This window comes from Marmota monax, unplaced genomic scaffold, assembly GCF_021218885.2.
Source record: "Marmota monax isolate L192 unplaced genomic scaffold, Marmota_monax_Labrador192_F-V1.1 WCK01_AAM20220418_F8-fsc00004, whole genome shotgun sequence".
NCBI lineage: Eukaryota > Metazoa > Chordata > Mammalia > Rodentia > Sciuridae > Marmota > Marmota monax.
In genome coordinates, this window is record NW_026692881.1 from 17,103,127 (window position 1) to 17,210,340 (window position 107,214).

The 107,214-nt window shown below is 41.0% G+C and overlaps 4 protein-coding genes and 1 pseudogene across 14 annotated transcripts; 4 read left to right on the forward strand and 1 right to left on the reverse strand.

Moving 5' to 3' along the window:
- The first annotated feature begins 31,606 nt into the window (after nucleotides 1–31,606).
- Slf2 (SMC5-SMC6 complex localization factor 2) lies at nucleotides 31,607–82,217 on the forward strand. Of its 5 annotated transcripts, XR_009227309.1 has the most exons (21): nucleotides 31,607–31,913; nucleotides 34,874–34,917; nucleotides 35,263–36,002; nucleotides 37,365–37,422; nucleotides 40,455–41,440; nucleotides 42,406–42,476; nucleotides 46,104–46,226; nucleotides 46,795–46,962; nucleotides 47,780–47,882; nucleotides 52,701–52,776; nucleotides 54,059–54,200; nucleotides 62,278–62,380; nucleotides 63,330–63,506; nucleotides 65,144–65,241; nucleotides 66,219–66,306; nucleotides 67,815–67,946; nucleotides 68,298–68,375; nucleotides 69,372–69,458; nucleotides 71,954–72,022; nucleotides 75,551–75,736; nucleotides 80,620–82,217. XR_009227309.1 is itself a non-coding variant. In XM_046449870.2 (20 exons), the coding sequence occupies exons 1-20, from the start codon at nucleotides 31,774–31,776 to the stop codon at nucleotides 75,584–75,586; spliced, it is 3,519 nt and encodes a 1,172-aa protein (XP_046305826.1). In that variant the 5' UTR covers nucleotides 31,607–31,773; the 3' UTR covers nucleotides 75,587–78,915. The 5 variants fall into 5 exon arrangements, 4 of the variants coding, with proteins under 4 accessions (XP_046305826.1, XP_046305827.1, XP_046305828.1 ...); XM_046449870.2 differs by lacking the exon at nucleotides 80,620–82,217 and having other exon boundaries at nucleotides 75,551–78,915; XM_046449871.2 differs by lacking the exon at nucleotides 80,620–82,217 and having other exon boundaries at nucleotides 40,458–41,440; nucleotides 75,551–78,915.
- LOC124096218 (ribose-phosphate pyrophosphokinase 1-like) lies at nucleotides 54,232–57,033 on the forward strand (annotated as a pseudogene).
- Nucleotides 82,218–84,596: 2,379 nt separating the features above from the next.
- Nucleotides 84,597–98,234, forward strand: Sema4g (semaphorin 4G). Of its 5 annotated transcripts, XM_046449974.2 has the most exons (18): nucleotides 84,751–85,062; nucleotides 85,519–85,608; nucleotides 86,890–86,975; nucleotides 87,908–88,406; nucleotides 88,498–88,646; nucleotides 88,894–88,956; nucleotides 91,446–91,544; nucleotides 91,650–91,743; nucleotides 91,886–91,999; nucleotides 92,198–92,367; nucleotides 92,451–92,620; nucleotides 92,914–93,058; nucleotides 93,168–93,390; nucleotides 93,625–93,740; nucleotides 93,870–94,045; nucleotides 94,206–94,267; nucleotides 95,919–96,971; nucleotides 97,106–98,234. In XM_046449974.2, the coding sequence occupies exons 4-17, from the start codon at nucleotides 88,283–88,285 to the stop codon at nucleotides 96,746–96,748; spliced, it is 2,535 nt and encodes an 844-aa protein (XP_046305930.1). In that variant the 5' UTR covers nucleotides 84,751–85,062; nucleotides 85,519–85,608; nucleotides 86,890–86,975; nucleotides 87,908–88,282; the 3' UTR covers nucleotides 96,749–96,971; nucleotides 97,106–98,234. The 5 variants fall into 5 exon arrangements, with proteins under 5 accessions (XP_046305929.1, XP_046305932.1, XP_046305930.1 ...); XM_046449976.2 differs by lacking the exons at nucleotides 84,751–85,062; nucleotides 85,519–85,608 and adding an exon at nucleotides 84,676–84,729; XM_046449975.2 differs by lacking the exon at nucleotides 86,890–86,975.
- Nucleotides 98,235–99,294: 1,060 nt separating this feature from the next.
- Mrpl43 (mitochondrial ribosomal protein L43) lies at nucleotides 99,295–100,401 on the reverse strand. Its single transcript, XM_046449981.2, has 3 exons — nucleotides 100,214–100,401; nucleotides 100,017–100,123; nucleotides 99,295–99,912 (listed from the first exon to the last, which is right to left on the reverse strand). The coding sequence occupies exons 1-3, from the start codon at nucleotides 100,342–100,344 to the stop codon at nucleotides 99,671–99,673; spliced, it is 480 nt and encodes a 159-aa protein (XP_046305937.1). The 5' UTR covers nucleotides 100,345–100,401; the 3' UTR covers nucleotides 99,295–99,670.
- Nucleotides 100,402–100,425: 24 nt separating this feature from the next.
- Nucleotides 100,426–105,870, forward strand: Twnk (twinkle mtDNA helicase). Of its 3 annotated transcripts, none has more exons than XM_058581228.1 (6): nucleotides 100,427–100,855; nucleotides 102,208–102,337; nucleotides 102,516–102,756; nucleotides 102,991–103,098; nucleotides 103,595–103,736; nucleotides 104,645–105,870. In XM_058581228.1, the coding sequence occupies exons 3-6, from the start codon at nucleotides 102,635–102,637 to the stop codon at nucleotides 104,909–104,911; spliced, it is 639 nt and encodes a 212-aa protein (XP_058437211.1). In that variant the 5' UTR covers nucleotides 100,427–100,855; nucleotides 102,208–102,337; nucleotides 102,516–102,634; the 3' UTR covers nucleotides 104,912–105,870. The 3 variants fall into 3 exon arrangements, with proteins under 3 accessions (XP_046305936.1, XP_058437211.1, XP_058437212.1); XM_058581229.1 differs by having other exon boundaries at nucleotides 102,211–102,337; XM_046449980.2 differs by having other exon boundaries at nucleotides 100,426–102,337.
- Nucleotides 105,871–107,214: the final 1,344 nt, after the last annotated feature.

Genomic DNA, 107,214 nt, shown 5'->3' on the forward strand with positions numbered 1-107,214 from the left:
TCCTACTTTAGTCCTGCAGCTGACACAGGTCACAGAGCATCCTTTCCCTCCCCACTCTCTGAGAACAGGCTCCTTTCCTCTAAAGCAAATTTGGTTTCTTTCCCCAAGGCCAATGCACTGGCTCTGCCTGAGAGCCCAGAGGAGGGAGAAATAACTTGTACAAGAGGCCTGTATAGTTTCTCTATCATTTCAAAGAGATAGCATCGATTGACTGTCCCTTTGCCTGTTTATTTTGGACAAGGAGGATGAGAGGTGAATGTGGTTGAGAAACAGCAAAAGTTTTCAGGAAGCAGAGCGTGTCAAGGACTTGGCACATCTTCAGAACAAATCCCATCAACATTTTTCCTTTCCAACACTTTTCTGTGTATTTGTTTATGTTAACAAGCATTCAGTATAGCCTTACTATGTGATAGGCATTGTTCTAAGCATGATGCATGCTCATCTATTAATTTAATTTCATATTAGTTTTCATATCACATAATTAATTTACTAAATTGTCTTACTAACCCTATGAGGTAGGTACTGCTATTATTCTTACTTTAGAAATGTGGAAACTGAATCAGAGCCCTCTCAGTAGAGAAGTGGCAGAGTTTACATTCAAAGTCAGGTCATTGGCTCTTATCCACCATGCTAGTGTAGGGACAAAGGAAATTTTCCTTCTTTCACCTCTGAAGATTCGATATTTGAATCTATAAAACTCAAATATAAAGATTTTTATTTAAAAAATTTGATATTTGGGGGCTGGGGTTGTGGCTCAGTAGTAGAGCACTTGCCTTGTAGGTATGAGGCACTGGGTTTGATTCTCAGCCCGGCATATAAATAAATGAATACAATAAAGGTCCCTCAACAACTAAAAAAAGTTTTTGCAAAAGCTTTTTTTTAAAAAAAATTTTGATATTTGAGTCTAACAATAGACAGATTAACAGGAAAAAGGCACATACATGTATTACATGCAAGCACACAAGAACCACATGAAATATGAGCTTCATAAAAGAATCAGAAGGCCAAAGTTTTATACTGTACAGAAAGGGATTAGGGTTGGGGAAGAAACAAAGGTTGTGATTCTATTATTCAGGTAAAGTCTCTCAGGTAATAGCTCTCAGAAGGATGTGTCTGGGCAGGGTTGTCAACGTGATCTTTCCTAGAGCTAGATAAGGTGGAGATAAGGGGTCCCTGTATATATCACTTCTGGGAGAGGGGGTAATCAGGGATTGAATTTAGAGGCAGTCAACCACTGAGCCACATCCTCAGCCCTATTTTGTATTTTATTTAGAGACAGGGTCTCACTGAGTTGCTTAGGGCCTCGCTAAGTTGCTGAGGCTGGCTTTGAACTTGCAGTCCTCCTGCCTCAGCCTCCCCAACCACTGGGATTACAGGCATGCGCCTCCAAGCCTGGCCCTTGTATACATCGCTAATGTATATTTCCCTCCCCAGAAAAGGATGGTTCTTCAGAACTATTTCTTCATCCTGCAGCCTCTCTGAATAGCCATCCCCAAATCCACCATAGAAGCACACTCAGGGGTGGTATATTTTAATCTCCCACACTGGGAACCTTGTCTTTACTGAAGCACCAGTGCAAGGGCTGGTGAGTCCCATGTGACCTGGGGAGGAGAAAGATTCCGAAGGATTAAGATGTCCTTAGAGTCCAGCACAATGATCCCTTCAGTCTCTTGTTAACCTCCATCCTGACCACCTCTGCCCTCAGTTCGTTTGAAGGCCAATTTTTGTGCTTGGGGTAACCAAAGGAAGCATAGGCAGCCTGGACCTTGGGTCCCTCCCACACCATTCACATTGGCAGGGAGACTTCTGCAGGGTTCTGGAAGCCAGGGTATGGGGTGTGGTGCCGAGCCCCACCACCTCCTCGCTCTCAGAACCCTGCTCCCTCCTACGCAGCTCCCTGCACTGACATCTCTGAGAGGGCCTTTGATTAAAGAGACAAGTGACTTTGCCCATTCTATTGATCAGAATAAATTACTAGGAACTAATTTATGGGCCTCCCCACAGCCGATGACATGGTGGATTGTGCGCTATTGGTCAGTAAATTGGATTGTCAGGCTAGATTATTGGTTCGTATACAGTTATCTCTCATAGCAATATCAGGCAGCCCAGGTAGAAGAGTGAAATCCTTTCTCTGCTGCCAGATGCCAGGATGTCACGAGGCCTTCTCCAGGGCTGGTGAGGAGGGGCAGGGAGGGAAGAGGAGGAGAGGGGAGGAGAGGCGAGGCGAGGCCTCTGTGCAGGATGCTTATTAATTAGTGCAGCATCACAGCATTAAAAGAACATTAGTGTGGAATCGTCTGCAGAGTGATGGGGAAATGACATTGCAGGCCTCCTCCTGATTCTCCAGCTATGGCTCTGCTGGGCAAAGTCAGGGAGGGGGTTGATGAACAGACAGGGGGATGGGAAAGATAAAGGGTGAGGGGCGATGAGGGCCAAGAGGAGGGGAAGGGAAAGGAGAGGCCACATTTGCTGGGAGTTGCAAGCAGAGCAGGTCTGCTAAGTGCCAGCTTCGCTGAGCCCCACGCCAGGGAAATGGAGCTGCCGTTCTGCTCTGTACATCACAGCCAACGATGAAAAGTTCTAGAGCTGGGATTTCTCAGGCAATTTGGCCAGTGATGCATGGGGCAGTAGATCCTCACGCGCTCTTCCGTGCTTCTGCCAAGCCAGCAATAACAAAAACTTATTTTTTGCCAGGGAAACGGATATGAGTCAGGCGGCCCATCAGGAGTAAGGGGGGCTTTACCACGCCGCTGCGATTTGTACCGCTCCACTGTTTCCCTGAGCTCTAAAGACCTGCCAGGAGGTGACAAAGGCGAGACAATTTCGAGTTCACAGTCCTGTGTCCTCGAAGCATAACAGCATGCCATAGATGGGGACTTGCAGGGGCTGTAGGTTGCAAAGTCAGCGGTCTTTCCCCCAGTTCCACTGAGGAGGGGGAAATGGGGTGAGAGGAAAGAGAGCAGCAGAGAGCTGAGACACTGCTGATTTCCCTCCAAGGCCCCACTTTCTCCTCATGACCCCACCCTCCCACTAACATGGTGGGAAGGGCCCTGAAGTGGGGATTACCAGAGTGACAAACTGGTCATGGGAATGAGAACATCAACATCCCAAATGAAATCCCTCTATGCCCTTCTGGCATGGGCTGCCAGGATCTTTGCCTCCCATCCAGACCCTGGGCCACTCAATCCCTGAAGGCCTGGGCACAGAAGCCTTATTTGGTCTTGTTTTCTCTCTCTCTGTTGAAGCATGGGCCCCAAAGAGGCCTGCACTTTCCTTGAGGCATGATCGGGAACACAGATAACCTGTTCTCTTGTCTGTAGGCCTCAGGGGAAATATTCAGATGGAGCACTGAACCCAACTGACTTTAGCTATCATTCATCTGACAATGACAGTAACCTAGCCAAGTAAGCACAGGAACCCAGGACCTCCAGCTTGCTAGAGTTGCCCCTGAGAACAGCAGCAAGGAGTTCTCATCAGTGCCTGCAAAGACGCCAACAATACTTCCCTTCCCTTGGAGCTTTAACATCCTTTAACATGTTAAATGGACTAAACATATTTGGCCCATTCCAAGAGATAGAGATTTCAAAGGTGAAGATCCTCGCCTGGGTCTCTAGATGCTTTTTATGCCCACCCCCTCTGCTCTCCAAAAGATAAGCTATGTCCAGCATGAGTGTTAATCCTAGTCACTCTCCCTTTCTGCTCTCTGTTGATAAATATGAAACTGAAGGGGGAAGCCCCTCAAAGTCAGAAATCACAGGGCTAGGTTCAGACCCCCAAGTTCCAAGGCAGTGCCACCTCTTCCTATGTAGCACTGCTCTGTCCCAGTTTGTATTACAGTCACTATACAGAAATGAGCACGCTCCCCCCCCCACACACACACACACACATTCCTGCACCCAGGCCTCCAAGATGGAAAAGTTTGCAAAGCTTAGAAAAAGAAAAGTGGGCCTGCTAGTTGGTCTATAAATTAGAGACTCATTAAGAAGAGGTGGGAAGGGCTTTGGGGGCCTGTGCCTTTCGATTTCTTGTTGAGCTAGTTTATTGCTATTGTTTCTATTTCATACGTTTATTGCAAAACCAATAAAAATTATCTATTAAGAGCAGGAAACTCATCTTTTGACTTGTTGGTTGACGTTTCTACAGAATAACCTTTAACTGGTCCAACATGTCTGCAGGAGAGGAGGAGAACTGTGTAGTTAGCTCCAGAGGCCAACCAAGCACATAGTAGGAATTTCTAGTCTTAGGGTGGGAGGGCTTCCAAAACGTGAACAACTCATTCAAAACCTACCAGCTCACTATATTACCTATCTGACCCCTATAACCATGTAGCTTTGCAACTCATACTTCAGAAAAGGACCAGGTTGAAAGGGGGAGAGAGCTAAATATTTCATTTATGAAACTACTCTTGAAATAAGTTTTTATAAGAATGATTCCAAATGAGACTAATAAAATTTCTCTTCCAAGATCCCAAAATGAAGGCCTGGGTCTTGTCCCAACTGGAGGAGAAGGAGCTAACATTTGTTACATACTGATGTGCTGAGCTCTGCACCCTGTTTTTTAAAATGTGCATTATCTCCATTTTGCCAAAAGGAAAATTGAAGCTGGGAGATATCGGTGATGTGCCCAGGGGTAAAGGACAATATAATCCCCAGCCTGAGAGCAATGGCCCTAGAAGAACCCAATAACCACCTGCCTAATTTGAAGAAAGAACAGGAGGTACTACTCAGTGTTATCCTCCCAGGCCTCCAGGATGCCCTTAGGGAAGATTCATAACCAATTGAGAGAAAATCCACCCAACTGTGACCCAAGTTAGAACTTGCCTCCAGAGTTACCAACACCCCTAAATCTAGTGAAAGGGAACCACCAGGGTCTTTAATAATCACTCTGTCAGGTAAAGGGATGGTGACTAATGGGCCTGAAGGAGGAGACGATGAGAAACACTCTAGGAAATAAATTTGGGTGATTAAATTTCAAGGCAGTTCATGGAACAGCAACCTGAGGCCTAAACTAAGCCATCAAGTTACCAAGAGAATCAAGATTTCAATTTAATCACCACTGCCTGGGAACCAAGCCTGAGTCTGCAAAATATCAGTGGATTAAGAGATGGTACCCCAAATTCTTCTGAGTAACTCTGCTACCTTCCCAACTTCAGCTATTACTTCCAAAGCGCCAACTAACAATGTCAAGTAATTACTGCCTTTCCCAGGTTATTATGAAATTCCAAGTTTTTAAGTGGAAAAAAAAATTATTGCTCACCTCAGCAAGGGAGGTAGAGGCCGGGGAAGGCCTCTTAATCAGGCATAGACCAGAGCCTAGCACAAAGCTCTGAGAGAGTCTCAGTTTACTAAACTAACAGAAGTGGTCCAAATTCCTCCAATTCTCTGCTATTTCAATTGAATACCACGTACCCTGATTGGATCTCAGCCTCAGACACTCAGGGTCTGAAGAACGGGGTGTAATCCCCCTAGTCCAAACACACCCCAGGTGCTGTTCAGCTTTATAGTTGAACACCACCCGGCCTCCAAGAGCCTCAGCTTCAACTCCCCCTTCCAGTGGGGTCCTCACCCACTGTTTATAGTCCCCAGGGCATCACTTTAACTTGTTTGTTTCTTCTTGAGTAAATCCAGGGTGGGAGAGCTGGAGCCTGGGTAGGCCTCTGTGATGGAAGGGCCCAGGCCTGGAAGAGCTTAACAACTGCAGCTGCTCCCATCTCTCTCTTTCTCAATCTCTTCCTCTCTTGAGATTTCACCTCTTTCTGCCCTAGCTCCACCAGCTGTTTCCTGCAAATCCAGCTGAGACAGCTGCTGGCCCCACCATGCTAAATTTCCAGGGGCCCTAGAATCCCTTGGCTGTCTTGGCCTAAATGTGGGCAAATCTCCAGCATTCAGACAAGGTTGAGATTGTTCAAAAAGCACTAGGAAACTGGGGAGAAAGCCAAAAACGTAAATTACAAAAACAGAGAAACAGACAACTTACAGAGCATGGATTCCTTCCCCAGAATTACTCAGGTCCAATCCCAAAAAAGCTTGTTGCAAAAATAAGAGTATAAGAAAAAGAGGGAAGGATGGAGATAATAGGGTTTGTTGAACACCCCGACCTTCTTGCTCCTTACTCTTCCTCGATTCTTTAGGGCATGGATACCAACCAAACATGAATACCTGCTAGCCTGAGAGAGAATTCTTAGTGGCTTTCAGAATCTTCCACTCAGGCCCCTATCTGGTTCGAGCTCCCAGACATAGATTGTGCTGTGTGTCTGCTCTGCCTTCTAGCTGGGGGTCCTGACCAGGCCTCTGGATGAGAAAGGCACTCCTCTATCAACCTTCTGCTTAAACAAACAAGCTCCAGGGTGCCTTTTCCAGAGAGCCCAATGACCCTGATCCAACTATAAACAGGCCATCTTCTCCCAAAAACTGCTTTGACTTTTCCCTAAAGTCAAGATCTAGGTCTCTTAGTCTGCTTGGGTGTTGGACCTCTCAGGTTGATGGCTGTTTGGCAAGATGGTGGTAAAGCCATTACTCCAGGACCCTTTCTGTCTGAGCCCCCAACCCTAGCCATCATGCTCACTATCAACAAGAACTCAGAAGTCCCCTTTTCAGAGTACTTCCAGAAGAAGTGAGGCATATGTTAGATGATGTCCTCAATTTCCATCTCTAGATCCAGACTCAGCCAAGTTCCATTTCCAAGTGTCCCACTGTTTGGAGGAAATTCCCCTCTGGTCAACCGAATGTGTCATCTTATCATTGCTAGATAGCTGAGACTATTAGTCCAAATATTGGCTTTGGATTCAAATTCTAGTTCTGCTGTCGAACTCAATTAAGTCATTTAACTTGACCTTTTTTTTTTCTTTCTGTGAAATGGGGTTAAGTGTTTTGTAGCTCCCTCTCATGGTTGATGTGAGGAATTAATAAAATGACATCTGTAAACCATCTAGCATTTTGCCTGGCACATAGTTGGAATATTAGTTACAGATGTGGACATACAGATACATTCCCTTTCCTGTGCAAATTGGTGTCCCACACCAACCCTCCAATGTCCTTCATTGACATCATTTCCAGAAAACTCTGCCCCTAGAGAGCAAAGGTAATGCCTGCAGGATTATTCTAGATCAGAGATGGAGAAGGCAGAAGGCAGAGACCCACAGGTGGCTGCTCATCCTAGGCACCCTGAATGGGAAGGAGGCTGTTTTGTGAAGATAAACTTCCCTTTTATTCTTCTTTGTTTGGGTTGAAGTATAACTTATAAACAGTAAAAAGAAGGTGTATGGCTGGAGGAATATCCATCTGTACTCCAGTAATCACTAGGCTTCTCATTTAATAATTACAAATGCAGTCTTTTAAGCTTGATTAATACTCTTTTGCTACTAGGACCAGGATCTGTTTCTGCTTGCACATAAAATGAATTTTCTGAGCCCATAAGGCTGAGGGTCAGATCGCCTGCTAGAGAAAAATTTCCCGGTCAATGGCTGTACCCTGAGAAACCTCCCAGAAATAGCCTGCTTTTTACCCCCATGACACCTGGCCACCTCTGTATCTGACACCCTGGGTTCACTGCCTCTTTTCCCATTTGAAAGTGTTCTATGCTGAGCACAGGTTTTCACAGATAGGAGGTGTTTAGGACCTACTTGTTTTATTGTTGTGTGAGTGAGTGGGTGGACAATTGAATGGGTCACAGGAAATTTGTACCTCTTTTTGAGGCCAGGAAGAAGTAGTAGTGGCTTAGCAACAAGGGAATCTGCCTAGCAACAAGGGCAGGAAGCAGAGCCTGCTGGAATCGTTTAGAATGGCTAACAAATAGGCAGATGGAAAAGAGAGCTTTCTGGATTTTGTCAAACTGGGGTCTCAGGCCAAAAAGAGAAGGGAGATCCCTAGGGATCAGGAAAGAAGAGTAGAAGGCAGGACAAACAGAGTCAGCATATTTGGAGACTTACAAACCCACACTGAAAAAGTTGTGTACCTTTTCCAAAGTGTGCTTAAGTAAAGAGGAACCCTTTCCACCCCCAACCCAAAAGAGCTGATGCACCAGGTAGACACATTGGAAGAATCTGCCACCTTTCCTGCACTCCAGTTTGCAAGGGTACACGCTTTCATGTGTGTTGTTAAGTCTGAAATTTGTTTGACTTAGAAAGTCAAAACCCCTTGGAAAGGATAAAGACCAACATTCACTTAAAATGAAGCCACAGGCAGATTAAGCCACTTTCCAACAGTCTGTCTAGGGCAAGGGACCATTAAGAACTCGGGACTGGTCTGGCTTGAATGTTTGCCTCCTTCCCTCCTTTCCACCCATCACAGGACAAGGGCCTGGACCATCCCCTCCTGTGAACTCTCAAGACCCTTCCCTGAAGACAAGAAAAATTGTCATCAGCCTTTGACCTGATTAATAATTAAAACTGCTGAGTTTGAGCTGCCCCTAACAGCGAGGTGCTCCAAAACCCCAGCAAACTTTAACAAATAACCAGCCTGCTCAAGAGAGAGGAAGCTTCTTTCACTAGACAAACTGACAATTAGCCGCTATTCAAATCCCCCTCCAGTCTTAGCATATTGGTTCTCCTTTGAAAGTGGCTCGGCATGGGGTAGAATTTTTGGCCTTGAGTTGAGAACTACTGTGCATAAAATCAAAGCAAGGAAGCCAGCAGTTGAGAGAATAGAGGCTATTTGGGGATTAGTGATTTCAGAGTAAGATTTCTAATAACTTGGTGAGTGGTGGGTTAGGAATGTCCTCCAGGAGCATCAGGCAGTCAACACCATGGGACATGTCCTCACTTTGAACTGGAAAGCAGTGAGTCACTACCCTAGAGAGCGGAAAAACAAAATGGCATGAAATAACTGCAACTCAGCAGCACCACATGGTAATCTGCCTTTTGTAACTGCTGCAGGCTACATCCCATGCTTACAATCTCGGGGTTACATAGGAGGCCCCAAGTTTGGCTCCAAGTTTTTTCCCCAAAGAGTCACAAATATATGCACCCCACATTAGGGAACACATTGATGGAGAACAAAGGGAGGAGAGTGGATGAGATGGGAGAAGGAAGAAGGAGGGGGCAGGCATTCAAACTGCTCATTTTCCCCTAGGAAGCATAAGGCCCAGCCACTACGGTGGGTGAGCAAAGCAAATTGGTAATGGGTGATCCAGATTGCATGGCAGAGTCTTGCCTGCTTTCCAGGCACTTACTGAACTTTATAACTCTTCTGGGGGTAAGGCACAAAAACCCAGGGTTTCTTATTGACCAGTTGGGGAGAGGGAGTCTGAGCTGGCTGGTGCAGCTCTGTTGCTTCTCCAAAAGACTATACAGTAGTCCATCAGGAGATTTTTTTTTTTTTATGATTTTTTTTAATAGGTGGGAGGGCTGAAAAATCATGCCATGATCAGCAGTTGCTGCAGCTTCAAGATTACAATATCCCAGCCTAGAAAGCACTAGAAAACTCAGTTTTTTCAGAGATGGAGAAGGCAGAAGGCAGAGACCCACAGGTGGCTCTCATCCTAGGCACCCTGAAGGGGAAGGAGGCTGTTTTGTGAAGATAAATTTCCCTTTTATTCTTCTTTATTTGGGTTGAAGTATAACTTACAAACAGTAAAAAGAAGGTGTATGGCTGGAGGAATATCCATATGCACTCCAGTAATCACTAGCAGATCAAGGATGAAACTAATGATTACAGCACCACCCATGAGGTCCCCTTGTGTCCCCTCACAGTCACTGAAAGTACCAACTCTTCTACCTTCTTTACATTATGCCCTAAGATATAAGTGATTTTTGAACTTCATGCAAGTGGAATCACTTAGTAGGAACTCCTGTATCCTCCTTATGCTCAACACATCTGTAAGTTTCCTTTGTTCTTGCAGTTATCAGTAGTTCATTGTTTTTCATTGCTGTGTGATATCCCAGGGAATAAATTTTACTGTTGGGATATTTATTTACCCATTTTACTGTTGGGATATTTGTGTTACTTCACATTTTTGTCTCTTACAAATAAAGCTACTGTGAGTATTCTTGTACATGTCTTGTGGTGGACATCAGCACTCATTTCTATTGGGAATGTACCTGAGGGTGGGATTGCTGGGCCATTTGTTTGTAAACAAAATGAGTTGGATTCCAAGAGGAAAGGGACCATATCTGACTTCTTCACTGCTATATCACCAGAGCTTGTCAAAAATAGGGACTCAGTAAATATTTTTGGAATGAATAAAAGAATATTAATAAAAACATCAATTTCTCCAAAATTAATGTACACATTTGATGTAATTGTAATTGAATAACAGAAAGTTTTTATTTGAAGGGAAAATTGAATAAAGGGATCTTGAAGTTATATAGAAGAATAAATGCTTTAGGGTGGCAAATAAAAATGTGCAAAAGAAAAATAAAAGGCGAGAACTGTCTTCCCTGATATCACACTATCCTATAAAACCACTGTAATTAAATCAATTTGGTATTGGCATGGGAACAGATAAATGGATCAGTGGAATAAAATAGAGAACCCAGAAATAGACCAAATATATATTTGAGAATTTACTATATGACATAGTTGGTATTTCAATTCCATGAAAAAGAATGGATTATTTAATAAATGGTGCCAAGACAACTTCCATCTGGAAGAAAATAAAACTGGACTCCTATTTTATACTACATACAAATATAAAGTCCATATAGATTAAATACAAATGTAAAAAATAAGACAATAACAATCTTGAAAATTTAGGAGGTTTCACGTTCAATATAGAATCAGGGAGGGGTGTTTTGTAAGCCAAGATTGGAAATCCAGAAGCTATAAAAGAAAATACAGACATATTTTACCTAGTAACAATTAAAAAACTTTTGTGTGGCAAAAGATAAAATAAACAAAGTCAATAGACAAACAATAGATTTGTACAGGAGAGATGAATAATTAAAAACAACAATAAACAAAAGGTTTTATAAGTAAGACAATAGGGAAACATACAATCCAATAGAAAAATAAGCAAAGGCTATCAAAAGGCACCTCACCAAAAGCGCATATTTAAGTTATCAACATGCATAGGGAAAAAAAAGCTTAAAATTATTAGTATTCAGAGAAATGCAAATTAAAATATGAGTTATTATTTTATACCTTTCAGACTAGAAAAAAATTAAAATGAGGGTAATTTCCATTGCTGGCAGGGATGCAGGGGAAACAGTTTTTACATTGCTTGTAGAAATGAAAATTCCTACAAGCCTTTGCAATCTGGTAACATCTTTAGAAATTGAAAATATGTACTCCTTTGACCCATCAATCCCACTCTTATATCTCATAGAAATGAAAACACTAATATATGAATATATGTGTTTGTATAAATATGTATATGTATATATCAGTATATATCTCCAATCTTGGGGGAAAAAATGTAGAAACAAATTAAAACCTATTAGCAGGAACTGAGTGATAGGCTAGTTAAAACAAGGAAAAAGCCCTGGTTTTTAGCATTTACAAATCTATATAATGTGAATATTCGCACCATGCCAAATTTTAAGATACCAGCATGATGTCACTGAATTCAGGTTGGGAAGAGATGTGAACAATCAGTTTCAGAAAGTCAGGGCTCCATCATCCACCTTGAATAAATTATAATGCAGCCATATCACTGACTTTTAGGTAGTCATTAAGAAGAATGAGATAATCCTATAGAAGTCTACCTGATAGATTTCCAAGAGGTATCGTCGAGGGACAAAAACAAGAGGCAGAAAATATATAAGATGGCAGAATCATATTTTCGTAAAATACATATATTGACAAAAACTTATATTTGGGGTTATGCAGTCTATTTTCATATGATTATATGAATTTGAGAAGAGGAGGAAAGAGCTAAGGAAAAAATAAAGAAAAAGGATGCATTTACATATCACACATGTGTGTAGTAAAAATACTCTTTTGGATTAAAAAAAAAGAAGAAAAATATATTGCAACTCTGATACATGTCCAGTTCCATACCAGGTGCTTCTGTAGCAGGCACTTAGGAATATAGGAACATGTGAGATATAGTTTCATTCTGTTATTAAAAAGCAAACAGAGGACAATATATTATCTCCAAGTAGGTGTGAAATAAATGCTACAATAGAGGGACAAGTAAAATAAGAGAGACCTTTTTATTTTTAAGATGTCCCCAAAGCCATCCTCACCCCAAATTTGCTGCCAGGCCTGGATCACCTCCACCTTCCTGGAGGAAGCCCCCAGGACCATCCTGCTTTCTTCTCTTTGGGGAGGTGACTTTGCCAGCCTCCCTAGTACCCCCTTCCTTACTACCCCCAAAGACAAACCCATGTTATTTTAAAGCTTTTAGTGTTTTACTACTACTGATTTACCAATTTACTGCTAGTCACCATGGAAACAGACATGGAAAATATAAAAAACACAATTGAGGAAGCCACACATAGTCAAGAATCTTTCAGGTGACAAAGGTTTGGTCCCAGGGCCTGGCTCCTGACACCTTTCTAATATGATTATTGGAAACCCTCACTAGATGCTCCCTCCATTTTCCCTCTTTCAGTCTCTCTCTTAAAGAGTCCCCCCCTTTCTCTCTCTCTCTCTCTCTCTCTCTCTCTCTCTCTCTCTCTCTCTCTCTCTCTCTCTCTCCTTGGGTGGCCAACTATTCATCAAACAAGACCTGTCCTGAGTTGTCATCAGCTTTCCCTTAGGGAAGGGCCCTTTCATGGCAGAGTGGTTCTGTTCTCCCTTACATCCCTTTCATCGGGTTTGTCTCTGGGTAGCACACCAGCAGATAGGCCAGACAGGTATGCTGTGGGTCTCCAAGCCAAGGATTAGCTAAAGCCCAGTAAATCCTGGTTGGCCCCAATAGCCTTTGTCTTCAGTCAACTCCAGCCCCTTATGAATTCTCTACCCAGAGATGCCAGTCAGAGTCCCCCTAACACCTGATCCCCACCTCCCAAACACCCAGTCTCCTCAGGCCAGCTGGCCTTTGTCTTGCTCCAGGGGTTTAGCCTTCATTCCTAGACTGTAAAGAAACATGAGCAACTTCCACCCTGGAAAGGTTAGCTTTTGCCATCTCACTTTAAACACTGTTTTTTGAAAACTTTCTGTGCTCAGTATCTTTAATTGATCACATATGAATTTTACATTTATCTAGCTTCCCTGAACATTTACATAAAGTACTGAACCTCACAGAAAATGGCCAGAAGGCCAATTTACATAGGAAAAAGTGGGGAGGTCATTTCAATTCCAGGAGTTCAGAGAAAAACAGTATTTACAATCTTTTTTTTTTTTTTTTTTTTGAGTTGGGGTCTTTCTATATTGACCAGGCTGGCCTCAAACTCCTCAGTTTCCCAAGTAGCTAGGTGTAAGGAGCATCAGCCACAGGCATGCTTAGCAATGTCTAGCAACAGAACAATGCTTGAGCATGATAAAACACCACCCAAGGACATATCCAATGAACACCAACTTGGAACTGTATTTAAACCGCTTGTCCTGCCACATCAGAGAGCTTCGCTCCAAGGATATCAGTGAGACCTGTCACCTTGCTGTCTGTCCCTAGATCAACTCCACTGTTCCCTGATGTCCAACTATTGGCTGGAGAGAACCACTGGACGATGACAAAGTTTGCTCTTTGGCTAAGAGAAGTCACATGGTATCAGAGATACTTTGGGACTTATGGTTGCCCAGGGATTGTGTGATGTGCTTGCTGTGTTTAATTAGCGTGAATTGAGTTAACTTTTAATTTTAATTAGTTTTGAGTTAACTATTTGTATTTGATTTAACTGTTTGTATTTGATGATTGGTGTGATCGAATATTCGCTGCATTCAAAGACAATCTGCCTCCGAGTAATTATGAAAGCATCACTCATGACACTAGAACTACAGGTGCATACACCAGGCTCAGAGTTTGGAATTTTAATTGTCAGATGAATACCTACTGAGCCTGTCTGGATAAGAGGGACAGATAGAGTGTGACCAGAAGTCAGAGGTAGTAGCAGAAGAGCACAGAGACTGCTGTGAATCAAAAGCAAGCATTCAGACTGGTCTTGTGGGAAGGATTTCATCCCTGCATTTGGCAGCAATATCTCAGTAGCCTAAAACAGAGGTGAGAGCACACAGCCTCACCACTGGAGTGATACTCTAGGACCAGGCCTAACTGCCCACAGCCTTTATGTTTTCTTTTTGTTTGTTTGTTCATTTGTTTTGTTTTGTTTTTACCAGGGATTGAACTCAGGGGCACATAACCACTGAGCCACGTCCCCAGTCCTATTTTGTATTTTATTTAGAGACAGGGTCTCACTGAGTTGCTTAGTGCCTCACCATTGCTGAGGCTGGCTTTGAACTTGCTATCCTCCTGTCTCTGCCTCCTCAGCTGCTGGGATTACAGGGGTGCACCACTGCTCCCGGCTTGCCTTTACGTTTTGTCTTGATTTTATTCATGCCTGTTTTCCTGATTAAAAATAACTTCCACCCATTGTAAACATGTCAAAAAAGTTACAAAAATATGCAAAGTGGGAATTAAAATCCTCTCCCACTTTTAAGTTGAGGTTTATTTATGCAGACTGCTTTTTCTGCAGATGTGAACATTTAATATATATGTACATGTATAAAAAGTTTTACAGGGGGTGGGATTGTGGCTCAGCGGTAGAGTGCTCGCCTAGCACAGGCAGGACCCAGGTTCGATCCTCAGTACCACATAAAAATAAAGGCGTTGTGTTGTGTCCATCTAAACCTAAAAAATAAATACTAAAAAAAAAGTTTTACAAAATTAGTATCATAAAATCATGGTCACTTAGAACTTAAGCACCTTAAACTTTAAAATAGGTACTACTTCCCCTCCCCTTACTAATGTATAGTTTAAAACAGAAATACTAAGCAATAAAACAAAAAGTTGAAATTTTGATTCTTCCTTTAATAATTATTTCAGTGTTTTTGAAAATATATATATTATACACACACACACACACACACATACATTTCTTTTTTCTTTTTTTCCCCCAGCAATACGGGAATTGAATGCAGAGCCTTGGACATGGTAACCAAGTGCTTGATTCGCTGAGCTACATTCCAGTCTAACTAATATATATATATATATTTTTTTTTTTTTCTTTCAAAAATCTTTTTTCCTTTTTCTTTCTTGATGCCCCAAGCATATGCCTGGTTTGCAAATTAGATAATCTAACAATGAATGCAATGCACAATGTCTTGCAACTTGGGGTTTCCCCCCCCCCCCATATAACATAACTTAGGCATCTGTCCATGTCAATATCTAAGCATTATTGTAACTGACAGGTGTGGGCTCCTCTCCAGAGGAAAACAGGGTTCTTCAAATGCCAGTGCCTGTAGCCAAGGGTTAGGATCTTAGACCAATTTTCATGGCTTTAATAAATTAGCATTACAACCACTTGGCAAGGAGGATTTTTCCATATTCAGAACTGAGTTCACAAGCAACTGAACTGCTTCAAATCTTTATGGAAAGAGGTGAGATATGAATTAACTCATTCATTTATTCACAGATACTTCAAACCAGGAGTAGTAAATGTTCTCACAATTAAGAGTAAAGGTAAAAGAAAATTCATGAAGTTTTTTTCTTTGTTATGTCTGTTAAATAATTTAGAATTGGATTGTGTCTTAAGTTGGTTATTTAACTATTACTTTAATGTGGTACATTTGCAAATGTTGTTAATTTTATTCCACTGTTGACAGAGAACATTATCTGTATACTATTGGTTTTTGGCATTGTGTTGACTCCTGCTATGGCTTAGAATACGGTCATTCCTTGTAAATGTTTTGCATGAGCATGAAAAGATTGTAAATTAATATGGCAATTCTGTCCATCATGCTCAGCAAAGAAAGAAGTCAGTAGATTAATGTCCATATTCCTATTTAAAACTAACACTCAGAAACAAGCTTTCAAGTGCAGGGCTTCTCTTGGAATTCATGGGGAATTAGCTCGAAGACCCCCTTGAATGCCAAAATTTGAAGATGCTCAAGTCTACACACATTCTCCTTATACTTTAAATCATCTTTAGATTGCTTATAATGCTAATGCTAATATAATGCAAATGCTGTGTAAATAGTTTTATTGTTTAGAGAATGACACACACACAAAATCTGTACATATTCAGTTTTTTTACCAAATATTTTCAATCCACAGTTGGTTGAATTCACTGATATAGATGGCTGACTATATTGTAAATCCTGAAATTCACCTCCCAGAAATCCTGAAAGGCTTTTACAAAATAATAATAATAATTTTTAAAACTACAAGAGGGAGGCTGGGGTTGTGGCTTAGCAGTAGAGCACTCGCCTAGGATGTGCAGGGCCCTGGGTTCAATCCTCAGCACCACATAAAGATATTGTGTCCAACTACAACTAAAAAAATAAATATTAAAAAAAAAAAACTACAAGTAGGTTCCAAGACTTTCAAATCAAATAAAATATTAAAAGTATGGGGGCTGGAGTTTTGGCTCAGTGGTATAGCATTTGCCTAGCATGTGTGAGGCCCTGAGTACAATTCTCAGCACTGCATATAAGTAAATGAATAAAATAAAAGTCCGTCAACATCTAAAAAATATATTTTAAAAAAGTTGAAAGCATCCAGGTGCAGAGGTGCACACCTGTAATCTCAGCAACTTGGGAGGCTGAGGGAGAAAGAAACATAATAAATTCAAACCAAGCCTCAGCAACTTAGCTAGGCCCTAGACCCTGTCTCAATAAAAAATTTAAAAAGGGCTAGAGATGGGGCTCAGTGGTTAAGCACCCCTGAGTTCAATAAAAAAAAAAATTGAAAGTAATAATTTCCTGATACCCACCTCACTCCTAATCCTGGAGGGCTGGGTTGAATAAAGTTCTGTTAACAGTTTTTGTGTGCAAATGGTCCCTGACTTATGATGGTTCTACCTAACAATTTTTTACTTATGATAGTTTGAAAACAATAGAAATTCAATAGAATACTACTTTTAATTTTGTTGTCCTGGACTAGCAGCAATGTGAGTGAGCCATAGCTCCCAATCAGCCATGAGGGAGACAACTGAGAATCTGCAGTGTACTGTGTTGCTGAACATCTGCAGGGTTTTTATTAAATATATTTACTTTTTAGTTTGTTTTTTTAGGAGGACACAATATCTTTATTTTTTATTTTTATGTGGTGTTGAGGATCGAACCCAGCCAGCGCCCTGCACATGCCAGGTGAACACGCTACCGCGTGAGCCACATCCCCAGCTCCTTGAATGCAGGTTTCACATACAATATTTTCAACTTACAATGAGTTTATCAGGATATAAACCCATATTAAGTCAAGGAGCATTTGTATTTCCTTCAAGACATTATGTACGTGCAAGAGTATGTAAGTAAATATTATGAGAAACTCCATATATGAATGGGATTTTCAAACTTTTGTGCACTTTGCTTTTTTCATTTAATATTATCTCAGGTATCTTTTCAATATCAGCACATTATATCTCCAATCCTTTTATGGTTATATGGTATTCCATGGAAAAACTGTTCTGTAATTTTTTTAACCATCCCCTTTTGATGGACACATAGGTTGTTTCCAGTTTGGTTATTACAGAAAATGCTGCTATGAGCAAGCTTCATGCAAAGTTTGTGTTAAACTTTGCTGCTATTGCTTAATCCTTTGTGAGGACCAACTGCTATCTCCCACTGTGTACCTCACCCAAAGTTCTCCTATTCCTTTTTTCCTGTAAATTAAGGTACTCTACCTGCTTCATCTCGTTTGAAGTTTGTCATTCATCCTTGGGGTCCTCTGCCTGTAAGCCTAGCTAAGGAGCTTCCTGTGGCTCCTAAGCTCCCTACTTTATTAATGCTCCTGACAATCAGCACTTGGGACATTTTGATTTTAAGTGCTCTTTGCCATCACTCCATGATGCAAACAGGGAATAGCAATAAGAACAATGTAATATGGTACAAAACTTACAGTTGGTTTTTTTGTTTGTTTGTTTTTAAAGAGAGAGAGAGAGAATTTTTAATATTTATTTTTTAGTTTTCAGCGGACACAACATCTTTATTTGTATGTGGTGCTTAGGATGGAACCTGGGCCGCACGCATGCCAGGCGAGCCCGCTACCGCTTGAGCCACATCCCCAGCCCCTGTTTGTTTGTTTTTACTTTCATTGTACCTGGCTCTGTTTTCTGTCAGGCTTATAGAATTGTAAATGAAATGCCTACTTTCCAAAATTCACAAGTCCCATTTCTAATTCCAATGTTAGGGAAAGTCAGATGGATTCTTTCTTCCTTAATATACCTTCTTCCCTAAACTGAAAGTGTTTTCTTATTTTAAGAGAGCACTTTATGACTCTCAGGATCCTAGACTGGAATCCTCATTCAACCACTGGTCCAGTCAGTCTGGTTTAAGGATTTGCTTAAACCAACACATACTTTTAATTATTATGCAAGTAGGTAGGCCACAACTGTCTTTGACTAACAAACAACTTGCAAATGTCAGAACTTCCCCTCTTAAAGCCAGCTAATCCTGGGTGAGTCACTTTTAACCTCCTGATACCTGTAACAAAAGGCCAGCGGAATGCATAATTTTCTGAGCCCTGCCGAGAGTTGGTGGTGGGGGCCACACAAAGAGAGGGGGCAAATTTCACGAGAGAATTCAATCCTGAAGCAAGCTTTGGGTATGAGTGCCTCATGGGTCGGTACATCTGTGGACACCTGTTGTTTTGCCATTTGTTCTGCTGAATTGGAGACACCCAGAATCCCTGAGGCTGATCTCTAGACTTTCACACCTGTCCACATCTGAATTTTTCATTTGTGATCTAAGCCAGCAGCACTCTTAGTGTCTCTAGAAAAGCAGGCGTGGCATTTCTAGGCTATGCACTACAAAACAAAAACAAAGCACCTTTTTTTTTTTCCCCCCTGACTACCCAGAAAAGGCTGGTTCCTGTTCTGGTCCTAAGAACACAAAGTGAGAATTTTGTGCTTGGAAGAGTTCAGAAAGAGAACATATAGTAAGGTGCATGTGAGACCCCAACATAGGAAACTGTGGATTCTGGGCAAATCTTTGCATGGATAGCTTGGGTTTATCACATGTTGAGACCTCAGACTGAAACCTCAAGATTGAAGAGAGAAAAGGCAGATTTTTGGGTGTGTGTATGTGTGTGTGTGTGTTGCTAGGGATTGAACCCAGGGCCTTCCTTGTGCATGTGAGGCAATCACTGTACCAACTGAGCTATATCTCCACCCTGAAAAGGCAGATTTGGTGAGTGACCTGGAAAGGACTGGGGTAAAGATAGTCCAGAGTGGCTGGCCAGAACCTTTAAAATGCAAAGAATGTTCTCAGGTTTATTTGATGTGATTAATTTTTCTATGCCTTCAGTTGTTTCTGGTAAGGAATCTAAGTGCTTGGGATGGAGGAGCTGGGGAAAGAAGGAAGGAAGAAAAAGGACACTTACTGACCAAGACCCAACCTGGGAGTAAGTGATCAGTGGGGTGACTCCTGAAACTTTAGCTGGGGGTGCACCCAGGCAGTGTGATGGCTTCAGAGTCCATATTCCTAACCACTCTGCTTGAGACAAGCTAGTGCTACTTCTGCACCATGTATATCCTCTTGCCCTAGGGATCAGTGTAGGTGTGTGGGGGGTGGGGGACTGCTGGGGCATGCTAGGCAAGTGCTCTATTATTGAGTTATGCCCCCATCCCATAGGAATCTCCATTTGAGGAATGCTCCTTATGTCAAGAAATCAGAAGAAGTCAGATTGGGCAGCAGACAGGCTGGGGATATTAACTCAGCTATAGGAGCTGGCCCTTATGAAGATGTACCACTCCAAGGACAGTGGACAGATGTTTCAACAACCTTAGATGTTTCCTAATTCTGCAAATAGCCATAAGACATCCAGGGCAAGTAAACTAGGCATTTGTACAAATATGCCAAGTGCCTACTATGATATGAATAAATGACAGTTATTATTAACAGGTTAAAAAATAGGGATCATCAGAATAAACTGTTTTTGAGCATCTACTAGATGTTAGACACAATAATAAGCACTTATGTATATATTAACTGATTTAATATAAACCAGTGAAATGAGTACAATTATTATCTTCATTTTATAAATGAGGAATCTGAGGCACAGAGTGATTAACTTCCTGAAGAGTAACAAAGCTAAAATTCTAATCCAGGCAGTGTGATGACTTCAGAGTCCATATTCTTAATCACTCTGCTTGAGATAAGCAATCAGAGCCCTATCCATCTGAAGTTTTTAATTCTAGAAAAAAATATGTATATACAATAAATCAATTCAATGTAAGGCCATACATATTATAGTGGACTCATGGTGTATGTAGGGTTGAGCAAGGAACAACCAGGTCTCCTTAATGACGTCAGGGAAATTTTTACTAGAAGGACAAGTAACCCTACAAATGGCTTGTACAAAGGCCCAGAAGCATGAATGAGGCTGATGTGTTCAAAGAATGACTATTGTTCTGAGTGGTTTCATATAAGGTACACAAGGAGGAAGTGTGTGGCCACACAGCACAGGCAGAGAAGAATCAGATCATGGTTCACCTAGTAAGACAAATTTTAAAATTTGTTTGATACTTTTTGTGATTTTTTTTTATTGATATTTTTGTTTTATTCCATTTCCCTGTGGTTGATGAGTCTGGGAACAGCATGCTGAGATTTGCTTATTAGAAAGGTAGTTCAAGCTATGATTTAGAAGATGGAATGAAGAGCAGTGAAGGTTAGGAGACCAGTTTGGAAACTCTAGCAAAAAACTTTGCAAGGGCTGTAGAGGATGTATATCAGGGTGCAGCCAAGGGTTGGAAAGAATTTGTGAGTATTTAAAATATGTATTGTTCAAAATTCTATAAACCAATAAGAAAAATATAAACAATTTAGAAGAAAATGGGTGAAATATAGAAATAGACAATTGACAAAAGAATCCAAATAGGCCACCCAAAATATATAAACAGATATTCATCTTTTTTTTTTCTTCTTTTTTTTCCAGGGCTAAGGCCTGTATTCATCTTAATAGTTAAGGAAATACAAAACATTATAGGCATATGTTTGTAATCTCAGTGACTCCAGAGGCTGAAGCAGGAGGGTGGCAAGTTCAAGGACAGCCTTAGCAACTTAGTGAGATAGTATCTCAAAAATGAGAGATGGGGATGTGGCTCAGTGTTGGAGTGTTTGCCTGCCATGTGTTAGGTCCTAGGTTTGATCCTCAGCACAGGAAGGAAAAAAAAAAAGTGTACAAAAAAATAAAAGGGCTGGGAATGCAGTTCAGAGTACAGCACCCTAGTATCAAATAAATAAAATAAAACAAAACAATGGGAATCCATTTTTACCCTACAGATTAGCAAACAAACAAACAAAAAGGTCAAATATTGGAAAGGACATGAGGAAAACAATACTTTCTTCATACATTGCTAGTGGAACTGTAAATTAATTCAGCCATTTATGGAAAGCAATTTGGGACTATACAATAAACTTGATAATGCAAATACCTATGATCCAGTAATTTCCCTTCTGATTTTATAACTCATAGAAGCTCTTGCACATGGGTACAAAGAAACATGTACAGAGATGTCCATGACAGCATTGTTTGTAATGGGAAAATAAAATCTGGCATATTAACTACATGCATAAATAAAATGCACATGTATGCATGTTTTAAAAAACATACAGAACATGGGCTCGGGATGTGGCTCAAGCGGTAGCGCACTCACCTGGCATGCGTGCGGCCCGGGTTCGATCCTCAGCACCACATACAAACAAAGATGTTGTGTCCGCCGAAAACTGAAAAATAAATATTAAAAAAAAAACATACAAAACAATCCTTCTCTATCTCTCTCTTTTTCTCTCTCTCTCTCAGCACTGGGGATTGAACCCAGGAGTGATCTACCTCTGAGTTACAGATCCAGCTCTTTTTTCTGAGACAAAATCTCACTAAATTGCCAAGCTTGGCTCTAAACTTGCTTCTTGCCTCTGTCTCCTGAGTAGTGGGGATGACAGGCATGCACCACCATGCCTGGTGAAATCCTATGTATTCTAGTATAAAAGAATTTTAGAGGACTTGAAAACCACAATAATGAGAAAGAGGGAAATTAAACTGGTGCTGGCAATTAAAAAAAATCAGTAATGTTATACCATAAAAACAAAAAGACCAGAAAAGAAGATAGAAAGGTTAAAGATAAAGGGTTGGGCTGGGGTTGTGGCTCAGTGGTAGAGTGCTTGCCTAGCATGTACAAGGCACCGGGTTCAATCTTAAGCATTACATAAAAATAAAGATATTGTGTCCACCTAAAGCTTAAGAATAAATATTTTAAAAAGAAAAGAAAAAAGGTTAACAGTTGTGAGTTCAAAATGGCGAATATGTATTTATAATATTATTCTTATAATAACTGTTACATTTAAAAAAAAATTTATCTTTTAGTGGGCTAGAGTTATGGCCCAGCGGTAGAGCACTCACCTAGCATGTGTGAGGCCCTGGGTTCGATCCTCAGCACCACATAAAAATAAAATAAAGGTATTGTGTCCAATTACAACTAAAATAAAAAATATATATGTAAAAAAGAAATACAGGTGCTGAAGGTATACCTCAGTGGGAGAGCACTTGCCCAGCATGTACAAGGCCCTGCATTCAATCCCCTGCAATGCAAAAAATGTGTCTATAAAATGTGCATTTCCTTTGACTCAGCAATTTTCTTCCCAATGTATTTTAGAAGGAAATACATGTATTTTTATGTTTACAAAAATGTGTGCATAAAGGCATTCATTGCAGCTTTATCAGAGGCAAAAACTAAAAAGGAACTGATTAAATAAATGATAGCACATCCACACTGTGGAACACTAGGCTGTAGTGAAGAAATCACTAGGAAGACTGCATCCTTTGGTCTATATGAACAATATAATAGCAGCATACATTATTCTGTGACTTAAGTTTTTCACTTAATATGTCTTAGAAATTACACCATACATATTGATAACTAAACCTCATGCTAACTACGTGGCAGACATTGTTCCTAGTACTTTATTGTATTAACTCACTTAAAACTGACAACAATTTATGGGGTAGGTACTATCATCATTCCTTTTTACATCTGAGCATAGTAGGGCAGAAGTAAGGCCACAGATCTGCTGAGTGGCAGGGCTAGGATTTGAACCCAGGAAGTAATACACATTTAACTATAATACATCCTGTATATTTAACTCAGAAGTCAGAAATCCTAACTGCCTGGTTTGCTACTATGTAGATGCACCATTATTGATTTAATGCATTCCCTTCTACTGCACTAGTTAGGTACAAAGTTCCCTTTCAGTATTTTTACAACTGCTAATGCTGCAATGAATACTTCTGTGATCATCTTTGTGAACATAAAAGCTTATCTCTAAGATACATTAGAAGGGAAATTGCTGGATCAAAGGACATATTTTTATAGGTATTGGGCCACTGGTTCTTTTAAATGCTTATAGGTATTTATCATAGGTAATGTATGGCAATTTCTTTAATTAAGAAGTGAGAAGCTTGCCTACTCCCTGTAATATTCTTCTGGGCCCCAAAAGTACTATTTCTTCCTCTTTGGGCTCTAAGAGACAATTGCTTTAAGAGAGCATGATTTCATAGTATGATAAAAAATAAACAAATGTTAGGGTGTAAGTCAAAACACTGCATGGCTGCATGCTTTTCCTTCAGGTCTGTCAAGTCTCATTCTACCGCTCCCCAGGGTGAATTTTTAGTCATGGAGCAACATTTTAAAATCAAGGGATTTCAGCTGCAGGTCTGTCAAGTCTCATTCTACGGCTCCCCAGGGTTTGACATTGAGAGGAGGGGAGACAGACCTGCATTCCCACATGGAAATTATGGTCTGGAGGGGCTGCCCCCATTTAGTAAGGAATGTGCCCTCCAATTCTCACTGTCCCATCTCCCTCCACACTGAGGCTGAGTACCAGGTACCATTTATCATTGGACAAAGTCCACCATTTTCTGATTTGTAGGAATGTGGTGATTAAATGGGCCAGTATTCATAAGAACAGTGCCTGACCTATAATAAGATTCAATAATATTTGTCATGAACGTCACTGGTGGTGTTGAGAAATGTTCTCTGATTCCAAGTTTCTGTAAGAGGTAGGAAAATTGCTCTGATTCACTTACTTATATTACCTATCTAGCCTCTGTATATAGCTCCAATGTGAGACCAGTTTGCACCACTTAAGTCAGAAAAGTAGAAATTTATACAGAATCCACACTGATTTTTTTTAATCATTTATTTATTCTGTTATTTATTGGTACGGGGGATTGAACCCAGGAGTGCTTTACCACTGAGCCACATCCCCAGCCCATTTTATTTTTTATTTTGAGACGGGGTCTCATGAAGTTACTTAGGGCCTCAATAAACTGCTGAAAAAGGTCTTGAACTTGCTATCCTCCTGCCTCAGTTTTCCGAGCCATGGGATTACAGATGTGCACGACTGCACTGGGCTGAAATCCCTTGATTTTAAAATGTTGCTCCATGACTCTAAAAATTCACCAAATGTTGGCACACACCTGTAATACCAGCAGCTCGGGAGGCTGAGGCAGGAAGATTGCAAGTTCAAAGCCAGCCTCAGCAACTTAGCAAGGCCCTAAGCAACTCAGCTAGACCCTGTCGCTAAATAAAATATTTTTAAAAAGGGCTGAGGATGTGGCTCCATGGTTGAGAACTCCTGAGTTCAATCGCTGGTACCAAAAAAAAAAAAAAAAAAAAATTCTTTGGAGCTGGGCACAGTGGTGTACCACTGAAATCCCAACTTCAATTCAGGAGATTGAGGCAGGAGGATCGTAAGCTCAAGGCCAGCCTGTGTAACTTAGTGAGACTTGTTTCAAAAAAATTTAAAAGGCTAGGGATGTAGCTCAGTGGTAAAGTGCCATTGGATTAAAGCCTCAATACCACCAAAAAATAAAAATGAAAAATAAAAAACCTCTTTGGAGGCTAAAGACACACACATCTTCAGGAGACCATCTTATCATGATTGACATAGAGATTCAGAATTTTGGTGCTGTTGAGAGCTCAAAACTTGAGAGTAGAGATAATAGGGAATGACCCTGGGGAGGCCACTCAATGCCTAATAAAGACAGGCCTTTTGGTTAAGGGTGTAGTTCACTGGTTCAGTGCTTGTGTCACATGTACGAGACTCTGAGTTCCATCCCAAGCAACACACACACACACACACACACACACACACACACACACAAAGACCATCACGCCAGGCACGGTGGCGCACGTTTGTAAAACCAGCAGCTCAGGAGGCTGAGACAGAATTGCGAGTTCAAAGCCAAACTCAGCAACAATGAGATGTTAAGCAACTTAGTAGACTCTGTCTCTTAAATAAAATACAAAATAGGGCTGGGGATGTGGCTCAGTGGTTGAGTGTCCCTAGGTTCAATCCCCAGTACCAAAAATAAAATAGAGAGAGAGAGAGAGAGAGAGAGAGAGAGAGAGAGAGAGAGAGAGAGAAAGAGAAAGAAAGAAAGAAAGAAAGAAAGAAAGAAAGAAAGAAAGAAAGAAAGAAAGAAAAAAAAAGACATATCACAATAGGTATGTTGAATTCTGGGAATATCATGGTGAAGGTATGAGATCAAACGTATTATTCCCCAAAGATTCTCTCCAATTCCAGGTAGCAGAGTTTTCTGTGAGGGGCAGGTTGAACAGGAAATATAAAGTCTTTCTTTCAGGCTATTTTGCATCATTGTCCCCTCTATCCCATTTCTCTCCCACTGTGCCTAGATTACTGAGAACAGGGTGAGATATGAGAGGGTCTCAGTCACTTCTCTCCATCTAAAAGTTATTACAGCATGAGAAGCAAAAAGGCAAGTTAGTAGAGAAAAACAAACTATACTCTCCTACTTTACACTCACAACACAGATTGCAAATGTGTGGGGATTTCTTCCCACCAGTAAGCAAGAAATTGATTCTGCATCAGACACTGATTCTGCAGTGGACACTAGCTGGGTCCCCATATTAAAATCAATTCTGACACTAAAGTGTCAGATCCCACAGGCTCAAGATTGTCCCCCACTTCAGAAGCCAGTCACCAGTCCCACCCTCCAGAACCTCTGACTAATCAGCTATAAATCAAGGTTCCTATGATCTCTTCCTTAGATTAATTTGCTAAAACAGTTCCCAGAACACAGGGAAACAAGTTTACTAGTTTGCTTATTTATTTATTTATTTCAGTACTGGGTATTGAACTCAGGAATGCTCTACCACTGAGCTATATCCTCAACCCTTTTATTGTTTGAGATAAGTTTCACTAAATTTCCCAAGCTGTCTTAAACTTGCAATCCTCCTGCCTCAGACTCCCAAATTGCTGGGATTACAGGTGTGCACCACTATGCCCAGCTCTATGGGATATTTCAAGGGACACAAATAAGCCAGATGACTAGATAATTTGGGTGAGGTCTGGAAGAGAATAGAGTACAGGAGCTTTTATCTCTGTGAAGTTGACTCCCAATATCCAAGGGAGATTGGTTCCAGGACCCCCACAGATACCCAAATCCACAGATTCACAAATTCCTTATATAAACCGGGGGCAGTGGTGCACACCTAAAATCCCATGGCTCCAGAGGCTGAGACAGGAGGATCATAAATTGCTATTCTCAGCAACTTACCAAGGAACTTAGTGAGACTCTTTCTCAAAGTTAAAAATAAAAAGGGCTGGAGGTGTGGCTTAGAAGTTAAGCACCCTTGGGTTCAATCCTCTGTAAATAATAATAATAATAATAATAAAAAACTAACAAAATTCCTTAAATAAAATGGCATAGTCTTTGCATATAATCAACACATACCAACCATTCTATTTTAAATCATATCTAGATTACTTATAATACCTAATACAAGATAGATGCTGTGTAAATAAGCCATTCTGTATCGTTTGGGGAACAATGACATGAAAAAAGTCTATATCTGTTTAGTATAGATACAGCTGTCACAGGACTAACTACCTAATATATGAAAGAGATGAGAGGCAAACAATGATCAATGATTGCCCAGGGAGAATCTGTAACATGGAGAGAAGCCATAAGGGTATGCCAAACTTTACTTCATTTACACAAATTCAGAGTAGTGCTTGCTATGTTTTTTGGAACTTTGTGGAATTTTTATTTTTAATCCATGGTTGGTAGATGTGGGTTCAAAGTAGATAAGGAGATATGGATCAACTATATAGTATAACATCATAGCAAGCTTCCTTGGAAAGTCAGTTTGAGTGTTCAGAATACTCCCTCAAGTCACCCCATTCCTGGAGGGTGTGGCCATAGAGAAGAAAAGCCCAAGTGATGTCCCCCATTTCCCTGCCAGCTGAAGTGAGTAAAGGAAGACCAGTAGTTTTCCCAAACAACTTCTGCTGTTCAGTGTCAACCATACCAGAAGTATGAAACATCAATATAAATTACAGCAATGACTTTCAAACACTTTTTTTTTTTTTGTATGTGTGTGTGTTGCTGGGAATCAAATGAAGGGCTTTATGCTCTACCTTTGAGTATTTCTCCAGCCCTAACTTTCAAACATTTTGACCACAACCTATAGCAGGAGAGACAGAAATATCTTCTAAATCAGTGTTGGAAAACTGAAGAAATAAAAATTTTGCAAAACATGAGCCCATATACTATGTGCAGTATACCAATATATTCCATTGTTTTTGTTGTTATTTTGATGTGGTTGGTGACCCATTATATCCATTTCAAAATCCTCTAATGGCTTGCTGAGTTTGAGAGAAACATCTGAGTCTGTAGAATTCCTAAAAACAACATTTCCCAAAGAATTTCTTTAGTATGTGTGTGTAGTACTGGGGATTGAATCCAGGGCACTCAACCCTGAGTCACATCCCCAGCCCTTTTTATTTTTCATTTTGGGACAGGATCTTGCTTAGTTGCCCAGGCCAGCCTTTAATTTATAATCCTGCCTCAGCCTCCCAAAACCTGGGATTACAGTCATGCACTACCACACCTGGCTCCCAAAGAATTTCTTATATTTCAGATACACAAGTAATATATATGTCTACTACCACTGGTAAACAAGATGGCTCTAGAAGAAACCTGTATATCTATATCTATCTCTAATGAAAGAGAATATTTTTGCTAGTCATCATTTATTATTTTTACAGTCATCTTCAATTTTAGGATTTATATTCATTTTCCATTATGAAAATGCCTTAAAGATTTTTACACATATATTTAAATTTAAAAAGTGACTTAAAGAAAATTTCCAAATATGTCAAAAATCACAAATGTTTCTCATGTGTGTAAGTGTGGGAAACTGTCTTATACCATTTCAAAATGAAATAACAAGGAACTGCCTTTCCTTAACATCAGGTCTGCTTTTGCAGAGTTTTAATAATTATTCTCAGGAAGTATGGGTTACATGTCACTACATTAAATTACATTTGGCATTTCCCCTGCTGCCCTGAAACCAAGCCAGTGCTTTTTCTAAGCATTTGTCCTGCAATCTTGAGTTCAGCATCTGTTAGCAGTTTTCTGTGTGGACCTTGAGCCACTGTGAGCTCACCTTCCCTTCTTGAAACCCTCATGTAGTCTTTCATTCTCTGTCAGGCTTTCAAGTTAATTATTTCCTGTGTTCTCTGAGTCTGTTCCTTATCCCCCTTCAGACCACCCTCTACTTTCTTTCACCTCTGCACACACTCTTGGGCTACCCCGCCCCCACCCTGCAGGTCCACAGCAAATGAGTCTTTGTCTCTTGGCCTGCATCTTCCAACCTTGGAGTTAATTTCTGTGGTGTAGCAATTTCAGAGCAAAAATTTGCCACATTTGTAGAATCAGAAGTTACTTTCCAAGTTCCCAACTTTTTAGAAACATTCTTTGTAACTTACTGATGTTTTGTTCTCTCAGTTCCTGTATGCTAAGGTACTACTATGTGAGCCAGTCCACCCAAGATATTTTCCCTCTGTGATTGCCAGGGATCTCCAGTATCAGTTATGCTGTCCCTCCTCTCAGGACTCCCACCTTGAGCTTTACTCTTCTCAGCAAACTTGATCTGTTGTTCATGTAACTTTGTTTCAATGGTTGTCCCATCCCTTCCCATCAAGGCCAGAGCCTCTGTCCTCTATCTTTCACAACTTAAGGGCGCTAAACTGAGCTGAGCTATATCCTATAAAAGCTTCATGTACAGAAGCCACTTTGGTCCTGTGGTATTTGCTTCCTTATCCCCATGCTCAGAAACCTACCCAAACTAGCCATTTCTGGTTTTCCAGTCTTAATCTATTATTTTTCCAATCCTGGTTGAGGTTTGTTTTAGGTCTATAACTCAGTCTTGCTTCCATTATTCATCATCCTTTCCCCCCCCAACTTCAGATTTTCTCTCCTCTCATCTCCACGTGAACGCATGAGTTCTTTCACATTCCTTACTTAGCGTACAGTTTCCAGGCCATCTATTTCCAGTCTACCACAAATTAAAGCATAGAAAGTCCTTACAGGACTGGGATGAGACTCAATGGTAAAGCACTTGCCTAGCATGCAGAGGCCCCGGTTTCAAGGCCTCATGCTGGAAAATAAAAAGCTCTAATAATTAGTTCATGTGTGTGTGTGAGTGTGGTGTATATGTACACATTTAAAGTGGAAAAAGGAATATAAGTAGAAAATAGAGGTCCAAACTTGTTGGGGTTAGCAGGGAGAAGAGCATTAGAAACTCCCAGCTGTTCTTGTTAATATGTTGAAAGTATCTCACACTGCAAACCATATCTGCCTCATTTTCCGACACAGCTTAAACAAAGAAGAGCCTTGATGTTTATTGAGGATTTAGATAACTACTTCCCTGTTAAGAAGAGATTCTTAAAATTGTGTTTTCATTATGACTCCATCTCCATTTATTGATCAAGGGATTTCTTGCCTCACTTAACTCTATAATCTGTTGCTCAGATTAAGAAAATGTGAAAACTATTGTTTGGTAGCATGAGTACAGATTTTAAAGTGATACTTGGAGTCTGGATGATTCAAATAATACAATGCAAGAAAAGCAACAAATTGAACATGCAGAACATGTTTTTATGTTTTATTCTTTTCATGGACTGAACATCCAGTGAAATGATTCGGATTAAATGTTTTGTAGATGTGCTCTGTTATAAAAGAAGGGACTTCCTAGTGCAGACACATCCAACAGAAAGCACTAAATCAAGAGATAGGAAACCATATATGTAAAAAGCCCTTAATAAACAATTGTATAAGCCATTGTTCATTTCAACACATTTTCAGCACCTATTATGTTCCTTTTTTAATGTAAGAACAATGCTTATATCAAAACAGGATAATAAGTTCTCAGGTATTTGGAGCAGAAAAGTGCCTTTATTTTGGTTTTTCCTTTCTTACAACTACCACTACCTCATATAGAGCTCTGCACATAAATTTTTTGGATGAAAGACCTGTATGTTCACTGTTTATCTTCTACCCTCTACTTTGCAGCCTGTTGGCCACTTGATTCCTCCTTAATTCTTTCTCCTGAGAATTACTAGGGAAGAGAAAGGTGAACCTCAGGTCAGTCAGGCATGCTTAGCCATAGAAGCAGTTCAATCTCAGTACAATAAACTTGAAAGACCTGTTCAAATTCTTTTGTTATTTCCGTTCTATCCAATTGGTTGAACAGCCCTGTTGATTAAAGCATGGCCATCCTCAAGGATGATATTTTGGTTCTTAATAGTAACCGAAACATAATTGCCCTGTCTCTAGATTTTATGGGAAATTAAATTCACTGCAAGAATCTAACTGGAGGTCAAAGAAAAGAGAACCATAACTTACTCAATTTTGATTACATGAAAGAATCTGAACTGAGCACTTTACATTGCTTATTTCTTATCATTTATAGCTGCGCAGAAAAAAATATACCCACTGTATAGATGTTGAAACTGAGGCTTAGGTATTCTGATCAGTCTCTCAATTTGTAAGAGAAACCCTAGCTAACAGCCTCCAAAGCACAAGCCCATCACAAAGTAGGATTTGGAGACTGCTGGCAGTTTTTACTATTCTATGCTGTCCATAACTACTAGGGGTAATTTGAAAGCCGACCCCATGTTCCTTTCAAAAATCTTTTAAGAAGTTTGCTGCAGGAACTTCATGGATAATTCGAGAAACAAAATTTTTTGTGTGTGGAATAGAAACTGTATTTCAATTTTTTTTTCTTTGCTTAACAAGAACCCTCATAGAACAGACATGTCTTCAGATTGGCCTATGCGGACTACCGAGGAAATCGTGACAACATTATGACATTTTGGCCTAAGATGTTTAAGTGACAATGTAATAAGCAACTCAGGATTTGTGAGGCACAATGTGTGACACAGAAGTCCAACTGCTGGCCATTTTAACTTAAGGGCAGAAGGGCTCCCCGCTTTGCTTCTGCAAACCTCACCCCTCGCCCTCCACTAGGCGGGCGTCACCAGCTGCAGCCGCCCGCACCCCCGGTGCGAGGCAGCCGGCGCCTTTCCACCCCCGCTCTGGGGGCCAAGGCCGACGCAGCCCCGACGCCTGGGCGCGCGCCCTAGGCACACGTGACGGTGTGGGGAGGGCAGTTTTCTTCCTCCCCTCCCCCTTCTGAAGTCCCGCCTCCTCCTGAGAGGTTACAGCTTTTTATTGCGCCACCAACAGAATGACCCCCGTCCAAGCCAATCAGAAATCCAGTCCTCAAGTAAGACCCGCCCCCAATTGGTCCTCAGGTTCCTTCCCGCTCACACCGGAGTCACTTCCGAAGAGAGAGAACCGCCATGAAGAGAGAAGGGGGTGCCGCCCACCTCTGTTCCGACAGCCTCCCCGAGTCCCAGCAACAAGACGGCAACCACACACCCAACTTCTCCAGCCACAGCTCATGCCGCCGTCGCCAGCGGCGCCGACATGACAAGGCGCTGCATGCCCGCTAGGCCAGGTTTCCCCTCATCCCCAGCCCCGGGGTCGTCGCCCCCGCGCTGCCATCTGAGACCCGGTAGTACCGCCCCTGCTGCAGCGGGAAAGAGAACAGAGAGTCCTGGGGACAGGTACCGTGCAGAGGGCTTGAGAAGGGGCCGGGTCGCGGGGGCAAGGGTATGAGGGTAGGACTACAGACGGCCGCTCTTCAGTTCCCGCCATCCTCCGCGAGCTCCGGCCTTAGAGTTCCGGGGCCTGGCAAACCCTCGCCCCGCCTCCGCGCGGGGGCTTCTGGGAGTTGGAGTTTTCTTTTCTGTGGTTGGGGAGCTGCTCTTGGTCTAGTGACCACTAGCCTGGATGGCTACGGAGAGCCCGCCTTTGTTAGAACGCGAGTTTTGTCCTTTCGGAGAGCTTGGCTGGGGCCCTAACTCCTTGATGCATATTTAGGTCGTTTTCTGTACGTTCGCAGTTCTGATCTTGTTGGTTTAGTATGAACCTTTTTCTATATTGTGGGTGAAATTATGTAAGATGTGACGAAAAAAACCCACGAATTACTTTATAGTCCAGTGTATACGACAATTCATACCTTTAAAAAAGAGCATGCAGATTTGGAATGTGATTGTTTTCTCTTTCAGTTACTTTGTGCCTCTCCAAGAGGCCAATTTTTTTTGTAAAGATTGGGAGCTATGTAATGAGATGGGGAGTTTTATCAAATGACATCCTCTGACAATAAAACATACTTAAATTCTCTACGAACTTGGTACTGTCTTTTATTTTAAGTTTAAAAGCTTGTAACGATTTTAACAGTAAATTCATGGTCTGATATTGTGGTACAGATCCACAATCCCTTGTCTTAATCTGAAAGCCAGCAAGTTAAGAAAATGAAACGTTTTCGTTAAGTTTTGACACCACATCTTATTTGGCAATCAACCTTACCGGAACTAATATAAGGCTATTTATGGACTTTATTCCATTAAGTGTGAATATTAATAAGTTTTGCTGGAGAAATATTAATGTGCTTGATTACAGGTTGCAGCACTGGAAGCCACTGGGGACTTTGTATAATACATCAAATTATGTCCTTTTTAAAATCCAATAAAACACCCATTTGGCTTCAAAAGTTTCAGATAAGGGTTTGTGAAGCTGTTAAAAAAATTTTTTTTAACCAGTTATTTATATATAAATAAGTAGTGGACACTTCTGTGCCGATGAGCTAAGGGAACTATTATCTCTTGAAAGTTACATTCATGGTATTTTTACAGGTTACTCATGTTTTATCCAAAGTCATTTTTGTCTTACTAATGTATTCATTGAAAAGGAGCCTGAGATCTAATATTTTAGGGGAAAGATACAATGTTATGTTTAGTAATTAAGATAAAACATATTTAATATATCTTGTTTTGAATTAGCTGTTTCTGGGTTTTTTTGCATCTCTCCTCCACCAGTAACAAGGAATCATGTTTCTCCCCTTTTAGACCCTCTATCTTTTCTTTCTTTACTCTGTGGTAAAATTTACCTAATACAGTTTATTTTCTGTAAATAAATGCATATATTCCTCCATAACCTGTCACTCATATTCATCTCATAACCACTTAGGTTTTCCACCAATACCTCAAAATAAATATGGTGGACCTTCTCAGTAAACCAGCAAAGGTGTACTTTTTGTTCTAACGTGACCAATAAAGTGTACAAGGTTAACCTTGGGTTTGAGTTGTTCAGGTTTTCACCGAGTAGTCCATCTTCATAGTGTATAAGTGTTTAGAGAAACTGGTAGTCTATGCTTATTTTCTTTCAGCAAAATGAATACATTTTAGCAAAATTTGCCAGAAGTTTTTGTTGTTCTGGTATGGGGAATTGAAACCTGGGGTGCTTCATTATGAGCTGCATGTCCAAACTTTTTAAACCAGAGGCACTCTACCACTGAGCTACTTCCCCAGTAGCTTTTTTTTTTTCCGAGACAGCATCTCTCTAAGTTGCCTAGGCTGATTTGAACTTGTGATCCTCCTGCTTTAGCTTTCTGAGTATCTAAAATTACAAGCATGTGCCACCATACCTGACCAGAAACTTAATTTTTTTGCTCTGCATATATCATCTCCGGCCCACTGCCCCCGTTTTTTTTTTTTTTTTTTTTTGGTGGTGCTGGGGATTGAACTTGTGCATGCTGGGCAAGCACTCTACCAAATGAGCCACATCCCCAGTCCCAACATCCTCCTTTTTGTATCTCTAAATATGTGAACAAATCAGAACACAAATTCTGGCAATATAGTCCTATTTCATTTTGTGCCTAATTTAAGATACAGAAGTCACTAAAAATTAAGCAATTTGTTTTTTGTTATTTTTTACCTATTAACTTTCATTTCTTCTTGTTTTGCTTTTTTCTTGGTGTTATTTTTGAGAATATCCTAAGGATTCTTAGATGATAAAATAAAAAAATTTGAAACACTAGTTGTAAAGTCTACAATTTTTGCTATTGACTCCTTACTGTAGTGTATAAAGAGAGTAGTATGAGCTTAGTACTTGATTCTTTCTGCCTTTGCCTAGCACATTCTTCTTCAATTCTAAATACCAAAAAAGTTGAAATAAACATTCTTTAACAACTGCCTCCCCAGATCAACCAGATCACTCATACTACCATCCTACCATTTGCTTTCTTCTCTCATTGTGAGATTCTGTTTAGGTTTTAGTTCATTTTTACAATCTACATTTTTCATTTGGATTTTTGAGTGCTATTTTGTATGAATCACTAGAGAATACCAATAAACAGAATAAGATGCCTATCCCTATGATCTTCCATTCTACTGAGTATCAATCAGTACTAACAAGCACTCTACACCAATTCTCTGGACTTACACTCTAATCTTACTACTTTAATAATACTGTAGATTATATAGATCTTAGTAGTTTTAAGCTCATGTAGAGTGATGAATTTTCAATAATTTTTCAGCTTAGAAAAGCATGATTGCCATATTTAAACCAGATAGTGAAATCTAGCTAATATTCTATAAATCTAACATTTTTCATTTAATCTGAATTTTTGAGATTTTTAATATTTGCTTATGTGATACCATATTAGTTATGCTTTTATTTTCAGGAAGCAGTCAATTATAGATTTCTTCAAACAAGCTTCAAAACAAGGTATGTATACTGTTAATACTTTTGGGGGGGCTATTTTGGAGGTTAAGAGAGATGGGTTCAATTTTAAACCTACTCTAAACTTTGATTAAACAGTGTTCAAAATTGAAAATAATAATGTTTTAATGAGATACAGTTTTTTTAAACAAAGATAAACAAGTTCTAAACAGTCTTTTTGCTTTTATACATTCTTGCATTATACCATAAAATGTGTATTTTTACCCATATATTATTTGTTTGATAAGTTTTGTGATAACTAATGCATTTAAGTATTTTTAACTTTGATAATTAAGATAAATATAAAGCATCAGTTGTGTTATTTTTAATGTGTTTTAATTGGCTATTCAGATAGACATATGTTGGATTCTCCACAAAAATCAAACATCAAATATGGAGGAAGTGGATTGTCCATCACTGGGACAGAGCAATTTGAAAGGAAACCATCCTCACCAAAAAAATCTAAACCCAAAAGGGTGTCATCAGAGAAAAGTCCTATTTTAGAAGTTCTCATGAAAGGTGTTAATAAAGAGCATCATAAAGATCGTGATGTACATGAGTCACGTCGACCTTGTGTGTCACTAGGCTCCAAATATTTATCCAAAGGAACAAATATCTATGTTCCTTCTTCATATCGCTTGTCAAAAGAGATGAAGTCACTAAAGAAAAAACATCGGTCTCCAGAGAGAAGGAAATCACTGTTCACTCATGAAAATAGCAGGGAGAAGAATGATAGAGATCGAGGCAAGGCAAATTCAGACTCTAAAAAGCAGGCCATGGTGAGAGAAGCCGAAATCTTCAAGAATGGCTCCAGAAGTCTTAGTAGCCGGAGCAGCCTATCCAGACACCACCCAGGAGAAAGCCCATTGGGAGCTAAGTTCCAGTTGTCACTAGCTTCTTACTGCAGAGAACGGGAGCTGAAGAGGTTGAGAAAGGAGCAAATGGAGCAAAAAATCAACTCAGAAAATTCTTTCTCTGAAGCAAGCAGTCTTTCCTTAAAATCTTCTAGCGTGGGAAGAAAATGTACACCGAGGCAGGAACAAAGTAAACATAATGATGTCATACCTGGAAAAAGTAATCTTTCAAATCTGGTATGTGCGATAATTACTGAACTAGTTTTCCCACTACTGTATCAAAGTATTTAATAATTGTGATGTGTTAATTTTTTTTCTTTAAATATTTGTTTTTAGTTACAGGTGGACACAATATCTTTACGTGGTGCTGAGGATCAAACCCAGTGTGCCTCACGCATGCTAGGCAATCGCTCTACCTTTAAGCCACAATCCTAGCCCTATATATGTTGATATTTTTAAGGAGATACTGATACACAGTTTGTGTAGAAGCTGTTTTCATTAGTTTCTTCCAACGGTCCTTCATTAAATTCTTCCCTTAATTTTTTCAGACCAGGAACAAAGATCTTTTTAAGGAAAGTAGCATTTTTTGAACTTTTAGGCAAGTAAAGCTGTTTTTAAGTTAGGATATGCTGAAGGGAGTTATTCAAGGAGTAGCAAATCAAAGACAACAGAAAATGGTTTAGAGCACTGATTCTCAGAATGTCCCCTGGAGCAGGTGCAGCATTACCTGGGAACTTGTAGGAATGCAGTCTCAGATCCTACCCCAGGCCCACTAAAATAAAAAACTGTGGATATAAAAGCCCAGCAGTCTTCAATTAATGAGCCTTCCAGATGCACCTTAAAGTTTAAGAAGCAGTGGTTTAGATTTTATATTGTGTATGGGTCTTGGAAAACAGATGATGAGGATGATTTGAAAATTGTCCACATTCATCTTATCTCAGATTTTTCTTTTCTACATAGAGTGAATTTAGATTAGCATAAAAGCTATACCTTTCTCCAGAAAAAGTCAAGTTGTTAATTTCAGAGTGCTTCTCACAGAGCAAATAAAGAAAAGTCAGATGTCAAAATGGAATATTGATAAGTTGAACTTTTAAAACCAGACAGGCCACAAATAAACTATGACATTCCAGGAATAAATAGAGATTGTTGCTTTGTGCATTACTGTTTGCAAGAAGTTTGTTGTCTTTATCAGTGAGATTTGTTAATGGTCAACATAAGTAAGATTTGGACCGTTTTTATAGATTTCAGTGTTTGGTGGTACTTTAGACCTTAAACAGAAGTATCAAAGAGTATATTATATTTTTGTAATATAAATGCCCTACTTTTTATTTATTTAGCTCCCAGTAGTAGAGCTCTTGCCTGCTATGCTGAAACCCTAGGTAAAGCAAAAGCTCTACCTTGAGCTACATCCCCACACATACCTTCATTTTTAAGTCTTAAGATCTTTAAACATTTTATTTAGAACTTAGATGTTATCTCCAAATACAGATATTTCCTTTATTTCCTAACATTTAAAATCTATGTTTTAAATGTTAGGAAGAAAAGTTCATATTTATCGTCCCAATTTCCTAATTATTTTTTTTTTCATTTTCCAAATAGGAAAATGGACATCTCTCAAGAAAAAGATCCTCTTCTGATTCATGGGAACCTAATTCAGGTAGAATCAAATTTAAATTTGCAAATTATTAGATAAATTTGCAGCTTAGTGGTACTGCTTTTTAAACAAATCTGCCTAAATATTCAGTTCCCTAAGTGTTTCAGGTTAATTAATTAAGATTTTGGTAAAATTATATTAAAAAAAAGAATAGTCCTTGAATTTAGCATGCATGATCTGGTTCCTCTTGACAGTTCTCTCTCCACAGTCAGTTCTAACAATGTGTATCTCATTAGTATTCAGTGTTCTATTTCTGAATCCCTGGATACATCAAGAAGCTTAATCCTATATTCTTGGAATTGTGATGGTGGGGGGGGGGTCTTGGTGTTATGTTGAAGATACTTTATATAGGGTTGAAACTACTAATCATGATTCAAAATAGTGTTTCTTAATTTTTTAAATACAAACATGCCTTTTAAATATCAATTTTCAAGGACATTTTTAAGATAAGTATTCTGTATCTAAAAGTACTAAAAGTATCTACTGACTGAGAAAACGCATAGTTACTGTTAACTCAGTAATTTTTAAAGTATCTTTTTTTGACTAAAAAATAGAACATTAGAATTCAACCCTGTAGAAATATATGACACGGAAAATGAAAGTCTACCAAAAATAATAACTGATAATAAAACTTGGTATATCAAGTTTTTTCCCTACTGTAAGTGCAAACTTTGAAAACTGAACTTTAGATTCTATTCAGTAAGATACAATGGGTATGATGATAATAGTTAACATTTATTGAGCACTGACTGTGTGCCAGACCTTATTCTTTGTGAAATTAAAAATACAAATGGACTAGTGGCGTTGGAGGCTAAAGCAGGAGGATCATGAGTTCAAAGCCAGCCTCAGCAAAAGCGAGGCTAAGCAACTCAGTGAAGCCCCTTTCTCTAAATAAAATACAAAATAGGGCTGGGGATGTGGCTCAGTGGCTTAGTGCCCCTGAGTTTAATCCCCCATACCCCCAAAAAATTACAAATGGAGCTTGGCATGTTGGCATACACCTGTAAATCACAGTGGCTCAAGAGGCTCAGGCAGGAAGATTGCAAGTCAGTCTGAGCAATTTAGTGAGACTTGAAGCAACTTAGTGAGACCATGTCTCAAAATGAAAAATAAAAAGGTCTGGGTATGTGGCTCAGTGGGTAAGCACCCCTGGGCTCAATCCCCTGGTACCAAACCCCCCCCCCCCCAAAACAAACAAACAAACCAAACAAATGATATGTCTTGTCTGTCTTACTGGTATTCCATTTATCATATGTGATAACATACAAAATCACATGATTATTATACTCACACAAGTATAAGAATTTTAGAAATGTTGGTAGAGTAGGCATTTAGCTTTTTGGTTCTCCAGGGCTTTGTCCTTTGGTTGCATTCTTGAGGTCAAATTTAATCCATCCCTAGTATCTTTGATAATTTATTAATAACCAATCTCCTATTAGTGAACATTGAATATTTTTTTATGAACTCAATCCCAAATCCCTTATTAATGTAAATTGGAACCAGGTCCAGCGATTTGGGAAGCTGAGGCAGGAGGATCACAAGTTCAAGGCCAGCCATAGCAACTTAGTGAGACCCTGTCTCCAAAAGGGCTGGAAATGTAGCTCAGTGACAGAACACTCTTGGGTTTGATTCAGTACTACAGAGAAAAGAAAAAAAAATTGGCTTTTTCCTTTTCTTAAAAACTGTCTTTGAATATTTTATATATTACCGGACACTGAAAAAAGTGTAAAACAGTCTATAGGCACTACAAGGAGTGTCAAAAAAAAAAAAACATGGAAATTTTGCAATTAATCTGCCCTTGAAATCTTACAAAAGGGGAGCCTACCTGTAGTACCAGTTTATTTCCATCTAATTCTAGATTTTTAAAAAAACTGACTTGCCCTAAACATTTTCTTAAAATATTTTTTTGATCGTCAATGGATGGTTATTTATTTATTTATTTATTTATGTATGCGTGCTGAGGATTGAACCCAGGGCCTCACACATGCCAAGCAAGCGCTGTACCACTGAGCCATAATTCCAGCCCCTAAATATTTTCTATAAACAGTTTGCATATCCTCTTGGATAAGTCCTCATTTTAATTCATTTTTGCCTATAAAGATCGTATTTTCAAGATCACATTCTGTGGTGCTGGGCATCAGATAATATGTTATTTTGTGGGGACACAATGCAACCTATAACATGGCTAAAGACTAAAGGGATATATGGGGAAGAATAAATACTAATCAACTACTGAGGGGGAACATAGGTAAATTTATTTTTAAATGAGAAATTTAAATCTGTAAGTCTGCCTTGCTGGATAGTGTCACATACCTTTAATCCAATGGCTCAGGAGGCTGAGGCAGGAAGATTGCAAGTTCAAGGCCAGCCTCAGCAATCTAGAGAGGTTGTAAGCAACTTAGCAAGACCCTGTAAATAAAACAATATATTATTTTTATTTTAAAACTAAAAAGCACTGGGAATGTGGCCCAAGGGTTAAGCATCCTAGGTTCAATCCCTGGTACCAAAAATTAATAACAACATAATAATCTATCTGCAACTACTTATCCTTTATATGTCTGAAGGTACTATACTTTTTTTTATTAATTTATTTTTGTAGTATTGGGGATTGCAAGTGCTCTACCACTGAGCCACATTCCCAGGTTGGTGCAATACTTTAAAATATAGAAGTGTTATTCTGTAACCAGGTAGTCCTGTACTTGAGAGAATATCCAAAGTGCTTTTAAAACCCTTTCATGGGTATAAATATGGGTTTTTTATGTTTTAGGGAGTGGTGACTTTAATTCTACTAAGGTAGTGAATGTTTAATAGCCTTGAAATGAAAGTGACTGTTTGTTATTAGCTCTAAATTTCTTGGATACCAGTATCTATCAATTGATAAATAAATGGCTCTTTGCTCATTCCATATATGATGAATAATCTCAGCTTATAGAATTAAAACTTAAACATTTTTTCAGTGTATTCTAGATACTTAGTGAATAAGCTGAACTCAGGACAGTATACTTTTCACTAATCTGAAAAAAAATTATTTTTAGCAGGTTCTAAGAATAAATTCCCTGACAAGAGAAAAAGGAACTCTGTGGACTCAGATCTGAAAAGCACAAGAGAATCTGTAATACCGAAAGCAAAAGAGTCCATCCTTGAGAAGCGTTCTGACGGACCACATCAGAGAGAAAAATTTATAAGACATATTGCACTGAAGACACCTGGTGGTGTGCTGCGCTTGGAAGATATATCCAAGGAACCAAATGATGAAACTGATCACTCCTCCACAAGCTTAGCACCTTCAAATTCTGGCTACCATTCTTCCAGGAATAGTGACCAAATCCGTGTGGCGAGTACCAAAGAGACTAAGATACAGAAACCCCACTTATCTTTACCTCAGGAAAAATCTACAATTAAAAAGGCTAGCAACCTTCAGAGAAATAAAACTGCTAGCTCTGTGACATCAAAAGAGACAAAACTTCTACCTTTGCTCTCCCATGTTCCAAGTGCTGGTTCTTCTCGGGTACCATTAAATGCTAAAAATTGCACTCTTCCAGTTCCTAAAAAAGATAAAGAGCGTTCCTCATCTAAAGAATGTTCTGGGCATTCTACAGAATCCTCCAAACACAAGGAACACAAAGCAAAGACTAATAAGGCTGATTCTAATGTATCTTCAGGGAAAATTACTGGGGGATCTTTACGTTCAGAATGTGGCACTTCTACAAAGTCTCCCCCAGCTGCTTTGGAAGTTGTGCCATGTATCCCAAGCCCTACAGAACCTTCAGATAAAGCCCCTTCAGATAAAGAGAGTTCAGGAAATTCCAATGCAGGTAGCAGTGCACTGAAAAGAAAATTAAGGGGTGATTTTGATAGTGATGAAGAAAGTTTAGGTTATAACCTAGACAGTGATGAGGAAGAGGAAACCTTAAAATCACTGGAAGAAATAATGGCTTTGAACTTCAGTCAGACTCCTGCAACTTCAGGAAAGCCTCCTGCTCTTTCTAAGGGGCTTAGATCTCAGTCATCAGACTATACAGTAAGTAGTTCTGTGACATTTATAATTTTACTTGAAAAGATGGATTAGTGAAGGAAGATAGGTTGTTAAAACTTACTTTAAAATTCAATATTTATTATAACTCCTAGTTAGACCAAAACTAGTATAATTCTTGTTTAGTAATTGAGTTTCCCATATCTTTAGTTTTATTACTGTTAATCAGTGGTCTCCAAGCTTATTTGATCACACTTTTTTAGTAAAAAAAAAAAAATTGAGCATGTACCCCAACATATATATGTATACTGATAGATTATATACATGTACCACTATAATAATATTGTGTACTTTCTAAAGCATATGCAAAAACAGAATTTAAAAAGAAAAAAAATAAGTATTTTCCTATTAAAGTTATATAGAAGTTACTATAGAGTAAGTTCTATTGGAGTTTCTATAGAAGTTCCATATAAATAGAAGTTCTATTATTTTCTTCCTGCACCCCAATGGATCACCTTGCACACCCCCTGCTTTGGAGACCACTGCTGTAAATGAAGGTAGAGTGTAGAAATGTTGTTAATTGTGGTGTGCAATTTTATTTATAAATTGCTTCATTCTATCTTGGGAGTAAGCTGAATTCTAAGATGTCTGTAAAATTTGGTGGGGAAGGTGTTTATATTCCATGGTAACACCTAAAGATTAGTTTGGTTTCACTAAAATAAAACTTAGAAGTAAAGATAGGGTAACTATAGAGCCTTTGGGTGTTTACAATCAGATCCTAAGGCTAGCAGGGTTTTATAAGCCATGCCTTTCCTAATAGATGATAAAAGCAAATTGCCTGCAGTATAAAATACTAGATTTAAAGCATGAAAATTCTCCTTTAAGAAAGGTCTTACCCTGGCCTTTGTTATTGAAATAGAAAGTAACCTTTAGTACTCAGAATAGCTTAAAACACCTCAGATCTTCTATGAAGATATGTTGTAAAGGATTTCTGAATTTTCTTCTTGTTTTAGGAGTATGTTCATAGTGGAACTTATACAAATACTTTAGATCGTCTAGTGAAAGAGATGGAAGACACACAAAGGTTAGTTAGCATCATGATTAATTTACTAAATGTAACATACTATTGTTTGTGCGACCGCCTTTTAATCTGCCTTTTAAGAAAAAATAGCGTACATGCTGTGTAAGTACCTTTATAACAACAGTTCTATGTGAGCTGTGTTAGAAATAAGATGGGTTCTCTTGTTCATAGGCTGGATCAAAAGATCCAGGTATTGCAGGGCTGGGGATGTAACTCAGTGGTAGAGTATGTGCCTAGCATGCCCTGGCCCTGCATTCGATCCCCAGCACCACCAAAAAAAAAAAAAAAAAATCCAGATTTTTATGGTTTATTGTATATTACATTAACTAATAGATCCCATTCAGCTTATCAGTAGTATCTGATAATGGAAATTCTTAATCAAAAGAATGGATAGAATTTATTTTGAAGTGTACAGTAGTTCAGTTCATTTAAGTACTTTGACATTGTTTTGCAAACATTGGTGCCATCCAGCTCCAAACTTTTTTCATCTTCCCAAACTGAAACTATACCCAGGAAACTAATTGTCCATATTTCCCCTCTGCCCTTGGCAACTACCATCCTATTTTCTGTTTTTATGAAATGGACTGTCTAGCTAGGTATTTCATAAAAGGAGGATCATACAGTGTTTGTCCTTTTATGACTGATTTATTTCACTTGGTGTAATACCTTCATTGTTCATTGATGGTGAAGAATGTGTCCAAATTTCCTTCTTTTTAAGGTCAGTTATTCTATTGTATTATGTATAGATCATATTTTGTTTATCTATTCATTTGTCAATGGCCACATGTTATATCTACTTTTTGGCTATTGTGAGTAATGTTGCTGTGAACATGAATGTACATGTATCTTATGTTCCTGCTTTTAGTTCTTTCATGTATATATCCTAAGTTGACTTGCTGAATCATAAGGTAATTGTTTCATTGGGGGGGAACTGCCACACTGCTTTCTACCTGCAATGCATAAAGCTTTCCTATTTCCACATAGTCTAATTATTTTTTCATTTTGGATAACAGCCATACTAATGGATTTGAAATGGTAACCCCTTATGATTTTGGTTTGTGCTTCTCTCATGACTAAAGATGTTAAATACCTTTTCATGTGCTATTGAGCATTTGCATAGTTTCTTTGGAGAAATACCTGTTCAGATCCTTTGCCTATTTTTAATTAGATTATTTCATGTTTTTGTGATTCACACAGGAAAAATGAACATTAGTATGTTCACCAACTCCAAGCTTTGAGGTCAATAACCAGACATGGTATTTCTACATCAAAGTTACTCTTGAATAGCTGCAGCATTATGATGAACATCCCTCCTCTCCGTTGCCTACCTCCCACAAATCAGAAAGTTGAGGATCATTATTTTTTCTAATGAAATTTATGTGACTAGATAGAGACCTGTTGTTGCTAATGAGAGGGGGGAAATACATTCCTTATTAATTCAGGGAATATCCATGAATCCAGAGCATGTCACTTAAAAGTTCAGCTGACTTGCCAGACATGGTGGGGCACACCTATAATCCCAATTTCTCAAGAAGCTGGGGCAGCTGAGGCAAGAGGATCACAAGTTCAAAGCCAGCCTTAGCAACGTAGTGATGCCCTGTCTCAAAATAAAAAGGGCTGGGGATATGGCTCAGTGGTTAAATGCCCCTGGGTTCAGTCCCCAGTACCAAAAATAAATAAATAAATAAATAAGCAAGCTGACTTGATAACATAGAAGTTGGTATATATGTATCTCAAATTTGATAACCAAATAGCTAATTATAGGAATTATGGATAATTAGCAGGTCAAAAAGTTTTTCTCTCTCTGAATTTAATTAGAGAAATTGTCTCTTATAAAGTTCTTTAAATGTTTTGTGAACTTATAGGATGAATCTAAAGTTGTTTGGTTGGGTTTTGGCGTCAAGGGTTGAACCCAGGGTGCTTAATCACCAAGTGACATTCCCATCCCTTATTATTTTTTATTTTGAGTCAGGGTCTCACTAAGGGGATGGCTTAGGATGGCTCAGTTGCTGAAGCTGTCTTTGAACTTGCAATCCTTCTGCCTCAGTCTCCCAAGTGCTGGTTTATCATCACAATACCTAACCCTTACTAAGCACTTAGTACATTACGGTAGTAAGATGTATTAAAGCTTTCTTTTTTTTTTTTTTTTTTTTTGGTACTAGGGATTGAAGCCAGGATGTTTTACCATGGCGCTACATCCCTACTCCTTTTTATATTTCGAGACAATTTTTTGTTAAATAGCTGAAGCTGGCCTTGAACTTGCAATCATCCTGCCCCAGATTACAGGCATTTACCACCAATAACTGGCTGAAGTCACTTATTAAAAATTGAGCATTGCTCATAAAGAGAGGTAGATATAGTCAATCTGATTTGACTTTTAAGTGGTTGGGATTTTTTTTCTCTAAAATGGATAATAAGAAAACTACTACATGGGGTTGTTGTGAGAATTAAGGGTTAATACAGCTGGGCATGGTGGCACACACCTATAATTCCAGCAATTTAGGCATTTGGGGCAGGATGATTGCAAGTTCAAGGCCAGCTTCAGCTATTTAACAAGAATTTGTCTTGAAATGTAAAAGGAGTAGGGATGTAGCGTCATGGTAAAACACTCCTGGCTTCAATCCCGTACCCAAAAAAAAAGAAAGAAAGTCTTCATACATCTTACTAATCGTAATGTAGTAAGTGCTTATTAAGGGTTAGGTATTGTGATGACAACCATGATGACAACAAAAACAGCCCTGGAAAAATTGTTAACATTATCTGGGGTTGCTCAGGTTTTGTAATTCCAGCTACTCAGGGGCCTGAGATAGGATTGCAAGTACTAGGCTAGCTTGGGCAATTTAGCAAGACCTTGTTTCAAAATTTAAAAAAGTAAAATTGGCTGAGTGTGTAGCTTAGTGTTAGAGCATCTCTGGTTTAAATCCCTAGTGCCACAAAAACAGTTGTCTACTGGGCATCAAATGAGTATTAAAAGATTAGAGAAGATAATCAAATTAACAATGTTCATTCTTTGCCATTTTTTTTTAAATTTTTTAGTTTTAGGTGGACACAACATCTTTATTTTATTTTTATGTGGTGCTGAGGATCGAACCCAGCGCCCTGCGCATGCCAGGCAAGCGCGCTACCGCTTGAGCCACATCCCCAGCCCTCTTTGCCATTTTTCTTTTCTGAATCTCCAAAGTAATTTGGACAGGTCATTCTTAAAAGTCCTTTGCTATAAAGAAATATTGAAGTCTTTTTTGTAGGGACTGGGGTTGTAGCTTGCCTAGCACGCGTGAGGCACTGGATTCTATCCTCAGCACCACATAAAAATAAAATAGTTTTTAAAAATTTTTTAAAAAAATCTTTTTTGTAATGGAACACTGTTCTGATAATTATGCCAATTGTTGCATAAAAGCTTAATACCTAAAGTAGACTTTCTTTGTCTTAGGAAAAATGGTGTACTGTTTTAAACATCATAATATATTTGGGAGACATGATTTGATCTATAGTATAACAGGATAAGGTAATAGGGTACTTAATAACATTTTTCCTTGATACTACTTTTAGATTGATATCAGGTAAAGTTTTCAGGGGCTTTTTGGTTTTTTTAGAGTAATCTATTTATCAGAGCATTGTTTTAATTATCAGGCTAGATGAACTGCAGAAGCAACTACAAGAAGACATAAGGCAGGGCCGAGGCATTAAATCACCAATCAGAATCGGAGATCAAGACAGTACAGATGATGAGGATGGCCTCTTGGAAGAGCACAGGTACATTTCTCATTATATGTGCCCTATTAAGTTTTTAGATTTTTTTAAAATTTAATTTTTTTGGTATCAGGGATTAAACCTAGGGGTGCTTAACCACTGAGCCACATCCCCACCACTCTTTTATTTTTTTATTTTGAAACAGAGTCTCACTAAAAGTTGCTTAGGGTCTCACTAAGTTGCCGAGGCTGGCTTTGTACTTGAGATCTTCCTGCCTCAGCCTCCCAAGCCACTGGGATTACACACCATGACAAGCCTTACATTTTTTAATTTTGTTTTTGTTAAATACATATAGAATAAAGTATGTTGGATTTCAAATTCATCTCTGATGATGCTGAAAGGCAAATGTTAGAGCCCAGGCATCTTTTGCCTTTTCTGTGGGTTATGGTTCCTTTTCATACAGATTTATTCAATGACTTTTGAGTAGTATGGACAGTGAGGGGGAGGAGCAAAACAACTTTTTCTTATGCTGATGTTCTAATCTGGGATTAACATTGATTCTAACAATGTTTTAAGTACCAAACCATATGCAGTATAACTATTTGGTTTTCAATGACTTTTTTTATTTCAGGGAATTTCTTAAGAAATTTTCAGTTACAATTGATGCTATTCCTGATCATCATCCAGGTGAAGAAATATTTAATTTTCTCAACTCTGGGAAAATTTTCAATCAGTATACCTTGGATTTAAGAGACTCTGGTTTTATTGGACAAAGTGCTGTAGAAAAGCTTATTCTCAAGTAAGTAGAAAGTAGGCTTGCTTTTGGGGGACTGGGCAGGGGACAAAAATTATCCTAAAAGACTTGACCAATGTAATTTTCTAAAAGGTAAATTTCTATTATGATCTATCTAGTTTCCTAATCTTTTTATTGTTCTTTGTGTTTTTCTTAATAGTTTTTTGGCACATCATGTGCTCTTGTTAGTTGGGCTTATGATCAGTGCATAATATTGAATGGTTAAAATAGCAGGGACTTTATTAAACATATTGCCTTCTTATGTGAAAGAAGTAAAGAAACAGGTTAGCCAGATGTGGTGGTGCTGGCCTGTAATCCCAGCATCACTGGAGGCTGAAGCAAGGATTACAAGATCAAGGCCAACTTTAGCAACTTAGTGAAACTCTGTTCAAAATAAAAAGGGCTGGGCTGGGGCTGTAGCTCAGTGGTAAATAGCCCCTGGGTTAAGTTCCCAGTACCAAAAAAATAGTAGTACAGAAATAGGAAGTTCGGGGCTGGTATGTTGTTTTCACTATATTTGTTCTTCACCATTCTTTGCACCTCATTGCTTCAGGTATTAATGTTCTAATTTCCCCAAATCCCATACAACATTAGAATTATTTTGTCCATCAGATAATTGTAGAGTTAGGCCAACAGATTGAATCAGCTTTACGCCGTGAATTGATTTTTTTTTTTCCTTTCTTGAGTAACCAATCAATATTGGTGTATAGTCCACTTCCGTAGACTAGGGATAATTTTCTCATTTTCCTGATTGTATCAGATGTGGTGATGGTGGAAGTGTTTTGCCACAAAAACACTCATTTGTTTTACTTTTTTTTTTCAGATCGGGAAAAACAGATCAGATTTTTTTGACAACACAAGGTTTCCTCACCTCTGCTTACCATTATGTTCAGTGTCCTATACCTGTATTAAAGTGGCTGTTTCGGGTAAGAAATGTTTGGCGGTTCTCTTCCTCAGCCAAAAACAAACTATTTAAATATAATTTTTTTGTACGTTTCTAGAGAAAAAAATTAGCTCATCAAACCTTGGTTTCAATGACTTAGAATGAGGGAGGAAAGGTCAATGTGATGAGCTGGATTCAGTAGTGCATGCCTATAATTCCAGAGACTCAGGAGGCTGAGGCAGGAGGATCCCAGGCCAATCACAGCAACATAGTGAGGCCCTGTGTCAAAATCTAAAAAAAAAAAAAGTCAAATCAGTATAAAGAAATTCTAAAGAAAATTATAATGAGCTGGGCATAGTGGCACACACGTATAATTCCACTAACTCAGGAGGCTAAGGCAAGAGGATTGCCAAGCTCAAGGCCAGCCTAGGCAATTTAGCAAGATCCTATCTCAAAATTTAAAAAAGGTCTGGGGATGTGCCTCAGTGGTACAGCACCTTTCGGTTCAATCCCAATTACTGCAAAATAAATGGAAGAATATGATAATGAGCTGGGTACAATGGCACATGCTTGTAATCCCAGCAACTCAGGTGGCTGAGGCAGGAGCATTACAAGTTTGAGGCCTGCCTAGGCTTCAAACCCTGATTCAAAATTAAAAAAAAAAAAAAAAAAATTTTTAAAGGGTTAGAGTCATACAGTGGTAGCAGTACCCCCCTGCCTCACCCTCCCCCCACACACACACTCATGTACACATACATAAAATGATAATGTAGATCATGTTCAGGTCAGGATAAAAATAATGTTTCACACAATTAGATGCTTTTGTCACACTGGTATACTGGAAAATCAGTATTACAGGCACATAGACTTAGGAAGATCCTTTAATTTCTTTCATGTTTATGGTAAATATTCTTTATTCATGTGTATATTTTAATGCAAATACAACTTTTCTTTTCTCCATGCATATGTAATACTTAAATTCACATAAATACTTATTTTATTGTATATAAATTGTAATTTTATAATGGTATTATTGATTTTATATATAGAATCCTGTTGTTACTATAATTTGGACTTTCAGACCGAAAACTTCAAATTAGAATTTACTATTCTTGACATTTCTATCATCCAGAAAATGCCTATTCAGGATTAAAATAGTGTTTGTTGGCAGAGCTGAGAGGCTGTGTAAGGCCTTTTTACACTACACTAGGTTCTATATTGACAAGTAATATAGTTATGCCCAGGTGGGTTGCAATTGTCATTCTTTTAGAAACTAAAACTATGAATGACAAATGTTTTTATCAGGTTGCTGGGGTGTTCCATTTTAATAAAATCCTGGATATGTGTTAGAGTTAACAAGTATGTGTTAGGGTAAAATAACAATATGTAAAAGTTCCTTATCAGAGAACCATAATTATATGCAAACTGAGAAGTGGAAAAAACATGAAGTTTCTACATTGGGCTTTAATACAGCATTTCAAGTTATATTTGGCAAGAACTAGAGACTACATTGTATGGATTTTGATTCTTTTTTTTTTTTTCAGTTTTGAGTGTCACCTGTGCCAGGCACTGGAGAAAACAGCAGTGAAAAAAAATCAGGCTCTCTGATCTCAAGAAGCTCACATTCTAGTATTGAGAATACAGACAATAAACAAATGTGTGCTTGAACCATTTATAAATATGTTAGATGTTAAGTACTAGGAAGAAAATTAGTAGGTTAAGTTTTCCCAGTGGGAGATAGTCTTGCAGTTATTTTTAAATAGTTATCACTACCCTCATCCTTCCCCACTCTAAATATTCTCCCATCCCTTTACTATCTTGATCATCTTTCTGAGTGATCTTTACCTTGTCAGTGTTACTCCTAAGTTGTTCCACCTCCCACTACAAATGGACATATGTTCCAGATAAAGTCTTGTCTTCCAGTAGTTTCCAGTGACACACTTCCATCTATCTCAACCATGTATTTCAAAACTTCATTTGCTATCATGCCAGGGCTTCATTATCTCCAATTATATATATCTTTTCTTAAACTTACAAGTATGACTTTGTATTTATATCTATGCTAATTTTCATCTTATTGATGTGGGTCTATCAGTGTAGATTTTAAAGCTGCTATTGTGACATAACAAGCATATCTTCTAAGTATTTTTTTATACTCATTTCATTCTTTGAAAACCAAATTAATAATCAGTCACTAAGTATTTTCTCTATATATGACACATTGTCTCCTTTTTCCTTTTCTATTGTAAATCCATTTCATGGTACAAAGGCTTTACCAACTTATGATTATTTTTTAGAAAATATGTCCAAATTCGGGCTGGGGATATGGCTCAAGTGGTAGCGCGCTCGCCTGGCATGCGTGCGGCCTGGGTTCGAAAAGAAAAAGAAAATATGTCCAAATTCATCTTACTATTTTGTAACTACTATTTTGTAAATTTGTTTAAAATATAATAAAAATATTCACATTTTTGTGACTTTTTTTATCATGTGTGTCTAAATGTAGTAGACCAGACCAGAAAGTTTACTACTTTAAAAAAAATTTTTTTAGCCATTTTCAAAAGAAAATAATTTTATTGTGAAAAATTCAAGTGAAATGGAGAGACAAAAAAAAATTTTTTTTTTTTTAAAGCTATCTAAATGTATCTCAAATCTTAATTTTCAGGATCTGTTAACATTTTGGTCAATGTTTTCTAGGTTGCTCTCTATGTACAAAAATTACTGGATATCTAGGCACAAATGATGTATGCCTATAATCCCAGTGGAGGCAGGAGGATCACAAATTTGAGGCCAGCCTCAGCAACTTAATAAGATACTCTCTTAAAATAAAAAATGGGGGAAAAGAGGCCTGGGGATGTGGCTCAGTGTAAAGGGCCCCTGGATTCAGTCCCCACTACAAAAACAACAACAAAATTTACTGTGTAACTTAGTGTAAAAAAAACATGAATATGTTTTATAACCTGTTTATTTCAGATAACAAACTATGATCGCAGTGTAAAACATTTTTCTTTTTATCCTTTTTAATGACCTTATAGTATTCCTTTGTCAGGCTGCTTAACATTTCTTTAAACCAGTCTGAATTTGATAGACATTAGATTTGTTGTATAGCATCTTTACATATTTATATAATTTCTGAAATTATTGTATTGCTCATCCTAGAATTCCTCACCCACCAATAAAAGATTGTTATCCAAGCCAGGCATGGTGGCGCATGCCTGTAATCCCAGCGGTTTGGGAGGCTGAGGCAGGAGGATCGCAAGTTCAAAGCTAGTCTCAGCAACTTAGTGAGGCCCTAAGAAAGTCAGGGAGACCCTGTCTCTAAATAAAACACAAAAAAGGGCTGGGGACGTGGCTCAGTGGTTAAGCATCTCTGGGTTCAATCCCTGGTACAAAAAATAAAAGCAAAAAACTGTTATCCGAACTTGTCCTTTGTGCAGCATGTCTTTTTTAGTAAGTTCCTGGTAGCAGAACTTAACAGCACAAACAAGATAAAGACCTTTTTTTCACATAGATTGTTTTTGAAATCTTATAGTCATACACCTAATTGAGAGCAGAATTTAGGTTTTTCCCCCTTACATTTTAAATTTACTATAAACTTAATTTTTGACAAAAGAAAAAGATAACAATTGAGCCAGGCGTACATGCCTGTAATTCCAGCAGCTTGGGAGGTTGAGGCAGGAGGATCATGAGTTCAAAGCCAGCCTTAGCAGAAGCAAGACACTCAGTAACTCAGACCCTGTCTCTAAATAAAATACAAAATAGGGCTAGGAATGTGGCTCAGTGGTTGAGTGTCCCTGAGTTCAATCCATGGTACCCAAAAAGAAAAGAAGAAAAAGATAGCAAGCTCAGCAAGCACTCTACACTGAGCTACATGCTCCGCCTAACAGCTTTTAAACGTGAGGTTTTGGTGGTCTTCTGAGAGTTATTTCTCTGCATCTAAATTCCTATATGTAAAAAGACTGACTAGATCAAAGTGCAAATAAAGTGCATTGGTAAGCCAGCACAGTGGCACATCCCTGAAGTCCCAACTCTTTAGGAAGCTGAGGCAGGAGAATTGCTTAAGCCCAGAAATATGAGCCTGGGCAACATAATAAGACCTCATATCAAAATAAATAAGTAATTTAAAAAACAAAAATGTATTAGTAGGGCTGGGATTGTGGCTCAGTGGTAGAGCGCTTGCCTAGCGTGTGTGAGGCACTGGGTTCAAGTCTCAGCACCCCATATAAATAAATAAAGATCCATCAACAGGGGGCTGGGTTTGTGGCTCAGCAGTAGAACGCTCACCTAGCACGTGTGAGGCACTTGTTGGATACTTGGCACCACATAAAAATAAATAAATAAAGTTATGGTGTCTTACTACTACTAAAAAAAGTATTTTTAAAAAAAGATCCATCAACAACTATAAGAAGAATTTTTTTTAAAGTATATTAGTATATTAGGTTGTATATTTGTATCTCTCAAATATTTTACTAGTTTGTGGTTTGAGTTTTGCCTATTATGTAATGTTAAACCTGGCAGACTTATGTGGATCTTGGTTTCATGTCATCATGCATCCAGGAGAGGCATTTTTTGATGGTTTCAAATGTTATAGTTGTCTAATTATAAATGAAAGTTGTTTAAAAAAAAAAAAAAAGTAACGGACTAGAAAGAGCCCTGACTTTGGAATGAGACCTGACTTTAAATTCCACGTCTTCCATGTATCCCATGTGTTACATTGGGCAAGGTATTTAATCTACATTTTCTCATACATGTAATGAGGACTACCTCACAACATTACTATAAGTATTAACTGTAAACATCTTTATATGTGCCTGGGAAGTATAAATGCTCATATTTTTATACTCTTGCCATTTATTTTGAACAGATGATGTCAGTTCATACAGACTGTATTGTGTCAGTGCAAATTTTAAGTACGTTGATGGAAATAACAATTAGAAATGGTAAGTATATAAATTTTGCTGTGCTTTATAGCATGTATATTGGTTATTTCTTGATCTCTTTCATATTCTAAATGTTAATGTATTTGGAGATGTTGAATTAAAAAATTGTTTTGTAACCAAATATCTTTAATGATGAAATGAACTCCAATAAAAAGTGAGTATATGTGTGGGGCATGGTGGGGCATGCCTATAATCCCAGCTACTTCAGTTCCTTAGTATTGCAAGTTGAGGCCAGCTTGGGCAATTTAGCAAGACCCTGTCTCAAAATAAAAAGGGCCAGCGATGTAGCTCAATGGTAGAGCATTACTGGGTTCAATCCAGTGTGCTACTGCAAAAAAAAATGTACTGGTATCTGTATTTTTTTAGTTGCATTCATTAAAGGCAGTGTAAGATTTTTCAAGTGGCAACCTTTTCTTAATATTTAGGAAATCATGGCCTATTTCGGAGCAATAAATGGAAATAATTAAGACTTATTTAAAAAATTAATTTAAAAAATTTTTTAAATTGTAGATGGATACAATACCTTTATTTTATTTATTTTTTTATGTGGTGCTGAGGCTTGAACCCAGTGCCTCACACATGCTAGGCAAGTGCTCTACCACTGAGCCACAATCCCAGCCCCTCAACCAATTAACTTTAATTGGCTTTTGGTGAGCAACAGTATTGTATTGATATTACACTAATGCATATTGAAAGCATCTATTGCAAAAGTGTGATAGTTGCTTTTTCACCTTTGAGAACCCTTATATTAAATAAAAGAAGCATTATGGTTTACTTGATTATTTGTTTGGGAGAGTTAAGACTTATAAAGACAATAAAGATAATAGAATCTTCCTATGTGGATGGTGGTTGGGATTTTACCATTGTTATATCCGTTCATTTCAAAATGTATTACTTCAAGCTGGATATGGCTGAGGCTGGAGAGAGGCAGCAGGATCACTTGAGCTAACCAGTTCAAGGCCAGCCTAGGCAACATAGTGAGACCCTGTATCCAAAAAACAACAACAGCAACAACAAAACAAAATGATTACTTCCTTCTGAGTTACACTCATCTATCACTCTCAGGTAGTTTCTTCATTAAAGTCATTTCCTTCATACTTGTTTGAAAATCTATAATTCCTTTGATCATTCTGTAACTTAAACTATATTATTAACATTATTAGCAGATAATATTTTATAAAATCATTTTAATAACCTATGTTTTACAAGCAGGCTATCATTTTGCAAATATGGGGTTTGTAGACCAGTGATTTGGAATAAAATATTTTCTTCTGTTAACCAGATACTTTCAGTGACTCACCAATTTGGCCTTGGATCCCATCATTGTCTGATATAGCAGCTGTGTTTTTCAATATGGGGATTGATTTTAGATCTTTGTTTCCTCTGGAGAATCTTCAACCAGACTTTAATGAAGACAATCTAGTGTAAGTTTCCTTTTCATAATTAACTCCCCAAACAACATTTTAAAATAAGTTACATAAAATAACAGTTGATATTGGTTTAATGAGTTCAGTATTGTTCTTTATTATTTTAAAGGAATCTCTTAAGAGTTGAGATCAATCTTAAAATAGATACATTTTTAACATCTGTGTTAATCTAAAAGCCATTATCATGTTTAACAGGGAAATGATAGAAACATCTCCATAAAATGTTGTGGTTTTTCTGTTTTTTTTTGATACTAGGAATTGAACCCAGGGGTGCTTAACCACTGAGCCACATTCTCAGCTCTTCCTATTTTTTTGTTCTGAAACAGGGTCTCACTGAGTTGCTGAGGCTGGCTTCAAACTTGTAATCTTCTTGCCTCAGCCTCCCAAGTCACTGGGATTACAGGTGCATGCCACCATACTCGGCTCCCATAAAAAGGTTTTTTAAATCCAGGTGTGGTGTGGTGGCACATATCTATAATCCCAGTGACTGGGTATGCTGAGGTAAAAGGATCACTAGTTCAAGGCCAGCCTTGGGAACTTAGTGAGACCCTGTCTGAAAATAAAATGAAAATATCTGGGGATATAGTTCAGTGATAAAGAACCTCTGCGTTCAACCCCCAGCAGCCCCACCCCCCAAAAAAGTAAGAGTACTCATTGTTTTGTAGATATTGACCAAAGTCATTGGCAAGAGGAAAGAAATAGCATATAAAAATCAGAAAGAAGTTGATGATAAATCATTTATTTGATAAGTGATTTAATCCATACATAGAATTGTATAATCAGTTGAAAAACAGTGAAAAATAGAATTTGATATGGGTACCAGCATACAGAATTTATGAAAAACCAATAACCCTTAGATAGCTGACCTGCAGCTAATTTAAATGATAACACTGGAAGAAAAGACAGTAAATTTTTAATTAAAATTTTCATTGACAGTAATTTTTTTTTGAAAGAAATACCTAGGAATAAACTCAACTGGAAGAGTGAGAGAGAGAGAGAGTGTGTGTGTGTGTGTGTGTGTGTGTGTGTGTGTATGTATGTATGTATGTATGTGTGTGTAGGTAAAACATTACTAAAGGACAAAAAGGACTTTAGGGGAAAGCCTGTCATAGTTCTAATATGAAAATTACACATTATTTATAATGAGATCCTGAAGATGGTGGAGTAGCAATTCGAAGCGGTCAGTATTAAGTCTTTGGGCCGACTTCAGTTCTGGTCTCCGCAGCAGCAGTGATCGCTGAGTGATGAGTGCCTAGGATAATTGCCCAAGATGCTGAATATCAAAATCTTCAGTGGCAGCTCTCATCAGGACTTACCCAGAAAATTGCTGACCGCTTGGGCTGGAGCTAGGGAAGGTGGTGACTAAGAAATTCAGCAACCAGGAGACCTCTATGGAAATTGGTGAAAGTGTACATGGAGAAGATGTCTACATCATTCAAAGTGGTTGTGGTGAAATCAACGACAATCAAATGGAGCTTTTAATCATGATTAATGCCTGCAAGATTGCTTCAGCCAGCCGGGTTACTACAGACATCCCATGTTTCCCTTATGCCCGGCAGAATAAGAAGGAAAAGAGCTGGGCACCAATCTCAGCTAAGCTTGTTGCAAATATGCTGTCTGTAGCTAGTGCAGATCATATTATCACCATGGATCTGCATGCTTCTCAAATTCAGGGCTTTTTTGATATCCCAGTGGACAATCTGTATGCAGAGCCAGCTGTCCTGAAGTGGATTAGGGAGAATATCTCTGAGTGGAGGAATTGCACTGTTGTGTCACCTGATGCTGGTGGAGCCAAGAGAGTGACCTCCATTGCAGACAGGTTGATCGTGGACTTTGCGTTGATTCACAAATAACGGAAGAAGAAGTGGACCGCATGGTGCTAGTGGGAGATGTGAAGGATTGAGTGGCTGTCCTTGTGGATGACATGGCTGACACATGTGGCACAACTTGCCATGCAGCTGACAAACTTCTCTCAGCTGGAGCGACCAGAGTTTATGCTGTCTTGACTCATGGAATCTTTTCTGGCCCGTGGCCCAGCCATTTCTCGAATCAATAATGCATGTTTTGAAGCAGTAGTGGTCACCAATACCATACCTCAGGAGGACAAGATGAAGCATTGCTCTAAAATACAGGTGATAGACATCTCTATGATCCTTGCAGAAGCCATCAGGAGAACTCATAATGGGGAATCTGTTTCCTACCTATTCAGCCATGTTCCTTTGTAATAGAATAACTTAAGGCTTTTTTAAAAATGAAATCAATTCTACCCCTTATTTCCCTTGGTATTTTATGGCAAATTCAGCCTAAGTCCCAGCTTGCTCCAGTATAGCTTTCTACATCCCACATCATGTAAATGAGAGTTTATTGTAAATTGGGGGAAGACAGATTGAGATTAACTGCTGGGATTTCTTTAACTGCATTGTCTCATTCTGGTTTCCGTAATGATTTTGTGAACTTTGCAGCTTTAACTAGAGTTCAGCTGCTGCAAGATCTCAGATCTGAGGGTGTTGAATAAAGCTGTTTGAATGGTTGGGGAAGCTCAGCTTTGCATGTGAATGCTTTGGGGATTTTTCTTTGTCAGAACAACTAGCAACAAAGCAGCCCATGTGTGACAAGTTCTCCAAGATCTATGATAAATTAAGAACAAGATGGGCTGGGGATGTGTGTATGCGGCCCGGGTTCGATCCTCAGCACCACATACAAACAAAGATGTTGTGTCCACCGGAAAAAAAAAAAAAAAACTAAAAAATAAATATTAAAAAATTAAAAAAAAAAAAAAGAGAACAAGAGCCCTGGGCAACCCCCAAACCTATTCTCCTGAGCAAGCACCCTGTTAAGGCAGGAGCAGGCAACTCAGCCTGAAAAAACTGGTGGGTGGGATTCTGAGGAAGGAGGGGGTAGCACAGTGCAGCAAATGTTTTTTGGGAGAAAGAAGCCTGATTCATTGTCATCTGCTTGACCATGTAGCTTGTATTTCCTTTGTACCTATTCCTTTCTATGGCTTTACAACTTCAGCCATTTTGACCTTTTCCTGGCCAGATATCCTCTTGGGCCCAAACAATCATTGTACCATAGTCTTCTAGAACACAGATTTGCTTCCTGCTTTGTAATTGCTAACATTCACATTAGATATTTTGCTGTAGCTTAACCTTCCTTAGCCTACTTCCACCATGGTCGTGGGTTTTAGGTGGTATCCTAGTGCCTTTTAATTTAAGTATTTAATTTTCTTCTTTCTTCCTGGAATCTGTTTGGCCTCTCCAATGACCTGACCTTTCTATTAAAAATTATGAGGCAGGACTGGCCCAAGAAGATCATAAAGCAGTATATTACAATTGGGAGGATACAAAAGTTCCATCAGTGGAACAAAATAGAGAAGTCCAAAAAGAGTGAGCTCTTCAATATCCAGTATTATCCTATATCTGGAAAACCTTCTAGCTGCCTGGAAGAAAATTTAGATTCATAACTCAAAGTTACAGATCAAAGATTTTAAATGTGTACAATGAAAACATAAAAGTAATAGAAGAAACTGGCAGGATTTTTTTAATAATCTTCGAAGAGAGGAAGATGGTTTTATATAATACCTTCCATAAAAAGAAATATTAACTTATTTGACCACATTTGAAAAAAATCTGCATGCAAAATCATTATAAACAATATGAAAGAAAAGCCGCAAAATGGAGAGGGAGGGTAAAAAGTGTGTGTGTGTATGAGAAGCTGTGTATATGAAACTTAATGTCAAATCAGCAAGAAAAAGATAAATAACCTATTAGGAAAGTGGCAAAGGAAATGAAAAACTTACAGAAAAGGATATAAGAGCAATTCTTAAATATTATGAAAATATATTCATGCAAAGGCCTGGGTTCGATCCTCAGCACCACATAAAAATAAATAAAATAATAAAGATATTGTGTCCAACTACAACTAAAAAATAATTTTAAAAAGAAAGAAAGAAAAAGAAAATATATTCAGCTTCACTTAAGAGAAAAATGCAAACTATTATAATTTGGCATGTCCAAAAAATTCATTTCTCAGGTTCTTTTTTCATCTTGCATCTTCAGATGTCATTTATATCTGAATATATGTTGGATAGGAAATTTTTAAATGGAGCTTATATTCCACTTTTACCCCACTTTGTGATGCTAGAGATTGAACCCAGGGTCTCACACATGCTAGGCAAGTGTTCTACTACTGAACTACACCCCCAGCCCCTGTTTCATCACTTTAAATAAAAAACTTAATGCCTTTTCAGCCCATGTAAAAACCCCACATTTCTCCCACATATAACTAGAATACTCTTAAACATCTATAATAAAAAATTTACCTTATATTTCTGCATAATATAAACATTTAAAATACCAACTACTTTATTAGTTAACATTTTAATGAACTCTGTGGTAATTTTTTATGTTGTATGCAATAGATTTGAGTTTTTCTTAACTGTTGAAAGTATATACAGTAGTTGAAATAAACAACAAATTAAAGATACATAGTGATTCCTTCAATACATAATAATGCAAATAATATTTGGCAAAATCAAACAATGTTTTATTAGTTACTTAAAATTGAAAAGTTGCATCATTTAGGTTTAATGATTGGACAGGGAAGTTGTGGCTGTAGCACTGTTTGCTTCACTGAGTAAAGATTGGGAACAGGTCAGTAAAAGAGTGGCATAGAAATGAGAGCAATGTAATGAAATCTCTGTTTAATAACATGAGCATGAGTCTGAATCCTGTTGACATATGATCATAGCTCACTCTTCTTTTTAATCAGGACTCACACAAAACATCTAGTTTTGCTTTTTGTATATGTATTCATTATAGGAAGTTCTAAAAATGTTTGTAGATTGTTAGATACTCAGGGATATATCAGGGATACTGGTACATTTCTTTTCTTGACCATCATTGTCATCTGCTTGACCATGTAGCTTGTATTTCCTTTGTACCTATTCCTATACACAGAATACTAAATACATCCAAATTTGTTTCAGTTCAATTCTCACATTCCTGTGTTCCTCCTCCTCCTCCTTATCTCATAACTATTTCTTCCTTTTTATTCCCAGTATCAGTCTAATTCAGATTCTCTTTTTCATGCCTAGCCTGGTGAAATTTCCTATTCTCTACCATCTTTCTACCTCCAAGATATTAGTTTCACTGTTAGAAACAATTTTCTCTCCCTTTCACATCCCATATTTAAGATTTTGCAATTTTACTCTGACCTATTTTCTGTTTTGCTCTCAGACTTTTGTTCTAAGCTAATTGGTCTACTCCTTTTCCCTCCACATCACCCTTACGTGGTTTTTGCTATATGCCATACGTTATTCTAAGGTCTGAACATAATATCTCACTTAATAGTAACTGCAAATATTTATAGTATTTCATTCCCATTTTGCAAGTAAGTGGGGCACAGAAAGGTTAATATTAAGGTGTTAAGGTTAACTTGCCCCAGGTTTATACAGCTAGGAAGGGGCGCAAGGGACTTCTAAGTAGGGTTTTGCTCTGTTTCCTTTTGTTTTGTAAAGGGAATTGAACCCAGGAGCACTTTGTCACTGAACTATATTTCCCAATCATTTTTATTTTTTTTATTTGAGATATGGTCCTGCTAAGTTACTGAGGGTCTAGCTAAGTTGCTGACACTAATATCGTACGAATTTGCAATCCTCCTGCCTCAGCCTCCGGAGTCACTGGGATTATATATAAGTGCCACCACATTGGCCTAAACTGCTATTTTTAAGAATAAGAAAATTGGGCCTGGAGTTGTGGCTCAATGGTAGAGTGCTCGCCTAGCATGCACGAGGCACTGGGTTTGATCCTCAGCACCACATAAAAAATGTAAAATACAGATGTTGTGTCCACTTAAAACTTTAAAAAAAAAGAATAAGAAAATTATTGCCAAATGCAGTGGTATACTTCTGTAATCCCATCACTGGCTGAGGCAGGAGGATTGCAAATTCAAGGCCAGCCTCAGCATCTTAGCAAGACTAAGCAATTTAGTGAGACCCTGCCTCAAAATAAAAAATAAAAAGGGCTACAGATGTGGTTCAGTGGTTAAGTGCCCTGGGTTTAATCCCAGTACCAAAAAAAAGAGAGAGAGAGAAAGAAAGTTTTTTTCCCTGTGTGATGGTACATGTCTATAGTCACGTTACTGGGGAGGCTGAAGCAGGAGAATTGCAAAATTTGAGGCCAGCCTCAGCAACTTAAGGAAACCCTGTCTCAAAATAAAAAGGGACGGAGATATAGCTCAATGGTAGAGTGCCCCTGGATTAAATCCCTAATACCACAAAAAATGAATAAATAAAAGTGAAAAGGACTAAGGATGTAGCTCAGTGGTAATGCATCCCTGGTTCAATACCCAGTACCAGAAAACATTTCTGACACTAGTTGTATGGGTTTTCCACACATTGTAATTCTCCAGTTTTCTATAGATCCCAACCAGGTGTCCGTGGTTTAATTTGATTCTGGAGCAGAGTTAGTGTGGACTCCAGTGAAAGGCTCAGGCCCACAAGACTGTCCCCACTTATGCCAGTCACAAATCTGGATCTCCCGTACTTCTGACCAGTGAGCTATAAATTGGGAAGTCCTATAGTCCCCACTTTAGGTTCAATAAAATTATTGAATAGCTCACAGAACTTGGGAAAACAGTTTATTTACTATTATCAATTTATTATAAATGATACAACTCAGGAACAGCCAAATGGAAGAGATGCCTAGGACAAGGCTTGAGGAGAGTGTGCCTAGAACATCCCATGCCGTCCAAGTCTACCACCCCTCCCATCATCTGTCAGTGTTAACTAATCCAGAAGATTTCCAAACTTTAGGGGTTTTATGGAGTTTCTATTACATAAAGATGATTGACTAAAGCAGTGGCCACTTGATAATTAATTTGATCTCTGGCCCCTCTGGGTGTGCTCAAAGTTTTAACCCTCTCATCACAGGTTGGCAGTAGACCCCATCCTATAGTAGTCACCTCATTAGCATGAACTCAGTTATGGTTGAAGGAGATTTAACAAGAGGTTCTTTTTACCCCTGTCAGAAATTCTGAGGGTTTTAGGAGTTCTGTGCCTGGGTTCAAAGACCAGATGTATTTCTTATACTGCAAGAGGATATATATTCTTATTTGTGTGTGCGTGCGTGCGTGCGTGTGCGCATGCGCGCACAGTTCTGGGGATTGAACCCAGAGCCTCAGGCTTGCTAGGGAAGTGCCATACCATGGAACTACGCATCTAGCCCTTTTCCTTTTGAGACAAGGTCTCCCTAAATTATTCATTCTGGCCTTAAGTTTGCAGTTCTCTTGCCTCAGCTGCCTGAGTATTAACTGGCATGCCCACTCCTGCCTAACTCATTCTTGTTAATAAAAAATGCTTCTGGAAGGAAGGGACTAACACTAATTGTAATTGAGCAAATGGGTGGTGAAAGGGAGCTAGGTTGGGAGAACATTTTTCACAGAGTACTGTGCCTTGATATGTTTTGATTTTTTTTAACCATATGAATACATATTTTTTCAAAAAATTAAAAATATCTTTCAAAAACCAAGTTCATACATCTCCTCTTCCATGAACCTTTACTGACAACTTCAACCCAAATTGGAAAGCTTAAGAATTATTTCTTCATATCACTGTGGCAGTTTCTTCACACATTTAAAATTTTGTCATCAAAGCCACCTCCTTACATAGCTTTCTGACACCAAGAGCATTGAGGATAGTACCTAGTAAAAAGTAACTGGTTCAAAGGAAAACTAATGCAGAGATGGGACTCAGATTAGTGTTTGCTACCAGTGGGGAATAGCAGATTGACTTGTATCTGGCATGAAGGGACCTTGGGGAATCATAGAAATGTTCTATTTCTTGATTTGAATGATGATTATATTAGTATACACACTCATCAAAACTTTAAATGGGTACATTCCTTTTACTGTATGTGAATTATTTCTCACTAGAGTGTAATTTTAAGAAAAAAGAAAAGAAAAGTTAAACTGGGCATCTTGAACAACTTTTTTTTTTAAGTAGTGTTCAGTATTTCTTAAAATGAGTAATCATTTTTCTGCCTAATTTCACATTACTTTATTCACTTCTCAACAGTTCTGAAACACAGACAACATTGGGGGAGAAAGGAAGTGAAGATTCATCTTATAAGCCAATTTTTTCAACTCTTCCTGAAACCAACATTTTAAATGTGGTTAAGGTAGGAAAAAAGAGTTTCTGTGTGTATGTGTCCTTAGCAGACAGAGCTAAATGGTTAATAGTAACCAAAAGAAAAGAGAAAGGAAAAAAATAGTTTCTTACCTAATAAAATTTCTTAGCAATAATTAATCTTTAATTGAAGGTGGGTTTTTGCTGTTTTTATTTTTGTTTAAATATTAAGAGCAGAAGGGAACTTTAGGTCAGTGTTACATCATTAAAGTAGTTTTGAGACCAATTCCTTTTTGGAATTGGGGTATGTAAAGACAAAAGTATCTCAGTATAATTTAGTGATCAAGAATAATAACTGTTAGTTGGGCATGGTGGCACATACCTATAATCCCAGTGGCTTGGGAGACTAAGGCAAGAGGATTGCAAGTTCAAAGCCAGGTGCTGAGCAACTTAGTGAGACCCTGTCTCTAAATAAAATACAAAACGGACTGGGGAGGTGGTGGCTCAGTGGTCAAGTGCCCCTGAGTTCAATCCCCAGCACCAAAAAAAAAATAATAATAATAATAATAATAATAACTGTAAAACATTTTCATGGCTGAATCAAATGTCAAATCAATGATACTGAACCATTAACGGAATCTTCTTCTTTTTTTTTTTTTTAGAGAGAGAGAATTTTTTAATATTTATTTTTTAGTTTTCGGCAGACATAGCATCTTTGTTTGTATGTGGTGCTGAGGTTCGAACCTGGGCTGCACGTATGCCAGCCGAGCGCACTACTGCTTGAGCCACATCCCCAGCCCCCATTAACAGAATCTTGAAAGAAAAAATATTTACCATTTAATTCAGCTTATTAGCAAGAAGAGCATTTCTGGGCCCCCTTTTCTGGATATCTGATACTTGTTTTATGTAGATTTCTCTTTTGCTAAAAAGATTTTACAATTAAAATTCAACAAGTAAAATAAACCTTCTTAAGTTGCTTTGTCTGCATTTGTGTCAAAAAGTTTCTAGGCTTGTGTACATCCATACATCCAGAAGGTTACCAAGATCGTGAAATAATGTTGCTGATTTTGATGTTGTTTAAAATGAGTTTGGAAAAACAGCTGAAACAGATTCCTCTAGTTGACTTTCAGAGCCTCCTGATAAACCTGATGAAGAATATCAGAGATTGGAACACAAAGGTAACATTACTTAAAACTTGAGTATTGGTCTTTTGAATAGCATCACAATTTGACTTTCATAGTGCATACAGAATTAAAATTGTTCCTAAGCTCAGTTAAAATCTTTAACAAGTGGAAAAGAGGCTGTGGAAGGGGCTATGTTTCCTGGAACCTGTATTATATAAATTTAAAATATTTATTTTGTAAAACTGCAGCTATTCATTCAACAGAGATGTATTTATTGAGGATTTACTATGGACAGGTATTCATATGATAGGTGCTAGAAACCCAGCTGTGGAAAAGACAATGCCCTTGCCTTCATGAAGTTTTCATCCTACTCAGAGTTAAATGATAAGTAAAGATAGATTGAAATAACATATCAGGTTGTAATTAAGTGTTGCAAATTAAAATAAAGCAGGACGAGGGTAGAGAGAGTAGAAAGACATGGATGCCAGGTTATTTCATATGAGGCACTCAGGGGAAGACCTTTCTGAAGTGACCTTTGAACAAAGAGACCTAAGTAAAATTAGGGAATAATTCATACTTAAGGCTAGAATTGAAGTTGAACTTGAGTAGCCATGTGGAGTAGCCATGTACAATTTTTATATAGAACTTTTAAATTTTTCCACCACTTTTTATGAAAAATTAAAAACACAATAGTAGGGAGTAGTGTAATAAACTCTTAAGTAGCTACTAGCCAGCTTCAAAAATTATCAAACACAATCAATCTTGTTTACTGTTACTCCCACCCCACAATTCCCCTACTTATAAGATTATTATGAACCAACTATTAGGTTTTTTTCTTCCCCTTTGGTACCTGGGATTGAACCCAGGGGTGCTTCACCACGGAGCCATATCCCCAGCTCTTTTCTTTTTCTTTCTTTCTTTCTTTCTTTTTTTTTTTTTTTTTTTTTTTTGAGGCAGTGTCCTGCTAAGTTGCTTAGGGCCTTGCTAAGTTACTGAGGCTGGCTTTGAACTTGCAGTCCTCCTGCCTCAGCCTCCCAAGCTGTGTATGACACTGTACCTGGCAACTGTTAGGCTTTCAAAAATACTTGAAGCTGGGCATGGTGGTGCACGCCTATAATCCTAGTGACTTGGGAGGTTGAGATTAGAGGATTGCAAGTTCAAGGCCAGCCACAGCAACTCAGCGAGGCCCTAAACAACTTAGCAAGAACCTGTCTCAAGAAATAAAAAGGGCTGGGGATGTAACTCAGTGGTAATGCCCCTGTGTTCAATTGCCCCCACCTCACCCTACCACCACCAAACAAATAGATAAAATGAAATGCTGGAGTAGGATCCCTAAAGTGCAAGAAATTCCAGGTCAAAAGCATATATGATTTTGTGCAGTTCTCATTATACACATTTGGAAACTGGCATTTGTGTTTAGATTGCTTTATTCTTCCAATAAGGACTGTTTATTTTAAATAAAGATATGTTATGACAAAATATGAAAGCCAAGTGAATTTCTGATGAATACATTTGGTTTATGATAGTACAGAATCTGTGTTGTATGCCTTTCAGCAGGTTCTAGATTCCATGCATTTTCAAAAATTGAGCATTCTATTTTGTTAGTGCTTCCATTAGAATAGGAAGGGATGTAGATTTGATTATCTGCTGTTCTGTTCGGAAAGAAATCTTGCATATTTCTTTTTTCTCAGGTACCTGAACTCTGTCTGGGCATAAATGAACTTTCCAGCCATCCTCATAATCTTTTGTGGTTGGTACAGCTAGTCCCTAACTGGACATCACGTGGAAGGTATTGAAAAGTGAGAATGAAACATTAAGAAATTTTATGTTTATAATGAAATACTTTTGGGTCCTTTATTTTCAATCACCATTCTTTGTTACATAAGAGCCAATTGTTAATCATATTCAGTTGAGGGTAAAAGCATTTATAACCTGATTTTGATTTTTTTTTTTTTTTTATACTGGGGATTGAACCCAGGAGTACTTGAGCTACATCTCCAGCCCTTTGTATTTTTTATTTTGAGATAGAGTCTTGATAAGTTGCGTAGGGTCTTGGTAAATTGCCAAGGCTGGCCTCAAATTTGTGATCTTCCTGCCTCAGCCTCCCATGTTGCTGGAATTACTGGTATACACCACCACAGCCAGCTGATTCTCATTTTTAATTCAAGTCATTCTGTAATCCTCCTCCTATGTACCCCTCTCCTACCACCATTACCACTGGGCTACATCTCCAGCCCCTTTTTTTTGCCTAGGCTGCCCTCACACTTGTGATCTTCCTGCCTTAGCCTTCTGAGTAGCTGGGATTATAGGAATGCAGCACTGGACCTTACTGTGATACTTTTGAGTTTTAGTTTAGCTGATAATATAGATGACGAATACTGTAAAAATGAATGAATTAGGGCTGGGGCTGTAGCTCTGTAGTAGAGCACTTGCCTTACATATGTGAGGCACTGGGTTCCATCTTCAGCACCACATAAAAATAAACAAAGATATTGTGTCCAACTGCAACTAAGAATTTTTTTTTACAAAGTGAATGAATTATATAGCCTTCTCTTGAGACATTGCTTATATTTACAGTTAGAACTAGAACAACTTTTGGCCCATTCATTTGTTTCTCAAGTCATATTGATTAAAATGTTATTATTGTTGTTGTTTTTGTGGTGCTGGGGATTGAACCAGGGGCTTTGTACATATGAGGCAAGTACTCCACCAACTGAGCTGTGTCGCCAGCCCAGCTTTCTAAATACTTAAAAATTCTAATTTCAGGCAACTCAGACAGTGCCTCAGTCTAGTGATAATTTCAAAGCTTTTGGATGAGAAACATGAAGATGTCCCAAATGCCAATAATCTGCAGGTATAAGTACTACTTTTTTCTTTTTTAATGTGGTAATGGTAGTGAAGTGTAGCGAAATTGACTCCTAAGTCAAAAACCCTTAGTCATGTTACTATTCATGTAATCTTTAGCATGGTACTTGCCTAACAAGATCCAGTTTCTTAACAGGAGACTAATAGAGCAAAGGAAGGGGATCAAGAGGGAAGGAGAAAGGAATGTAAGAGGTACTGGAGAATAAAATTGACCAAATTATGTTATGTCCATGTACAGATATAGCAGTAGGGAATCCCACTTTTATGTATGTTTATAATGCACTCGTTAAAATAAGAATAGAAGGGAGACCATTAGACTGGAAGAAGGAATTTGGGGGGTGGGGGGTGGGGGATGAGAGGAAGGAAAGGGGAGGCACCAGGGAATGAGATTGATCAAATTAATTTGCAAGTAGAATTATGTCGCAATAAATCCCACTGTTATGTGTAATTATAGTGCACCGATTTAAAAAAAAACATAAAAGAGAATCTATTATTGGCACACAGTGCTACTATTAAAAAAAAAAAGATAAATTAAAAATAAAGGGTTCTTGTTTGAATGCAGTTAGTATAAGATACTCTACCAGGTTCTAGAGATTGAAAAAAAAAATGAATTAAAGACTGCTTGTAAGACATAACCTAGTGGTTAAAACAAAATAAACCAATCATTGTGAGTTATTGTGGTAAGAACAGTAATAGAAGTATGCCCAAGATGTTAGAGATTAATGGGGACAGACAGATTTTGCTTCAGTGAATTGAGGTAGTAGATTTGATCCCAGGTATATGGACATCATTCCTGAACCAGCAGGATAATTAGCAAATAGCTCTTAATCCTTGTGATATTTACTGCTACTAAAAGAGGTCCAGGATATGATTTCTACAATTTACTTTCTTAATTTTGTTTGTTGCAACTTTTTCCTTTATCACCCATGTAAAAAAGAACATAAAAATAAGTCCTTGGGCTGGGGTTATGGCCCAGCGGCAGAGCCACTCACCTAACATGTTCGAGGCACTTGGGTTCGATCCTCAGCACCACATAAAAATAAATAAATAAAATAAAGATATAAAAAAAATTCTGAATTTAAAAATAATAATAATAGTAAATCCTGAGATTCACTAATTCATATTTGAATTACACAGTCTAGATTTTTTTTAACTCTTTATAATGATTCTTTTCAGAATTCAGTGATTTCTATCCACTAAGAAATTGAACTTCACTGTCTTTCAAATAATTTCACAAAGAAATTTGTTGTTTCTGTTATTTGGCCTTCTAAATATTTATCCTTATTTACAAGTACTAAATCTTTAACTTAAAATCTCATTTTAAGTATTTGAGGACTTTTAAGTAAAGAGGAAATGAATATCACTGGACTATTAAAAAAAAAAGCTAAAGAGGACAAATTAGAGAAGGCAAAATGAACAGTGGGGAACACTAGGGAAAAGTAGCCAAAACAACTGTATTGCTTAGCATTATTCATTCTCTCCTTTTTCTTTTGATAGATATCCGTCCTGCATCGATATCTTGTGCAAATGAAGCCTTCTGATTTGTTGAAGAAAATGGTCTTAAAGAAAAGGGCTGAACAACCAAATGGCACTATTGATGACAGTCTTCATTTAGAACTTGAAAAGCAGGTATCTAGAATCTCAAAGAGTACATAAGTGCATGAAGTGATTTTTTTTTTTTCTTTTAATTACTGTCGTGACATAAGTCAGTAAACTTGAGAGCTAAGAATTTAGGTAAAAGGATGGTTGTTGATAATGTAATACTGGAAGGAATTTTTGTAGCTCTGTACTAGGGTAGTTGTGAAGGACGCACTTGAGTTAGAAATCTTTAAAAGGCCTAATTTAAATGCATGTCTTTTTCTTTCTTACTAGCTGGATTAAATTCTTTATCCTTCCAAACCACTTTCTTAATGGGTAAATTGTGAGTGACATCAGTGCTAGCTAATTCCTAGGTATTAATTTGATTTATTTTTCTAACAGGCATATTACCTGACCTACATTCTTCTTCATTTAGTTGGTGAAGTTAGTTGTTCTCATTCTTTTTCTTCTGGACAACGGGTAGGTAATGTTTAATGGTTGTGTTTTAAAAGGTGTGACTATTGCTAGAATGAATGAGCATGTTTTAGTTAGGAGAATACTTAATAAAGGTTAACTGAAAAGAGGGGAGTGATAGTAACCTGCAAACATATCATATCAACAAGAATTATTTGTCAACAAATGTTAGTTCAGTTGGTTGGAGTACGGTTTACCCATCATAACTTGGCAACAGTATAATATATTCATAACCAAGGTCACCAGATATCATTTGGGCAGCTTTTAGCTGATTTCTTCTCATCTCTTTTCACATTTCTTTTTTCTTTCTATTCTTTTTAAAGAAATAACATTTGGCTGGGCATGGTGGTGCATGCCTATAATACCAGCAGATCAGGAGGCTGAAGCAGGAGGATTGTTGAGTTCAAAGCCACCTTCAGCAACTCAGTGAGACCTGTCTCTAAGTACAACAAAAAAGGGCTGGGGATGTGGCTCAGTGGTTAAGCACCCCTAGGTTTAGTTGCCAGTACCTAAAAAATAAAAAAAGAAATAATATTTGCCTTCAACACTAAACTGATGTTAAGCCATGCCACTTTAGGAGTGGGTTTAATTTCCAAATTATGTCCACATATTACAGTTTTGATACTGGGGATTGAACCTGGGGTGCTTTACCACTGAGCTACATTCCCAGTCCTCCTTTTATTTTAATTTGATTAGGCTGGCCTCAAATTCATGATCCTCCTACCTCAGTCTCCCAAGTAACTGGGATTACAAGTGTGCACCATCAGTCATGGATTGTGTATATTTTTACATTTAACAAGCAATAGACCACAACCATCCTGTTATCATGGAAGTAACACTGATAGGACTGATATTATGTTGGATGATTAACATCAGAAATTGCTAACTGGAGAATGATAGATTTTTTAAAAATAACTTAATTGTTCTAATTACCTAATTCTTTATTAATTTGTAATGCTTAAGAATTGTTTTTATCCCTTGCATTTGTTTTGTCTTGTACAGAAGCACTTCGTGCTACTCTGTGGGGCTTTGGAAAAGCATGTTAAATGTGATATTAGGGAAGATGCAAGACTTTTTTACAGAACTAAGGTAAGTGTGTTTTTTTTTAAATTAGTTTTTGTGTTAAGTCTTGGTTACATTAATATTTAAAAGCAGAAGCCAAGCATGGTGACACACACCTGTAATTCCCAGGAATTTGGGAGCCTGAAGCAGAAGGATTGCAAGTTCGAGGCCAGCCTCAGCAATTTAGTAAGGCCCTATCTCAAAATAAAAAAATGAAAAGGACTGGGGATGTAGTTCAGTGGTAAAGTTCCCCTGGGTTCAATCCAAACAAAGATTTTTGCAAATTTAAGGCCCTAGATTCCCAACACTACAAAATAAATAAATAAAAGATTCTTTTTTAAAAAAATATTTTTTTAGATTTTTTTTTTTTAGTTGTAGATGGACACAATACCTTTATTTTTGTGTGGTGCTAAGGATCAAACCCAGTGTCTCACACATTCGAGGCAAGCACTCTACCACTGAGCTACAACCCCAGCCCAAGACTTTCTTAATAACAAATTATCTTGTGCTAAGTACTTTTCTAGCTAGATTGACAGAGAAAAAAATCTCAAAAGCAAATACATTTTGTTTTTTATTCTGAAACTCCAAATACCAAAAGAGAAAAAATTCTTTCTAGTGGAATTTCTTAGTTTTTTTCCCATAGTACATATTAAAGCCCTTATGCTTAAGATAGTGTCAAAGTATCAAGGATTGAACCATTGTTTAAATAAAGATGTAACTAAAAAATAGTGGCTATAAAATTTTATAATGCCCCATTTGATTTAAATATGTCAAGATAATTGTACTATCATGTGTAACTAATTAAAATAAATTTTAAAAAAAAGAAAATCTAAAAAAAAATTTTATAATGGTTGAAAACTTGTTTAAAGAAGAAATGAGGTTAGCTGAGTTTTTTGTTTGTTTGTTTGTTTTTGGTATTAGGGATTGAACCCAGGGGCACTTAACCACTGAGCCACATCCCCAGCCCATTTTATTTTTTGAGACAAGGTCTCACTAAGTTGCTTAGGGCCTTGCTAAATTGCTGAGACTGGCTTTGAACTTGCATTCCTCCTGCCTCAGCCTCCCAAGTCACGGGATTACAGGCATTACACCCAACCAGGCAACTATTATTCTTAGAATATTTCATTTGACCCTTCAAATCTCTGGGTCACCCATTCTGAGCTGTAGAATGGAAATGATTCAACGATAAGCCTGCTAGTTGTTTTGTTTTGTTTTGTTTTTTTCTTCAAAGGTTTTTGTATACTTAAAGATAGTAGAAAAACCAAATTTATGAACCATAGGGTAGGAAAGCAACCTTAGTATTAATTATGTGAGTTTTTCCTGAAACATAAAATTAAATAATGCTTTTTTAAAACTTAAAAGGATTTTTTAATTTCCAAATCATCTTTTAGTTTTTGTAATGTAAAGTGGATTCTTTTGTTCCTCTGGTATTTGGCTTGTCATTGTCTCTCAGCATTGTAACTTTTCTCTCTCACATTAATTAGCTGTAAAGGCTAGTCATTTGGTTAATACGCATTTGGATATAGTATATATTTACTTTAGTGCATTGAAGTTAAGTACAGAAATATAATTGTAGAAATTAGAACACATTACTAGTTCTATAAAGATATAATACACAATAACTCTTTGCCTTAGAAGGGAAGCCCTACCTCTCAAAGCACATTCTGAACTTGGTGGTTGTGACCACTACTGACAGACATGCTTACTATGGACCACCTCCTGCCTCAGCCTCCCAAATCACTGAGATTACAGACATTCTTTATGTTTCTTAAAACCAAGGGCCTAGCATAGATTAGTACCAAGGCTTCTCTTATTTACAATGGAATTGACAACAGTGGTCTGTGGAAATTGTTTCAGAAGGTGGTCCTACTGAAATTGGTGAGTTGCAAGCCTCTCCAAAAGCCTCTACTAGAAAACTTATTTTGGAGACACTTAATTTGCTGAACTATAGATGGGGAACAAAGCAGAAGTTGTAATTTACTTCGGGCAGTGTAAAATTCCTTGTTTAAAACATTTTTCTCAAGCAGTTATGGCAAGAGCTAATCAAGAATCTCTAGTGGGGCAGAATTTTGCTTTTGTGGTAAACTTTGAGTTTTGTACAGATACTTGCTAAACCTCTAAACATAGGAATATACCAGGTATTTGAAGGGGATTCGTAGCACTTTGTAAAAACATGGAGAAGAATAGTGGTGAATTTTGGGTCTTCTGATAATGTGGAAAGGAACAAATGACAAATGGTTTTTGTGATCTTGAGTCTTTCAAATAGAAGGTGGTAAGATAGGGAACAACTAAAGCCTTGAGCCCTATAACACAGTCCACCCTTAGCTTCTCTATTTAGTTGTTATAAAGCCAGCAGATCAAAAATGTAAGTTCCTTTGAAGGCAGGGTTTATGTTTTCTCTTAACAAAAATCAAACCAAGTGTGGGTCTGTCAAAGCTCTAAGATCTTTTGTATCAAGTTGTAAATGGATTATAGGTTAGGATGTTTTGATCTGATACATTTTCCTCTTTGATATTTTTAAGGTGAAAGACTTGGTTGCCAGGATACATGGAAAATGGCAGGAAATAATTCAGAACTGTCGGCCTACTCAGGTGTCATTTTATTAAACAATTTATTAATAGTTTTACTAAGTGGTACTTTTCATACTTTTGAAACAAAGTTCAACAGAAGACTTGCTTCTAATTGTCTATAAATTAAAAATGCCAGTATAATATAGATTGTTTGTGTATGAATGGTTTTTGTTTGCTTTATTATGTTCATTAATTTATTTTCAGAGGTGGCCAAACCCATTTCAGAATACATCAAATTGGAGGTTATTTCATAAGGAGTATTACTCCCTACCCCCATTTATTTCCCTTGTTATTAATTGAACCCAGGAGTGCTCTACCAGTGAACTATAACCCCATCCCTTTTTACTTTTTTTAATTTTTAATTTTGAGATAAGACTCTCACTAAATTGCCCAGGCTGGCCTTGAACTTGCAATAATCCTGCCTTGGCCTCCTGTTAGCTGGGATTACAGGCATGCATCACCATGCCCAGCTAGGGAACATTTTTTTCTTACTAGTTCTATAAAGATATAATACATAAAATAAATATTTCACCCACTTAAAAGTATATAATGCTTTTTAATATATCCAGAGAGTTGTGAAGTGAATGCCATTACAATCATAGCCTAACTTCAGAACATTTTTGTCACCTGAAAAGAAATTCCATACCCATTCGGAGTCATTCACCATTTCCCCACTACTCTCATTCCCCTCCTCACTCCCTTAAGATCTAAACATGTCTGTATATATTTGCCTGTTCTGAACATTTCCTATACATGAAATACACTGTGGTCTTTGACTAGTTTTTTTCACCTAACATAATGATATGTGAATCCATGTTGTGGTATGCATGTTCTTTCTATTGATGGACAGTTTTCGACTATATGGATATATCACATGTCCATTTTATGAAATGGACATTTGAATTGTTTCTATTTTCTGTTATGGATAATGTTTCCATGAACATTTGTATATATGTTTTTGTGTGAATATGCTTACAAATGAAAACATCTTAAGCAAATAACTGAGAGTAGAATTGCTGATCATTTGGTAATTCTATGTTAAACTTTTTTTGTTTTTGTGAGCTTTTTGATTTTTCATATGTGGGTTTTGTTTTGTTTTGTCATGCAGCACTGAGAATTGAGCCCGTCTTTACCACTGAGCTATTTTTTACTTTGAGATAGGAACTCACTAAGTTGCTGAGGCTGGCCTTGAACTTGTAATCCTCCTGCCTCAGCCTCCTAAAATGCTGGGATTATAGGCACATGCTACCAAACTCAGTTTCTATGATCAGTGTTTTAAGTAACTGCCAGAGTGCTGCATGATTTTACATTCCCACCAGAGTGTTTGAAGATTCTAGTTTCTCGGTCTGGGGATGTGGCTCAAGCAGTAGCGCGCTCGCCTGGCATGCGTGCGGCCTGGGTTCGATCCTCAGCACCACATACAAACAAAGATGTTGTGTCTGCTGAGAACTAAAAAATAAATGTTAAAAAAAAAAAAAAAATTCTCTTTCTCTCTCTCTCTCTCTCCCACTCTCTCTTTAAAAAAAAAAAAAAAGATTCTAGTTTCTCCACATTCTTCCCAATTATTATCTGTCTTTTTTATTAAAACTATATATTCAAGGAGTGGGAAGTGAAATATTGTGGTTTTAATTGCATTTTCCTGACAACTAATGGTGTTGAGCATCTTTTAATATGCCTATTGGCCATGTACACAGCTTCCTTAGAGAAATGTCTATTCAGATTTGTTGCTCCTTTTTTTTTTTTCCTTTGGTACTTAGGAATAGAACCCTGGAGTACTTTACCACTAAACTTCATTCCCAATTCTTTTTATTTTTAATTTTGACACAGGGTCTTGCAAAGTTGCTAAGGCTGGCCTCAAACTTGCAATCTTCCTGCCTCAGTTTTTAAAATCACTGAGATTACACCCTGTGCCACTGTGCCAGGCTCACTTTCCTTTTTTTTTTTTTTTTTTTTTTTGCAGTTATAGCTGGACAGGGTGCCATTATTTTGTTTATTTTTTATGTGGTGCTGAGGATCCAACCCAGTGCCTCACACTTGCCAGGCAAGTGCTCTGCCACTGAGCTACAGCCTCAGCCACTCACTGCCTGTTTTTTAATGGTTTATGGTTTATTTATCTTTATTGTTGAATAGTAAGAATTCTCCATGTGTTCTGGATAGAAGTTCTTTATTAGATATATAATTTACAAGTATTTTGTTTCCTCTGTTGTCTTCATTGTCTAGGTAGTATCATTAATAACACAAACATTTTTACTTGTAGAATCCAGTTTATATCTTTTTTTTTTTTCTTTTTCCTTTTGTCATTCATGCTTTTGGCCTCATTTAAAGAGGGTTTTTGCCTAGTTTGGCATTTTTCTTCACATCTGCTCAACAGTTCGCCATCTTTTTTGTTTATAAACTAACTAATACAGGATTGTCTAAAATGATAATTCTAAGGGTTGGGGCTGGGGCTCAGCAGTAGAGCACTAGCCTAGCACGCACCGAGGCACTGGGTTTGCTCCTCAGCGCCACTTAAAAATAAATAAATAAAATGTTTAAAAAAATAACTTATGAGTCAACAAAGAAATCATAATAAAAATTTTTAAAAATAAATAAAATGATAACTTCTAAAGTTTTAATATAGGAATCAACTTGGAACTTGGTGAAATGTAGATTCTGATTCATTAGGTCTGAGGGACCTGAGATAGTCTATTCATTAGGGACCTGTGATAGTCTACAATTCCAGTAAGTTCTCAGATTGATACTAATGCTGCTGGTTCAGAGACTATACTCTGAGTAGCCAGGGCCTAAACACTGTTTATAGTTCACTTCATTTGCTAGCAGAAGTAAATCTGACTTTTTTTTTGTACTAAGGATTGAACCTCAGGGGTGCTCAACACTGAGCCAGATTCCCAGACCTTTGTATTTTTTGTTTTGTTTTGTTTTATTTGGGCTTTGGGGGGAGGGGGCAGTTACTGGGGATTAAACTCAGGGGTACTTGACCTCTGAGCCACATCCCCAGCCCTATTTTGTATTTTTTTTTAGAGACACAGTCTCACTGAGTTGCTTAGCGCCTCGCTTTTGCTAAGGCTGGCTTTGAACTTGCAATTCTCCTGCCTCAGCCTCCCAAGCTGCTGGGTTTACAGGAGTATACCACTACGCCTGGCAAATTTATACTGCTTTGTTTTTTCAGTTTCTAACCCTCAGTAGACTTTTTTCAGTCTGGCCATCTGTGCTGATGTGTTATTAAAATAGAAAATAATAACAAAACCTTATATTAATCAGTTTAACATAATAATCTCCTAAAATATGACCCTTCATGAGTACAATGGTGAGAAAAAATATCCTGTTTACATTATACTTCTTTTGATTGTTAGATCACAAAATGTGGCATTTGAACCTGATTATCTGAAATTTTTAGAAAAAATGTATAATATAAAGATTTTATTACTTTTATTATCAAAACCCATGATTTTTATCACAACCCATGATGATTAGTAGTTTTTTATAAGGGTTAATTCATAATTTGATTAAATTTTCCTTCTGCATTTTTTTTTTTCTTTCCTTTTCTAGGGGCAGCTTCATGACTTCTGGGTACCAGATTCTTAACAGAAGTTATAGCAGCAAAAATATGAACCAAGAGAAATTCGTTAAGAGCCTTTCCAAGAAGAGTAAAAAGAATCACTATGGATTCCAGTGCTATAGAATGCTAAGAAAATACACAGCAAATGTGCCACTTGAATATCTAGTATGAAGCTGGTAATGAAAAAATTGCCATTTCTGAAGCAGATATGAAATGTGATCTGCTTAGTTTTTAAGGCAACTGACCTTTTAAAAGAGCAGAGTCTTACAAAAGGAGGGAAAGGATAGAAGCACCTCATAATCTAAACCTGCCCTTATTAATTCCTCCTGTTAAATTACAAGCCAATATCTTTTTGTAGGGAGTATTTGTGGCACTTGGATAAATCATGGGAAATATGGAAGAAAAGAGTTTGGACCAACTTGAGGAGTTGGACATAGAAACCAGGACCAAATTCCAGTTGGGTTTAATTTTCCCTCTTTGTTATTTTAGTATGCAAAGGGATTGCTTAGAACAGAGTTTAGTAACAAAGGCATTGATCTTTTCTGTAAACTTCTATAAACTGCAATAGGTTTCAATCCCTGCATTTTCCTTCACTATTAAGATTATACATCTATTAGGTTTTTTAAAACACATTTAAATAATTAATCAGAAGTTTGATATGTCATCAGATCCCTATAAGAGGAAGAGGTTAAGCTGTAGTGACTCTGTTTTTAAAATGCCAAATGCAGCTTGTTTTGAATTGCTTTTAAATGCATATATATATATATATATATATATATATACACACACACACACTTTTTTTTTTTTTTTTTTTTTAATACTGGTTAAACCTTAGAAGTCTGGCCCTTGGTAGCCATGTTACTGAAGTCTCTATTATAAAAACTTAAATATCTGGAAAAGTTTCCAAAAACCTTGTTTCCATGAGTATATTACTTTGGCAGAGACCTGGATGGTGTTTATTCTTTGGGATACTGTGTGTGTGTGTGTATGTGTGTGTGTACATACACACACTCATGCATGTGTGTGCTCGTGTGCTTGTATTTTGAAATTGTTGCACTTGAAAATCACAGCTGCTCTAAATTCTTAAACACTGGACAGCCATCCTTTGGTTTTAAATGGTGGAGGGTTAGTAGAAGCATACAATGCTGGTTTTAGCCCAAGGGCCCTTTAAAGCCATTGGATAGTAACCGGTTCTTACTAGCCAACTCAAAAATTCTTTTGTTGACTGAATGTCTCTTTTAGTAGGGTTTGTTCCTGAAAGAGAATACTATTTTGTTGTTGTTGTTGTTCTTTCAACTTTGGCTTGGGTGACTTGCTCTCTCCTGAGCACTCTCATGTCTTTAGTTGTAGGGGAAAAGATGATGGAAGTGAAGGGAACTGGACTTGATGTTTATGGTTTGAGAGAGGAGAAATTAAGTTTTAATTAAGAACTAACTTTCTACCTCTAAACTGAGGCTTAGGAGTAAAGAAAAAAAATTATCTTAAATTTATCATTTCAATTTCATTTCAAATAGCATCAGTAACTTTTGAGCTCATGTCAAGCATTGGGCAGTTAGAGATTTTTATAGACAGGACTAAATAAATCCAGTTCCTAAGAACCCAGGCTGAATGAGGCTCCAAGAATCAGACCAACATGTTTTATTCTGTGTTGAGTTTACTGGTAAGAATATTATTATTCTTGATACTACCTCTCAAAGGTATTGTTACAAAATGCCACTTATTAACTGAACGTTAAAGAGATAGATACAAAGAGTTATATTTGAAAGAAGCTTGATGAAACTCTGGCATCTATCTGCCCAACAATGGGGGCTTTCACTCTGTAATTTAATATTTTGTAGATACATTATTTGTGTGTAATTTTATAAGTGTTCATATTTTTCTCATTTTGCATTGTGTAAAGTGTACAAAATCTCAAAGTATAAAATACTGCTTATATTGCTTGTAATTATAGTGTGTAAATATTTTCTAATTGTGTACATTGACGGGGTGGGGGACAAGTGGGTTATTCAGGTTTTTTTTTAAGTGACCCTTTTGTATTGCAGTTTCAACAGATAACTGCCCATCAAATTTAAAACCACTTTGATACATTTTTATTTAGCAGTTCCAATAAGAAAAATCTCTATTTTTAATTGTCTTTCTCCATTAAAAGAAAACTATTTCATCTGTCCCTTTAAAATAAATGGCCAGACATCAGTTTAGGCCCTTTTATTTATGACTCTGGTAGACATCTTCAGTCTCCAGGTTATAGTCCAGTCAGCATTTGCATTTGGGTTCTCAGAAATTTTGTGATTCTGTTTTAGCACAAGTAGCCCATGGTTTTTCTCCCAAATAAAGTATTTTCCTTCACCCTCTTGAGTCCCCATGCTTTGTCTCCCTCCTCTTGTTGCCCAGTGAATGGGATGTTAGAGAGGGAGAAAATGTTCATTGCACAGAGAATGTCAGGCTGCTTTTGGGACTTGGCAAACAAAGCTTGCACTGAGTGGTGGTGTGTTTGGCAATATTACTGTGCCAAAATTCACCTTGTTTAATTATCTGGATATATATATGTCAAACTTATTACCCTTATTGCAAGCTGAAAATTAAGATACTTGTGTTTATGCTTTTGTGTGTAACCATTTGCCTTTTCTAACCTGCTTTTCTTGTTAGCTGAAAATATAGTTCTGTTAGTTAAGTGAAGAGGCTCATGCAGAAAACACATCTACGTAGCAGTAAAGTAACAGCATTTGTACTTTTGCTGTCTGTCTCCTGATGGCAGTGGTGCCTTTGTCACCTTTGGAAGGTTGGCGCTTTGTTTTCGTTTTGAAATGCAAGTAGTAGCTTGCTTTTTACTTCACAAAATCTCCCCAGATGTAAAAGATAGGTAATGGCATGTTATCATCCAGACTTAGTTGGAGCATTTGCATTTTTATTTTTATTAAAACAGATTATAGTTGGTGAGGACTGGCCACTAATAATGTGTAGGGTCTTTAAGAATAATTTTTAAATTAAAGAAATAATAAAATTTTTGAGAAGTGACCCATTAACAAGTGACTTGAGTTGGAGAATTAGAAGTTGACTCTTCTGGTTTGTCTCTGAGGGGGCAAGAATAGGTACAGGTGGCTGGCCATGTAGAGCAGTTAAGCATGATCTTGGTGGTTATTTCTCACTCATCAGCAGTGTTGGTGCACCTCATTATCTGTGCATTTGTTTTCTTAAGAGTCGTGTCAGCCAGTGAGTCCACCAGTTCTTAGGTAGTAAATGCAGATTTCCCTTTTTTCGTTCATTTTTTTTTCTTTTTAAGATTTTATACTACATCTTGTTTAAAGTCCTATGAATGTATGTGTGTGTTATTAAAACTGCTTTTTCTCAGTTTGAACATGTGTTTGGTAATATTTGTTTGGGGTTGGTATCTGGAATTCCCTGTTGATTCCCTTACTCATCCCCTGGTTTTTAAACTTATTCCTTTCTCTTTGGTTTCTCCAGTTTTCTAGCTCATTAGCTCCTGTTTCTGGAAAACACAAAAGCTTTTATATAACCAGTTAATAACTTTCTGTATATTTTACAGTAAAGAATTCAGTAATCTCATTTTTAACCTCATTTGCTGTGTTCATTTAACAACTATTGAGAACCTACTATATGTTAGACACTTTTTAGGAGCCAGTAAGAATTTAGTAACAAACAACACAGATAGCTCTTAGGAATCTTACCTGCTGGTATCTAGGTTAAAATACTTTAAGCTATTGGGCAAAGAGGGCTAGAAAAAATTCCCTTGACCTAGATGCCATTTTGTATAGCGCAGGACCAAAAAGGGGGACACCCTACAGTGCAGAGGCAGGGCTCAGGATCACGTTTGACCAACCAGGTAGATAAGGCTCTGGGTATGCCAACTGTGGGGAGACACAGGTTAATACCCCTTATAGGAGAAGCTATTCTAACAAACTCAGAAGGCCTAGGCATTGTTCTCAGGAGACCTCAAGTTCCAGAACAATGCCAGTATTTTCATTATCCTTTCTGATAGATGAATTGGAGGATGCTGCATTTTTCTTTTGACAGTGGGGTAGAGGGATAGGGGTTGACAACCAGGCAGAAGCAGAAACACTCCTATGAGTACTTAATGGCAGACAGCACAGCCTTATTTGATATAAGAGAAGGGCCTTGACCTTGCCCCTAGGCTTAGCCCTAGATCCCAATCTCACCACACTAGCCATTTGATATTGGGCAAGTTCTATTTATTCATCTAGTAGGAGGAATAACATTGGTGTCTACTTCAGAGTTTATAAGGATTAAGTGAGTTAACGCATGAAAAGTGCTCAGTACAGTGCCTGGCATATGGGAAGAACTCAATCATTCCTATCTCTTCTTACTGTTTTGCTTAAGAGACTCTTCTCAGATGACAATTAAAATTGCTCCTAAGCAGATATACTGGAGTGTGCTGATGATTGAATTTTATCCCCAGAAAGTATAGTTGTATGCTCTGTTCCTTTAACTTCAGGGAGCTCCAGATGGTTCTCTGTCTAGCCCTGTCTGCTGGTAAAAATTTAATAATAAAGCCATGTGTCATGGTGTATACTTGTAATCCTAGCCACTTGGGAGGCTGAGGCAGGAGGATCACAAGTTTGAGGCTTGCCTGGGCAAGTTAGCAAGACATTTTGTCAAGGAAAAAAAAGTTGTTTTTTAAGGGCTAAGAATGTAGTATAAAGCACACCCAGAGCCAGGTATGGTGGCACACACCTGTAATCCCAGCAACTTGGGAGGCTGAGGCAGGAGGATCACAAATTCAAAGCCAGCTTTAGCAATTTAGCAAGGCTCTAAGCAATTTACAGGACCTTGAATCAAAAAATAAAAAGCTGGGGGTGTTGCTTAATGGTTAGAGCATCCCTGGGTTCAATCTCAAGTACTGGTAAGTAAATTAATAAGTAATTTTTTAAAAAAGCACCCCCAGGTTCAATCACCAGTACCAAAAAATAAAGTTTCTGACTTTCCTTATGCCAAGTAGCTGAGAAAGAGGTGGTGGGTGGTGGTTTTCCAGCATTCATGGACATGTCCTGATACTCCCTTTTCCTTGCTAACCATTCCCTAGGCTGGAGTCAAGAGAGGGCAAACCAGAATGCCCAGCTTTGGGTCTGACTCCAAGAAGACTGGCTTGGAGGAAAACTTAGCAGGCAAAACAGGCTTCTGAGGCACAGAACAGTGAGACTACAGCATTGTTGAACTGGTGACAGTCCCTGCTGAAGAAACACCTCAGCTGTATATATGGCCAAAATAAAGATCACACCTCCTAAAGGAAAAATGCTGGGCAGACCAGAGATGGAGATGGCAAAGCAGGAACAGAAATGCTGCCACAGTGAACAGGAAGCAGGACAACCTGACTAGGCCAGAGTTCTCTGCCTCAGGGAGCCTCAAGTTTCAGGAGTTCATACCCACCCCCTTCACCTAGGATCCCCGCTGCAGTGAGTAACTGAGCCTGGACCCAAACCAATCCTGGTGTGCAGGTGGCTGAGAATCTGGTGAAGACAAGGAGCACTCTTATCAGCCACTTTCTTTCAGCAGAGTAGTGAAAAGTAGCCTAGCAAAAACAAAATTCATATTTGTATTGTGTATGTGTAAAGTACTTCAGGGTTTCCAAATGGGATCTTCTCACAGCCACCCTATCAAGTAGCAAGAGTGGTGATTTCAAGGATGAGTAATAGAATAATGTGCCTTGTGTCCCAGGGCACAGAGTTAAGGCTGGGTTAGGATTCATTTCTTGAAAGTTTGATTTCAAGTTTTTTATACTGTCAATATTTCCCTCAGTCATATTTTATCACCTTGATTTGCATGGAAGAATCAAGTCAAAAGATACTTCCTATAGAAAGCACCATTAACTGCCTTCAGATCTGATACTTTGATTAGGTTCACAGTTTTAAGTTGGAAAAAAAGAAATGGATTATAGTCTGAATCCACATTTTCAAATGTATTGAAGTAGCCATATATGGTGACACACACCTGCAATCCCAGCAATTTGGGAGGCTGTCTAAAAAGTTAAAAAAGGACTGGGAATGTAGCTCAGTGGTAAAGTGCCCCTGGGATCAATCCCTAGTACCAACAACAAAAAGAACTAAAATTAACTGCCCAATGACAGTTTACCAAGTGCCATACTGAAAGTAAGACACTAAAATCACATTTTGCTCATTTTAGAAATGTGGGAGGTTAGCCAGATATGGTGGCATGTGCCTATAATCCCAGCAACTACACAGGCTGAGGCAGGATTATAAATTTGAGGCCAGTCTTCACAACATAGTGAGACTATCTCCAAATTTTTTAAATAAATAGGGCCGGGGTATAGCTCAGTGGTAAAGCACTCTAGGTTCAAACATCAGGAACCACACACGACTACCACCCCCACCTCCCCCCCACACACACACCCACCAAAAAGTATCTTAGCCAGGTACAGTGGTGCCTGCCTGTAATTTCAGCTAGTTGGGAGCCTGGAGCAAAAGGATCTCAAGTTCGAGACCAATCTGAGCTACTTAGCAAGAAGACCTGTATCAAAATTAAAAGATCTAAGGGGCTGGGGATATATATATATATATATATAGCTCAGCTGGTAGAGTGCTTGCCTTGTATGCACAAGGCCCTGGGTTCTAATCCCCGGCACCACTAAATAAATAAATAAAAAGATCTGGGGGTATAGTTAAATGGTAAAACACCTCTCTCTGGGTTTAATCCCCAGTAGCATGCAAAAAGCAAAAACAAGAAAAAATGTAAAGTTTTGAGTCTGCATTAGGAACACCTGAGAAGAGAGAACAGCTTGCTTCAGTGAAGCTGAGACTCAGAACCTACCATTTGGCCTATTTGCCACTCCTGAGGTATATGAAGTTAGCACTGAATCTGAGAACTTGGGAGTCATGCTACCAATCCCCTTAGCCCCTGAGTTTACTTTCTCTCCTGCCAAGTACTTTGTTGCGGGCAGTCTTCCTGTCCCACCCCATTGTTCCCTCCAAACCAGTTCCCCATAAGGACTATAGATTTATCTTTCTTAACCGTGTCTTACCGACTTCCTCACTTGCTACATCAGCTCTTTCAGGATGTTCTGTGGTCTTTTCCAAGCTGGGATCTGACTTTTCCCTTCTATTTCCCTCTAGATACCTTCCTGTTTCATCAAATCAAACTCACTGGCCTCTTGCATGCCCCTTCCCTTCTCCCTACTCTCCCCAAACAGTCTGCACCAATTTGTACATTTTTGCCTTTGCCTAGTGATAATTATTCCCAGGCTTCCTATGCATACCCTTTCTCGGACTTTTCCAGTCTTCATTGAGAACTTTCTATAAGCCGAATGAATTCCAATGCCAGTTCCTTAACTTCTTAGAGCCTGTTTCCCATCTATAAAATGGGACTACTAATTCCTCAGGATGAGATGAGGGTACAATGAAAGAAATGAGCCAAGAGCAGTGGTGCACGCCTGTAATCCCAGCTACTACAGAGGCTGAAGTAAGAGATTTGCAAATTCAAGTCCAGCCTGGCCATTTAGTGAGACCTCCTTAAATATAAAAAGGTCTGGGGTTGCAGCTCAGTGGTAGAATGCCCCTGGGTTCAATCTTCAGTACTACCAAAAAAAAAAAAAAAAAAATTTAGCTGGGCACCCTATAAAGTGTGTGTGCATTTTTTAATATGAGTGTTTCTCCAAGCCACCCCCCACCACACACACACACCCTGTTTTCATAGTGCTGGTAGACAAGTTTAAGGGGTGGGGGTGGAAGTGTGATATGAGTCCTGCTGTCTAGCAGTCTGCAGTCACACTGCACTCCAAGCAATGAGATTTTATAGGATTAAGTACCAAACTCTGAGCTTTAAGGATTCCAGAAAGAAGGATGAAGTGTCTTTCTCAGGGTCCCTTCAGTTAAATATGCAGCCTCGATCCTGTTCAAACTCCTGGACACATGCAAGAGTCCATTCCTGTGGCCCTTTACTTGATCCTTCTCTTGGGCCTAGATCAATGTTGTCATGGATTTTAGTGGGGGAGGGGATTGGTCTGGGTCATGTCCAGAGCTCAGGTTTTATTGAGGCAATAGAAAGGAGGCAGGGCCTATGTTTGCAGAAAAACATCCTAGTTAAAGGAGTTGAGGAATTGATTCCAAGGGGGTTTTCTGAATTGCTGCTGGAAAGGGATTAAACCTGGCAAGGAAAGGATATTTGCTTGGGAACATGCACTGGAAACTTTGGAGTAAGAATAATGTTCAAGAGAAGCTAGAGGGGAAGGCAGGTGTCTGAGTGACCCAGTCTCTGAGGGGAAACTGAGTTAGGGCTAAGATTTGGTGAGTCAGTGCAAAAGATTGTGACTTCACATGCCTGTAATCCCAGCGACTCAGGAGGTTGAGGCAGTAAGATCCCAAGTTCAAAGCCAGCCTTAGCAATTTAGCTAGGCCCTAGTACTGGGAATGTGGTTCAGTGGTTAAGTGCCCCTGATTTCAATCCCAGGTACTCGCCCCACCCCCCAAAAAAGGTTGTGATTTATTTATTCAGAAAAGGGCATTTTTCTGGGAGCACTTCAGGTCAAACTGTCACTTCATCCCCTCCACCTACTCAGACCTCAAGCTGAACAGTCAGGCAGAGGGAGGCCCTTTTGTTCAGAGCTGCCCGGATGCCTGGTCCCCACCTACTGTAGCCCCAACCCCCACCCCACACCCACCCTGTTATTGTACCCTAAGCTGAGAGCCGGGACACGCGGCGGGGTGGGACAGAACCCAAGAAGTGAGGTCGAAGTTAGAAACAGACCAGAGGGCTCTCGGAGAGGGAAAATCTCAAAGGACAAAATTTCCTGGTCACCTGCAGTAGACAAATGGGAGAGATCCTAGGGTTAAAGGGAATGGGAGGGCGGGCGCCAAACCTTTGGAGGGCGAACGGGTTGGGCAAGACCCCCCAGTAGGGGGCGGTACCCAGGTCGCTTGGCCTAGAAGAGCTGGGACGCCAGATGCCCTAAGGTTGTTTGTGAGCCTTACCTTCAAGCCATCTCCATTGTGCTAGGGTGGGGGGCGCGAAAGAAGAGAGCGGCCTTCCCCGCACCCCGCCCGTGGGCCCGCCTCCAGGCCCCCGGCTCCGCCTCCACCCCCGCCCCGCCTCTGGCCGCGGCCCCTTCCTCCGGCAGCTGGTGCTGTGGGGCCGCCGAACCGCGCGTCGCTGTCTCTGTGGCCCCGGATCCCAACGCGCAAAGGTGAGGAAGGCGGAGAGTGCGGGCAGCCGACGGGGCCAGGCCCGGGCTGGGGGTCGGGAGCCGGGCAAACCCTTCCCCACGTCCACTCCACCCTATGAACTGGGCCAGGCCTTTCTCACTGCCAAGACCCCCAGTCCTGCATAAAGGCTTTAGAGGGGCACTGGCCAGGCCTCAGGTCGCGCAGGGCGCAGACCGGCCGCCGCGGAGTCTGGGACCGGAGCGGGGCGGGGACCCGCGTGGTGAACAGTGTTCCTCTGGATCTGGGTCACGTCTCTCGGCGTCCAGCGCGATCGAAGGAGAGCTTGTCCTCGAGCTGCAGCAGTAGAGACTGAGGTTAGATCTGTCGAAAGGAGAGAACCACGGACTGTCCAGAATGGTGGAGGGAGGGGGTGGCAAGGGAGGGGCTCTCTCTAGCCAGGAGAGACCCGCCAACCTACTGGGCAGAGGGAGATACCGCCTACAGGCAGGTGGACATCTGGGATGAAGGTCGAGAGCCGGCTGATCCTCCATTGATCCTGTTGGGGGCGGGGGGCATCCTTCCCCAGTCCTCTCCACCTTAGTACCTAATAGTGAGAAGGTGATCGGAGTTCAGGGGACCGGCATCCTGAACTGTAGAACTCAGGGTGAAGTGTGGGGTGTGAACTGGAGACCTTGAACCCGCTTAGCCACTGGGGGAGGGGGTATGAATGCTCTGCCTAGTCTGGTTAGCCCCGCCTGTCATCCCTCCCAGCAGGTTAAGTGGGGGCTATGAGCTCCCACTTACTTCTATCCTTAATTCCCCAAATCTAGAACAGCAGTATGCATGGAGATGGAAGACTGCTATGTTTTGCACTTCATTCCATCCCTCTTTGATAAAACTAAGGACCTCCTCCTGACTGGGTTAGTTACCTCCTCCCTCCCTTGCAGAGTAGCCTTGACCTATGCACTCATTCCAGGTCAGAAGCCCAGAAGCCTCCCCTCAACATCCCCATGTCCCCCATCCCCACACAGAACCACAATACACACTTGGAATCTGGCCTTTGAATTGGGACTTTGGGAAAGGAAGCTACCTACAGTCCTGCTCTGCACCTCACCCCAGTGAACACTGTTAGCCACCAAGCCTGCAGCAAGAATCAGACCCCTGTATGCATATATGCTTGTCCCTACATGGTTGTAATTGTGTTTGAGTATTGTGTGAACACAACATGTAGCTGGCCCTTCTGTGAACATTAGTATGCCTGACTCAGTGGGTTTGTGTGCATGTAATCAATGGGTTTGTGTGCATGTCCCTACACACCTGTGTATACCTATACAGGACTCTCCTGTTGAATAGGTATACAGCCCTTTATATAAGCCCACATATGTAGGTTTAGAACCCTGATCATCCGCTGGGTGCAGTGGTGCATGCCTGTAATCCCAGCAGCTCAGGAGGTTGAGGCAGGAGGATCACAAGTTCAAAGCCAGCCTCAGCAAAAGCGAGGTGCTAAGCAACTCAGTGAACCCTGTCTCTAAATAAAGTGCAAAATAGGGCTGGGGATGTGGCTCAATGGTCTAGTGCCTCTGAGTTCAATCCCTGGTATACCCCCCCAAAAAATGGATGGGCATATGAATGCAACCTTACATGTGAAATGTATCACTACACATGGCCATGACTCTCCATGTAAACATAAGTGTGCACAAACCTCCCTGTGAGTGTGAGTGTGTGAATGACTCTCCTGTGAATACATGTGTTCATAGCCCTCCCTGTGAATGTATACTCACACCTGTGCATGTACATCACCTTCCTTTGGACCCATGTGATTCAGGATAAACCTGTATAAATGTGCCATGTACTGCACTCTGAGTGGTTCCTTTAACCCGGGGTGTGTGCATTCTGCCCAATCCTAGGGACTGATCCCTCCTGGCTATAGGGCTCCCCGCTTCTGTGCTAAGCAAATAGGAGGCCCCAAAGGTAAACAGGTGTGCCTCCACAGTGAGGGGTGGAACATGAGAAGCTTGCCTGAAACTTCCTGTTGCCCCAGCCCCCAAATCAGGAACTAGTGCCCTTTCTGTGATCTGCAGGCCCTCTCTTCTCCCTCTCATATTCACTCTCCCCTCCCATGCTGACCTTTAACTCTTGAATAAACCCTCCAAATTCCTGTTATCCTCTAGCCAGCTCTTGATCCCTCCCCTCTCTTCAAGGCCAGATAGTTAATATTTGACCTGGAAGAAAGAGGAGAGGCCAGTGGCACCTTCTGACCCTGCTTCTGGGTATCTGATGAGATGAGGTGAGTTGAACCACCTCCACACCAAGCCCAGGCCGGGAAAATGAAGGACCCCCCTCAGAGATCAGGAGACCTGTAAAAGGTGCCAGGGAAAGCCTGTCCCCCAATCCCAATTGTTGGCTTGAGGGAGGATCCAGGTACGGGAATAATCTCCAAGATGTGCCAGGGAAGGTGGCCAAGAACTCAGAGATCTCACCATCCACCTTATCCACATTGCTTGTGTCTCCATTAACTGGTCTTGCACACTACAGTCTCCTGCACAGATGTTATACCTGTGCAGCTAGGGATACCCATATACTCATACCTGGTTCTGACCCCCTTGTGCCTGTGGAATGCCTGCTAGCAGGTAGGGACACGTGTGGATGCCTAGCCAGAGGGTGCAGTACAGACTCGCATAGGCAGGGCAGAGATGTGCACCCCCCAGAGAAGAATGCTGAGGAGGAGAAGTGTCTAATTAAAGAGAAATTCCAGAGGGAGCTCTCAGGCCAAGGAAAAGAAAAAAACAAAAGGAAAACAAGACAAAATTAACAAAGGCCCATTAAACATCTCTGTTCAGGCCTTCCTGCATAAGGCACCCCCACAGGCAGCAGGGGCAGCAGCTGCCCATTGTTGAAGAAGCATTCTCTTTTGAGAACACAAATTCCACCTCAAAGCGGACCTAGAAGAGCTTCTGACTTGGCCAAAGAAGGGGTGTTACTTGGGGTTTGAGTTGGAGGGAGTCCAGGATCAGATAAAGAGGTCGAGTTCCCATCCTAGCCTCCTGCATCAGAACAGAGATGAACAGGAATGAGTCAATTCTGTCCTAGGAGTTCTATGGAAGCTGGACCTCCACCCTTTGGTGTCCCTGAAGACTGGGTAATGCCAACAATCTTCCACTTGCCCACAGATCAAAGAGATTTTTATCCTCTTTTGGTTTTTTTCCCCCCCTCCTTCAGAAAACGGACCTCAAAGAACCAGGAATAGCCCTGCTATCAGGGGCAAGGTGACCCATCAGTAACCTACGAACCCTCTATGACTCCGCAACTTCCGATTACCATGAAGTTTGCATTTGATGCAGAAAGGCATGTGATCCATCCTTCCCTCTGACCCCATAGCTGAGATTCCATGGCCACACAACCCTGTGGCTCCATGTCCCCCCCATTCCAGGATCCTCCCTGGCCCCATGACTTCTTGACCCCAAGGCCTCATGTCCCCTGACCTTCTATGTGACCTTCCTGGACTTTGACCCCTGTGACTGTGTTTCCCATCTCCTCCTGTGACTGGCCCTGGCTACCCTTGGGGGTCTTGTTGGTCTGGGCCTCCCCAAGAAGATGTTGGGGAGGCTTTGGCCCCTCTTCCTGAGCCTCCTCACAGCAACAGCTGTCCCTGGACCCTCCTTGCGGCGACCTTCCCGAGAACTAGATGCCACCCCACGGATGACCATTTCCTATGAAGGTTAGACCCTCAATCTTCAAAGGCCACAGCAGCCAGGGCTGGGAGCAGGGGGCAGCCCCCAAACTGGGCTCACTGCCTCTGCTCTCCCTAGAGCTCTCCGGGACCCGGCACTTCAAGGGCCAAGCCCAGAACTATTCAACATTGCTGTTGGAGGAGGCCTCTGCAAGGCTGCTGGTGGGAGCTCGAGGCGCCCTGTTCTCTCTCAGTGCCCATGACATAGGAGATGGGGCTCACAAAGAGGTCAGCCCCTGAAACTTGGACCACCCTCAGTGCCTATAGCCTTATCCTGTTCACAGGGACCTCAGCTTCTCAGAACCCTGCCAGACTTCCATAGCCCCTTGGACAGCACTTCCCTTCCCAGCCCAGGTCTCCCTTGCATCCAGTGTTCCTCCTACTATTCACCCCATCCCAGTTTTTCCAGCTCCCTTGAACCCTCTGGGTAATGGGTATTGTCAATGCATCTATGCATTCCCTTTACCCCTGCTAGATCCAGTGGGAGGCCTCCCCAGAGATGCAAAGCAAATGTCATCAAAAAGGGAAAAACAACCAGGTATGTGGTGGTCTGCCCTGTCTCCAGCTCCTTCCTTCTCCTCAGTTGGGGATGCCGGGGTTGATAGGGACACAGATGAGGTGGTACAGACTCCCCAGTCAACTTTTCAACCACAAAAAAACTGAGTGCTGCTGGAGTGGCAGACCTGGGGTGTAACCCTTCTAATCCAAACATCTGGTGGCTTACAGTTTGTCCTATCAGGGCATCTTAATCCCCTCTGAACTCCCAAATTATAATCATGATAATAAGAAGTAACCTCTAGTAAGTGCTCACTTAGCTGTTATCTACATCAAGTTCTAAAATAACTATGAAGTAATATTTCCCTATTTTACAGATGACAGAAATGAGGTTTTGGTGGGGGACTAGCTCTAGTACCCACTATTCCATGGAGGGGCATTATGGAAATGCCAGCCCTATCTGGCTAAAGAACATGGTGTTTGCAAGGGACCTGCATCTAACTATGTAACAGAATCTATCTGGAAAGCTTTTTTAAAAGTACACATTCCCAAGTTTCACTGGCCTGGAGACTCTTGATTCTGGGGTGATGCTGGGACAGCTGAATTTAAAGAGGAGAATCCAGGAGATTCTATAAAAGGCTGCCTCTTGGTGCAGTGTGGATAGATAACAGGGTTAGTGAGATAAGTAGAACCCTAGTCATGGAAGGCCATAATGCCCAGCAGAGGCTTTGGATTTTATTCTATGACAATGGGCACCCTCACATTTAATACCTTATCTCAGGGCTCTCAAACTACATGTGATTCACCTGGGTATATTACAAATACAGATGCTAAATCAGTAGGTCTGGAAAGGGCCTAGGATTCTATAGTTCTGACAAGCTCCCAGGTGACGCTGAGGCAGTAGTTCCCATACAACACTTTGAGTGGGAAGGCTTCTGAGACTGTTTCTCATTGTGCTGAGAGAGATTAATTTTCAAAAGAGGGGTTTAATGATCCAGTTTGTTTGGAAAGTGTTGCATGTTCAGTTCCACAATGCACAGCAATATCTTTAAGGTTCTAAGATAGGTTTTACCTGTGGTTTTTCAAACTTATTTGACCACAGAATTCCTCCCCAGAATTGAAAGCAGTGTGTGTCCTGGGACAGAGCAGGGATGGCTTTTAAAATGTAAACATCTTAGGGTAAGCTCACTGTAGGAAAGTTTATCTGGCCCAGACACCAGAAAGACTCAAATAGGCTGAATCTAGAGACAGGAAAAGCATTGGTGAGGCTGGAGTAGTATCCTATGGGTCAGAGGAAAGAGGACTGAGAAGGCTAACAACGAAGGGACAGATGCCAGGGGTACAGCAGGTGAGAGAGTGGGAGGAGATAGAGAAGACTGTGTAGACTCAAACCCTGGGCAACAGACAGGAGGAAGAATCATTAACAAGGCAGAGAAGTGAAGAGAGTGGTAGCTTAGGGCATTTGAAAGACAGAGTAGGCCAGTGTGGCTAGAATTGAGTGAGTGAGGCCGAGACAGGGGTAAGGGGCAGGGCCCAGTGATGCAGGGCCAGGGGCTTGAGGGACTCTGTTCAGGGCACTGATGAGCCACTGCAATGATATGATCTAGTTTACATTTGTGAAATGCGCTTTGAGAATTGGGTTGGAGAGGAGCAAGAGTGTGTTGATTGGTAGAACATCTCTAGAAGGAAGCTCCAGACAGTGGTAGTAGCAGTCCCCAGTCACAGACTACCTGGGAGACAGGAATAAATGGGAGACTGATTACAACACATCCCCTTATACCTTTTCAAATTTCATACTACATGCAAGTATTCCTCATTCACTGAACAAAAAGAGTTGCAGAAGATAGTCAGGAGGCTGCTGAAGTTGTCCAAGAAAGAAATGATGGTAGTAATTTGAATTGGGCAGTGGTGATAAGGTAAATTGGACCAAGTTCAAGAGCAATTTAGGACAAAGAATGAATCATGAAGAGGGACTGAATGTGGGGGCGAGGGAGTGAGAAGCAGTGAAGATGACTCCTGACTCCTGGCTCCATCCTTGAGAACAGGATGGAGGCAGTGAATGAGGTGGGAAAGACTGGATGAGCAGGTTTAGGAGGGAAGATGCAGGTTAGGGAGGAGATGAGTTTGCCTCCTGACAAGGTGAGTTTGGTGTATCTAAGGGATGGCAGGTGGAGAGAGAGAGGCAGGGTGTGGGAGCTCCTGGACAAGGAACATGCCTGAGAAGGAGTTCAGTGGGGGAAAAGCATCTCAGGGTGGTGGGAGCCCTGGAAGCTCCAGAACTGGGGGTGGAGGGAGCTCCAGGAGACACAGGAGAAGCTGTGGTGTTAGGTGATCCGAGAGCTTTGTCACTGGTAGGTTAAGGACAGAGAGTGCCAGGGAATATTTTGTAATCTGGGCAATGCAAAGGCCCATGAGCATCTTAGAACTGTTTGTCCTGTGAGTGGGGGAAAGAGACAGACTCTATAATAGATTAAGGGAGGAGGCCTCTAGCTAAGCAGGGGACTCACACTTCTCCACTACCTCTTCCCACAGACCGAGTGTTTCAACCATGTCCGGTTTCTACAGCGGCTCAATGCCACCCACCTTTATGCATGTGGGACTCATGCCTTCCAGCCCCTCTGTGCAGCCATTGTGAGTATGACTGACCCGAGCCCTGACTGCTGACCCTAGACTGTCTAACCTTGGGCTGCAGCCCACGCCTGTCCTGTGACTGACTGTTGGTACCTCATTCCCTAGGATGCTGAGGCCTTCACCCTTCCAACCAGCTTCGAGGAGGGGAAGGAGAAGTGTCCTTATGACCCAGCCCGCGGCTTCACAGGCCTCATCATTGGTAAGCAGGCATTCCTCCCCGCCCAGCCCCTCATTCACAAGGATGGCATTTAGTGGATCTTGTCAATAGGACTTGCCACCTACGTGTGTTGTGTGCCCTGATGTATATGACATGTCTCATTCCTGGCATGTCCCTGCCTCAGATGGAGGCCTCTACACAGCCACACGGTATGAATTCCGGAGCATTCCTGACATCCGCCGGAGCCGCCACCCACATTCTCTGAGAACTGAGGAGGCACCAATGCACTGGCTCAATGGTTAGGAGGATGAGGCACAGGATGAAGGGGGGTAGGGGTCTATTTCTTCATTTTTACTCCCTTGGGCAGCTGACCATCCCATCCCCAAGTCCCCAGGTGAGCCTATTCATTCCACTCCTGTGCGTTGTCAAGGGAGGGATAGGGTGGGGCAGAGGTCCCCAGCCTGTCTCAGAAGACACTTAACTGCTCAACCCACAGATGCTGAATTTGTGTTCTCTGTGCTGGTACGGGAGAGCAAGGCCAGTGCAGTGGGTGACGATGACAAGGTTTACTACTTCTTCACGGAGCGTGCTGCCGAGGAAGGCTCCAGCAGCTTCACTCAGAGCCGCAACAGCCACCGTGTGGCCCGTGTGGCCCGTGTGTGCAAGGTACATAGGGCTGAAGTCAGGGCATAGGGTAGAGGCTTGATCTCTGACCCTGGTCCTTGAACCTCTGCCCCCTACCTCCCCAGGGAGATTTGGGAGGAAAGAAGATCCTGCAGAAGAAGTGGACATCCTTCCTCAAGGCTCGTCTCATATGTCACATTCCACAGTATGAGACACTGCGTGCGGTCTGCAGCCTGGATGCTGACACCTCCGCCCGCACACACTTCTATGCCACTTTCACACTGACCACACAGTGGTAAGTGCCAGGACAGTGGGGAGGCATTGACTGGGAACAACTTGGGCTGAAGCAGAGGTCAGTGAGGATAAGGTAGGTCCATTGTGGAGAATAGTGGCTGCAAAATGAGAACATCAGGCACCAAGCTAGCCTGGGGCCAGAGGCCACAGCAGCCACTCTCCCATGGAACAGGCCCTGAGTGTCTATAGTCAGGTCTAGACAAGGAAACAGCAGCTCCAGGCTAGCTAAACATGGGTTGGGGAAGGCTACACTCAGTGTGACTCAGTCTCTTCCCCTATACGTCCCATTCCTAGGAAGACCTTGGAGGCCTCAGCCATCTGCCGCTATGACCTGGCTGAGGTGCAGGCTGTCTTCGCGGGGCCCTACATGGAATACCAGGATGGTGTCCGGCGCTGGGGCCGCTATGAGGGTGGGGTGCCTGAGCCCCGGCCTGGCTCGGTGAGCTCCCAGACATAGGGCCAGAGCCCTGGGAGGGAGAGGAGGGTCTGGCCTTATGGAAGGCAGGTGGAAGAGTCCTGAGATTCACCATCCCCATTCCCCACCCCAGTGCATCACAGATTCATTGCGTAGCAGAGGCTACAACTCATCCCAAGACTTGCCATCCCTGGTCCTGGACTTTGTGAAGTTGCACCCACTGATGGCTCGGCCTGTGGTACCCACACGTGGACGCCCCCTGCTGCTCAAACGCAACGTGCGCTACACACACCTCACAGGGACACCCGTCACCACACCTTCTGGAGCCATCTATGACTTGCTCTTTCTGGGCACAGGTGCTTCTAACCCAAATCCCTGGTCCCTGTTAGCTTTGATCATTAATGTTTCTAAACATCCCAGACATTCCTGCCATGACTATTGGGAGTTCCCAGTGTACTGAGTTCCCACTGCTACTGCTGAATCCTTGTTCCCCACATCATGATTCCTGAGCTGTTCCCATCAGGCCTCCTGTGGGGTGCTGAGGGAAGATCACATTGTTTGGGTTTGACTTTCATCCCTTTCCACGGCAGCTGATGGCTGGATCCACAAGGCCGTTGTCCTGGGCTCTGGGATGCACATTATCGAAGAGACACAAGTGTTCAGGGAGCCCCAGTCTGTGGACAATCTAGTCATATCTCTAATGCAGGTACCTCTGATTTCTGACCTCCAAAAAGTCCTTGCTGAAACAAGGGGAGTGGGAGGCTGGGCAAGGCTGTGTGTGTTTTGTAAATGGGGTGGGGGATGTTGTCAACCAGCTCTCCTCTCTGGCTTCCAGCATAGCCTCTACGTGGGGGCCCCTAGTGGAGTCATCCAGCTACCACTGTCCAGCTGCTCTCGCTACCGTTCCTGCTATGACTGCATCCTAGCACGGGACCCCTACTGTGGCTGGAACCCCAGCATCCATGCCTGCATGGCAGCCACCACCACAGCCAACAGGTCCCAGAGTAGCAGGTGAAGTGGAGAGGGTTGCATGTGGCCCAAGTGGAGCAGAAAGGCCTCAGTCATAGGGGAAGTGGGAGCTAGTTATTGGTTCACAGCCCCATCAACCCTTTCACTGGGGAAACTAAAGCCCAGTTGGCCTTGTTCATGAACCCTGACCTTCTGTCCCCAGGACAGCAGTGATACAGGACATAGAGAGAGGAAACAGAGGCTGTGAAGGCAGCAGGGATACAGGTAAGTGACACTCTTGGATCTGTGTGGGTCTGGCTGCAGAGCCTGTCCTCTTGGCCATTTACCATCACTTGTATGGCCATGTTTGTGCATGAGTGGCTGCATCTATGTGCCTTCAGTGAGGATGATCCAGCACACAGCCTGGCACAGAATAAGAGCTCAATAGCTCAAACAAATTATAAACAAGGAAACAGGTTCAAGTGTCAGGCTAGGGATGTAGCTCAGTAGTAGAGCAATATGTGTGAGATCCTGTGATGGATCTCCAGCATGGGATTAAAAGAAAGTGTCAAGTGTCTTGTCACTTCTGAAGCTTATAGCCAAGTGGTGGTGGTGGTGGGGCAAGCACTCAAATGATCACAAAAATAACCAACGATAATTATTAATAATTATAACTATGACAAGGTTCAGAAGGGTAGTGGATATTTCCCCAAGGAAGATGAAGTGACATGTGAAGGAAGAACAGATGTGAATGATCATAGCTAACATGTACTGAGTACTCAGTATGTGCCAGGCACTGATCTAAACACATATCATTATGTACACTTATTCTCACAGTGCCTATGACAGAAGTGCCATTATTATCCTCTTCAGGGACAACCCCTCAGGCACAAGAAATATAAGTAAACTGCTTAAAGGTACTCAGCTATTAAGCAGCAAGGTCAGAATTTAAACCTAACCCCCAGCATCTGATTCAGTTTGTTCTTTAGATTATTATGCTGTGCTGTCTCCCACAAATTAACCAGGTAGGTGAAGGTCCTGGGGTAGGGCAATGACACCTAAGTAGAGGGAGCTATACATGTTAGAGCATCAGAAGAAGCTGGAGAGGCGGTCCAATACCATGCTGAGGATCTGGGTCTTTACCTGAAAAGCAAAAGGATACTCTGAAGAGTTGTAGGCAGGGGAGTGGCATGAATCAGATTTGTGGTTCTTTCAGATCACCCAACTACTGCTTAGAGAATGGGTTCTATGGGGACCTGAGTGGCTTGGCAGTTGTGGAAAGAGAGAAGTGAACAGATCAGAGAGATTCTGATGAGAGCTGGATATAAAGGTGGGAAAGAAAGACAGGCAAAGGAAACTGAGCAGCTGGTGGCACCATTTATTGCGGTAGCAATGCAAAGCAAGAACCTGGTTTAGTTTGGAAGTGAGGCTTTGGCCTTAGTTAGGTGCCCAAAAGATTTCATGTGGAGATGCCTAGCATATGGTAGTCAAGTCTGGCACTCAGGAGAGAGAGGTCTGTGCAGGAGGTAGAGATTAGGAGTCACTGGCAGATGGCAGAGACTGAAATCACAAGAGAGCATGGGAGCATGAAGAGAAGGCAAATGGGCCCAGGCACCACCTGCATCCTGAGAAGGGTCACGGGAACCCATGTGGGAGTGTAAGCACACGGGCTTGGTAAGCTGTCACTGATTCTAGACTCTATGCTTAGTACCAGTGTCTCATCCTGGCACCAGGATGGCTACCGTATGGGCGTGGATGGGCTGCTAGTGACAGACACACAGCCTGAGCACAGTGGAAACTATGGCTGCTATGCAGAGGAGAATGGCCTCCGTACTCTGCTGGCTTCCTACAGCTTCACAGTCCGGCCTGCCACTCCTGCCATTTCCAATGCCCTCCTGGGATGAGTAGGTAATGACTTTTCCACCCTCCTTCCCAGGGCCACCACCACCACTGAAGACCCGTTCTGTGCTCCGGGGTGATGATGTCCTTCTGCCTTGTGACCAGCCATCCAACCTGGCCCGTGCTTTGTGGCTACTCAATGGGAGCAAAGGCCTAAGTGATGGGCAGGATGGCTACCGTGTGGGCGTGGATGGGCTGCTAGTGACAGACACACAGCCTGAGCACAGTGGAAACTATAGCTGCTATGCAGAGGAGAATGACCTCCGTACCCTGCTGGCTTCCTACAGCCTCACAGTCCGGCCTGCCACTCCTGCCCCAGCTCCACAAGCCCCTGCCATGCCTGGGGCACAGCTGGCACCAGACGTGAGGCTGCTCTATGTGCTAGCCATTGCTGCACTTGGTGGCCTCTGCCTCATCCTGGCCTCCTCCCTCCTCTATGTTGCTTGTCTTCGGGGAGACAGACGAGGACGCAGACGGAAATACTCACTGGGTCGGGCTAGCCGGGTAGGGGGCTCTGCTGTGCAGTTGCAGACAGTCTCAGGCCAATGTCCTGGAGAGGAAGATGAGGGTGATGATGGGGAGGGGGCTGGGGGCTTGGAGGGCAGCTGCCTCCAGATCATCCCTGGGGAGGGTGCCCCAGCTCCACCGCCCCCACCACCTCCACCACCACCGACTGAGCTGACCAATGGGCTGGTGGCACTACCCAGCCGGCTGCGGAGGATGAATGGCAACAGTTATGTGCTCCTGAGGCAGAGCAACAATGGAATGCCAGCAGGGCCCTGCTCCTTTGCTGAGGAACTCAGCCGCATCTTGGAGAAGAGGAAGCACACGCAGCTCGTGGAACAGCTAGATGAGAGCTCTGTTTGAGCCCAGCCTCCGGAACAAATTCTCTTCCAAGCCAGCCTGTGTGCCCCAGGCTGGGCTGCTGCCTCCCCAACATAGCCACTCTCCTTCACACCCCCTACTCCATGCCCTTCTCCCACCTTTTTGATGTCTCTGTAGGGCTGGCCAGTCAGGCCCAGCCTAAGCCCCTTTCTCAGTCTCCAAGACCTATGTGTGAGCAGCCCAGGCCAACCGGTGCTCCTCAGAGGTAGGTGCTCCCTGGGGACCAGGTGCTCTGCTGATCCAGACACAGTTCCTATTCCCTTAACCTAAATGCTTGGGAGGAGAGTACTTACTCCATCCTCTGCTTCCATTATCTGCCCAACCTTTCCTTTCTCCCAGGTAGGGCTCTGCAGATCCAGATGGCCTCAATGTCACCACCCTCTGCATGGCCCTGTTTGGTAGATCATCCTGAAGCCAGATAAGACCTCTGCTAGCCACCTGAGCCCTGCATACATTCACATGTGCTCATGGAAGAATGTTCATCAGCTGGGCTGCAGTGCCCCACCCCACCCTACCCTCTCCTGCTACATTCTTGTGTTTCATCTCTTCTTCTGGATTTGGGGTACCCTTCCAATTGTCACATCCCTGTCTAGTTATCTTCCCCAGTCCCCCCTCCCCGCCCCCACAATGTGTTGATGCCATTGGCAAGAGCTTGGGATCAGGCCAGCCTGGGAGGTAAGACTGCATCATTCCCCTCTTCTGTCTTCCTGTGCAGCCCTTGTGAGTCTGCCTCCCCACTCCCCTTGGTCACACCGAAGAGCAACAGAGCTCTAGGCATGTCCTTTCCCTATGCATATGTGGTAACACACCCACATCACATGTGCTTACATTTCCACCCACATGCACCTCTGAGCCTCCCCTTGCTGCCTTGGACCTGTGTCTGTCAGGTTTGGTCCATGGACATTTCAAAGGGAGATCCCCCTCCCATTTAGCTGTCTTTGCCGACCCTTCCCTAGGACGGGTGACCAACACTGCACTCAATGAGCCAGCTTCCCTTTTGGGGACCAAGCATTTTCTCCCCCTCAGCCACAGCAGGGAGAGAAGAGGACTGATGTCTCACCTGGCACACTAAGCCCGTTCTTGGAACTATGCAAAGGGCAGAGGCTGGGAGTTTGGATGCTTGGCTCCCACCCCTGTCCTACCTCACCGGGACACTTTCAGAGTCCAGGGGCCTCTGAAGTCTTCAGGCCCATATGGGACAATCAATTCTGAGCTCCCCCATTCCCATTGGGTGAGGATGACTGTTATTTTTGTAGCTGAGAACGTGGAATCCCACGGGTTTTTACTGCCCTTCACCCAACCTCTCCCACCTCCACCCCACAATGAATGTATTTATTGTGAGAACGGCTGCAGTTCTTTAGGAATGTCCCCACTCATCCCCAGGTGGGTGGAATAGGCATGTGAGAGTGGGGAGCCTGGGCTCAGCTCCTCCCCCAATGCTGGTTAATAAATATCTTTTTTCCCCACATCTCTGAGTAGTCTGATTGACTTGCCCTGGTCCTCAGGGTAAGGCTCTGAGCTTATGGAGAGAGTGCTACAGTGGTTCTTGCATCCAGGCTTGGCCTTGCTTTCCATACAACTATTTGCAAAGGAAACTGAGATCCTTAGCTTCCATCATGGCTGTACTGGGTGGGCACACAGTCCCTTTTATTAAGGCTCACATTATTCATTGACTGTGGTTTAAGGTCATGACAAACAAGAAAATCACAGCAGTTGAAGAATTCACACAAGGGTTCTCCGACTTTTTACTTTTTGTACATGTCACCATGCCTGATTCCCTGCCTTTTTGTTTTGGGGTTGGGGGATTGAACCCAGGGGAACTTTACCACTGAGCTACATCCCCAGCTATTTTTATTTTTGAGACAGTAGTAACTAAGTTGCTACTTAGGGCCTCACTAAGTCCTGAGGCCAGCCTCGAACTTGTGATCCTCCTGCCTCAGCCTCCCAAGCCACTAGGATTATAGGCATGCACCACCACACACAGCTTCCCTGCCTTTTTAAAATTAAGCTGCAGGAAGGGGGGGTTGGGGTTGTAGCTCAGAAGAGCGCTTGCCTAGCATGTGTGAGGCACTGGGTTCAATTCTTGGTACCAACTATAACTAAATAAAATAAAGATCTGTCAACAACTAAAAAAAAATTTTTAAAAGAAAAAAAAATTAAGCTCAAGGGATGCTCCTTATTTATCAGTCTTCCTGCTCTTCTAAACAGCTTTCTAGTACCTCCCACCCACTGGTCCAAGGGATGATATGGATTCATAGCTGCACAAAGAGGGGTCTTGGGGGGTGGAGGTGGGGGTGGGGATGGAGCTGGGACTAGGGAAAGCTTGTTATGAGGAACCTAGTATGAGAATCACCCAGGACTCCCTCCAGGAATCAGGCCTAGATAACTGCCTAGAACAATTATCTAGATAATTGCCTAGAACATTGCCTTTGATCCTAATGATACAGGGTTATATGTTCTGCTTCTGGTTTTAGAATAATGAAATCTCCAGCTTATGCTTTAAAATGCACACATTTTGAAGTAAGAACTCAAGTATGATGATAAGTTTAATGACCTCAGTTTTCTAATCTGTACACAATCACACAAGAGGTTTCTTGCCCAATGTCTGGTCACAGTGGAGAACAGCTCAAAGGTTGTGGCAATAGGACATCAAGGATTCTTCAGAAGCCAGCCCTGAATCCCCTGTGTTTTGAGATTACTATAATCAATTTGAATTTCAGAAAACAAAGACCCTGTACAATACTTCAAAGTTCTATCATCTCAGGTTTTGGGGATGCCAACTGGATTAGAATTAGAGAGTTCACAAGGTCACTGACCCCTAACTGTGGAAAAAAGAGGAAAAAAAACACTTTACTAGGGCGACAGTCTCAGGTCTAGGGTTGGCGTTGGTAGGGCAACTCTTCTTCACTGCGCTTGCACCTGGGCTGGGACAGGATCCCGGAGCTCCCTGGGTCGCAGCCCCAGGAAGGTTGTCGGTTTGTTGGTGAAAGGGTGCCACTGGCCCTGTATACTAGGATTGTCGGTGTGGAAGGGCTTGCGGATGCGGATCACGTCCAAGCCCGACTGGTCTGCCAGCTTCTGCACCAGAGTCGTGATCTCTTCGACTGACTTGCAGTGGATGCTTTCCTCTCGTACAGCTCCGTTAACTGGCAGGGCGGAGACGGAAGCAAACAGGTCAGGTGTCAAGCATGGGGAGGCTAGAGAACCGAGCTCGGAGCCCGCCATCCAGCCCTAACCCGGCGCCACTCACGGTATTCGGCCACTACTCTGGGAACGCAGCACGGCTTCGAGTTCACATATATTACGACCCCTGGGTTCTGTCGGGCGAAGTCGGTCACTTCGTGTTCCACGAATTCCCTGAGAGACCCGGGAAGAGTGAGCTCGGTGACCCCTGACCCGGCGCGATCCTTACTCCCTCTCCACCCCCGTGCGCTTTCCCGCACTCACCTGGCGCCGCGGGACGAGGGCGCGTCTCGGCTGAGGCTAAAACTGAGACGCTGTAGCTGCTGCACGTAGCGACCCAGCCCGTTGTAGAGAACACTGGTCAGAAAGCGACTCGGAGTCCCGCGCGCAGTCATAGCTACTGCTCGGAGGTGGCGGAGCCCAGTTGCAGGAGGTAGGGGCGGGACTGAAAACGAACTTCCGGTTCCGGGGACCTTAGCGCTCCAGAGAGTTTTGCTTCCGAGGTTACCGCGAGTGGCGCGTGCAAACGACCCACGTTGTGGGCCGTAGGAGAGAGATGAGGGGCCAGGGGCCGGAACCGTGGACCTCCTAGAAACAGCAGAGGAAAGACACGGGAGAGAGGAGCGGGACGCGTTCTTGGGGTTCAGAATGGCGGGAGTCGTAGAGTAGCGCCCTAGCCGTGTGGAAGGTCCCAGTGAAGGGGAAGGAGTGCGAAGAGGGTCTCCATCTGGGTCCTAAAACAGAGGGACCACAAAAAGGATGCAGAAGGCTGTGACTGTAGAGATGAGTACTACGAGAAGAGTGCGTGGAGGGGTGGTAGAGGTGAAGAAATGATACGGATAGGTAGCGACGAGGACTGCAGAGGGTCACAGAGGTGAGAGAAACCATAAAGGACTGACGATAGAGGTAAGGGAGCCTTTATAGAGGGATATATAGATGTGAAAGGGTCATGTAGATGGGCAGAGATGTGAAGTGGCAATGTAAAAACGCAGAGGAAGATTCAGGGGGATGTTATGACAAGTTTTAGGGGAGATAAGCAAGCTAAAAGTGAACTCTGTGGAGTGTTCCCTAGTGTTTGACCTAATGAAGGCACCCAAACCAGGCATTTAAGGCTTTTCAAGTAGTGACTTGCTACTCCACTAGAAATGTGGGTCCTCCTCCGGGGTGCATACCCACTCCGGATCTTGCTGCCCCTGCGTGGGGTGTGGATGGGTCGGAGGGGCCTGCCCCGAAGCTTGGTCCCAGGCTCTTCTCGTCGCAGGTACAGGAAGGAGGCTCTTCCAGCCTTGGAGATACCAGTGTTGCCTCTAACTACAACTGAAATTCGGCAGTATTTACGGGCACATGGAATCCCCTTTCAGGATGGCTACAGCTGCCTTCGAGCACCTAGCCCTTTTGTGGGGTCCTCAGAGCCCAAGGATCAGACTAGTGCTGCCACTTCCTTCAGTCTCTTCATTGACAAGACCACAGGCCGCTTTCTCTGCATGACTAGCCTAGCAGAGGGGAGCTGGGAAGACTTCCAAGCAAGTGTGGAGGGACGAGGGGATGGGGCCAGAGAGGGGGCCCTGCTTACTGAGGCTCCAGAAGCTAAGGACATTGAGGAGATCCGGAGGATCTGGGACCGAGCAATACCACTCTGGGAGCTGCCTGACCCAGAGGAAGCCCAGTTGGCTCGTATGATATTTGGCCTTACCAAAGTGACAGATGAAACACTCAGGCGTTTCAGTGTTCGATACCTACGACCTGCTCGCAGTCTGGTCTTTCCCTGGTTTTCCCCTCGGGATTTAGGATTACGAGGTCTGAAGCTATTAGGGGCTGAAGGCCAGGGAGATGGAGTACACTACGTGGAGACCACTATTCCCCGGCCTGGTGCCTACCACAACCTGTTTGGATTACCACTGATCAGCCGTCGAGATGTTGAGGTGGTTCTGACCAGTCGTGAGCTGGACAGCCTGGCCTTGAACCAGTCTACAGGGCTGCCCACCCTTGCCCTACCCCGAGGAACCATCTGCTTACCCCCTGCCTTACTCCCTTACCTCGAACAGTTCCGAAGGATTGTGTTCTGGCTAGGGGATGATCTTCGGTCCTGGGAAGCTGCCAAGTTGTTTGCCCGAAAACTGAACCCCAAGCGATGCTCTTTGGTGCGTCCTGGAGACCAACAGCCCCGTCCCCTTGAGGCCATGAACCAAGGCTTAAATCTTTCTCGTATTCTTCGTACTGCCCTGCCTGCCTGGCACAAATCTATTGTGTCCTTCCAGCAGCTTCGGGAAGAGGTGCTAGGAGAAATATCAAATGTGGAGCAAGCAGCTGGTGTCCCCTGGAGCCGCTTTCCAGACCTCAATCGTCTCTTGAAGGGGCACCGGAAAGGCGAGCTGACAGTCTTCACAGGTAACCCTCTGAGAAATCACTGGGTTAAAGGGACAGAGAATCAGGTGTCAAAAATCTGGGTTTAGGCCATTGAAAATGTTGAGAAGGGGGCTTCCCCTCCTAGCTTTATAGCTCTAATCTGTGTTTTGATTTAAGGGACTTTTCTCCTTACCCAGGACTGTATTCATCCCTACTACAGGGCCAACAGGCAGTGGAAAGACAACATTCATCAGTGAGTATGCCCTGGATTTGTGTACCCAGGGGGTGAACACACTATGGGGTAGCTTTGAGATCAGCAACGTGAGACTAGCCCGGGTCATGCTGACGCAGTTTGCCATGGGGCGTCTAGAAGAACAATTGGATAAATATGAAGAGTGGGCCGACCGCTTTGAGGACCTGCCTCTCTATTTCATGACTTTCCATGGACAGCAGAGCATCAGGTGAGATCCTTATAGCCCAGCCACTTTGCTTTTCCAAACAAATCCCAGCACTTAGCACCTTTGGTTCCCTTTCCAACTCTAGTGGGAACTACTTCCAGGTCTCCTTAGATAGGTTTAGGGTTTTCAAAGAGTGGAAGGGAAGAACAAATTGCCCGCAGACCAGCTGTTTTGCCTGAGGTGTCTGGAGGCTATTTGTAATTGACTCTTGAGTTCATTGCCTCTTCTTCTTCCCAGGTCTGTAATAGACACAATGCAACATGCAGTCTATGTCTATGATGTTTGTCATGTGGTCATCGACAACTTGCAGTTCATGATGGGTCACGAGCAGCTGTCTACAGACAGGTGATGCCCTCTTCTTGTCTAACTTGGATACGTCTTCTGAGGCAGCTGGCCTCTAGGTACACACTCTGTACTCTCTTGTTTTCTGAGAGGTGTACAGGTACATACCACCCTGTATGTATTATATAGAGTTGGGTGGGTGGCAGCAGGAAGTATGGATGAGGGCCTGATTGTGAGTTCTTGGGTAGAGGAAGTGGAGAGTAGAGTTGGGGTGCTTTGTGGGGAGATGTGGGTGGATTAAGGGTATGTGTCTGTTCTTGAGTCAGGCGCAGTGGCGTATACCTATAATCCCAGCAACTCAGGAGGCTGAGGCAGGAAGATGGAAGATTCAAAGCGAGTCTCAGCAATTTAACAAGGCCCGAAGCCACTTAATGAGACCCTGTCTTAAAAAAATAGGGCTGAGAATGTGGTTAAGTGCCCCTGGGTTCAATACCCAGTACCAAAACAAAACAAAAAAAGTTCTTGACTTTCTGACTGTTCATCAACCTCTTTGGAACAGGATTGCAGCTCAAGACTACATCGTTGGGGCCTTTCGGAAGTTTGCAACAGACAACAGCTGCCATGTGACACTGGTCATTCACCCCCGGAAGGAGGATGATGACAAGGAATTGCAGACCGCATCCATTTTTGGCTCAGCCAAAGTGAGTGGACTTTAAAGGGGCTCAGGCTTTGGAGAGTACAGGGGACAGCTGTGGCCAGAGAAAGGTCTCAGTCAGCCTTAGATTATCTTGACTGTAGTAGGAGAGGCAGGAGGCAGTGCTTCTGGGGCTATGAAATGAAGAATACATGCACCAGAAATACAGAGGCTGGTAATAGTTCTTTGCCCTCTGAGAGCTCACATCCTCTAGTGAGGGAAACAGTGAGATAGTGATTGTAGCTCAGTGTGATGAGAGCTACAATAGGAAGCATAGGTATTTGGGGAACAAAGAGGAGAGATCTGAGTCAGCCTGAGGAGACTTCCCAGAGGAAGTGTTAACAAACATTGTGCTGTAGTTTGGCAGACTAGGTATTAGTCAAGTACATGGGAGTGCCTGCTGGGCTTCAGGACCAGCCCAATTCTAAAGATTCCAGTGGTACACTGGGTACCTATTACATGCCAGGCCTGGGCTGGGCACCTGGGAATTCAAGGTGAGGAGCATAAACTCTGTGCCACGATGGAATAGACAAGGGTCTGAGAAAGAGAACAATGCAGCAGAAGTGCAGAAATGATGGTGTTTTCTTCAGGAAATAAGAATGTTCTCTCTGAAGTATGATGTTTAGACTGAGACCTGAATGATGAGAAGCTGGGCTGAGTAGGGTGGCCCACTGTAGAGGAGAGGTGTTGCAAGTAGGGAGCAGCACAAAGTCTGAGATAGTAGCAAGCTTACTGTGAAGGAAATGGGAGACTGAAGTGGCCCCAGCATCACTTGTTGAAAGAGCTTTAGTAATGGGGAAGTACTTTTCCATTTCCAGTTCTTGCCACTATTCCCTAAACCTTTAGCCTTCTTTTCTGTTTCACTCACATGTCTTCTTAACTCCGGCTTTCCTCTTTCTGCTCCCTGTCTCCTAGGCAAGCCAAGAAGCAGACAACGTTCTGATCCTGCAGGACAGGAAACTGGTAACTGGGCCAGGAAAACGATATCTGCAGGTTTCCAAGAACCGCTTTGATGGAGATGTGGGTGTCTTCCCACTTGAGTTCAACAAGAACTCTCTCACCTTCTCCATCCCTCCAAAGAGCAAAGCCCGGCTCAAGAAGATCAAGGATGACAATGGACTAGTGGCCAAAAAGCCCTCTTCTGGCAAAAAAGGGGCTGTGCCCCAAAACTCTGAGACTTAACTCAGGCCAGGGCCCCAATCCCTACCAGTCAGAAACCTCTAAGCCTTCAAGTGAAGGCAACCCAGAGCAGTCACTGAAATGAGCTGACGGGACAGGCTGGGCCATAGACACTTTCTTGGCCTTCTGCTAGGACTTCTCTGTCCTATAGTCCTGAGCTATAGGCCCTTTTCAGGCTAGGGCAGGGTTTCATAGTGAGGAAATTCAATTTAGCTACTGTTTCCAAGAACTATCGTGTGCTGGGCTTTCCTCAAGGTCCTGAATATACAGCACTGAAAAGAAAAATAAGGTCTCTGTTTCCACAGAACCAGTGTTTTAGTTGAAGAAACAAGACAAGCAATGAACAAGTAAACAGAAAAAGTTTTAATTAGTAAAAATACTATAAAGAAAATAGTAATGTGATGGGGTGCTCATGGGCTAGCATAGATGAAATGGCCTAGAAATGTTGGCAGCATGCATGTAGTTAGGGCCTCAAGAATTAGAAGGATTGGATCATATGAGTATCTAGGGAGAGGGATCCAGGCAGAGAAAAGCACAGAGTCCTGAGATGGGAATAAGCAAGTCAAATTCAAGATAGTGAGGTCAGGCCCCCCGAACCTAGAATGGGATAGGAAACTCCTTCCTGAAACTGCATCCTTTTAGGCTTTTGGAGCCAGAAGGTGACATGATGGGTAGCAAGTCCCCATGCTCCCTGCTTTGTTGAGTCAGGCATGAGGTGGCACCTTCTAAAATTAAAATTGATCCTAGGTGCTTAGCTCTGTAATATCAGGGCCTCAAATTGAGAATGGAGCTTCCTCCTGCTTGATTACTTGGCCATGCAGCCATAATAGGAAGCTATGAGCCTAGAATGCCTGGGCACTATTTCCATTATAAGTAACTTCAGATGAACAGCTGGAGTTAGAACTTTTTATAGAGACTTTTTCTTGTTTTACTGAAAAAAAAAATAATAATTCTTTCCATTACCTTTGTTTCTGTGCTTTTTCCTATTTGTCCACCAGGTGTCTCCCCAGTCTAACTGGACTTGACTCTGAATTGGGAGTGGATGGGTCCCCTCCCCCACTTGGAGCTTTTGAGCTGTGGGCTCCCTGGAAGCGGGGGCATTAAAAGGTCTTCACATCCACCTCCCCTTTATATCTCTTCTTGCCCTGGGGCTGGGAGGGTAGGGTACTGTATTAACTTCCCTGAGAATCTCCATGAGATTCTTGGCAGAGGTGTGGGTCAGTGGGCCATATGTCCAGTCCCTATCTGACCAGCTGTCCCTCTTCCCTCTGTGATGTGAGCCACTCATCTCTGAATGTGGACTCAAGACCCAGAATATTCTAATCTCTACCCCTCCCCTATCCATTTCCCTCCTCCTGTACCCTCTCTCAGGTTAATATGTGCCAAAACTCCTGGGGACTTTTTAAAAATAGAGAACCTAAGCCCTGCTCCCCCCCCCCCACCCCGGCCCATTATGCACACATTCTGGAGTTTGAGGAAGGGTACAGAAGTCCTCATTTTAACAAGCTCTGCAGGAGATTATAAAATAGATGATCCGGGGCTGGGGATGTGGCTCAAGCGGTAGCGCGCTCGCCTGGCATGCGTGCGGCCCAGGTTCGATCCTCAGCACCGCATACAAACAAAGATGTTGTGTCCACCGAAAACTAAAAAATTCTCTCTCTCTCTCTCTCTTTAAAAAAATGCAAAAAGAAAATGCAGTGGGGGGCTGGGGATGTGGCTCAAGTGGTAGCGCGCTCGCCTGGCGTGCGTGCGGCCCAGGTTCGATCCTCAGCATCACATACAAAGATGTTGTGTCCGCTGAAAACTAAAAAAATAAAATAAATATTTAAAAAAAATAAAATAAAATAGATGATCCATAGACCCTCTCAGAAATATTCCTAAATGATGCTACTTTGTCATCTCACTTCCTCAGGTATCCTGAATTTCCAGTTTCCCTTTGAATTTGCCTGAAAAAGTGGTAAGGAAACAAGAATCCCTTTTTTATGAGTAGGAGGAAGGTTTTTGCTCCATGGAAGCAGAGCTTCCTTTTCAAGATCTTCCAGTCAACCCAAGAGGGGGCTTCTGGGACCCTGTGGAAGGGTCTGGAGTCTGAGAACTGTGGCCACAAACATCTCCAAAAACAGACCTTGGAGCAAAGCTGCTGCTGGCTGTTCTCTGTGGGGAAGATCCTGGGGGTGGGAGTAGTTTCTCCAGGGTTTGCTTTCTTGGGGGTCTCTCCAGACTGGCTGGAGCCAGGCCTCCCTAATCCTGCAGTAATCATTTCCAGCCGTTGGCTGGTCTAGGCCTCATCCAGGATCTGTAACACT

Bases quoted from the DNA above. Each gene is read 5' to 3' on its own strand.
- Slf2 (XM_046449870.2), top strand. From the start codon at position 31,774: ATGACAAGGCGCTGCATGCCCGCTAGGCCAGGTTTCCCCTCATCCCCA. The intron at 31,914-34,873 runs GTACCGTGCAGA...TTTTATTTTCAG, and splicing joins ACAGAGAGTCCTGGGGACAG to GAAGCAGTCAATTATAGATT. The intron at 65,242-66,218 runs GTATTGAAAAGT...TTCTAATTTCAG, and splicing joins AACTGGACATCACGTGGAAG to GCAACTCAGACAGTGCCTCA.
- Sema4g (XM_046449973.2), top strand. From the start codon at position 88,283: ATGTTGGGGAGGCTTTGGCCCCTCTTCCTGAGCCTCCTCACAGCAACA. The intron at 93,741-93,869 runs GTACCTCTGATT...TCTGGCTTCCAG, and splicing joins TAGTCATATCTCTAATGCAG to CATAGCCTCTACGTGGGGGC. The intron at 94,046-94,205 runs GTGAAGTGGAGA...TTCTGTCCCCAG, and splicing joins AACAGGTCCCAGAGTAGCAG to GACAGCAGTGATACAGGACA.
- Mrpl43 (XM_046449981.2), bottom strand. From the start codon at position 100,344: ATGACTGCGCGCGGGACTCCGAGTCGCTTTCTGACCAGTGTTCTCTAC. The intron at 100,124-100,213 runs GTGAGTGCGGGA...CGGGTCTCTCAG, and splicing joins CCCTCGTCCCGCGGCGCCAG to GGAATTCGTGGAACACGAAG. The intron at 99,913-100,016 runs GTGAGTGGCGCC...CCGCCCTGCCAG, and splicing joins CAGAGTAGTGGCCGAATACC to TTAACGGAGCTGTACGAGAG.
- Twnk (XM_046449980.2), top strand. From the start codon at position 101,095: ATGTGGGTCCTCCTCCGGGGTGCATACCCACTCCGGATCTTGCTGCCC. The intron at 103,099-103,594 runs GTGATGCCCTCT...TCTTTGGAACAG, and splicing joins GAGCAGCTGTCTACAGACAG to GATTGCAGCTCAAGACTACA. The intron at 103,737-104,644 runs GTGAGTGGACTT...CCTGTCTCCTAG, and splicing joins CCATTTTTGGCTCAGCCAAA to GCAAGCCAAGAAGCAGACAA.